This window comes from Coenobita brevimanus, chromosome 51 (assembly GCF_032717465.1).
Source record: "Coenobita brevimanus isolate Jiangsu-jjx chromosome 51, ASM3271746v2, whole genome shotgun sequence".
NCBI lineage: Eukaryota > Metazoa > Arthropoda > Malacostraca > Decapoda > Coenobitidae > Coenobita > Coenobita brevimanus.
Genome location: NC_137004.1, coordinates 19,622,684 through 19,766,862, shown reverse-complemented (window position 1 = coordinate 19,766,862; position 144,179 = coordinate 19,622,684).

The following is a 144,179-nucleotide window of genomic DNA, read 5'->3' as shown; positions in this document are numbered from 1 at the left end:
TCCAACACGGTAATATTGTCATGCATGGGTCACGTGTTGGACCAAAAACGTGTTGGACTAACAATAGAGCTTATGGGGAAAAATGAATTATGTCATCAACCCTAGGAAAAGTCACCCTAAATACCTAACATATACCTATACATATATTGGTACTATTGTAATTATAATAAATGGTACTGTGCTATGAATGATAACTAACCTTTTAGGATAGTGTTGGTGGGCTTGCTGGGAATGGAAGGTGGTATCCAAGGCTGTAGGTAGTCCTACTGGGTCCCCGGAGGATGGCTGCTGGCGTTACTAGTGGGTAATGGCTGTTGCTCCTCCTCAACCTCCCTCATAAATCCTTCGAAATCACACTCAGAATCACTATCTTCGTCCACAGCCATGGAAGGTCCTGCTTCTGCCTGTCCTAGCACTCTGTAATCCTCGGCAAAGGGCATGCTTCTCACACTGTTGCCAGAGCTCCGTCTCGTGACTGTGGAAAGTGATCGCTGTCGCTGACTCGGTAGAGAATAAGGAGAAGCAACTTTGTTTATAAACTGGTACACACGCCGATGAGAAGGGTTTCAAAACGATTGATATTTATTCTAAAATATTAATATGTATTCAGTGTCAGGCTAAAGCTTCAATGCTGTAGTACGATACATTCTCTGTCGAGTCGCCTGGGTTTTGGTCACACTGTTTTGCCCGTCGTATCCTTGGCAGGAATCCATCCAGATGAATTCCAAATGCCCGTGGTATTGTCGGCAATTTTACCACGTTACCATTCCGATTTACCATCGTATCCTTGGCAAACCTGGTATGAAGTACCGTGTGATAGCCTTCGGCTGCCAGGATCTTGTCTTGGTTTTTTATTATGGTCCTCACGTTGGCTTCATTCATGTCTTAGGCCTTGGCAGTGTCAACTTTCCTCTCCCCTTTCTTCTTCCTCTCGATGCTTTCTAGCTTGGTGGCCTGAGGGAGGTGCCGACGCTTCTTGGGGTTCTCAGAAGGCTTCCTAGGTATCGTGAGCAGGGTAAAATGCAGTAACAAGGGCAGAAAATGCAGCAAGAAGAAAGCACCTTCCAATGCGAATTATGCGACTGAGTGGTGCTGTGGCGGGAGAAATTTAAACAAAACATCACGTGACAGCAGAAGCGTTTTTAATTGGGCGGCATCACGATCACGTCACGATAGCGGGCGGGGAAGGCTACTTGATCAGAAGTTTTCATTGGCTATCATCATCATGGGACTGTCCAGTATGACCGTGTTGGACCGGGTGTGATCATGCTAGAGGTGAACTCTGTGGATTTCGCCCACTTCTCAGAGCTCTGTGCATGTTATGGTAACACACTCATGTTGCAGTAATTAAATCGTATTAAATAATACTAATTATTTGCTTTCCGTGCTGGACGTGAATCGTGCTGGACTAACGTGTGTTGGACGCGAGGGTACTGTATATATATATATATATATATACACAGTAATCCCTCATTATACGATGGGGTTCCGTTCCTGAAAACCTCATCGTAAAGCGATCCATCGTATAGCAATCCCGTTATTACATGGAGTCAAAGGGGATACGTTCCCAGACCTGCCTGAATTCTCACATACATACACCTTAGCACTCACATACATTAAATATCCTTATGTTTAAACATTTAAAGTAACACATTAATAGTGAATAAAGAGAAAAAACATGAAAACTACAGTATACAGTAATTCTTACCTTTACTGAAGCAAGGAAGGGTTGTTTATGTGGTTCCTAGACATTTCGCCATGAAGTCGACAATTTGCCGTCATAATATGGACGATTCCCCATCAGGACAAATCCCCGTCATTCTATAAATATACTTATTACTGATTAACTGATACTTTAATAACTAATTTTCAGGGGGATCTAGCCAAGTCTATTTTCATTCAATAGCGTAGGCTTTGGATATCATTTGTTAGTTGCACTTTTAGACAATATTTAACCTGTTTCTACCTTGCTGTAGTTGACTTTGAATTATGTTCTAGCATCACCCATAGCTGTTTTCATTAATTTCCATTGGTACTACAACATCCTGGGTATATTTTAAAACGACTTTGAAGAGGTACAAGTACAGTACTAAAAAACTAGTGTACTTCCTAAATAAACTGATATGAAAATAAACGACGGGGATTCATCCTGACAATGAAAAGTCCCGATGGCGAATTGTCTTGTTATTGTTGTGATGGCGAATTGACTTGATGGCGAATTGTCCCGAAATGTTTATATAGACGTAATATGAAGATTATTTGTGTAATTCCAAAGTATGTCGATCATAGGTCATTAGGCATTAATATAAATGCCAATGTCTCGTATGTAGTCTTATGCTAAGATGAAGGAACGATCGTAAATCAGCTGATTCATGTTTCATTATATTATTTTTTTCATTTAATACCCATGATTTGATGCCATATTTTACATTTAGTATATAAACAATAAACCACCACCACTTTTATAACTTAAATAATTCAAAAACTAGTGTACTTGCTAAATAAACTAATACGTAAATAAATGACGGGGAATCGTCCTGACGGCGAATTGACTTGACGGCAAATTGTCCCGACTCGGCCTCACAGTCACAGCCCTCACTCATCACTGTCAGAACTGGCTGACTGGGCAGGGCTGGCTGGCTGGGCAGGGCTGGCTGGCTGGGCAGGGCTAGCAAATGAGGCTGGACCGGTGGACAAGTGTGTGTGGTCCAGTGCCGACAATATGAGGACGTTTGTGTTGCGTTTGCACATTTGCTGTTCACTGAGCTGCGGATGATCCATTGTTGTAGCAAATCATTCCCATTGTATAGTGGGCATAGGGTACTAAAATTTTGACATTGTATAAGCGAAATATCGTATAAAGAGGCATCGTATAATGCAGGATTACTGTATATATATATATATAAAAATAAAATGTGGTATATGTATACATATCATCATCATCGTCATCTTGACCTTTCCCACCCTAGGGCAGGATGAGGAGTGGCAATGTCCAGACAGCCCTAATTTGCTCAATCAAATGGGCCACGCTTCCATTCACTCATGATTCAAGCGCCCGGAATCCTGGCTTCACCTGATATGCCAAAAACATTCACCACGTTCTGTAGCTTTACATAAACATATCCGATAGAGTCAATCCAGATTCTGTTACATTAAAAATGAGTGCCAATTCTCTGATCATGCACTTCACACAGTATTCATCCAGCCAGCCCGATCTCTTCTCAGTTCCCTAGCCTCACCAACTTCTAAACCTTTCTTCCTCACACGCTCATCCACCATATCCCTTCACCTTCTCCTTGGCCTTCCTCGCCTCCTCCCTTCTCCAAATTCACTCAGATATACCTTTTTCACCACTCTCTCCGCATGACCATACCATCTCAGTACAGTCTCCTAGATTCTGGTGTCCACAGACTTCCTCACTCCACATCTTTCATGTGTGACATTATTGTATATCCTCTTCACTCTCTGTATTCCACATACATTCCTCAGCAGTCCTATCTCCACTCCTCTCATTCTTGACTTTTCATTCTCCTGCCACACCAAAGTTCCGCATCCATATGTTAAAGTTGGCACTAACACTTCTTCATGTAAGCCTCGTTCAGCTGCAACACTCAAGCCTCTGTTTCTTACAAGGCCTTCATTGTACCAGTTACCTTCCTTCCTTGTGTCACTCTACTTTCACTTCTTTTGCACATTTTTCCTCTCTTTTCTATCACAGTGCCCAGGTATTTGAACTCTCTCGCCAGTTCCAACCTCCCTCCATTCACTGTAAAATTGCACTAGGAGTCACCTTTTCACTCATTAACCATAACTTTACTCTTGTATGCATTTACTTTTAAGGCATGAGACTCACAGACATCAGCAGAACTCTGCACTGCTGTACCAAGTTCTTGTCTGGTATTTGCAAGCAGTACGGCATCATCAGCATTCAATGAATTTGAGATATTCCATCCAATACCATTCATTACCAACTCCATTCTCCTGTCCATTGCTCGTGTGTGTATATATATACAGTATATATATGCTGTACCATATCGTACATGATGCGTGTGATTGGCTAGTGATGGCTCTACCATGTTTTCCTACTACTGTATGGTGTTGCAAGGTTTATTTACTCGTGGTTCTCTTCCATATTATCTATTTGTAGTAGGATTGGCTTTCAGAATTCACAGGCATTACTTTTTATCACACATAATTTATAACATATAATTTACTCTGTTAGTGCTCACATGAATGTAATGTACTGTATTATTGTGAGAGTGGTATGGCATGAATGGAAAAATTCTGTGGAATAAGAGTAGTTAGAATAGGACTGTTCAAGAATATGTGTGGAGTGCATAGATTGGATAGGATAAAAGAAAAAACAAATGTTTCGCGAGAGATATGAAACAGAGAAGTCTTCATAAAACGGTAGAAAAGGATGTACTTACATGGTTTCGTTATATGGAGAAAAGAGATGTAAAGAAAATAATGAGAAGGGTGTGTATTGTGTGAGTGAAGATGGAAGGAGGCATGTTAGCCAAGGAGGTGGGTGGATATTGCAAATGAGTGTGTGAAAAAATGTGGTGTGGAAGGTATTAGACAAAGTAGTTGACAGAGGATTGAGTTATTGGATGGAGTATGTACAAAGGAACACATGACAAATGTGTGGAACCTCTGTCTAGCATGATAGTCAGTGGAATGACTATCAGGCAGGCATATGTGAAATGCATATATAAAAAAGCAAAAGGTCCCCCACTCCCCCCAAACATACATGGTTAGGTTTGTGTGGTGGAACTAAGATTCTGAGCGCTTGAGTGATGTATTAATGATTGGCCCATTTCATCAGGTACGTATGTGGTTGGTAGTTTTCATACTTTGTACTTTTCTTTCCTAACCCCATCATAAAGTTGAAAAAAGTCAGGCTGATTGATGATAAGGATGATGATGATAATGATGAGCATTTATTGGCATCACATACACTGTCTTAACTGTGCCTAATTCATTGCTCTAACTCTACTCAGGGCGAGGCACGGTGGTTGGTGGTGCACTTGAGCGCGGCAAGATAAAAAAAGGAATGGAATGTGAGTTTTTGGGTTATGGTAAGAAGTTAAAATCAACCATCTCTGGTGTTGAGATGTTTCACAAAACCTTGGATGAAGCTCAAGCTGGAGACCAGATGGCTGCATTGGTTCGAGGCCTCAAGAGAGATGACGTCCAGAAAGGCATGGTTAGTTCATTATGACTGCTTTTATTCTACCTTTACAGCACAGTCACTTTTGCTCTTGTTGATTTTAATTCTCTCTGACAAGAAGAGTATGTTTTCACCCATTTGTTTGTTAATTTGTTTGTCTGGTAGCATGATTACTCAAAATCTAAAAGAGAGATTTAGACCAAATTTGGTGGGTAGTTAGCCCATGTCCCAGGGAACAATCGGTTAACTTTTGGGCCAATCCAGATCGTATTACAGATTCTGGATCCGGAAAACACTTGTTGCAAAACCCAAATCAGTTATGAGAAACCCTAACCCATTTTGAAGAGTGTTTTGGAAATCAAGTTGCCCATGTCAGAGAGATGGGCTCCACTGAGTGCCTCTCTAATTAGGTCAGTGACTGCAATGAACTTAGTGCTTTGCTTGGGCAGTATACAGCACCTGCTTCACCCCTTTAGTCAGAGAGGCTTCTCTTAAGCTGAATGAAATAGTTGAGCAACAATTAAAAAAAAAGAAAACTAAAGGCATACCCTGATATCTGACACATCACTAACTGACGTTTCGCTAGACTGAAATGAAGAATTGGGGGAACATTTAATCTGAATGGCAATTGATTTGCTAGTCCGAACACTCTGCCCCTCCATAGGTTTGAAACGAGTGTGTCTGAACAGGATGTGGTTGTGCACACAGCTCTCTCTGTCCTCCCTCCATCCCCTCTCCTCTCCCCCTGTCCCTCCTCCATCTCTCACCATGCTCAGCACTGCCAGGCGTATCTCTCTCTCTCCGTCCCCCTGCCCCCCCTCCACCTCTGGTTGTCTCCTTCCCTGTCCCCCACCCTCCACCACCCCCTCTTGTCTCCCAAGTGTGTGTGTGTGTGTGTTTGAGAGAGAGAGAGAGAGAGAGAGAGAGAGAGGGAGGTGGGGGCTAGTAGGGAAGTTTGGCTGTCTTGTCTCCCTTCTAGTCCCTCACCCTTCCCCACACCTGCTTGTCTCCCTCCCTGTCCCCCTGCCCTCCCCCATCCCAGCTTGTCAAAAAATTAATGAGTAAAATAACATATTCAGCTACTAACAATGAAAACTATACTGGTACCTATTTTACACTAACTTGTCCCTTTAATGCTGCCTGCTTCTTCCTTCACCTTTATCATTGTTTTTCTGTGTCTTCCCTCCTCTCTTCCTATTTCGCATATCGTTCCTGTCACATTTTATTGCTCCTCTTTCCTTATCAGGCGGCGTGACATTGAGTGACATGCCAGATGGTTTCCTGTAAACCAGAAAACCAATTACAGTGTTGGGTGGTAACCACATAACCAACCCATATGTGTTCCCTACATGTCAGAAAGTTGGTTCACAGAGGGTTAGTACCCCTCCCCGCAGAACAACTACAGACAACCCCCACTATTTGCGGGTTTGCATATTCATGGATTTTTTGGAAAATGGTTGTACAGTATGACCTCACTACAACTTACTTCAGTAGACCAGAATTCGCTTTTTTTGGAGTCAAGGAGCCGACCGGAATTATTTCTTATATATCAGGAAAATTCCGAAAATGCAAGAAGCAGTCCAGACTGCCTAACTTCATGGCGGGGCGGCCATATTGTCCGCACGGTATGTGTGTTCGTGTGTTGGTTGGTGGTGGGCTGGCAGTGTCACTATTGTTCCCCCATGCTCTGGCCTCAGTCTGACACACATCATTTCCCCCCACAACATTTCCCAGGAAGTCTCTGATTTACTACTCGAGGGTGACGTGTGATAAGTGAAATATACATAGTGAACATCTTTAGTTTTTAAAATCGTAACTGATAAGATGCGTAAAGTGCATGGTACAGTATTTGAAAAGTGTTTAAAATTAAGTTATACCAATAAAGTACAGTACTTCCTAAATGCTAAAAAATTAAGAATAGTGGTGTGCATTAATGTTCATATTAACCATGTAACCAAGCCATGCGTGCTCCCTACGTGTCAACAAGTGGGTTGGTGGAAGGTTAGTGCCCCTCCCCTTAAAACAACGAACTCAAAGTCAAATGGCCACCCCTTATGGGATTATGGCGTCTGGCAATAGATAGATAGAATATATTTTTAAGACATCAAGCTTTAATCACACGGCGAGCAGTTTGTATATTCGTGTGTCGGTAGGTGGTGAGCTGGCAGCATCACTATTAGTCCCCCGTGCTTTGCCTCAGTCAACTCATATCATTTCCCCCCACATCATTTCCCCAAAGTCCCTGATATACTGCTCGACGGTGACGAGAGACAAGTGACATATACAAAGTGAATATGTCTGTTTGTAAGGTCGTAAAAATTAAGGTTTATAAAGTGCACAGTACAGTACAGTACAGTACAGTATTTGAAAAATGCTTAAAATTAAGTACCACACGGCATGCAAGGTAGAAGCCACACCTCTGATTCCCGTCCATGATTCAGCTCCTGCCAGTGAAGAGAATCAGGAGAATTTGAAAAATACTTAAAATTAAGTACACCACATGGCACGCAAGGTAGAAGCTACACCTCCGATTCCCGTCCATGGTTCAGCTCCTGCCAGTGATGAGAATCAGGAGGATGATTCACTGTTCCTTGACAATGACTCTGAAGATAATGGGTAATGATTTTGAAGGATTTGCTCTGAAGGATCCTTCACCAGGTGCTGAATGATGATAAACACCCAGCAAAGTGGGGGGGTAGAGCTGGGTGAGTCAAGTGAGTCTGATTGATTATGTAAGAAAACATTTTTGTTTATTACTTATGAGTTTTATTGTGTCCAGGCCATGCTTAACATGTTACCCGCGTTTCAGCAATATGAGTTCTCTCCCAGGCTGCGTTTCACTTCAGAACTCTCTCCCACCAGTCTGCAAGGAGCTATCACAGCGAAAGGATTTATGTCGCTTTACTGAGTACCAATGAGGGATATGCCTTCATAAAAGTAGTGTGTCACTGGTGGCCCAACACATGGTATCGTGACATTTTCTTCTCATGTTGCATGATGCACCAGCGGTGGATCATTAAGGTAGTGTACTAATTGGGCCCAGGTAGCGCAGTCTCTGCTCACCCTTACCTGGCACTTCCATTTTTTTTAGTTTGTTACCATCTCATTCTCTGTCGTGAAGTTCCAGGTGGCACTTAGCTATTTAGGTAATTGAAGAAAGTCCAAGCAAAGTTCCAACACTACCTTTTTTATTATTATCTTGTTTCTTGTTCATTTTTACTCCTTCTAATGTCTTCACCAGCCTTCTAAAGTTTTATTTTTGCATCACTGAAGACAGTGTTTCTTGCAGCCAAGTACAGTATAATGATAGCTGGGTACGTTGAATGCCGTAATAGTAATCATCAGTATCCAGCCAGGGATAATTACAGGTATTGGTTATAATTAATCATTTATAATTATTAAAAAAGTTTAATAACCAGAAACATCCAGCACTTATCTTTTTTTGTTGTTTCCTAACAAAGTAAATGTAGAACTGTTAGAAACAAGAGTGGTTACTCCATTTTTTCTTCCAGTAAAAAATCACAAATATTTATCGTTAGTAAATTTACTCTTTGTTTGTTTGTTTTTTCAAGAAAAGTGTATTTGCATCTCATGGCCCTAGTTCTGCAACACGGAGTTGTTTTTCAATGTTTTTGTTTAATTAATAGTATTGTTTGACATCTAAATGAAATGTAATAGTCACTACTGGAAGTCTGATATATATTCTCCAACTAAATAGGCATTTCTCTAATCTTATATCATTATCCTATTCAACATGTCTTCTACTGTAGAAGCAGCAACAAAAAATCTGCCCAGCCAATATTCGTGAAGGTGAAATACATGAAAATGTGAAAACAAATTATTACTCATTATTGCACCATCTGTGTATCAACACGTTAGGAAGGAAGACATCAAATGGTACACCAGTGGCTCAGTACATGGGTCTATCTATCTATCTATCTATAGCCCGACGCCCTAATCCCGCAAAGGATGGCAGCAGACAAAACGCCTCCAAGTCACTCTGTCACCCTCCATTTGACTCCCCTCCCCCCAACTCACCCCCCCCTCCCTCATATACCTCTCAACTCCATCCCTCCACCTCATCCTCGGTCTACCCCTCCCTCTCCCTCCTTCCACCTCACCTACATACACCCTCTTAGTCAGTCTTTCATTCTCCATTCTCTCCACATGTCCAAACCACCCCAGTGTATTTCTCCTAATCTTTTCAACCACATCCACATCTACCCCACAACGTTCCTTCACTTCTTCATTCGTCAGCCTGTCCCTCCACGTCACTCCACACGCTCCTCTCAAGTAACTCATTTCCACTGCTCTCACTCTTGACTTGTTCCCCTCTTGCAAGGTCCACGCCTCACTTCCATACGTCAGGGTAGGGATCACAATACCATCATGCAGTGACTCCTTAACTTCCATACTCACCTCCCTATTTCTCATCACTGCTTTCAGTGTACCAACAACCTTTCTTCCCTGCTGTACCCTTTCACGTACTTCATCCCCCAAAGTTCCATCCTTACTCATCACACTACCCAAGTACTTGAATGCACTCACATTCTCCATATCCTCACCATCCAACCTCACTGCACACTCTGTGACTTCATTCCTCTCAAACACCATAACTTTACTTTTGTTTACATTAACTTTCAGCTTCCTCCTCCTACACACTGTCCCAAATTCATTCACCAAACCTTGCAACTCCCATTCATCTTCACTCAACAATACTGTATCATCAGCAAACAGCAACACCGGAATCTTCCAAATCTCACCCTCATTCATTAGGGCCACCCCCACGTCCACTGCCCTACCCTGCACCTCCTTTACAACCCCATCCATATATATATTAAACAGCCATGGAGACATCACACACCCCTATTTCAGTCCCACATTGAGATCAAAGAACTCACTCAGCTCACCATCCACTCGCACCGTAGCCCTAGCTCCCTCGTACATACTCTTCACAGCACTCAACAATTTCCCCTCCACTCCATATATTCTTAATACCTTCCACATACCTTTCCTATCTATTCTGTCATAAGCTTTCTCCAAGTCCATGAAGGCAGCATACACTTTCCTTCCCTTCTCTAGATACTTCTGCACTAAACATCTTAGAACAAATATCTGATCTACACACCCTTTTCCCTTCCTAAATCCCCCTTGTTCTTCTCCAACTAGCTCCTCTGTCATATGCCTAACCCTATCAATGAGTATTCTACCATATATTTTACCAGTCACACTAAGAAGGCAAATACCCCTATGGTTACCACATACTTCTCTCTCCCCTTTTCCTTTGTACAGAGGAACAATTATACCTGATTTCCAGTCCTCTGGAACCCTTCCCTCTTCCCAAGCCAATCTACACAACTTCCATAATCACTCCACAACAATCTCACCCCCATACCTAAGTATTTCACCACACACTCCATCAATTAATTATGCTGGAATTTGAGAAAAAATTACGAGGCAAAAGGGATATTGCCACCAGTTAGAAAGGACTGGTGGGGTGAAGCAGGATGGTGGGTATGACACTGCGTGTATGAACAATACCTTCCAATGTGTGTGTTACATATGGCCTTTATCGAGTCTAAACCTTACTATAATTGAACTGTTATGCAATAAATTATTTATAGTGGCATTTGAGAAAAGTTAAGAGGCAAATGGGTTAATGCCCCGTGTTAGAAGGAAATGGTGGGGTGAAGAAGGATTGTGGCCATAACACTTTTCATTTATGAAAATATCTTAGCAGGGGGAAGTCCATATGTCGCTTTTCTCAGAATTTCGCTTGTTTCGAAATGGCTTGGGGCCCCAATTAGTCTGTTCTGGTGAGGTTTTACTGTATTTCAAAACTTCACAGGAAGATATTTCCTGTTTTTCCCACAGCAGTAGCTGTTCCTAGTGGTTCTTTAGTGATATTTTTGCATGTTTTCTGTGAGAATTGCTGTCCTATACAGTTAAACTGTGGAGTTACCCTGTATAGGTATATGCTATTCAGCACAAGGCATCAGCACTGTACAGCATTCGGTATTTCACAAGACAAATCTCCCACTCTTTTCCTGCAGTTAGGGCTTTGCTTATGATTGGCTTCTAGGGTAGCATCCCTTATTATCTGGCCAGATGTCTACTTTCTCCCTTTCCCGTTGGCTGTTCAAAGAGGAGACCCAATCATATGCTACCACGCTCATTCTCTCTCAGTTCATCTCACGGGTTGTGCATCCGCCTGTGTATTGCATGTTTTTACGGCTTTGTTAATCAATCCATTCTTTATCTCTGTGGAAAACTGGGTCCTTAGCATGCTGCTCAAGGTGCATCATCTGCTAGGGAGCCTAAGCAGTAGTATAAAGTGATGTCACAGGAAGATGAAATTGCTGAACATGGTTTGTGAGGGGCAGCCGTTTGCTGCCGTCAGCTGACATTTTGGTGTGAACAAGAGCGCGGTGCATCCATCATATATTTCACGGCAGACTCTCCATCGTCATTATTGCATGGGTGAGTACAGTGCACTGTACCCAGAAAGGCTTATATATCATCCTGTACTGTCTTTTTAGGAAGTATTAATGTGCCATAAAATGTATTTACATGTCTCGTATTGGGTCCGTAGGTAATGGGAATAGTTATAACAGTGAAACCGATGATTTTTCCAGAAGGTTTGGATGATTCGCTGATTTCATCCATTTGCGGGGGGGCTGGTACGTAACCCCTGCAAATAGTGAGAGTTGACTGTAACACAAAGACAAATGGCCAGCCCTTACGGGATTTTTGCCATCTGGCTGTTGGTAGATAGATAGATAGATAGATCTTAACACTTCCTCATAACTAGCACAACAACTCAGCAATCATGAAGGGGAGAGGGCCAGGTTGGGGTAAGAAGGGTAGGAACCTCTGCAGTTGGGTGTTGAAAGTGAGGAGTGTGAACATTGGGATTAGTTTTGCGAGAAACAGATGGAAAAAGAGCTATGATGAGGTCATTGAGTGTGACCTCAGGGATAAGGAACTGAATAGAGAGGCTCCCAGAGATCGAGCAGCGTAGAGAGCTGCCATTAGTCAACCAAGGCCAACGCAGGCAAGCATGTTGACGCTTTTATAAATGATACGATATGATCGACCTGTATAGATGATTGTAGGCTGCTCCCATTCCCACTCCCCTCATATGTTGTAGACTGAGTTAACTGTCATTCATCATCACAGTCTGCAAAGATGGCTGTGGTGGCTCTGGTTTTACATCTGATAGTGAGTGTCTTGAAGTTAACTGTCATTCATCATCACTGTCTGCAAAGATGGTTTCTGATGACTTGTTGAAGCTTTTATATATGATACGATATGATCGATCTGTATAGATGGTTGTAGGCTGCTCCCAGTCCCACTCCCCTCATATGTTGTAAACTTAGTTAACCGTCATTCATCATCACAATCTGCAAAGATGACTGTGGTGACTCTGGTTTTACATCTGATAGTGTCCTGAAGTTAACTGTCATTCATCATCACTGTTTGCAGAGATTGTTTTTGATGGCTCCGGTGTCACATCTGATAGAGAGTTCTGAGGTGCTGGGGGTTGAGGTCATGGAGGCTGTAATGCTGGATCCTCAGACTGTGTGGAGGCTGGCTGAGGATGTTGATGCCTCAGACACATTGGAGGTCTCTGTGTGTATCCTCTTGGCAGCAGGAGAGGACACAGCCTTGAAAAACTGGGAGATCTTAGGCTATATCTGCCTTGACTGTTGCAGCTGCATTAGCTCCAACCTGATGAGTTGGATGGCCTCATAGTGGTGGGCAGTAGGCCCACCAACTCTGTCTATTATGATGGTGAGGATTGTGTGTGCAGCAGCATCAGTGTCTGCAGCCAGAGACAGTCCAGGTGCCTTCACCTCTTGTTCCTTTTCATCTTCCTCCTTGGTCTGTAACTTATTACATTTCAGCAGCAATTTCCTCTTCCATCTGGTGATGGTAGCCAGGCACACCATCATCCTCATCCAGCTACTCTTGCAGCTCCTCCTTAGCAAGATCTCCTTGCCCTGCAGCTGCCAGTATTTCTGCCATCCTTGGTGGCTCAAACCCCTGAAAACCATGCTATGGTGCTGGAATCTTTGGGGTTCTGAGGAGTTAGCACCACCCTGTCTTCAATGTGGCATGAGACATTTACTTTCTTCCATGCCCAGTTGAAAATTGCATCCTTGATGGTGTATTTCTTGAAGTTATGCTGGGCTTTCTTGCCTCTGGTATCCTTATAGTCTTCCTGGTCCATTCCATCCTCAGTCACAGGGAGACACTGATGCAGGTAGAGGTTCTGGTCGTGCCCCTTTGCACTCTATAACTCCTTGGTCTGTAGGCTGGATAAGGGCAGCGATGTTGGCTGACAGAAACAAAGCCATGATTTATCCATCCTTGCTGTAGAGTTTGGTGAAGGAAAGATGGACTGGTGCATTGTCCAATAGCAGCACCACCACCATTTCGTGAGGACTGATGCCATACCTATTTTGGTGCTGCTTCACAGAAGGGTTGAAGCTGTAGTGGAGCCAGTTACTGATGATGTCCTGGGTAAACTAGGCAGACTTACTCCTATGGTACTCCACAGGAAGCTTGGCCATGATGTCTTTGAGTCACCTGGATCACTTGCTCTTACTTACTATGACTGGCTGTAGGTGATGAGAGCCATCAGCATTGGCACAGGCCAGAATGGCGAGACACTCCTTCATTGTTTTATACCTTGGATTGCTGCCAGTCTCTTTGCAAGCCTGGATACTTTGAGGGAGAGCACATCGGATGAACCCAGTCTTGTCTGGATTGTAGATTTGAAACTCGTGCAAGCCCTCTCCTCCATCATCTCCTGAAGGTGCTGGACAAATGGCTCCACAACACTGACATTGATGCTGAGCATCTCCCCAGTTAGAGCCTTCTTAAAAATGCTGTGGTGTCTACTAGACCTCCACAGCCATCACTATATGTGAAATTTTCAACTCCCAAGTGAGCAGCAAGCTTTTGTGCTGCATGTCGGATATCCTGGCCACATACAAGAACACCATGAGCTTACTCCTGTGTGTACCACTTATAAACTGCTTTGTCTGATTTTTTGTTGGGCAGTTTCCTTCTCCTGAATACATCCTCAGCCTTCTTCACACCTTCCATTTTTTTTTTTTTTTTCAAAACATCTTTTGTTTCGTCCTTTGCCCTCCAGGTGTCATGGAGGGCCAACCTCGTTCTCCCATATTTGAGACTGAGGTTGCCCCTGCTTATGCCTTTCTTGTGCGTCACAATCACCTCCATCTTCCCTGCAAGGCTTAAAATCTTCCTCTTTGCTATATCAGTGGAGGAGGTTGATGGTGATTCCTTAACCCCCAAACGCCAGGCTATTTTTAACGCAGTCGTCACCTCACTATGGGTAATTTCCCAGAAATTGCATGTTTTCGGACCATAATATCTTAGAAAGTATAGCACTTAGGGAAACAAATTAAAGACCATATTACTCCCCAGTTCTTCCACTTACGAATGAAAGTATCCCCAGGTCTGTAGGTCTTTGCCTTGATAAATAATGACGTGAGGAAGAGAACTGACTTTCAGTGTGAGACCAGGACGTGTTTATGCATCTGCCCGTGGCATATGGCTTTGCCCTCAGTGTGATAACTTCTCCTCTGCTAGATAACTAGACACTGTTGCATCCAAGGCATGCCTTATGGCACTACCACTGAGCCCTCTTCATGTATCCTTGGAAAGAGGCTTGGCAGGGGTGGATGATGCAGTTGGCTACAGATAAACAGGAACTTGAAGACATTGTTGTACACCAGGCAAAAGCACGGGACAGACTGACTCTTGCTTGTTTTCTGTGGAGGGACTCCCTCCCTGCCCTTTGGTGCTGAGATGAAATGGCAGCCGTTCAGTTGGTGGTGGGAAGACACTTGTGTGTATAGCTGCTACCCGGCGGCCATGTAGCACTCCGATTGTGATGTATATAGACGTTACCCAGTGGTTAGGGGTTAAGAGAAGCCATTTTTCACAGTCACTGGGTAACTTTTTTTTTTTTACACTTGAGAGGTGCTTTTTTACACTTGAGAAATACAAGATGATGAGTCAGAAATGTTAACACAGTGAAAGATGCAGCGAGACTGATGCCAGCCACGTGTGGTACAGTGTGTCCATGACCTCCATCCTGGCTAGGCCTGCTGGAAATAGTCTGGAAATAGTTCGACATGCTACCGCTTCCTGCCTGCTCCTCCCTAGCCTAGCCCAAGTGGGTGGGAAAAACCACGACCATCTTTGGTAACTGCATTCTGAGTCATGCCATGCAAGATAAATGATCCAGTAGGCCTGCACAATATGCTTCATGTAACAGATAGCATATGTTAAATGCAAAAAAGTGTGTGATGGGCCCAGAGTTATCCAGTACATCCGGGAGATTTTTTCCATTTGCCAGATGGTATCTGTTGTCGGATGGTATCTGTTGTGTATGATGGTTTGTTTGGGGGGTCCTCAGAGTGTTTGTTAAAGCTGATAGCCAGTCTAGTGGTTTATGGTAAAGTGAGGATCTACGTATGTACCTCATTACACCGGATATTGAATTTACTGGACACTACAAAGCCATCGGACTTCTGTCAGCAATGACGAACAATGTCCATTAAATAGTGTACAGTGGATCATAGTACAGTCAAGTTGCCTACGCCACGGATTTGTAATCTGCGGTAGTTTGCCCAACCAGTCCCTATCTTTTTTCATTCTGCGGAAAAAACTCGAAAAATGCGGTTCCTAGGTTCCAAAGTGGCTCATTTCTGAGGATATTTATAATATTCGGGCACCCATGATGTATTCCGTGGCTGCTAGCCAATCACAGACAACCTAGACCCAACAGCCAATCAACCTGGCCCTGGTGGCAAGTGTGTACACTAAAGCCGCCTTGTTTTGTCTACCTCCTGTCCCGCCGACCGCCAACTACGTTTGTTCCCCTGTGAGTTCTGAGCACCACCTGGCCTTTTTTTTGTCAAGGTTACCGCTTCCTGGGCTCTTTTATGGATGGCCCCAACCCCTGAAGGCGACATTTGTCCCAGCTGGGATCCAAGAAGAAGGCTCCTCTCGTTTGGACGTTATTCGTCGAGTGCAGAAAGGAGAGAAGTTTGCACACTTTGCCAGGGAGTACAGCCTGAACGAGTCAACAATTTGCACCATTTACAAGAACAAAGTTAACATTTTGAAGTGCATCAAGGCCCCTTACTTATTGTTTATTTCCATTAAATACATGTATTGAATTTTTCTAAGATTGTCTGTTTGTGTTTGCTGTTGGCTAGTTAGGTGTAGGTAGGGTGCTGTAGGGGGTTTCCACGAGGGTCCAGACTAAATATCCTTTTTTCCCATTGGATTTTAAATTTGAAAACCATGGAACTAGTAATCCACAGGAATGTACCAGTCTTTAATTGCTGTGGATTAGATGACTTGACTGTACATGTGTTTTGTGAAGAAATGCAATGACAATGATGTGAAATGAACTACAAAAGGGCAAAATAATGCAAAATGGGTATAGTTTTTATTTTTAGTACTAGAATATGCTATTGTACTCGTTTATTTTCAGACATATGCTTGAGAGTCCAGCTTGGAATATAACGGATTATCAGCTGTTTCAGATCAGGCTTCCCCCAATTGGTCCGTTATAGGGAAGGTCTACTGTATAAGGGACTGCAGTAACATCATTGCAATTCCATTGTTTTTCTTAACAGATGAAATTGTACAGTCCCCTGGATGGCACTGTGGCAGTGCAGTATGCATATGTTTATCTGTCTGTTTATCAGTAGCCATATTCCACAGTCCTGCAAAAGGTGACCATTTGTCTTTGAGTTAGTTGTTTTACAAGGAGGGGCACAGACTCTCCACCAACCCACTTGTTGACAAGTAGGGCACAATTACGGGTTGGTTATATGGTTACCACCCAACAATGTAAATGATTTCCTGGCATAGAGGAAACCATGAGACATGTCACTGAATGTAAAGCCATGTGAAAAGGAGAGAAGAGTAATAAAAAGTGACAGGAAAGATGAGAGAAATAGTAAGAGGGGAGACATAGAAGAAGAATGATAAAAGTACAAGAAGAAGTAGGCAGCACGACATCAAGTGATTGGATGATAGTTGTCACCCCCTACCACAAGAATGTATACCAGATTCAGTAATTGTTTACTTGAATCATGTCTTACCAGTGTTATGGCATTCATGGCAGCAACAGATGTACATTGAATGACAGTACAGAAAAAAGTTGTACAATCTGAAATGGGGCATTCTTTTAAACTCCTGATGCTACTGTGTCGTGCATGAGTGACTGAACTCATTTGTGACATATTCATTCATACAGGGTGATGGGCAGTAGAATCTTACTGGTAAGCAGTATGATTTACCAAACCTTGCGGTGTACTTATTTATCTGTCTATAGCCAGACTCCATAATCTCATTAGGGATGGCCATTTGGCTTTGAGTTGTTTTACAGGGAGGGGCATTAACTCTCCACCAACCCACTTGTTGACACATAGGGAGCAGGTATGGGTTGGATATAATATTATGGTTAACACCCAGCATTGTACATGGTCTCTGGAAACCATTAGGCTTGTCAGTCAATGTAAAGCCACCTGAGAAGGAAAGAAGAGTAATAAGAAGTGACTGGAAAGGTAGGAGAAATAGGAAGAGAATGGCAGACACAGATAAAGAATGATAAAGGTGAAGGAAGAAGTATAGTCTCACCAATCTAAAACCAAGGTTTGGGTGGGGTCTGGCGCTGGGTGCAGCCATGCCATACTTCCTAAACGAGCGATGAGTAGATTCTGTTATATATGTAATAGGCATCACAGATAGGTACACACATACTAATACAATATAAACGTAAGTATTCTAGCATATCAAAGGAAGGTAAACTTGTAATGCATATGACTCTTGTACATCAATAAAGAAACGTGGCATACATATTTTACAATGTTGCTGAAAAAAATGTGGTTACTTTTACCGACTTTTGCGGTAGTTCTAAGCTGGGTAAGTAATGTAACAATTAGGTTTATAATATAATTTGAAGGAATCAGTAGAACATACGCTATTTTCTTAATAGAAATAAATAAGTTAAAACACTCACGAGCTGCAACATCCAGGCCCATACTAGGAATTGATCCATTGGAGGGAGATTTAAGCTTCTGTCACGTGCTTCCACTGTTCACTTTGTTATATATATAACTTAAATTATATTTATGACTTAAATTAGTTTGTCTTTACCCATACACACATACACAAACACACACACACACACACACACACACACACACACACACACACACAAGTGGGTGAAGTCATGTCAGGCCAGGTGGCGAGATGTGAGTGGACGAACTCTAACGGTGTCAGGTCAGCCACTAGCCAATCAGAGTATAGGAAACAAGGCAGCGCTGTACGCCGGGAAATCCCCGGCTGGACTCCACCCAAACCTTGGTTTTAGATTGGTGAGACTATAGGCAGCACTACATCAAGTGAGTGGATGGTCACCACCACCTTACAATTTGACAATATATGTCTCTCTTGTTTTCTTCTTATCTCCAAATTTGTTTTATTCACCGAAGGGTAGATGTTTCGAACTGGAGAGAGTTAGGTATAGCCATCATTAATACCATCATTTTGAAAAGTTAAATTTATGCTGAGTAAGATCTTCTGGAATTACTGTTGAAAGAATCATCATCATCGTTGTTGGTGGCGGCGATGGCTTTGCCATCGTCGTTTTCATCATCTTGCCTCATTTTTCAACCTACAGGTTTGGTAAAGTAGGGTTCAGAAACAAGGATAAAGAAAAAAAATGATAGTGTGAGAACTAGTCACCAGAACGTCCATTAAAGTAGAGCTACACCCTCCTTCGCTTATCATTCAGTCCCCCAGAATTCTGACTCCACCTCGCAGGAACTTCCTTCACACGCATGTGCTTCATATCAGGCAGTCAGTCTGACAACTGTCAGGTGAAGAAACAGATGCTAAACCTTTGTCATGCACTCCATAAAAAATTCATCCAGCCAGCTCAGTCCCCTGTTGGTTTCCCAGCCTCATTACCTTCCATACCTCTCTCACACGCTCATTTATCGTAACTATCCACAGCTCCCACCTTCAGCCCACTGACATATACCCTTTTCACTACACAGTTTGTATCCATTCTCTACATGTGACCATACCATCTTTCTTAAATATTTCTTATCTTAGCCACTCTCCACCTGTTTCTCAATAATCACATATCCACTACTTTAACTTGTGACGTTTTCACGTCACATCAAAATCTCACACCTGTGTATTAAAGTGGGTATTAACCCTTTCACCGCGGGTGTCATTCCAGAATGACAGTGACAAAACTGGACCAAACGCGGGTGTCATTCTGGAATGATCGTGAATATTTTGAACACCGCGCGTTTTCCCAGCGCGCAAATAGTCTCACGCAAGAGTAGCTGTCGAGTTCTTTCACGCCAGCCATCCCACACCTCCCTCCTCCAACCCCGAGGGGGCCCCCCCCACCCCTGCCCTGACCCACGTCAGTCAGTATCTGTCCAGCTCTGTGCGTGATAATGGCGCTCCGTCCCGACTCATCGTCGCTCGCTTCCTCCTCTACAGTGATTAGTGCTAGTGTTCCCTCTACCTCTACACTGGTAAAGGAACTGCCGACGGCGAGGCAGAAGGGGTTGAGCACTCCTGAAATTAGAACTGAGCTGGACAAAACTGTAAGTACTACTCTTGATTGTGGCAGTGAAAGTGACACACTCACAGCAAGCAGTGATGATTTGGCAGTGATTGGTGGTGAACCATTTTCCATTGATAGTGACAGTGATGAAAGTGATCGTGTTGATTCCCCCCCACCACCCCCAACTTACTCTGGGAAAGGAAAGGCTCCTATGGGCAAATCTGGTATTGCACGTGGGAAGGGAGTGAAGCGCAGGCTCATGTCTCCCTCACCAGGCCCTAGTACGCATTTCCCATCAATTTCCCGTTCCCCTAGCCCTATTGCCCTCACATCATCATCATCATCATCTGTCGTGCCCTCTCCTCAGTCTACATCATCTGAGGAGTACGAATGACCAAAGCCTGCAAAGCGAGGGAAGGCAGGCCGTGCAGGCAGGCCTAGTACAAAGGGGATGCGTGGCAGTTGGAGGGCAAAGCTGGGCGATAAGCGAGGTGATAAGCGGAGTAGAAAGGGTCAAGTTTCACCACGCACCAGGTCAGAAACCCCCCCGCCTGCCCCCCGCTCAGTTCCCTCACCCGCGCCACCCCCCCACTCACCCCGCTCCCCGTTGCCTCCTGCCTCACCCACCTCCCGCTTGCCTCCTGCCTCACCCACCTCCCGCTTGCCTCCTGCCTCACCTCCTGCCTCACCCATTGCCTCCACAACAGCTCCTTCTCACGGGGAAAGGAGTGGAATGCAACCTGCCCCTGCCACTGAACCACGCACAGGGCAAGTGGATGCATTTGTTTGGTCTGACGGTGGAGATTTCCAGCCACACAATCCACCGTTTGATATGACAAATGCTGGAATACAGCCTGCCTTCCCATGCAACGCAGGTGATGAGTTTGTTGATTACTTCCTGGCCTTCCTTGATGATGAAATTGTGCAGCATGTCAGCGATGAGACCAATAGGTATGCAGCTCAGTGTGCAGCAGAAGGGCTGGGACCTATTGGCTCACCAAAGCAAGTGTCGTGGTTGCCTGTCGGGATCAGAGAGCTGTATGTGTTTTTTGCGCTAATGTTTCTGATGCCCCATATAAAGAGACATGAGTTGGAGGAGTACTGGCTCGTGGATGACATAACTACTATCCCATTATTCGGGAAGTATATGTCACGGGATCGGTTCCGACAGCTGCTAGGATACCTGCACTTCACTGACAATGACAACCTGTCCCAAACTGACCCTTTGTGGAAAGTGAGGGATTTTCTCAACAGGATTAGGGATCGATTTATGCGATTTTTCAGGCCTATGCAGAAAGTCGTCATAGACGAATCCCTGGTATTGTTCAGAGGACGTCTCAAATTCATGCAGTACATCCCCAGCAAACGCCACCGCTTTGGGATAAAGTTCTTTGTGCTGTGTGACTGTGAGATGGGGTATATCCTTGATTTTGTCATTTACTCGGCTAGCACAATGGATGTGAACAGGAAAGACCCCCCTTGGCTTCTCTGGCTCCGTTGTAAAAGTGCTGATGGAGAGGTATTTTGGTGGTAATCATGTGCTGTACACAGACAATTATTACACAGCACCAAAACTCTCCAAATACCTTGCTGAACACGGCATTGGCACTGTTGGCACTGTACGGAGCTATAGGAAAGAGTGGCCTAGTTTCCCCGAAGCATCATCATCATCCAAGGGAGATGTTCACCTGAAGAAGTCAGACAAGCTTCTTGCGATCAGGTGGCATGACAAGAAGGTCGTGAATATGATCAGCACCATCCACAAGGGGGAATTGAAGAGAACTGGGAAGGTCAGCTACAGGACGGGAGAGCCAATCATGAAGCCTGATGCCGTCATTGATTATAATGTAAATATGAGACTTGTTGATAAGTCTGATATGATGATTGGCGAAATCGACTGTCTCAGGAGAAACACCCGATGGTACAGGAAGGCTTGCCTGCACATGCTCGATATGTGCATGCTCAACGCCTTCATTCTCTACAAGACACAAGTCGGGGGCATAAGGCAACCATCACTGAGACAGTTTTCGAAGACTGTTGTGCAGCAGCTACTTGCACGATTTGGTCAGGTGACGGCATTGATCCCGAGGCGACACTCTGACACACAACCTGACCGTCTTGAGTGCCGCAGTTACATGAGCCGGCACCAGCTTGTGAATTTGCCTCCTACAGCAGGCGGCAGGTTGTCACAGGGCCGCTGCAGAGTATGTTCTACCACCACACGGAGGCCTAGGACGAGAAAAATGAGCACACACCAGTGCCTTGAATGCCAAGTCGCTCTATGTGTAACTCCGTGCTTTGCCGAGTACCACTCTCTGAGTAAATACTGAAAGTGACAGTGATATATAGTGATGCGACAGTGACGTGCTTTGCCAATAATTGTATAATGGATAATGTAGTAATAAGGGATATTTTGCCTAGAAAAAAAAGGAAATATTGGCCAGTATAATAAGTGATATTGTAATAAGAGAATCTGCGGCACTTGTGGAATTCTGCGGCACTTATGTAATTCTGTGATGCGCCAGTGACGCAATATAGTAATAAGTGCATTGTAAATATAATGTACATTGCCCATATTATATGTAAAATAATATTAGAAGTTAGAAAGAATGAAAAGATCGCATGAAACGTCAGTGAGCGGGTGCCGCCGCAGTGAAGTGAGGCGCAGCCGCAGTGAAGAGCGGGTGCAGCCGCAGGGAAGTGCCTTTTACCTACCTCAGTGAACACAGAGTGGGTGTTTATCGTATGTACAGTGTTCATATATGTTTATATTACTATTATGAGAGAGTGGTTGGCATTTGGTACTGGTATGTGGGGCGTAAAATAGTTATTTCACACCCCTCACTTCTAACGGCTCTCCCCGTCTTGTGAAAGTCAACAAAGTCATGAAACCTACATCAATGGAAAGCTGAAGGTTAGTACTTTCTAATGGTACCTTATTTTTTTCTCTAGCTTTATTCTGTGCAGAGTTATTAAGGTTTAAAAGTTTGTTTACATTTGGCTGAAACCCGCGCGGGAGAGGACAGTCAGACCAAAACAATACCCGCGGTTAAAGGGTTAAAAATACTTCATGCAGTTCTCTTGCAGCTGCCACATTCAGATTTCTGTTTCATATCAAGGTCTTCATAGTACCAGCCACCTTCCTTCTCTGTCTGACTGTACTTCCCCTTCCTGTGCACAGCTATGTCTCTCATCTGTCACTGCATCTACATACCTAAACTCTCACCATGTTAAGTCTCTGCTCACCATTACATCTCAGTGGGAGTCACCTTTTCTCCTAGCAACCATCACTTTACTCCTTTCAGCATTTACTATCAAGACATGATGCTCACAAAACTCTGCACCAGTCTGTCAGACTTTTGTCCACTATTTGCAAACATTATTGCATCATCTGCAAACAGTAGATCAAATCTAAAATATTCCACCCTGCACCATTCATTACCATTGCTGTCCCTTCCTCCATGACTCAAGTTTTTACCTCTCCAATAGGCCCATCTGTGGGCAGTAAGATTGAAATATAATGCCTTCTTTTTTTAATAAAGATTTTTTTCTTCTTTAATTTCATGTCAGCCAAAATAATTTGAATATTTTCTTATAGATCTGATAAATTTCTAGGCTATATTATTTTGAACAGTAATATACTGCAAACTGTTTGTTTTAAGCCTAGTAAAAATATCTTACAGCATTTAACCTCCCTAATAACTGTTTAAACACCATTCTAGTAAGATGGTTGATTGAAAATACGTGTGAAGATACTGATGCTGAGTGCAATAGGTCACTGGGTTGCTGCATATTGGTGGCTCTGATAATGACATTCCTTGCAGCAGCTGGCTTCCACAAGCAAGGAAACCCAAAGTGTAATAACACTTATTGTGCTCCACATTCACTAAAGAAGCGTCTCACTTAGTAGATAACCGTAATGGAATGCACTTTTGATTTGGCTGTGGTAGAAATTCAGATAAAACCCATTTTGTTTTGCTTCATTTATAAACGCACCAACATGCTTCCCTGTGTCAGCCTTGATCACCCAGTGGCAGCAGTCCATGCTGCTCAGTCTCTGGCAGCCTCCCTGTTCAGACCCTATCTCTGAGATCACATTCTTTGGTCTCGTCCCAGGCCTTCTTTGGTCTGCCCCTCACAGCCCTACCCCTGACATTAATACTTCTCACGTTCCACACCCATTTGTCATCCTTCTTCCTCTTCACATGCCCAAACCATCACAATCTGCCCCTCCTTACCACAGGACAAATATGCTCCGGTTCCATCCTTTCTCTCAATTCATCTGTCTTAAGCCTAGTCCCCTCAGGCGTTGCATTATAGGGTGCACCACACATTCATTTAATCATTGTCATTTCTGCACATTTGAGCCTATGCATATCCTCATTTTACTCCCCAGGTCTCACTGCCATACAGCAGTACACTCCTAACACATGCCACATACAGAAATCCCATAGCATGGAGCGAGGGCCCTCTCAGTGTTGGGAGAGGCATCTTCCCTTTGAACTTTCTCCAACCACTCTTTACGCCAGCCACGGAGCTAGCTCCAGCCCTACCTCCATCACATAGCATGTCCCCCAGATAACAAAACTTCCACACATTCAAGAGACTCACCAGTAAGATCAGTCCTTTCAGTGCCTGACAATCTCTACATGCTCTCCATGACACACCACACAAATGAAATCAGCATTATTTGACAGTCTGCCTCTAATACCACTACATCTCTTATACACCTGCTAATCACAAATATTGCACAAGATGGAGTTACTTCCCACACACTTGTGGCAAAGCACACATGGCCACTCTCCATCTACTTTGACAGTACTGTCACCAGCCCTAAATATCATCGCTTTTGTTTTATCCACATATACTCTCAAACTCTTGTGGCACATTCTGTCTCTCAATTTCCTAAATCTTTCCTCCACTATCCATCCATCCATCCATCCTCCTATGTCGCCCAATGAGGAGCATAGGAACCTGGGGCTAGACAAGTTGGTGCTAACATTTAAAATGAGTGATCAGCCTCACTCATCTCTAAGTGTCATTATGTCAGCAAAAAATCCCAACCATCCCATGGATATAAACCTGCTTAGGCTCAATCCAATTGGAGCACTTTAATTACATACTAAACCACCAGGCACCATAATTTGGTTATATGGTTACCACCCAGCATAGTAAATGGTTTCCTGGTGTACAGGAAACCATTTGGCTTGTCACTCAATGTAGAGTCACCCTTAGGCAGAAGGAAAAAGAAAGAAAGAAGGAAAGAAAGACAGAAGAGGGAGTGTAAAGAGGAAAGAAAGACAGAAGAGGAAGGAAAGAAGAGAGGAAAGGACTTACACCCAAAGCAGCACTACATTGAGTGAGTGGATGGTAAGCGCCCCGACCCACCACCCATTCATTTTCATTTTTGTTTTTGAAGGCTGCAACATGCTTGCATGCATCAGCCTTGGTCACCTAATGATGGCTCTCCATGCTGCTCGATCTCTCGGAGCTTCCCTATCTAGTCCCCTAGCTCTGATTTCACACTCAGTGACCTTGTCCGAGGCCTTTTTCAGTCTTTCTTTCGCTACCTTACTCCCAGCGTTAACACTTCACACTTTCTGCACCCTGTCGTCATCCCCCATCATCTCCACATGCCCAAACCATCTCAATCTACCTCTCCTCATCACAGCACCAGTACACTCCAGTACCATCTGAACTCTTCCATAGCAAACCTAGCCTCCCCAGCCCTTGCACTCAAGGATGCACTGCACATCCACCTAATCGTTGCCATTTCTGTACGTTTGAGCGTGCAAGTATCCTCTTCCTTTACTGCCGAGGTCTCTCTACCATACAGCATTACACTCCTGACAAATGCCACATACAAAGATCCCTTAGCATGGAGGCAACCGCTCCCTGAACTTCTTCCAACCACTCCTCACTCTAGCCACAGAGCTAGCTCCTGCCCCACCTTCAGCACATAATGTGTCTCCCAAATAACAAAACTCATCCACACACTTAAGAGACTCACCAGCAAGTTCAGTCTTTCCACGCCTGGAAATTTTCACATGCTCTCCTCGACACACCTCACACAAGAAATCAGTATTATCTCACAGTCCACCTCTAATACCACTACATCTCTTATGCACCCACTTATCACAAACACTGCACAAGATGGAATTACTTCCAACACCCTTGTGACAAATCACACACGGCCACTTTCCCACTTCTTTGAGAGTACTGCTCCCAGCCCTAGATACCATCTCTTTTGTTTTAGCTGCATTTACTCTTAAGTCCTTGTACCCCATATCATCTCTCCACTTCCTTAATCTTCCTTTCATTCCTTGGAATCAGCACCGAGTCATTTTCCTACATGTCGCATGGGAGTGTATTTCTGAAGTCAAGTGAGAGAGCTTCAAGCACCATGACAAACAGTAAGGGGCTCAAAACTGTCCCTTGATGCATTTCATGGTACCTTAAGATGGATGGGATAATAATGAGGTACAAGGTAGGGTAGTGGATGTTGGAGTGGCCCTGGTGAGAGAGGTTAGTGTTTGGAAACTCCCTGTACTGTTGTTTGCAGATGATACTGTGTTGTTGAATGAAGACGAAGGGGAGCTGCAAGGCTTGGTGGATCAGTTTGGGAGAGTGTGTAAGAAACGGAATCTAAAGGTGAATGTAGGGAAGAGTAAAGTGATGGTCTTTGAGAGAGGTGAAGTCAGTGAATGTCAAGTGAGGTTGGATGGTGAGGAGTTGGAAAATGTGAGTACGTTTAAGTACTTGGGTAGTGTGATGAGTAAGGATGGAGGTTTGGAGGGTGAAGTGCTTGAAAGGGTACAGCAGGGAAGAAAGGTTGCTGGTTCCTTGAAAGCAGTGATAAGAAGCAGGGAAGTGAGCATGGAAGTGAAAAAGTTACTACATGACAGTATTGTGATACCAACTCTAACGTATGGAAGTGAAGTTTGGACGTTGCTGCAAGGACACAACTCAAGAGTGAGATCAGTGGAAATGAGTTATTTAAGAGGAGCCTGTGGAGTCACATGGAGAGACAGGCTGACAAATGAGGATATAAAGGAGCATTGTGATGTGGATGTGGATGTGATAGGAAGCGTTAGGAGGAATACACTGAGGTGGTTTGGCCATGTGGAGAGATTGGAGGGTGAAAGACTGACGAAGAGAGTGTATGTGAGTGAGGTGGAGGGGGGGAAGAGGGAGGGGGAGGCCGAGGATGAGATGGAGGGATGGTGTGGAGAGGTATATGAGATAGGGGGGTGTAAGTTGGAAGCGGGGCAGTGAAATGGTGGGGGACAGGGCGACGTGGAGGTGATTTGTTTGTGGCCACCCCGAACTGGATTGAGGCGTCTGGCAATAGATAGATAGATAGTAAGATGGGGCTATTCAACTCACCTGGGGCAATTAGGCTCAATAAGGGGTAATGAGACTCAGGTGGTCCAGACAGTGTAAATAGGGGTATATTTGACTTTTTCATCATCATCATCATTATCTAATCCTGTGTTGCCCCATGAGAAGCGTAGGAGCCCAGGGCAAGGCAAGTTGGTCCTGACATTTAACCCGCGGCGACCCGTTGACGTTCTTCCACGTCCTCACGTTTTGTCACTGCCAATCCCGTCGACGTACTTTAACGTCCTGCAATTGCAAGGTTCATAATTTCCACAATTTTCAAAATTCGCGCGAGATTTTCGATTCGCCCACCTACCCAAGCCTCCCCTACCTGCCGCCAGGCGGGCAGCGTCCCAGACCCCGCGTGACCCGCGCTCGCCCTTGTCTCGGTCACTCACCTGTTAGCAGTGACCCAGGTCAGACATGGCGCGTAAAGGTCTCTCAGACGACGAAATACAATCCGCCCTGGATGCCTTCACTGGAGATAGTGATTCTTCACTTGATGATGATGTGGTGGATTGAGATTACGTCCAGCCTGAGGAGGAAATAACAAGCAGTGATGAGGAGGTCCCTTCGCCCCGGAAAAAGCGGTATGTGACATATCGTAAGGCAAGGGAAAGCCAGCCTGCACCCAAACCACCTGCATGGACCTCTCTCCATCCCCTAGAGAGAGATTCTGATGAGGACGAGGATGAGGACGATGACGATGACGGCGGCTTAGGACGTGATATCGCCTCGTGGTTGGGGAAGGAAAAAATCTTACCCCGAGGATCAGAAGGTAGGGCGAGAAGACAAATAAGGTATGGTCCAAGTGCTTTGTCTGGGGAAGTCGAAAGTGGTGTGGTGGGAGTGCGGGATGAAAGGGAAAGTGGTGTGGCGGGAGTGCGGGGTGAAAGGGAAAGTGGTGTGGCGGGAGTGCGGGGTGAAAGGGAAAGTGGTGTGAGGGAGGCAGCACGAGCACGTGGTGCATGTAGGCCTAGGGGAGAGGAGGTGGAGCCACTCCCCAGCACGTCTTTCGCCCCACAATATTCCCAAACTTCCTCCCCACAGCCCCAGGATGTGGGGAAAGGAAGGAAAGGGAAGGGAAAGGGTAAAGGAAAAGGGAGAGGGAAGAGAAGTGCGAGTGATGAAAGGCGCCGCTCTCCACCTCCCCACCCTGACGAAGGCGACGATGGGGACGTGGCTGGAGATGGTGGTGTCTCGTGGAACTGGGAAGATGGGAGTAATTTTACTCCCATCATTCACCCTTTCACTGAGGAGTGTCAGTCTGGTTGCACGGCTCCAGGTGTGCATGCGGGTTCCACTAGGGTGGATTTCTTCCACTTGTTCTTTGGGGAGGCGTTTGTGGGGCGCATAGTGGAACAGACAAACATATTTTCACGAACACAGCGCCGTGAAAGTGAACGTTTGGGAACAACGAGCAGGCATTCCCAGCAATATGACTATCCTGTGACAATTTCTGAGATGTTCTTATTTTTTGCCCTGGTTCTCTTGATGGGTGCGGTAAGAAAAAACCAAATACCTGCATACTGGACAACTGACCCAATGACCCTCACACCTTTCTCTGGAAAGGTGATGAGTCATAATAGATTTCAGCGGATTCTCGACCGCCTCCACTTTTTTGATGCAGAAGATCCAGCTAATGCAAATAACACTGATAAAATGAGGAGAATTAGGCTGGTATTTGATAATTTACGGGAAATGTTCCGCTCCTCATTTTATCCTTACAGAGACCTCGTCATAGACGAGAGTCTTGTGTTGTGGAGAGGCAATATTTCCTTTCGCCAGTACATACCCAGCAAGAGACACTGTTTCGGGTTCAAGATCTTTGTTATGTGTGACTGTAAGACTGGTTATGTGCAAGACATAGTCTTGTACACGGGCGCACAGACAGATATAACAGAAGATCGTAGTATAGGACTCTCAGGGGCCATGGTGAAGACAATGATAGAGGAGTACCTTCATCGTGGTCATGTGTTGTACCTGGACAACTGGTACACTAGCCCTCTTCTCGCTAGGTTCCTCCACCAACACGACACCGGAGTCTGTGGTACAGTCAAGAGAAACCATCGCCATATGGTCAAGATAGGGAGGAAACTTGACAAGAACGAGGTGGTTTTCTTCCAGGCAAATAACATCCTTGCCACCCTGTGGAACCACAACAGGGAAGTTTGCCTCCTATCAACTGTACACAGCCCCCTGATGCACCGCACAGACTCCGTTGATCACCGTAGCGAGAGGAGGCGCAACGTCTGGAAACCCGAGTCTGTACTGGACTATAATCTGAACATGAGGCAAGTGGATCAGTCAGACTCGATGATTTCCAGTGTTGACTGTCCCAGGACCATGATGAAGTGGTACAAAAAGCTCTTTTTCCACTTGCTCGACATCACGGTCCTGAACGCATACTACCTGCACGCCATGACAACAGGAGTATCAGAGACCTTTGAGGGGTTTGTGAGGGAGCTGGCACGTGAAATAATCGCCAGGCATGCCCAAGACAGACCCACACACCGCACCCGCACCCCCATGGCTGCCCAGACTCCCCTACGCCTCGCAGGACGCCACTATCCTAGCACAATCCCTTCCGAACCAAACCGTCTTAAACCCCAGCGCCGCTGCCATGTATGCAAGCACTCGACAGTCAGACCAGCCACTCAGAGAAAAGACACAAGGTACGAGTGTGTAGAGTGCAATTTTGCGTTGTGCCTTCAGCCATGTTTCAGAGAGTACCATAACTTCCCACACTACTGAAACTGTGTGGGATGGTGATATGACGCTCAGTATAATGGTAAGGCCAGTCAGTATGTGCTAAGTCTTATATAAAGTTGAAACGGGTGTAATGTTTGCAGGAAAGTAATGTATAAGTTGAGAAATGGTGTAAGTTGAAAGAAGTGATATCAAAACTACACCCACTGTGTAAATCTGCGAAAATATGACGCTCAGTATAACACTCTGGTCAGTAAATATGTGATAGCAAGAATATAAAGTGGAAATGGGTGTAATGTTAGCAGGAAAGTAACGTATAAGTTGAAAAATAGTGTAAGTTGTAACAATTGATGTCACGAGTACACCCACTGTGTAAATCTGCGAAAATATTACGCTCAGAAGAACATTCTGGTCTGTAAGTATGTGATAGGAATGATATAAAGTGGAAAAGGGTGTAATGTTAGTAGGAAAGTAATTTATAAGTTGAATACTAGTGTAAGATGAAACAAATGATATAGCGATAACACTCGCTGTGTAAATATGCGATAATATGACACTCAGTAGAATAGTAAGGTCTCCAATTATGTGATAGCAATTATATCAAGTGGAAACATGTGCAATGTTAGTGGAGAAGTATTATATAAGTACAAAAATAGGTTGTAAGTTGAAATAGTAGTCATAGCAACTTCACTGTCTGTGTTATTATGCGCTATTATTACGCTAAATATTTACGTAAGGCCTGAAACTATCTCAAAACAGTTCTCAAAAGTGGAAAAGTGTATAATGTTATTAGGAAAGTATTATGTAAGTTGAAAAAACACAATACGAGTTGAAACAGCAGTCACAGCGAGTTCACTCACTACGTAAATAAGCGCTAACATTACGTTAAATGTTATTGAAAGGCCTGTGAATATGTAAAAACAGTTCAATAAAATGTAAAATGGTATATTGTTATTGGAGATGTATTATATAAGTAGAAAAAATGATATGTATCATGATTCAGCAATGTTAGAGATTCATTGTGACCAGTCTGGCCGATTTTGCTCGGTTCGCACGATGGTACAATGCTTATTTCAACTCTATTTTTGTATAAAATCCAATTTACTCTTGTATCACATGTTTTTATGTTTGTAATAAATACATATCTACTTACTGTCATTGGTTTCCCAGACTTATAATACCATAGAAAACATGAGAGCCTCAGACCACCTACACAGAACACGGTACCAGGTGTAACGAAGGTATACCTGTTTAGGCCACTTATGGACCCCGGTGAACACTTTCTTGGCGATTGACCATTGTTTCTGACCAAAAGCGAAAGTTTTAGCAAAAAAAATTTGGGTCCAAAAATGGTCGGGATTGGGGGGTACCAGTGGTGAAAAAGTGGTCGGGACAGGGCGGGTTAAGGTGAGAGTGACCAGCCTCACTTATCCCTGAGTGGCATTTTATGTGAGCAATAAACCCCAACCATCCCTTGGATATAAACCTGCATATGCTAAATCCAATTGGAGCGCCTTAATTACCCACTAAACCACCAGGTGCCATAATATGGTTATATAGTTACCACCCTTATAGTAAATGGTTTCCTGGTGTATAGGAAACCGTTTCGCTTGTCATTCAGTGTAGAGTCACCTGTCAACAGGAAGAGGAAAGAAAGACAGAAGAGGAAGGATGGAAAGAAAGACGGTAGCGAGGAAAGGGCAGTCACTCGAGAGCAGTACTACATTGAATGAATGGATGGTTGAGTGCCCCCACCTACCACTATTATGTTACTATATTCTCCATCCATCCATCATCCAATCCTATGTTGCTCCATGAGGAGCATAGGAGCCTAGGTTTAGGCAAGTTGGTCCTGACATTTAAGCTGAGAGTGACTAGCCTCGTTCATCCCTGAGTGGCATTACGTGAGTAATAAACCCGAACCATCCCTTGGATATATACCTGCACAGGCTCAATCCGATTGGAGCACCTTAATTACCCACTAAACCACCAGGTGCCATAATTTGGTTATATGGTTACCACCCAGCTTAGTAAATGGTTTCCTGGTGTACAGAAAACCGTTTGGCTTGTCACTCATTGTAGAGTCACCCATACAATGTTCTGCAATCACTAATTTATATTGTAAATGAAATTTAGGGATAGCTTGCAGAAGGTAAGTGACTTGTGATCAGTTTTTCATTCCTCTTATTTTCAGATTTTTTTGAGCTGTGATTTACAACAGTATAGACAAGATTAACTGTATTTTCCACCACTGTCCCCTGGATATATAATAACAAGCTGTGTGTCATTAATGTTTATCCACCTGCCAGAGTAAGTTAGCTGCTTTCAATTATAATATATGCTTTTAGACTGGTGTGGCAATCCACTTTGGGGCATTTCATATGCTGCAGCTTCATCAAGTACTGTGTGAATGGTTGTAGACAATACATCATTATTTCAAGGATATCTCCCAGATACAGACTAGGTACATGGCTTCCTGAAGAGACATAGTCCTGCTGTCCTTCAGGATGTCAAAATATTTCGAGGAAGTGGCCTACTGTCTCTGAAGAGGTTGTAGTGACCTACTTTTAAAAGCTGGAAGAGAGCCTTAGGGGAGTACTTTTTGCAAACATCATTAACAGTAACGAAACCAACATCATGGATGATCCTTAGGGTAAGCTCCAGATATTTCGGCATGGTATAAAACATGCGGAGCATTTTATGAGTGCGATGAGGAGTTCAATATCCATCAATGTTCTCCATCACTGCTAGTGGAAAGCATCTTACTTCATATGTTGTTTACAAGACTGAACACTTGCAGCAGTCATGGACTGTAGGAGAACCAGTTCGATTCAAATTGAAGCAGGGGGTGCATAGAGGTTGGTCTCCTGAAGGCAAACAACTAAAGGACAATACTGGGCTACAAGGCATCGAAAATCGGAGCAATTCAAATGAAAACTTCAAATGTTTCACTGAAGTAAAGCCCAGCGAGTCCAAGTGCCCCACATGAGGTTTTGATAAACTTTATTTTTATTTTTCAAATATGTCTTTTCCGTGTTTTTCTGTTAATATCCATTTTCACTTATGAAGTTGGGTCATTTGTGTTTCATTACTCATACAGTAAAGCTTTTTAAATGCCCTGAATGATGCACTACAAACCTTAGTTCAAGGGAAAATAGCCAAAAGTGAGTCGAATAGCCCCATCTTATGGTATTATATTTGAGGGTAAGCTTAACTAAAAGAACGAGAAATGTTGAAGTGTCGTAGTCACAAGAACAGAAACTAATGAATAGGAATGGTTAATTATGAGAATTTTGTGTCCGTAGACAAAACTCATTGATAAGAAAGTTGACTCACAGAGTTAGGTAGGAGAAGTATGAGTGGAAAAAGTTGTCTGGTTCACTATCAAGAGTGGTGATATGGGTGTAATTATTGCTATCCAGTTCTTCCAGTATATTTAGCAGTTATTATATGGCTATTAGGCAAAAAATTTAGTGAAAACTTGTGAGTCCTGGAGTCCAGTTGTTCCTTTTTATTACTTTATTTTGTTATTGCAGTAGTTTGATGGACCAGTTAATCACAGTCAAGGAAGTTTGTATGTACAGAAGTGCATTTTTTTTTTTTATTATGAACAGGCTTTGCCTAGAGAAAGTCAGGTTTATGGGAGGATCAGGCACATGTAAGGTATTTTGGCAGGGAGGCGTAGATGGGTATGGTGGTGTCGGTGTGCTTGTTGACAAGAAATGAGTGGAATGTGTCGTGAATGTGATGATAGTAAATGAACGGAGTGTAGCAGTGAAAATATTATTTGATAAAGTCATGATTTCAGTTATTTTGGCATTTGCTCTGCAAGTTAGCTTGGATAATGAAGAAGAAAATAGATTCTGGGATGATGATGCATGTGGTTGGTGGTGTAGGGGATGATGAGATTGTAGTTTTGGTTGGGAATTTAAGTGGTTATGTGGATGAAGCAGCTGAAGGATTATGAAGGGGTACATGGGGGAGGCACATACGGGCAAGGAATTTAACCCGCTGCGTCCTGTCAATGTATGGGTATGTTGCAACATTTTGCATTTGCCAGTCCCGGCGACGTACCGGTACGTCGCGCAATTGCAAGGTGCATAATTTCCAGAATTTTCAAATTTCGCACTTGATTTTCGGTACGTAGGGTCACTCAGCCTTCCCCTACCTGCCACCAAGCAGGGACACTCGGCGACCCCAGCGCGACCCGCGCTCACCCGCGGCTCAGTCACTCACATGTTAGCAACGGTCCTGCTCAGACATGGCGAAGAGAGGTCTCTCAGAGGACGAAATTCAAGCCGCCCTGGACGCCTTTACAGGCGACAGTGATTCCCCACTGGACAACGAGGTTGTAGACAAAGATTATGCGCAGCCAGAGGAGGAGGAGGAAACCACCAGCAGTGATGAGGAAGTCCCGTCCCCCAGGAAGCGGCATTATGTGACTTACCGTGCTGCTAGAGAGGGGCAACCGGCCAAAAAAACAACTTGGAACATCCTCTGCCCAGCCCCGTGATGTGGAGCCCGAATTTGATGATGAGGACGAGGACGGAGCCGTGGGACGTGCTGCCATGTGGTACGGACGTGAGGTAATAACTCATAGTGGCCCCGAACGCACACCACGTTGGACGAGCAGGTATGGGCCTAGTCTTTCGTTTGGGGAGGTAGGAAGTGCCGTGGAGGGAGTGGGGAGTGAAAGGGAAAGTGCAGGGAGGAGTACGGAAATTTAGAGTGGCGGGAGTGAGTCATTGCTCTCCTGTGGTGGTGTGAGGTGGCGGGGTGTATCACGTGAGCGAGTGAGGGTGCGTTCTGAATCACGTGGGGTTGTGATGGAGGGGGAAGGTGGGGAGGAACCACTCCCCAGCACGTCTTATGCTCCCCAATATTCCCAAACACGTGGGCGAGTGAGGGTGTGTGAAAAATCACGTGGTGTTGTGATGGAGGGGGAAGGTGGGGAGGAACCACTCCCCAGCACGTCTTATGCTCCCCAATATTCCCGAACTTCATTCCCACAGCCCCCTAATGTTCCTCAAGGCAGTAAGGGTAAGGGAAAGGGTAAAGGCCGAGGGAAGAGGAGTGCGAGTGGGGAAGCCCTCCGCACTTCTTCTCCCCAACCTCCCCCACCAGCATCTCCTCCCCACCCAGACGAAGGCGCTGATGGGGATGATGGGGACGAGGGATTTGTGGGATGGAATTGGGAGGATGGGAGTGATTTTTCTCCCCTCATTCACCCTTTCACTGAGCAGGGGCGCGCTGGCTGCATTGCTCCCGGAATTCACCCTAATTCCACCAGGCTGGATTTTTTCCACCTGTTTTTCAGTGAGGCTTTCGTGGAGCAGATAGTTGACCAAACCAACCGTTTTGCAAGCAGCCAGCGCCGTGAGAGTGAAAAATCCCACCTGTTTTTCAGTGAGGCTTTCGTGGAGCAGATAGTTGACCAAACCAACCGTTTTGCAAGCAGCCAGCGCCGTGAGAGTGAAAGATTGGGAACAAGGAGCAGGCATTCTGTCATATATGATTACCCTGTCTCTCTTTCAGAAATGTTCTTATTTTTTGCCTTGGTCCTTTTGATGGGTATTATATGAAAGAACAGAATTCCGGCCTACTGGACAAAGGACCCTGTTAAGTTCACACCAATATTTGGCCAAGTCATGAGTCGTAATCGCTTCCAACAAATTCTAAGTCGCCTCCACTTCTATGATGCTGATGATCCTGCAAATGCAAACGACACAGATAAGATGAGGCGAATTAGGTTGGTCTTTGATCACCTGAGGCAGACATTTCGTTCGTCATTTTATCCCTATAGAGCCCTCTTCATAGACGAGAGTCTCGTGTTGTGGAGAGGCAATATTTCATTTAGGCAGTATATACCCAGCAAAAGGCACCGTTTTGGGTTCAAGATCTTTGTTATGTGTGACTGTAGGACTGGTTATGTGCAAGACATAGTCTTGTACACCGGTGCACAGACAGACATAATAGAAAACCGGAGTATTGGACTGCCGGGAGCAGTGGTAAAGACAATGATAGAAGACTACCTTCATCATGGTCATGTCCTCTACCTGGATAATTGGTACACTAGCCCTCTTCTCGCTCGTTATCTACACATGCATGAAAAGGGAATCTGTGGTACCGTCAAGGTGAACCGGCGTCACATGGTCAAGGTAGGGCGGAAACTTGACAGGAATGAGGTTGTCTTCTTCAAGGCCAACAACATACTTGCAACTGTGTGGAACCATAATAGAGAAGTAAGCCTCTTGTCCACGGTTCACAGCCCTTTGATGCACTGTACAGATTCCGTTGATTACCGGAGCGAGAACAGGCTGCACATATGGAAACCTGAGTGTGTCCTAGATTATAACATAAACATGCGCCTGGTGGACCAGTCAGACTCCATGATATCGACGGTCGAGTGTTCCAGGACCATGATGAAGTGGTATAAGAAACTGTTCTTTCACTTTCTAGATATCACTGCTTTGAATTGTTTGTGGAGTGAGGAGGAGATGCAAGGGAGTGCAAGGTTCAGCATGGTGGAATGATGAAGTGAAATGAGCTGTGGAACAAAAGAAGAAGGCATATAGTGGATGGTTAGTGAGTAGAGGAAGGGGAGAAGATGAGAGAGAGAAAAGAGAGGTATATGTAAGCAGGAGAAGGGAGGTTAAGAGACTGGTGAAGGAGAGTCAGAAGAGTGGATGAAGAGTTTGGGAGGAATCTGAGTGTGAAATGGAGGGAGAGTAAAAAATTGTTTTGGAAGGAGGTAAAGAAAGTAAGGCAGTGTGAATGGGGAAGTAGTAGGGAAGTGAAAGATAGGAATAATAGATTGTTGGTGGAGAAGAGAGAGAAATTGAGGAGGTGGAAGGAGCACTTTGAAGATTTGTTGAATGTAGAGAGTGAGAGCAGTGGGAGTATAAGTGGTTGAGGAATGGCTGGGAGAAGAAGAGATGAGAGGAGGGAGGAAGAGATCAGTAGGGCTGAAGTAGTGGAAGCGATGAAGAAGATTACGTTGGGGAAGGCCCCAGGAATTGATGGAGTATGTGGTGAAATGCTTAGGTATGGGGGTGAGATTGTTGTGGAGTGGATATGGAAGTTGTGTAGATTGGCCTGGGAAGAGGGAAGGGTTCCAGAGGACTGGAAATCAGGTATAATTGTTCCTTTATACAAAGGAAAAAGGGAGAGAGAAGTATGTGGTAACCATAGGGTTATTTGCCTTCTTAGTGTGACTGGGAAAATATATGGTAGAATACTCATTGATAGGGTTAGGCATATGAGAGAGGAGCTAGTTGGAGAAGAACAAGGGGGATTTAGGAAGGGAAAAGGGTGTGTAGATCAGATATTTGTTCTAAGATGTTTAGTGGAGAAGTATCTAGAGAAGGGAAGGAAAGTGTATGCTGCTTTCATGGACTTGGAGAAAGCTTACGACAGAATAGATAGGCAAGGTATGTGGAAGATATTAAGAATATATGGAGTGGAGGGGAAATTGTTGAGTGCTGTGAAGAGTATGTACGAGGGAGCTAGGGCTACGGTGCAAGTGGATGGTGAGCTGAGTGAGTTCTTTGATCTCAGTGTGGGACTGAAACAGGGTTGTGTGATGCCTCCATGGCTGTTTAATATATACATGGATGGGGTTGTAAAGGAGGTGCAAGGTAGGGCAGTGGATGTAGGAGTGGCTCTAATGAATGAGGATGAGATTTGGAAGATTCCGGTGCTGCTGTTTGCTGATGATACAGTATTGTTGAGTGAAGATGAATGGGAGTTGCAAGGTTTGGTGAATGAATTTGGGATAGTGTGTAGGAGGAGGAAGCTGAAAATTAACGTAAACAAAAGTAAAGTTATGGTGTTTGAGAGGAATGAAGTCACAGAGTGTACAATGAGGCTGGATGGTGAGGATATGGAGAATGTGAGTGCATTCAAGTACTTGGGTAGTGTGATGAGTAAGGATGGAACTTTGGGGGACAAAGTGCGTGAAAGGGTACAGCAGGGAAGGAAGGTTGTTGGTTCACTGAAGGCAGTGATGAGACATAGGGAGGTGAGTATGGAAGTTAAGAAGTCACTGCATGGTAGTTTTGTGATCCCTACCCTGACGTATGGAAGCGAGGCGTGGACCTTGCAAGAGGGGAACAAGTCAAGAGTGAGAGCAGTGGAAATGAGATACTTGAGAGGAGCATGTGGAGTGACATAGAGGGACAGGTTGACAAATGAAGAAGTGAAGGAACATTGTGGGGTGGATATGGTTGAGAAGATTAAGAGAAATACACTGAGGTGGTTTGGACATGTGGAGAGAATGGAGAGTGAAAGACTGACTAAGAGGGTGTATGTAAGTGAGGTGGAGGGAGGGAGAGGGAGGGGTAGACCGAGGATGAGGTGGAGGGATGGAGTTGAGAGGTATATGAGGGAGGGGGGGGGTGAGTTGGGGGGAGGGTAGTCAAATGGTGGGTGACAGAGTGACTTGGAGGTGTTTTGTCTGCGGCCACCCTTTGCGGGATTAGGGCGTCGGGCTATAGTTATGTAGATAGATAGAATTGCCACCACCTGCACGCCATGACAACAAGAGTTCAGGAAACCTTTGAAGGGTTTGTGAGGGAGCTCACAAGAGAGATGTTTGCACGGTATGCTGTTGAAAGTCCCCAACATCGCACCCGCACTGCCCCCATTGCCCAAACTCCCCTGAGAATATCCGGCCGCCATTTCCCCACTCCTATCCCTCCCCAGCCCAATAGACCTAGGCTCCAATGCAGGTGTCGTGTGTAGCAATTCCCAGGTGAGACTCACCACTCAGAGGAAAGACACCCGCTATGAGTGTGACGAGTGTGACGTGGGTCTCTGTATTCACCCATGTTTCAGCAAGTATCACAACTTGATGCAGTTCTAATATGGTGTGAATGCGATAGGACGCTGTTACTCTGAAGTAAATGCGACAAACAGATGCTCAGTGTAATTATAAGGCCTGTTGATCTGTAAATAGTTGTATGAAGTGGATACGGGTATACTGTAACATAAGTGCAAAAATAGTATGTAAGTGTATAAATATGATCTACGAGTAAGTGGAAACATACCCAGCGAGGGTATTTTGATGCGATATTCTGATGCTCAGTGGAATAAATAAGGCCCGTAAATATGTAAATATTATTATGGAAAATGCAAACGGGTGTAATATAAGTTCAGAGTGTTGTAAGTGCTGAAATATATTCTAAGTCAAAATATTCCTTGCAAGTGTATAGAGATGCAATTTCCAGACGCTCAGTGGAATGAATGTGGCCCATAAATATGTAAATAGGAGTCTACAAGTGGAAACGGGTGTAATATAAGTGAAAAATTAGTATGTAAGTGTTTGAGTATTATCTTGGTTGAAACATTCATTGCGAGGGTATTTGGGTGCGATATTCTGACGCTCACTAGAATAAATAATGCCAGTAACTATGTATAGTGCAGTATAGGGGTGAAAACGTGTGTAATGTAAGTGGGAAAGTATATTTGGAGTGAAAAAATAAAGTAGAAGATGAAACACGAGTGTTTGAGATTGTGCTTGCTACGTGAATATGCGCTAGCATTTCGCTAAATGCTCTCGTAATGAATGTAAATAACTGAAAACATTTACAGTGGTGGAGGAAAGGTTCTATGCAAAGAAAACAATAATAGGAAAGTGATAAAACAATTGGGTATGTTGAAATACGAGTCATAGCGAATGCGCTTAGTAAGCAGATGTGCACTATACTTATGCTACATGTCATCGTAATGATTGAAAACAGCTGAAAACATTTACAAACAGTAAAAAATGGTAAAATGTCATTGAAACAGAAGTATACAAGTAGAAAAAATGATATGTTGACTGAAACAAGAAACTTAGCACATAGCATGTTACCACGTGGACCCAACTCGCTATGCTCGCGTGAAGGTACAATGCTTATTTTTCATATATATGTCATTGAAATTCATTATATTGTTATTCTTATTGTTTATTAGTTCAAATTCAATAAATGTAGAGGTGTTGTTGGTTGTTTCTCCCAAAATTTCCTACCATAGAAAACATGAGTGACTCACACGTCAATGATAGAATTCGATACCTGGCGCGGGGGACCTCACCTGTTCCGACCACTTATGGACCATGGTAAGCCCTTTGTCGGTGATTTTGCTTTGTTTCTCAACAAAAGCAGAAGTTTTAGCCAAAAATTTTTTTTTTCCAAAATAGCTCGGGACTGGGGGATGTCGGAGGTGCGAAAAACCTCGGGACGTGACAGGTTAAGAATATTCTAATTTGGGAAGGCAATGAACATGGAGGACTGACATGAGGTCGGCCAGGCAATGAGGACTTTGAAACCTTAAGAGCCATCCAGAACTTGCTTGAAATTCGTTGATTTTTAAGTGCTTTGCCAGCCTTCTTGCTATGTTTTGGAGGTCCACTCCTCTAACAGGCACACCAGCAGCATGTTCCTGTATATACTACGTATAAACACAGGCATCCAGACTAATGTGCTTGGGTGGTTTAATCCTCTGCCCCAACTTCTTCGCACTACTGGGATCATCTGTTGTCAGGGCATGGGCACGAATCTTGTCCTTGCTCTTCTTTATGTTGTAAAACGTGCTCGGCTTCAGGTTAAACACTGCACATATTGCATACATTGAGCTACCAGCATCGATCCTTTCAAAACTTTCAGCTTCTCTTGAATGCTCAGGGTCTTCAGCTTTATCCCCTTCCAGCCTGAAGGAGCCCTGGGAGCCATGCTAGTTAGTAATAAAAGTCCGGAATATGGAGTAGAAATCGAGAGAATACTGACATGAGTGGTAGCAGATGCTAGACTGAGGCAGAGTGAGGTGGGAGGTTGCAGGACTTAGCAGCGCTGCGAAACGGAATGTACAGTACTGTACAGCACAGAAATCTGCTAGACTGGCCCAAACAGTGATAAAAATCCACCAGACTGATGGAAATTAGGGAACATTAAGGAAAACTGTGCTAGATAGGGCATTACAATATACCAGATATAGAACAAGCTTTATCATTTATTATTCCCCCCCCCCCCTTTTTTAACCTCTACATTAGTGGACAAGTCGCCATATTAGCAGCACTGGGCGGGAGGTGGCTGGTGGGCCCTCACAGACTACAACATGATGAGCCGATGTGTCATCATGCCGAGATATGGCATCCCTTAGCAGAGATTTCACGTCTTAGCGGTAGTTTTACGAGAATTTTCTGACCAGTGGAGCAACACGAGCCCTTACAGCCTAGAATGATGGGTCATGATTCTATGATGGGTCTTCCATTAGACTTCATTTTACGGCTTTGGGGAAATTTTTCCGAGATTTTTTTTTACTGATTTCAAACATTTTAAAATACTTTCATTAATGATTTTCGTGTGCCATTACAACTTGTGCTTAATTCCGATTTGTTGGATGCAGACTTGCAGAGGTTTTACTGTATTTCGTATCCTATCCACTGTCAGTTCTTCACATACATTCCTCAGCAGTCCTGTCTCCACTGTTCTCACTCTTGACTTTTCATTTTCATGCCACACCATAGTCTCACATCCATATGTTAAAGTTGGCACTAAAACTCCTTCATGTAAGCCTTGTGCAGCTGCAACACTCAAGCTTCTGTTCTTATCCAGGCCTTCATAGCACCAGCTACTTTCCTTCCTTGTGTCACTCAACTTTCCACTTCTTTTGCATATTTTCCTCTCTTCTATCACTGTGCCTGGGTATTTGAACTCTCTCACCAATTCCAGTGTCTCTCCATTCATGTAACATCACACCGGGAGTCACTTTCTCTCTCAATAACCATCACCACTCTTTTCTACCTTTACTCTCAGGGCGTGACGCTCACAGACAAAAGCAAAACTCTGCACTATGGTCGTACCATTCTAAAGTGGCGGTTTGGGTGGGGCACGAACCTCTGTACAGTGTTGCCACATTTTCCATACTCGCGATGCCCCTCTCTCTCTCTCTCTCTCACCTGGGGGTAGATGTGCATCACCCTAGGGAATTTTGTTTCTTTTATGTGTCTTATAAACTTGTGCTTTCATTTCTTTATTTTGTTTTTTATTATATTATTGTTTTACATATGGCGCAAGACGACCTCGGTGTTGAGGCACCTTGATTTGTTTTCATTCAATCATTCTCGCCCTCCTTCCTTCCCTCCCTTCATCTTTCCCTCAGCTTGACAATGCACTCAACACTGCCCCTTGCCTACCTTCTCTCTCTCTCTCTCTCCTGGGGGAGATGTGCTTCACCCTTGGGAATTTTGTTTCTTTTATGAGTGACATAAACTTGTGCTTTCATTTCTTTATTTTGTTTTTATTATATCTAATTATGTTTAAAATTATTATTGTTTTACATATGGCGCCAGATGACCTTGTTGTTGTGGCGCCATGATTTGTTTTCATTCAATCACTCTCTCCCTCCTCCGTTCCCTCCCTTCCTCCATCTCTCACCCAGCTGCACTCAACACTGCCCCTGGTCTGCCTTCCCCCCCCCCCCTCTCTCTCTCTCTCTCTCGTCTGTGGTATTTAGGATTTTCAGCCATCCTGTCTGAGTCAAGGACACTAAGGAAAGAGATAGAGGAAGCTCTGGCCAGGTCGGGCTGGGTGTGTGTGTGTTGCCGCTCAAGAGGGTTTTAATGTATATATTTTTTTTACTAAGAAATTGGCATATTTTTTCTTATATTCCTGCACATTATCTTATAATCATAATTGTGACATTATTACCCACCCCAGAAATACGGTAACAGCCAATAAAAGTGACTACTTTTTTTTAAGCAACACTGTAAAATAATTATGCCACGTTTCTGTATTGCCGTATAAATATTTTACGCATAATAAGTTTACTGTTCTTTCATATATTATAATACACACGTTACCATTATATTCTTATGTGTTTATCTTATTGTGATGCCTATTACATATATATATATCAGAGCCGTTCACATAGCGGGTATAGAACATGTGGCAACACTGTACAGAGGTTGGTGTCCCACCCAAACTGCCACTTAAGAATGGTACCACCATAGTCTACCAGTTTCTTGTCCGATATTTTCAAATAGTACTGCATCATCAGCATACAACAAATTTGAGATATTCCATCCGCTACCATTCATTACCAATGCCATCCCTCTCTCCATTACTCGTGTTTTTGCTTCCCTCATCATCCCATCCGTATATATATTGATCAATCATGGGGACATCACGCAACCTTGTCGCATGCCCACACTGATCGTGAACCATTCACTTAGATGCCTAATTACCCTTACACATGCCTCACTACCATCACAAAAATTCTTGACAGCATCTAGCAGCTTACCATCTACACCGTACATATGCAAAACCTTCCAGAATCCTTCTCTGTCTACTTTTTCGTATGCTCTTTGCAGATGCATGAATGGTTTAAACACCTTGTAGTCCTTCTCACATGCTTTCTCCACTATCTGTCTTATTGTAGTATTACTATGTAAATGGAGTGTTTTACATAATTAACAATATTGCAGATGATGGGCAAACCTGGCACCATGAAAATGCATGATCATGTTGAGGGTCAAGTATATATACTGCGCAAAGATGAGGGAGGACGTTCCAAGCCCTTTACCTCTTTCCTCCAGATGCAAGTCTACAGCAAGACCTGGCGCTGTCCTGCTCAGCTTGTGATAAAGAACAAAGAGATGGCTATGCCAGGAGAGGATGCCACGTGAGTTTTTTTTTAATGTTTCTTTTCAGTGGTTTTAATGTTATCACCACTGATCTGGTGGGTAAAATAGACAGGCCTGTGACTGAGAGCTTGGAAGTTCAGTCCCAACTAAGAGCTGTTGGTTGACACTGGGAAGGGTATGTGTAAGTATACTGAATAACCATGTCTCGTTACTGCATTATTAATGTCATTTATGGTCCAGTTCACACAACATTCCAGAGCAAACTTAGACCACTCACTGGGGTGGACATGGACCAGTACCTTAATTTCTTGATTACAGCTCTTACACTGTTTAAAGCTTTTTACAAGCATTGTACTAACCTTTAGCTCATTTTATTTGCTCATTGAGGCTGTAATGTTTTGGGCTATACAGAATTCATCTTCAGAGAGTTTGAACAAAAAGTGAAAGAGCTGATACATTTATACCCATGGAAATTCCCTGCCCCTTCTCAGGTCGCAACTTTTAGGAAAATTCCGTTGTCCTACCCCACTTCCAATGGCGGCATTAGTGGTATCTGAAAAATCCTCCCGTGTGGTTAGTTGCATTTTTTACCCAGATGTCAGCTGCTTCCTACATGTTTCTCATTTGTTTTTCAGATTTTTTCCAATGACTGAAGCTTCTTCTCACTTGGGTGAATGATTGCTTTGATCTACACACAAAACGAGGGAATTAGATACTCTGTGACACCATACATTTGTTTTGTGTTCTGCTATGCTTGTATCCATTACATGTTCTCTTTCTTCTATGTATGTTTTTCAAGCATCCGCTGCATGATATGCTGTATAGTACACTGTTTTCTTTTCTGCTTCCTCTCATATTTGTTTTGACTATTTTTCCTATATTACATCCTGAGGATGTTGCAATCCTAAGGCCTGCTTTCAGTATGTACTTGTTGAAAACCAGTGCTTTTTCTGAGATGGGGACAGATACATATCTTGTATTGCCATGGTTAGATTGAACATATCAATTGCCTTCCTTTTTAGTTTAAAAAACATGCCTACTGGATAGCATAGTTTCGTAAAGCCTTCTGTAATGTATCTAATCTCATCCTTAATTAATTTAGTACTGCAAATTCTATACACACTTAGGATAACAACTCAAGACTTGGTCCTTTTGTTGTGTGCAAAGTGACAGTGGATAAAGTCATCTTTATGTACTGTAACCACACATCCACACACTGTAACACCAGTTGAGCAGGGCAGTACTCCCAAAGTGGATGGAAAGCTGATGACAGGGAGAGCTGGAGCTCCCGTTTCATCAGCCCTCGGGACTGGGTCCCGACCATCCCCCTTTGCTGAACTTTTTCAGTGTCTCAGGAACACAGAGAGTAGGCCAGCATGCTCTCCAATACAAGTTTCTCCAACTATCTACTACAAACAACATGCACAGTACACACCATACATCCTTTTCAAAATTTGGAACAAAAAAAATGACGTCGAATAACATAGCCTCGGAGTCCCGGGGGGGGGGGGGGGGCATAAATGCCCCCACCTTCTGCCCCTCTCCCAGTGATGACTCAGGATGCCTGGAACCACTGTCTGACTCTCTTCTTCTTCATTTATGCAGCATTCATGGCCTTTCCTCTAACTTTTGCTCTGTTGAGCACCACCTATCCTTCTCTAAACCTCACCTTCTTTTTCTAACTGAGACTCTGCTGTCTGAGGCAACTGACAGCAGACCCTTTTCTGTATCCTCCTACTTTCTCTATACTCATTTCAAAGCCAAAGGTGGCTGTTGTGTATATATACGCAACAACTTATCTTGCTCTCATGTTCCTGAACTCGATTCTTTTGAATTCTCTACACCCTAGCTTCGGCTTTCCTGTCATTCTCTGACTAAATATATGTGTGCTCTTTACTTATCTCCTAACTCTACTGACTATCAAAAATTCTTTGACTATCTTACTTCTACAATGGAACACATTCTATCCATTTCTCCTTTCTCTGAAATCTCCATTCTAGGAGATTTTAATGTTCACTACCACCTTTGGCTTTCCTCTCCTTTCACTGATCCACCTGGTGAACAAGACTACACTTTTACTATCCTTAATGACCTAGAGCAGCTTGTACAGCACCCTACCCGTATCCCTGACCGCCTTGGAGAGAGCTCTAACATACTTGACCTCTTCCTTACAACTAATCCTTCAGCTTACACTGTTAATCTTTTCTCTCCGTTGGGCTCCTCCGATCACAACCTTATCACCTTAACCTGTCCTGTCGTTCCGGTACGGCCTGCGGACCCTCCAAAGAAGTGCCGTCTGTGGCACTGTGGAGCTGCGGATTTGGAGGCCCTCAGGCAGTACTTCTTTGATTTTCCGTGGAATGATTATTGCGTCCATGGCTGGGAGCCATCTGGGTGTACCTTGAGCATTAAGGAGGTTATTCTCTTGGGTATGGAAGCATACATTCCTTTCTCATATCCTTTGACTAATGCACGAAAGCCTTGGTTTAATCACGCATGTTCTAATGCTGTCTGCAACAAGGAGAGGGCCTATAAAAGGTACCAGAGCCAACCCACCCCTGACTCACATCTTTTATACGTTTCTGCCTGGAATCATGCTAAGTCTGTTCTTCGCTCTGCTAAAAATAATTTCATCCGTACTAAATGCTGTCAACTCTCTAACTTGAATTCTTCCCGTTCCTTCTGGCAACTTGCCAAAAACCTTTCTAACAACTTTACTTCATCATCCTTCCCTCCTCTTTTCTACTCTGATGGCTCTGTAGCTATTTCTTCTACTGATAAAGCAGATCTCTTCGCTCAGACTTTCTCCTCCAATTCCACCTTAGATGATTCCAGTGCAGTTCCTCCATCACTTCCCCCCTCTGACTTCCTCATGGCTGACATTAAATTTTCTTCAGCTGATGTATTTTCTGCCATCACAGGCCTCAATACTAATAAGGCATATCGGCCTGATGGAGTTCCTCCTGTTGTTCTCAAGAACTGTGCTTCTGTGCTTACACCCTGCCTAGGCAAACTCTTTCGCCTTTGTCTATCAACTTGTACCTTTCCTTCTTGCTGGAAGTTTTCTCTCATTCAGCCAGTCCCAAAGAAGGGTGACCATTCCCAACCCTCTAACTATTGTCCAATTGCTTTAACATCCCATATCTCAAAAGTTTTCGAGTCTATTCTTAATAGAAAAATTTTAAAGCATCTTTCCTATCACAACCTTCTCTCTGATCGTCAGTATGGGTTCTGTCATGGACGCCCCACAGGCGATCTTCTCACCTATCTTTCAGACTCCTGGTCATCTTCCTTTCGGGACTTTGGTGAATGCTTTGGCATTGCACTTGACATCTCAAAGGCTTTCATTCAAGTCTGGCATAAATCTTTAATTTCCAAACTGCCCTCTTACAGTTTCTATCCTTCTATCTGTGCCTTCATCTCTAGCTTCCTTTCTGGCTGTTCTGTAGCCGCTGTTGTAGATGGCCATCGTTCTTCTCCTAGATCTATTAACAGTGCTGTTCCTCAGGGCTCTGGCCTATCACCAACCCTCTTCCTTTTATTCATCAATGACCTTCTAAGCTGTACATCTAACCATATCAACTCATACGCTGATGACTCCACCCTTCACCTTTCCATTCGATTCCTACAACGTCCATCTCAGCAGTTACTTCAACAAACAAGGGATGAGGCTATGGCACACCTAATGTCTGACTTGGCTCGTATCTCTGACTGGGGTAAAAATAATCTGGTTGTTTTTAATGCATCAAAGACTCAGTTTTTGCACCTATCAACCCAACAAAATCTTCAACAGGTATACGCACTAATGTTTAATAATATTCAGCTTAATCCTGCATCATCATTGAACATGCTTGGGGTTTCATTTACTCGGGACTTATCTTAGAAAGATCATATTACATCTCTTGTAAAATCTGCATCCAAGAGATTAGGTGTAAGCCAACTCCGTTCCTTCTTTACCTCTGCACAATTGTTGACTCTATACAGGGGTTTTATCCGCCCCTGTGTGGAGTACAACTCTCATGTGTGGGGAGGCTCCCCACATACAGCTCTTCTCAATAGGGTTGTCAAAGGCTTTTCGCCTCATTAACTCTCCTCCTCTTACTGACTCCCTTCGATCTCTGTCTTTTCACCGCACTGTTGCATCTATATCTCTTTTCTGTTGGTACATCAATGGTCACTGCTGCTCTGAGCTGTCTGCATGCATTCCTCCACGTCTATGACGTGCGCGTAGCACCCGTCTAGCAGCAGACTCTCATCCCTTTTCTGTCGAACTCTCAAATGCAAGAGTTAACCGTTACTCCCAGTCCTTCATTTATGCAACAGGTCAACTCTGGAACTGTCTCCCCCTGTCTGTATTTCCTGCTTCCTATGATCTCCAGTCTTTCAAATGCAGTGTGTCCAGGCATCTCGAAATGATTGGATCTTGAATTTGGCTCTCTCTTGTATTTTGTTTTTCTCTTGGATGGAACAGTTTTGCGGGCTCATTGCCTTTGGTTCCTTCTTCCTCACATAAATAAAACACACACACACACACACACACACACACACACACACACACACACACACACACACACACACACACACACACACATTGCTGCCATAAGACCACTCCCACATCATTCATACACCCAGCCACTCTACTAGGATTACCATATTTCTTTTTGTTCTTTACAGCCTGACAATGAGGCTACAAAAGCCAATGGTGCTTGAGAAGGGCCAGAGATTTACCCTGCGTGAGGGTCCAGTCACTATAGGCACAGGGGTAGTATCCTCCATCAATCCTGATCTTTCAGAGGAGGAAAAATTAGAGGTTGTTGAAGGAAAGAAGTATCGTGAAAAGAAAATGAAGCAGGCTCAGCGATGATGATGATGGTGATGATGAATGTATGTATAATGTGTTTAATTTGGTGAGAGGACAGTTCAAAACTACTTGACAAAGGTGAAGTTGAAAAATAGCCTTTTTTCTTTTTTTTTTAGACTGTAATGGAACTTTCAGGTTTATTAGGTAATCTGATATGTTGTTGTTGCTTATTATTTTTAATGTAGTATTATTTGATACAAGTAGTTTATATGATTAAGGTATACTATATGAAATATGAAAGAATTGTAGTTCAGATATTACTTGAACATCTTTGCATGTCAGAACTCTGTACGTGATTGGTATGTAATTGAACAGTAAATGAGACTAAGTATTAAAATACTTTTAGTTTGAACTTGATTTCATTGATAAATAAATTTTTCATTTCAGAGAGTATTTCTTGTATAAAACAAGCCAGTTGACTGTTTGCAAGGTAAATGACACCTATGTCAGGATATGTATCGTTTATAAAGGCTCAGGGGACATGACGTAAAATTCCATCCTCCAGACTTCAACATGTTTGCATTCGTTGTCCTTGGTCACCTAATGATGGCTCTCCACACTGCCTAATCTCTGGCAGCCTCCCTGTTCAGTTCCTTGTCACTGAAGTCACACACTGTGATCTCATTCCAGTTCTTTTTCAGCCTGCTCCTCTTAAATTTACCCTCGACTTTTGCACTTGTCACATTCCACACCCAACTGTCATCCTCCATCTTTTCCACATGCCCAGACCATCTCAGTCTACCCCTTCTTATCACAACTCCAATACACTCCAGTCCCATCCTTCCTCTCAACTCTTCATTCATAAACTAAGCCCCCTTCAGGCCTTGCATTCAAGGACACACTGCACATCCATCTAATAATTTTCATTTCTTTATGTTTGAGCTGATGAATATCCCCTTCCTAAACCCTTGTGTTTTATTCCATCTCTCCATTTCTTAAATCTTTCCTTCACATCCCTTTCCTTCTTTGCAATCAACAACAAATCATCAACATATATCTCCCATGGAAGTTCATTTCTGAAGTCACGTGAAAGCACCACGACAAACAGTAAGGGGCCCGAAACTGACCCCCAGATGCATGCCAATATTCACAGAAAACTCATCGCTCATAATTATCATCATTCACTCTCGGGTAGCCTAGGCTACCATACAGTAGGGCCTTTGCCATGTATTGGGAGAACTTTACATCGATGGCATTCATGATTGTTTTACAGCTGGTAAGTTTGTTGGGGGAGATTCCCATGGCACAAGTGCATGGCAGGGTACTGTTTTGTTGTGTGTGTGTGAACTTTGCAAGCAGGTCTGTACCACTTTTAACCTGAAACATGTAAGTAATGGGTAAATATATTTTTTTTTTTTTTTTTTTTTTTTTTTTTTTTTTTTTTTTTGATGCAGTATATGCTGAAAATTTTTGGTAAACAATTTTGTTTCTCCAACATCATATTTTTGCACAATGGATCAAAACTTTACATGACCTCGTTAGGTCAGCATTCCTCTAAAACTCAAGCCCAGTAGAAGCTGAATCCATGCAATAGTTTGGGAGCTATGGGCCTTTGAATTGAAATTATTGGCATCATGCAAAATTACACCGTTTTACTCTACATTTATATATATATATATATATATATATATATATATATATATATATACATATATATATATATATATATATATATATAGATATACATATATATATATATATATATATATATATATATATATATATCTACAGCAAGCTCGCCCCTAATGCAAAGGTTTCGTTCCAACCGAGGTGCGTTCGGCGCGAAACTGTGTAAGTTTTAACTACTCCATATTTTGTCCCTAGACCCCCTAAATGTGTTGTTTTGCTGTTATCTGCCATTGGTAATCACTTTAAGTGGCTAGAAGGTTTATTTAAAGTTATAACATACAAATACAGTACTGCACAGCAAAACCTCAACACACAAATTCGTAAAGACAAGGCAACATTCAGATGCCGATTGGTTTCGGGACAATTTGTCATCAAGTCAATTCGCCATCACAACAATAACAAGACAATTTGCCGTCATTAATGAAGACTGCTGTGGGTGATGCTAAAATATAATTCAGAGGGGAAATAAGTATATTTATAGAATGACAGGGAATAGTTCAGGGCGCGAATTGTCCTGATGGGGAATCGTCCATGTTTTGACAGGGAATTGTCTGATGGCGAATTGACTTGACGGAGAATTGTCTCGGAACCCGCCGATTATGGGTAATCATATAAATCAGGTTAACTGGTTACAAGGCTTTATTTAATGCTTTAACTTTATTTAATTACTTTAACTTACATACCAGAACAGTAAATATTTACCTTACAAGTACAGTACCGTGGATAATCAGTGCAGCAAATCTTTAACCCCTACACCGCGGGCATGTTTACCGATGTTTTGCGTGTGTTGCGGGGTTATTCGGGCTCCGACAGACTCTCAAAAAATATTTGCCAAAAATCAGTTATTAGTCCTAGAATATTAAAATTAAATATGCTTATGGCACATACCTTCAGCTTTCTCCTGGAATGTTTGTTGAGCCTTCGTCAGTTACTGTAGGACTTGTGGAGACCTCTGAAGTTGGGTAACGAAGTCTCCACTTTACACTTCCCGACAACCCGTAATATGATTACCACAGCCAGATATTAACACTATAAACACTACTCTATGATTTTCAAGTAGTTTGGGAAAAAAAAAAAAAAACTGTGAAAGCAATGAAAATTATGAGCGCATCTGACTGTCGCACTTGCGTTAGTTCGCTCTTGGTACTCTGTCATTTATTATTCATAAAACCCCTCACACTTTATATTTCTATTACTATATAACACTTATATATATCTACAGTCTTTATCCATAAGTTTCCTTTGGTAGTATTAGTTTATTGTCACTGTAGGGATTCAATTTCTTTCAGTAAAATACGTAGCATTAACTTTCTCGTCCTGTATACTAGCATTGAGAGTGAATGTCACTTTCATCTTCACTCTCATAACTCATAGTATTCAGACATGCTAGAGTGAAACTTTCACTTTCATTACTCCTAGGGTATATACTCGTATTCTTATAATACTACTCATTTACATTTCTATTTACGTTCTCTATTTTATTTACGTTATTTACATTTCTACAGGCAAGCCCTTAATTCACGCGAGGGTTAGGTTCCCAGACCCTTCGCGTATGTGGTAAATTCGTGTATATGTTCTGCCCTTGTGTGCACATAATTACGCATGTCTATACGTATATTACATCTGAATAATACTGTTTATGCACTACATACACCTTATAAACTAGCATTAAGTATTAAAAACAACAAAAATGTTACAAATTTAAAACTGAAACCTGACAAGCACAGGCGTAGGTGGAGACTCTTCAGCAGTCTGGTGCACTAGCCCTCACTGCCTCCCGAATGCTACATTCTGCCTTCTTTATTGTATGAACAGTTGACTCATTCACCCCAAACATGCGGTTACAAGACAATTCACAGGCGTAGGTGGAGACACTTTAGCAGTCTGGTGCACTAGCCCTCACTGTCTCCCGTATGCTACGTTCTCCTTCTTTATTGTATGAACAGTTGACTCACCCCAAACTTACGGTTCTGAGACAGTTCATCATCAAGTCAATTCACCGTCAAAACATGGACAATTCCCTGTCATTCTATTAATTTACTTATTATTGAGTAATTAATACTTTAATAACTAATTTTCAGGGGGATTTTATAACTTATATAAATAAGAAACTAGTGTACTGTACTTGCTAAATAAACTGGTATGTAAATAAATGACGAGGAATCGTCCTGATGGAGAATTGTCGCCACATTCCTCCCTGAAGTTTGTCCAACACTTTAACTTTCTCTGTCAGCAACATCGCTTTACAAGTCAGTTTTGGTGTGATAACACATGCATCACTAGCACTACGGTTATGCCCCATGTTGACAGACAAGGCAAGCAGTTACTGGAAGGCAGAAAAATAAGCCACAAATAACGATTTGCAAGTCATGCGTGGTTCGACCGTCGGATTCAAACTGACTGTGCGGTGCGTGGTAGACCGATCTCCCAGGCTCCCACACACACATACACACACACACATACATATATGTGTGCACACGGGCAGCAGGTAGGCATTTTTTATATTTCATTTATTTCTCTTGTACTGTATATTGAAATTACTTATTTGAATACTATAATTTTATTTTAATTATTGTGCGAAAAATTCGTGGATAACCAAAATCGCGTGAAAAAAGTTCACGTGAATTAAGGGATAACCTGTATTTTATTTACACTGTGTTATGCACTGTCACTTGAAGTAACTTATAAAACTATTTTCCATTGTTCACGTATATTTACATTCATTACTTTCACTTGCTGTTTACACATTATTAACAATTCCACTTGCACTGTTTTACTCAATAGAAAGATCGTAGTCACTCTTTTATCAATTGTCAGCCCTTTGCCTCTTTCCACACGAGGTTTAGTAGGGGGTAAAGGTCACAGGGCCCTTTGAATGGGGGTGAAAAAGTCCCTGAAGTCAGCAAGAGGAAACAGACGTATCTCCACTTCGGGAGATGAGAGTAAACTGATAAGGGAGGGCCGGGTGGAGGCCTACTTAGGGGATATTCAGTACTACCAATGTTAGCTCTTGAAACAGCTATGTATAGCACTGAAATGATTGGCAGGAAATCTAGACAATACATTATAAATTAGGTAGTTCCAGGCGAATGTAAATATCACTTAGGCTTCTCCCTTCCCTCCTTATATGTTTATTTATTACGAAAATAGATTATACGGCATATTTCAAGGGGAAAAAAACAGCGAAAATTAGCGAACGAGTGCACGTGAGGTGTTGTCAGGTGATAATTAGCCAATTCCAGGTGTATGGCACTCTCACTTACCTTATTTCTTTCTTGTATATATTATTTGGTATAAGAATAGGGCATAGGGCTTATTTCAATGGATGAAATCAGTGAAAAATTCAAGGGAAGATTTACTTAGCGTAGCACGGCCGGGCAGGTGAGAAGATAGGGTAATGGAGTGGGGGTAGGGAGGGGAGTCAAGAACGGGGAGAAATGGCTAAATTGTCAACAATGGATGAGAGTACAGATGAGATTAGGAGTGCTGACTAGTGTTGGACATTGGCAGTACTGATAGATGATACAAGCCCCCACTTGGAAGCCCGGGTGAATTCAAAATAACACAGAATCACAAAAGCGACGCCCCGCGGTATGATCCCTTGCTCCCAGGCGTCACGAAAGTGACGCCCCGTGGTTAAGGGGTTAGTGAACAAATACAAAAGGCAATATTCCAACGCCTATCTGATAAACTGGTTATAAGACTTTATTTCTTGCTTTAACGATATTTAATAGTACTTTAACTTGTACATAAACTTACCAGAACAGTAATGTAGATATTTAACTAACAAATACAGTACTGTGGAAATGCAGTTTAGCGAATCACGACCACATGATCAAAACAAACAAAACATGGACAATTCCCCGTCATTCTATTAATATACTTATTATTGATTAATTAATACTTTAATAACTAATTTTCAGGGGGATTTTATAACTTATATAAGTAAAAAACTAGTGTACTGTACTTGCTAAATAAACTGGTATGTAAATAAATGACGGGGAATCGTCCTGACGGAGAATTGTCACCGACATTCCTCCCTGAAGTCTGTCCAACACTTTAACTTTCTCTGTCAGCAACATCACTTTACAAGTCAGTTTTGGTGTTACCACATGCATCACTAGCACTACGCTTATGCCCCATGTTGACAGACAAGGCAAGCAATTACTGGAAGGCAAAAAAATAAGCCACAAATAATGATTTGCAAGTCATGCATGGTTCGACCGTTGGATTCAAACTGACTGTGTGGTGCATGGTAGACCGATCTCCCAGGCTCCCACACACACATACATATATGTGTGCACACGGGCAGCAGGTAGGCATTTTTTATATTTTATTTATTTCTCTTGTATATTGAAATTACTTATTTGAATACTATAATTTTGTTTTAATTATTGTACGAAAAATTCGTGGATAACCAAAATCGCGTGAAAAAAGTTCGCGTGAATTAAGGGATAACCTGTATATATAGATAGTGAGTTTTATGCCAGGTACCCCTTTTTTGGATAAGGGCTATGGCGTTGCCCCTGGGTAGAGGACTTTGGTTTGGAGCGTGTAGCATTTTATGACCGGATGCCCTTCCTGATGTCTACCAATGACCCTTGGGTGGATTCAATCCTCCGACCCTTTGGTCAGAACGGAACGCTCTAACCCACTGAGCCATGGCTGCTATATACATATAAATATATATATATATATATATATATACAGTGCTTGTCAGAAGTATGGAGCGCCCTGCGTCCCTCCTGGGAAAAAAACCTTTCAACATTGAAAAAACATATAAATAATGCATTTTATTTACCTTTAGTGCTTTACGTTTCTTCACGGACCTGAGACGTCTTGGAAGTGAAAGGGCGAGGCTCCTGAGGTGCTGGAGGGGTATTTTGTCCCAGGAGTCATGAATGGCGGCTTCCAGCTTAGGCAGAGAGCTCACGTCCTTCCCTTGGAGACTCTTCTTTACGAGGTACCAGAGGTTTTCAATCGGGTTGAGGTCTGGGCTATTTCCTGGCCAGTCTGTCATGAATGATACCTCGCAGTCACGAAGCCAATTGGTGACCGATTTGGCCTTGTGAGCAGGTGCACCGTCCTGCTGAAACTCTCGTGCACCTGTTAGCTCGAAGGAGTCTGGTAAATGATCACACAGAAGCTCCAGGTAAACATCCTGATTCACTCTGAGGTTCTTGGGAAGTACAACAAGCTTCCCCAAACCCTTCCCTGAGAAACAACCCCATACCATGAGTGAATCAGGATGTTTAACTGTGCTTTCTACATACCGTGGGTCAAGTGGGTCACTACCTTTGCGTCGATACACACGTGCTCCTCTGTTACAGGTAACACTAAACGTTGCCTCATCAGACCACAACACTGACAACCATTGCTCCTCACCCCAGTTTAGATATTTATTAGCAAAGGCAAGCCTACGAATTCTCTGGCTGCTAGAGAGAAGAGGCTTTTTCACAGGCCTGTGACTTGTGTAACCAAGCTCGTGCATCCTACGAGACACTGTTTTCACTGACGCCTCACCAAACACTTCCGGGTTGCTCTCCTTAATTTTCCTTGCACTCACACGAGGATTAAACTCCACTGCACGTTTTAAAACATTAACAGACCTTGGGGAAGTTTTCCTAGGCCTACCAGACCTCGGTTTCTTTGTGGGAACTTCACCACTGTTTTCCTCCCGAAACCGCGCACACCAACGACGCACAGTCGATCGTGCCACACCAACCAATTCACTAATTTCCTTTGTCTGGTGGCCTGCCTCCTTTAGAGCAATGATCTGGGATATGATTTCACTCGATAGTTCATGGGTAGATGCCATAACAAAGTTTTGAAGGCCAAAACACTGTGGGACACTCAGTAAAAAATGGCGCAATTAGAGAGGGACACTCGGCGGAGTTCCTCTCTCTCAGGCAGCCCGTGGGCGACTGAGGCGGGAACCAACCAGCGCATCGGAAGGCCTCAGGCTACCGTGACGTCTTGCTCGGAGCTCAAACTTGTGGCTCAATTCTTACCCCCAAAAATGGGTGATTCTTTTTGGGCCATAAGTATTGCGCGCCCGGCGGACAATGCTGAATACTTTTGACGAGTACTGTATATATATATATATATATATATATATATATATATATATATATATATATATGTACATATACATATATATATATATACATATATATATATATATATATATATATATATATATATATATATACATATATATATATATATATATATATATATATATATATATATATATATATATATATATATATATATATACATATATATATATATATATATATATATATATACATATATATATATATATATATATATATATATATATATATATATATATATATATATATATATATGTATATATATATATATATATATATATATATATATATATATATATATATATATATATATTTTGCCAGACGCCTCAATCCCGTTCGGGGTGGCCACAAACAAATCGCCTCCACATCGCCCTGTCCCCCGCCATTTCACTGCCCTGCTCCCAACTCACCCCCCCGGCGCTCATATACCTCTCCACCCTATCCCTGCATCTCATCCTCGGCCTCCCCCTCCCTCTTCCCCCCTCCACCTCACTCACATACACTCTCTTTGTCAGTCTTTCACCCTCCATCCTCTCCACATGGCCAAACCACTTCAGTGCATTCCTCCTACCGCTTCCTATCACATCCACATCCACACCACAATGCTCCTTTATATCCTCATTTGTCAGCCTGTCTCTCCATGTGACTCCACAGGCTCCTCTTAAATAACTCATTTGCACTGCTATCACTCTTGAGTTGTGTCCTTCCAGCAACGTCCAAGCTTCACTTCCATACGTTAGAGTTGGTATCACAATACTGTCATGTAGTAACTTTTTCACTTCCATGCTCACTTCTCTGCTTCTTATCACTGTTTTCAAGGAACCAGCAACCTTTCTTCCCTGCTGTACTCTTTCAAGCACTTCACCCTCCAAACCTCCATCCTTACTCATCACACTTCCCAAGTACTTAAACGTACTCACATTTGCCAATTCCTCACCATCCAACCTCACTGTACATTCACTGACTTCACCTCTCTCAAAGACCATCACTTTACTCTTCCCTACATTCACCTTTAGATTCTGGTTCTTACACAGTCACCCAAACTCATCCAAGAAGCCTAGGAGCTCTCCTTCGTCTTCACTCAACAACACAGTATCATCTGCAAACAACAGTACAAGGAGTTTTCAAACACTTCCCTCTCTCACCAGGGCCACTCCAACATCCACTACCCTACCTTGTACCTCTTTTATTACCCCATCCATGTACAGATTTAAGAACTATGGAGACATGACACATCCCTGTTTCAACCCAACCTTCAAAGAGAAAAATTCACTCAGTTCACCATCCACATGCACTGCAGCCTTAGCACCATCATACATACTCTTCACAGCATTCAACAACTTCCCATGTACTCCATATATTCTTAATAAGTTCCACAATCCTTGTCTATCCACCCTGTTATATGCTTTCTCCAAATCCATGAAAGCCACATACAACTTCTTTCCCTTCTCTAGAAACTTTTCCATTAAAGATCTAAGAATGAATATCTGATCTACACAACCTCTTCCCTTCCTCAAGCCTCCCTGTTCTTCTCCAACTAATTCCTCGGTTCTTTCTCTAACTCTGTCAATATGTATCTTACCATATACTTTTCATATTATTGTAAGAAGACAAATGCCCCTATGATTACCACACACTTCTTTTTCCCCTTATCCTTTGTACAAGGGATTAATTATACCTGACTTCCAATCCTCTGGGACTACCTTCCTCCCAGGCCAATCTGCACATTTTCCACATCCATTCTACTGTTATCTCTCCCCTATACTTCAGCATTTCACCACACACTCCATCAATTCCTGGGGCTTTCCCCAATTTAACTTTCTTCATTGCTTCCACAACTTGTCTCCTACTGATTTCTTCCTGTCTTCTCACCTCCCTCCTTCTCCCAGCCATTCCCCAGCCACTTATACTCGCATTACTTCCATCCTGTATGTTCAACAATTCCTTAAAGTGTTCTCTCCATCTGCTCACTTTTTCTCCCTTCTCCACTAGTAATCTACCATTTTTATCTTTCACTCCCCTGCTAACTTCACTTCCACCCTGTCTTACTCTTTTCACCTCTTTCTAGAACATTTTCTTACAGTCCCTCCATTTTACACTCAAATTCCTTCCAAATTCCTCATCCGCTCTCATCTTACTCTCTCTTACTAATCTTTTCACCTCTCTCTCCCTTTCTATATAATAACTCTCTCTTCCGTCTCTCAACTTCTTTCACGCCCCTATTTCTCATCCATTCATTGTATGTTTTCTTCTTTTGTGCCACAGCCTGCCTCACCTCTTCATTCCACCACCCTGTTCCATGCACACCCCTCTGTCTTCTTTTCATCCCACACACCACATCACATGCTGCACATATTTCTTCTGTAAATATCCTGCACACACCTTCCACGTCCCCCATCTGTTCCAATTCATATTTGCCTAATCGTTCCTCCACTTCTCTCTTATACTCTGCCTTTTTCTCATCCTCTTGTAACCTTTCCACTCCCCTTACAAATACTCCTCCTTCCCGTCCTTCCCATCTTCTATTTCTCCATCTTAATTGGATCTTTATTCTGGTCACCACCAAGTAGTGGTCAGAAAGTCCACTCCCCCAACCTCTATAAGCTCTTGCATCCATTACACATTTTTGCATCCTTTCTTCCACACACACACAATCAATCATTGGCTTCCTTTCATTCAGTTCACCACCCACCCTTCTCATCACTCGCCATGTATACCTGTGGATCATTTTGTGCCTGAAGAGGGTATATATATATATATACACACAGGCATACCCCGGTTTAATGACCTAATTGGTTAGGTAAAACCCCATCGTTAGGCGGGGTATCATATATCAGGGTACTGTACTTTTAACATGTATTTCAATGTGGACTGTTTACTAGCCTTGGATTTCCCCCCAAACCAAGTCCAAAACCCACCCAGATGGGCCCCAAAACAGGTTTAAAGGCAATCATAATGGCCTAACAGCTGTCAAGGAAGCTAACCTAAGCCTAACACCTGTAAATAACTCACCTAAAGCAACAGATATAATTTGAATATTGTCAAATATAAGTCTGGAAAAAATCAAGTGTAGTAAACTGTACCCCAAAATGACAATGTTCACCCCACCTGTGGCTAAAACACATTAACTGAAGTCTAAAAGCAGTTTGTAAATGAACCTAGACACACAGTTTTAGTCTAAAATATCATCAAAATCAGTAAGAAAAATCAAAACCCATCAGTAAACCAGGGTTTGGCCATCGTTAGGAGGGGTATGGTGCAATTTTTACCCCCATCGTTAAGCTGGGGTATTGCATCTACGGGTATATTATCGAGGTATTACTGTGTATATATATATATATATATATATATATATATATATATATATATATATATATATATACACACAGTAAAACCTTGATATAATTGACTTCAATAGACCGGAATTTGGTTTTATCAGACTCGAGGAACTACCAGACTAAATTCCTATATATCAGAAAAAGTCTGATAAAGCCAGAAGCAGTCCGGACTGCCTGACCACTTCAGCTGTGTTCACCACAGTAAGGTAAATAAAAGACATGTTTATCGGTGTACAGTCCAGTATTATTATATATATTATACCATTTGATTAATGTAGTAGTGGTAGGTGGTAGCAACCATCATCCACTCACTTCATGTAGTGCTGCCTGCCTATTCCTTAGCCTTTATCATTCTTTTTCTGTGCCTGCCCTCCTCTCTTCCTATTTCTCCCATCTTTCCTGTCACTTCTTATTGCTTTTCTTTACTTTATACGCAGCTTCACATTGAGTGACAAGCCAAATGGTTTCCTTAGGTCAAGAAACCATTTTCAACGCTGGGTGGTAACCATATAACCAAACCATACGTGCTCCCTGCGTGTCAGCAAGTGGGTTGGTGGAGAGTTAGTGCCCCTCCTGTAAAACAAATAACTCAAAGTCAAATGGCCACCCCTTACAGGATTATGGCATCTGGCAATAGATAGATAGATTAATGTTGTGAAGTTATAACACAGTACAGTACTGCAAAGGTAGTTAAAACTGCTTAAAAACCATTCATGCCATCCGGACTAATGTCTGACATATCGGAAAAAGTCTGGGTTAGCAGGGCGAAGTCCGGATGTCGCTTTTATCGGAATTTCACATTTTTCAAAATGGTTTGGGCCCCAATTAGTCCATTATAGTGAGGTCTTACTTTAGATATATATATATATATACAGTAATCCCTCTAATATCCGAAAGCCCAATATCCGAACATCCCCACTAACCGGACATAATCCTCCTGGGATCCAATATTCCCAAAATGGGCCAAAAACTGCAAAAAATTCAAAAAAAATCTGACTTTTTTCCCTCCCATAATTTGAAATTCCCGCCTGGCGCCAAACAGCTGTTACACCATGGTCCCTTCACCCCTTCCTTCCTCCCCCTCCCCCCTCCCCTGTCAGGTTGCCATTTGGTATTTTTCATTACCAATTGTGGGCCAATTTGGTAATGAAAAATTCGTTTGGTAATGCATTAGAATAATGCATTACCAAATGGATTTTTCACATGTATGAGGATACACAGGATGGAGATGGTGGATTGTTTGCTCTCTCTGATTAATCTGCTACCCTACATAGTGTGAAAATAATCAACATGGTGTTAGTTATAAGGAGAGTGATTACATGTATTTCCACTTGGTAATGAAAAGTTATATTTGACAATGAAAGTTGAGGAGATTGGTAATGTGGCTGTTGCGATCTGGCAACTCTGTTACTCCACCAACATCAACAGTCACAGCTTAACTCCGATGGAGAGCAGATACTCATAACAGTGCAAGCCACAGGTGCTTGTTTTTTGTGAATAAACAGTGAATAAACTGCAATACCTTGCCACTAGAACACACAGGAATTTACAGTGTTGTGCAGTGTTAAGAAATTAGAGTTTAGAGTGCAGAGGATTAACTGTGGACTGCAAACTGGCGGTTCAAACCAGTCCAAGACCAAGGGACTTGTAAGTACCCAGAATGTTTAATATTGTATAAACTCACCTCTAAAACCTCATTTTATGGTTCTTTTGCATTTATTTCAATCTTTTATGTCCCTTATTGGTGTGATTTGGGTCTTAAATAGGTGCAATGCATGTCCAGAGGGAGTTGTATAGGTGTTTTTCAGAGTTAGGATCCGTAAGTACTAGTCCATAAGCTGGGGCCCAATATCCGAACAGGACCACTATCCGGACCTGCCTATGGCTCTATTGATCCGGATATTGGAGGGGTTACTGTATATATATATATATATACTGTATGTACGTGTCAAGTGGGTTGGTGGAGGGATAGTGCCCCTCCCTGTAAAACAAACAACTCAGAATCAAATGGCCACCCCATACGGGATTATGGCGTCTGGCAGTAGATGGATTGATAGATAGATATATATATATATATATATATTTATATATATACAGTACATCCCATATACTGTATATATATATATATTTATATAATTATATATATATATATATATATATATATACATATATACAGTACATCCCCACAGTACGCGAGTTCCGAGTACATGATCCCCTTTGTAAGCGAGGACCGATTTGTTTTTTGTTTTTTGTTTAGTGTATTTTTTATTAGTACGCGAATTGAACTTGTAAGTGAGATCGGGGGCGAAGAATGGCCCAAATCTGGGGTTACCCCGAGTACACAACATTGCCCCCCCAAGAAGCGATAATGGTTACTTACGCTTTGCCCACCTTGTGACGTCGATGCTGCTCACGCGTCACGTGATGCCCATATGCGCCGCTTGGAGGGTGGCGAGGTGAGAGTCCCAGCAGAGGAAACACACGTGCACAGAGGGTATACTCGCTGTTCCAGGTACGTCCCCATGTACTCAGAGGCTGTTTTTTCTGAGCCGAGATGTCTGCCCCCTCCTCCAGGAAGAAGAAGTGCATCACCCATGCCATGAAGATGCAAGTCATTAGGAAGAAGGAGAGTGGGATGGGTAACATGGCCATTAGCAAGGAACTAGGCTTTGCAGAATCGTCCATGCGAACTATATGGGCTAACAGGGAGGCCATAAAGAAGACTGTGAAAACTTATGGGACGGCGGCATTGGATGGAAGAAGCAGGCTGACCAACCAGGCTATAATTCTCATAGCTACATTTATGGCTACATTTATCCTGAGGAAGGAGAAGGAAGGAATTCCACTGAACGGGCGCTACATCAGGGACCAGGCCAAGATTTTCTACAAAGCTGCAGCTCTGAAGCCTGCTGCTAAGAAACCATTTAAAGCCTCTGTGGGATGGCTTTGCCACATTCTGAAGAGGAAGGAGCTACGTCACATTCAGCTCATGGGGGAGCGTGCATCAGCGGATGAAATGGTGGCCAGGGATTATCCAGCCATCCTAAAGGGGATGATCGACGAGGGCGGCCACAGCAGGGACCAAATTTATAACTGATGAAACAGCCCTATAGTACAGTACAAGGCTATGCCGAAGTGTACTTATATTAGTAAGCACCAGCACCAGGCCTGGGGCAGAAAAATTGACATGAGCAGGATAACAGTCATGTTTGCCGTGAACTTATCAGGTTCACACAAGATGCGGCCTGTTGTAGTGCATACTGCAGCACACCCCAGATGTTACAAGAATCTGCGCTGCATGGATGACAGCGGGGTATACTGGTACAGCAACTCCAATGGTTGGATGACAAGCAGGATCATTTCCGAGTGGCTGTTGCGGCATTTCATCCCTGATGCCAAGGCAAAATCCCGGGAACTTGGCATCCCCTTCAAGGTGCTGCTTATCCTTGATAATGCCCCAAATCATCCAACCTGGGTAGCAGACCTTAGCATGGAATGCAAGATTATTTTTCTGCCCCCAAGAACGGCCTCTCTCATCCAACCACTAGACCAGGAGTTGATTGCAACGGTCAAGCAGCTATACCACCAACGCCTCTATGATCACCTCCACAGCAAGACCAACAGCTGTGGGGAACTGCAGGCAATTCTTGACTTGAACACAGTTGGGAGTGATGTCATGGACGCCGAGGATGGTTTGGACTCGCCACCCGCTTCACCCTCACCACGCACAGCACCCGCACAACCAACTTCAACTCCTGAGAAGACTATTATGGCTTTTTGGCAGTCATTCAACCTCAAGGATGCCATCACTCTCTTGTTGTCCTCTTGGGCAGATATAACCACTGCAACAATTAACCATGCTTGGCGCCTCCTCGTACCACAGCTGTGTGAAATCGCACCGGGAAGTGGCTTTCAGTCCTTGGCTGCTGCCGAGGCAGCCACTCTCACAAGTGCACAAGCTGTGCCCGGGTTTCAGGCCATCTTGCTGGAGGAGAACAGGGGTTTACATTCGGCAGCAGCAGAGCAGGATCCCCAGGAAATCGTGCAGCGAGTGGACGAGGCCGACGCAGAGCAGGAGATCGCAGCAAAGCCAGCAACACCAGTGATGGAGAGTGAAGATTTTTCCATGATGGAGATCAGCAGGGTACTGTGTGCCCTTGATAAATTCAAGGAAGAATTCATGGACATCAAACGCTCTCAGTTGTGAGTGGAGGAGGTGATGTCTTCACTGGACAAAACCTTTCGCATCTACACCAACAAGTAAACAGACGGAAGCAAACACTCATCACCTGTTACCTTCGGCTTGAACAAAGTGAGGAATCACTCCCTTCAACATCAGAAGAGCCATATCCTGAGGAGGATCAAGAGACTGATTCGATGTCTGAGGTGTCAGAAATGGACGCTGAAGGGTTTATGAACGAAGTGAGTGCATTAGCTGGTGCAAGTGTCGAGCTGGTGACGAAAGTGGTGAGGAAGGTGGTGTGTCGTGTGGTGTGGTGGGTGATGCATGCTAGGTGCCTCATCCTGCCTCGGATCCTATTCTTACCTCCATCACGCCTGTTGTCCTCTTGGGTAAAGGTGAGCGGCCATATTCTTGTTGGTTTAGTTAAGCCATATCCTTGTTGATTTACCTAGTAAAGCCATAATCTTGTTGGTTTACTTTATCTTAGGTAATATGTCTTAGATAGTTTCCCTATATAGTACAATACTTAGGTCTGAAAGGAGTCTCAAGGATTGCCCATGAAGGGGGGTGCCACCCATATGTAATTTTCCCCATAGGTTTATGTATTCACAGTACTCGACGTCCTCTGTCGCCCATATACTCGCGTACTGTGGGGATGTACTGTATATACAGTAATCCCTCTAATATCCGAATGCCCAATATCCGAATATCCCCACTAACTGGACATAATTGTCCCGGGATCCAATATTCCCAAAATGGGCCAAAAAACCGCAAAAAATTTGAAAAAAAATCTGACTTTTTTCCCTCCCGTAATTTGAAATTGCCTTGTGGCACCAAACAGCTGTTACACTATGGTCCCTTCACCCCTTCCTTCCTCCCCCTCCCCTGTCAGGGTTGCCATTTGGTATTTTTCATTACCAAGTATGGGCCAATTTGGTAATGAAAAATTCGTTTGGTAATGAATCAGAATAACGCATTACCAAATGGATTTTTCACATGTATGAGGATACACACGATGGAGATAGTGGATTGTTTGCTCTCTCTGATTAATCTGCTACCCTACATAACGTGAAAATAATCAACATGGTGTTAATTATAAGGAGAGTGATTACATGTATTTCCACCTGTATATATAATTAGTGAAGAATAAATGCTAGCTTTACGAATTTGGTAATGAAAAGTTAAATTTGGTAATGAAAGTTGAGGAGATTGGTAATGTGGCCGTTGCAATCTGGCAACTCTGTTACCCCGCCATCATCAACAGTCACAGCCAAACTCCGATTGAGAGCAGATGCTTGTAGCAGTGCAAGCCACAGGTGCTTGTTTTTTGTGAATAAACAGTGAATAAACTGCAATACCTCGCCACTAGAACACACGGGAATTTACAGTGTTGTGCAGTGTTAAGAAATTAGAATTTAGAATGCAGAGGATTAACTGTGGACTGCAAACTGGCAGTTCAAACCAGTCCAGGAGCCAGAGACTTGTAAGTACCCAGAATGTTTAATATTGTATAAACTCACCCCTAAAACCTCATTTTATGGTTCTTTTGCATTTATTTCAGTCTTTTATGTCCCTTATTGGTGTGATTTGGGTCTTAAATAGGTGCAATGCATGTCCAGAGGGAGTTGTATAGGTGTTTTTCTGAGTTAGGGTCCATAAGTACAAGTCCAGGAGGCTGGGGCCCAATATCCAGACAGGATCTCTATCCGGACATGCCTTTGGCTCTATTACGTCAGATATTGGAGGGATCACTGTATATATATACAATACAGTATATATATATATATATATATATATATATATATATATATATATACAGGTAAGCCCGTAATTCACGCGAGGGTTACGTTCCCAGACCCTTCACATATGTGGTAAATTTGCGTATATGTTCTGCCCTTGTGTGCACATAATTATGCATGTCTACTAAGTATATTACATCTGAATAATACTGTTTATGCACTACATACACCTTATAAACTAGCATAAAGTATGAAAAACAACAAAAATGTAAGAAATTTAACACTGAAACCTGACAAGCACAGGCGTAGGTGGAGACATTTCAACAGTCTGGTGCACAAGCCCTCACTCCTCCCATATGCTACATTCTGCCTTCTTTATTGTCCAAACAGTTGACTCATTCACCCCAAACATACGGTTCCGAGCCAGTTCACAGGCATAGATGGAGACACTTCAGCACAGTCTGGTGCACTAGCCCTCACTGCCTCCCGTATGCTACGTTCTGCCTTCTTTATTGTAAGAACAGTTGACTCACCCCAAACACACGGTTCCAAGACAATTCACACGAAGTCAATTCACAAACAAAACATGGACGATTTCCTGTCATTCTATAAATATACTTATTATTGATTAATTAATACTCTAGTAACTAATTTTCAGGGGGATTTTATAACTCATATAAGTAAAAAACTAGTGTACTGTACTTGCTAAATAAACTGGTATGTAAATAAATGATGGGGAATCGTCCTAACGGAGAATTGTCGCCAACATTCCTCCATTAAGTTTGTCCAACACTTTAACTTTCTCTGTCAGCAACAGCACTTTACTAGTCCGTTTTGGTGTGTTACCACATGCATCACTAGCACTACGCTTAGGCCCCATGTTGGCAGACAAGGCAAGCAATCACTTGAAGGCAGAAAAATAAGCCACAAATAACGATTCGCAAGTCACACATATTTCGACCGTCGGATTCAAACTGACTGTGCGGTGCGTGGTAGACCTACCTCCCACACACACACACACACACACACACACACATTTATGCACACGGGCAGCAGGTAGGCATTTTTATATTGTATTTATTTCTCTTGTATATTAAAATTATTTATTTGAATACTATAATTTATGTTTTAATTATTGTACGAAAAATTCGTGGATAACTGAAATCGCGTGAAAAAAGTTTGTGTGAATTAATGGCTTACCTGTATATGTATATATATATATATCATTCATCATCCAAGCCTAAATTGCCCCATGAGGAGTGTAGGAGCCCGGGGTTAGGCAGTTGGTCCTGACATTTAAGATGACAGTGATATATATATATATATATATATACATACAGTACCCTCGAGTCCAACACGGTAATATTGTCACGCATGGGTCACGTGTTGGACCAAAAACGTGTTGGACTAACAACAGAGCTTATGGGGAAAAATGAATTATGTCAGCAACCCTAGGAAGAGTCACCCTAAATACCTACCATATACCTATACATATATTGGTACTATTGTAATTATAATAAATGGTACTGTGCTATGAATGATAACTAACCTTTTAGGATAGTGTTGGTGGGCTTGCTGGGAATGGAAGGTGGTATCCAAGGCTGTAGGTGTCCTACTGGGTCCCCGGAGGATGGCTGCTGGCGTCACTAGCAGGTAATGGCTATTGCTCCTCCTCGACCTCTCTCATAAATCCTTCGAAATCACACTCAGAATCACTATCTTCGTCCACACCCATGGAAGGTCCTGCTTCTGCCTGTCCTAGCACTGTAATCCTCGGCAAACGGCATGCTTCTCACAATGTTGCCAGAGCCCCGTCTCGTGACTGTGGAAAGTGATCGCTGTTGCTGACTCGGTAGAGAATAAGGAGAAGCAGCTTTGTTTATAAACTGGTACACACGCTGATGAGAAGGGTTTCAAAACGATTGATATTTATTCTAAAATATTAATATGTATTCAGTGTCAGGCTAAATGTTCAATGCTGTAGTACGATACATTCTCTGTCGAGTCGCCTGGGTTTTGGTCACACTGTTTTGCCCGTCGTATCCTCGGCAGGAATCCATCCAGATGAATTCCAAATGCCCGTGGTATCGTCGGCAATTTTACCACGTTACCATTCCGATTTACCATCGTATCCTCAGCAAACCTGGTATGAAGTGCCATTTGATAGCCTTAGGCTGCCAGGATATTGTCTTGGATTTTTATTATGGTCCTCACGTTGGCTTCATTCATGTCGTAGGCCTTGGCAATGTCAACTTTCCTCTCCCTTCTTCTTCCTCTCGATGCTTTCTAGCTTGGTGGCCTGAGGGAGGTGCCGACGCTTCTTGGGGTTCTCAGAAGGCTTCCTAGGCATCGTGAGCAGGGTAAAATGCAGTAACAAGGGCAGAAAATGCAGCAAGAAAAAAGCACCTTCCAATGCAATTATGCGACTGAGTGGCGCTGTGGCGGGAGAAATTTAAACAAAACATCACGTGACAGCAGAAGCGTTTTAATTAGGCAGCATCACGATTACGTCACGATAGCGGGGGGGGAAGGCTACTTGATCAGAAGTTTTCACTGGCTATTATCATCATGGGAATGTCCAGTATGACAGTGTTGGACCGGGGGTGATCGTGCTAGAGTTGAACTCTGCGGATTTCGCCCACTTCTTGGAGCTGTGTGTGTGTTATGCTAACACACTCGTATTGCAGTAATTAAATAGTATTAAATAATACTAATTATTTGCTCTCCGTGCTGGACCCAAATTGTGCTGGACTAACGCGTGTTGGACATGAGGGTACTGTATATATATATATATATATATATACACACACACAGTAAAACCTCACTATAACAGACTAATTGGGGACCAAACCATTCTGAAAAATGCAAAATTCCTATAAAAATGACATCCAGACTTCCCTCTGCTATCCCAGACTTTTTCCGATTTCTCAGATATTAACGGTTTTTAAACTGTTTTCACTACTATTGCAGTACTGTACTGTACTATACCATCACTACAATAATTGAGTGGTATAATACAGTACAGTAAACCCTCATTATACGATGCCTCTTTGTATGATATTTCGCTTATACAATGTCAAAATTTTAGTATCCTATGCCCACTATACAATGGGAACGATTTGCAACAACGATGGATCATCCGCAGCTCAGTGAACAGCGAATGTGCAAACGCAACAAAAACGTCCTCACACTGTCGGCATTAGACCACACACACTTGTCCACCGGTCCAGCCTCATTAGCTAGCCCTGCCCAGCCAGGCAGTTCTGACATTGATGAGTGAGGGCTGTGAGTCCCTGTGACTGTGAGGCCGAGTTGGGACAATTCACCGTCAGGACGATTCCCCATCATTTATTTACGTATCAGTTTATTTAGCAAGTACACTAGTTTTTTAATTATGTAAGTTATAAAAGTGATGGTGGTTTATTGTTTATATAGTAAATGTAAAATATGGCATCAAATCATGGGCATTAAATGAAAAATAATATTATATTGAAACGTGAATCGGCTGATTTATGATCGATCCTTCATCTTAGCATTAGGCTACATACGAGACATTGGCATTTATATAAATGCCTAATTACCTTAAGTGAACGATCGACATACTTTGGAATTATACAAATAATCTTCATGTTAAGTCTATATAAATGTTTCGGGATATTTCGCCATCAAGTCAATTCGCCATCACAACAATAACAAGACAATTCACCATCGGGACTTTTCGTCATCAGGATGATTGCCCGTCGTTTATTTTCATATCAGTTTATTTAGGAAGTACACTAGTTTTTTAGTACTGTACTTGTACCTCTTCAAAGTCATTTTAAAATATACCCAGGATGTTGTAGTACCAATGGAAATTAATGAAAACAGCTGTGGGTGATGCTAGAACATAATCCAAAGTCAACTACAGCAAGGTAGAAACAAGTTAAATATTGTCTAAAAGTGCAACTTACAAATGATATCCAAAGCCAATGCTATTGAATGAAAATAGACTTTGATAGATCCCCCTGAGAATTAGTTATTAAAGTATGAGTTAATCAGTAATAAGTATATTTATAGAATGACGGGGAATTGTCATGACGGGGAACGTCCATATTATGACGACGAATTGTCGACTTCGTGGCGAATTGTCTAGGAACCACATAAACAACCATTGCTTGCTTCAGTAAAGGTAAGATCTACTGTAGTTTTCATGCTTTTTTCTCTTTATTCACTATTAATGTGTTACTTTAAATGTTTAAACATAAGTATATTGAGTGCTAAGGTGTGTGTATGTGAGAGTTTAGGCAGGTCTGGGAACGTATCCCCATTGACTCCATGTTATAATGGGATTGCTATACGATGGATTGCTTTACGATGGGGTTTTCAGGAACGGAACCCCATCGTATAATGAGGGTTTACTGTATATAAAATAATACTGTATTATACACTGATAAACATGTCTTTTATTTACCTTATTGTGGTGAACATTGCTGAAGTTGTCAGGCAGTTCGGACTGCTTCTGGCTTTATTGGACTTCTGTTGATATATAGGAATTTAGTCCGGTAGCTCCTTGATCCGATAAAAGTGAATTTCAGTCTATTCAAGTCTATTACATCGAAGTTTTCTGTACAGTAAGCTCGCCCCGAACGCACTTGCTATTATACGTGGTAAGTGCTGGTAAACATATAAGACAACGTAAGATTAAAGAACCATTACGAAAACTACAAATTTATGGAAGAGAGGCCTTTAAAAGGTCGAACCCTCGAACATCAGCGCAGCACGCATGGTTTGTTTTGATCACGTGATTAGCTGTACTGCTTTTCCTTAGTATTGTAAGTTAAATATTTACATTACTGTTCTGGTAAGTTTATGTGCAAGTTAAAGTACTATTAAATACCTTTAAAGCAACAAATGGTCTTATAACCAGTTTACCTGATAGGCGTCGGAATTTTGCCTTTTTTACTTGTTCATTAAAAATTTGCTGTAATGCTTTTCCACAGTACTGTATTAGTAAGTTAAATATTTACTGTTCTGGTATGTACTTGTAAGTTAATGCTCTTAAATATAGTTAAAACATTAAATAAAGTCTTGTAACAAGTTAACCTGATTTATATGATTACCCATGCTCGGCGGGTTCCGAGACAGTTCGCTGTCAAGTCAATTCGCCGTCAGACAATTCCCCGTCAAAACATGGACAATTCCCCGTCAGGATAATTGACACCCTGGACGATCCTCGTCATTGTATAAATACACTTATTATTAATTAATCAGTACTTTATTACCTGTATTTCAGAGGGAGCCATCAAGGTCTATGTTCAGTAACATAGGCTTTGGATCTTATTTATTAGTTGCACCAAAACCGACTGGCGTTGGAATGTTGCCTTGTGTTTACGTATTTGTATGTTGAAGTTTTGCTGTGCAGTACTGTATTTGTAAGTTTTAACATTCAGTATCAACCTTCTAACCACTTAACCCGCGCCGTCCCGAGGACGTACTTCCACGTCCTCACGTTTTGTCACAGCTAATCCCGAGGACGTACTTCAACGTCCTGCAATTGCAAGGTTCATAATTTCCACAATTTTCAATTTTCGCGAGTCATTTTTGGTACGTATACACGGGACACCTTCCTCAACAAGATGCCAGGCAGAGACAATGCCTTACCCAGCATGACCTCCTCCCCCCCCTGCATGCCCTTTTCTCAGCAATTCACCTGTTATCAGTGACCTGGCCAGTATAGCCATGTCATGCCACGGTACGAAATTCAGGGCCAGAGTGATTCCCCAATCAATGACAATGTGGAGGACAAACTTTACATAGCATTAGAGGAAGAAACAGTTAGAAATGATGATCAGGTAATGTGGCAAAAAAAGGTCAGGTATTAGTGAGTGAAACAATGCTTATAATGCCTATATTACTGCTTGAAAACCAATATACTCTTGTACTACATATAAATTCGTAACAGTAAATAAATAAATACCGTTTATGAGTGGTGGGAAATAGTTATCCTCCCATAGAACTCGTTTTCTTTGGTGCCAGCCTGATAGAAAACCCAATAAGGTAAGGAGGCTCTCCTACCTGTAATGAGTATTTTAAACCTCAGATGAGCGATTTCTCTATGAATTTTCGATGTTTCTCACCAAAAGCGAAAGTTTTAGCAAAAAAAAAAAAAAAAAGGTCGAAAAATGGTCGGGATTGGGGGGTACCAGTGGTCAAAAAGTGGTCGGGACGGGGCGGGTTAAAGTGCTTCATACTGATTACCCATAACAGATAACAGCAAAATACTAATTTAGGGGGTCTAGGGAGCAAAATATGGAGTACTGTAGTTAAAACTTATGCGGTTTTGCGCCAAACACGCCACGGTTGGAACGAAACCCATGTGTTCGGGGCGAGCTTGCTGTATATGTATATTTATACATACTGTACAGTATAGTGTATGCAGTAAAACCTCACAAGAACAGACTAACTGGGGCCCAAGCCATTCCAAAAAAAGTGACATATGGACTTCCCCCTGCAAAGATACTTTCATACATGAAAAGCATTATGGCCACAGTCCTTCTTCACTCCACCATTTCCTTCTAACATGGGGCATTAACCCATTTGCTTCTTAACTTTTCTCAAATGCCACTATAAATAATTCATTGCATAACACAGTTCAATTATAGTAAGGTTTAGACTCGATAAAGGCCATATGTAACACACACGTTGGAAGATATTTTTCATACATGAAGTGTCATAGCCACCATCCTGCTTCACCCCACAAGTTCTTTCTAACTAGTGGCAATATCCCTTTTGGCTCATAATTTTGGTAATTTTTTACAAGTGCACAGGGACGTCTTTTTTGGTGAAACCAAGGTATTTCTGATAGTTTTTGATGTGTTTTGAACGAATCTGACCTTCATTTCTGCCGCAAATCAGTATATATCAAGATATCCCCCACCCCCCCTTCCCCCCACAAGAATGGGGGAGATGGGCGAACCCGGGGTTTTTGGGTGGGAGAAATCACATAATACACTGATCTGCATTAGAAATGAAGGTCAGAATAATTCACAGCACATCAAAAACCATCAGAAATACATTGTTTTCACCAGTCAGGCCGCTGCGCGCCGGGCCGTCTGGCCTACTCCCTAACGCCTTACACCAACAATCGCCTGCCCGCTGTCACCAGCAAACCATTATCTCCTAAGCAAAACTAAGCTAAGCCATAAAATTATATTTTTCCGTGCCAAGAACAATGGGGGACCTGTGGGAAAGCGGGGTTTTGGGTGGGGAAAACACACAAAAACGAGTGATTTCCAAGTTAAACTGTTATCAAATTCAAACCGAAAACACTAAAATCCTTCGGAAAAATGAAAATTTAAGCTTCTTAGGGAGTCCGTGTTTGCTAACTGGGGGGCTTCGCCCCCCAAACCCCCCAGCCCTGGCCGTGCTTTCTAACTGGGGGGCTTCGCCCCCCAGACCCCCCCTGACATTAACCAAACCTCATCTAACCTAACCTAACTGGGTGTAAATACGAAATAATGCCTTTACTCACCAGTTTACAGCTCCTGAAGTACTTACGGTAATTTTGCAGGCTTCACAGGTTGTGGCTGGAGACGTACTGACTTTCAAATCCTGCGGGACCCGAGCATATCTGAAATTCAAATTTGAGCGCCAGTTGTATCAGTTTGAACTTCACGCATGAGCAGATAGCGCGTGATGTAACAGTAGACACATGCTTTAGCCCCACCCATAAGTCACGTGAACCGTGACGTGATGGTAGACACACGCGAGACAGGACCACAATGCATTAGGCACACGCCGCGACGGGTCTCATGTATCGCCAGACTATGTAGAGAGTAATTTTTCGGAAAATTTTCAAAAATCTTTTTCGCGTTAATATTCATTTGCGGAAGTTGTTTCTAGGGTTCAAAATGTTCGCAATGGTGAGATTTAGATATCTGTAAGAGTAAAATTGAGATTCCAAATCCCTGTGCACTTGTAAAATAATACCATAATTTTTTCTCAAATTCCACCATAAATAATATATTGCATAACACACTAAAATTTAAGCATGGCCTGGACCCAATAAAACCCATAAGTAATAAAAATGTTTTCTTACATAACTATTCTGACTCACTTGGCTCACCCAACTCTACCCCCCCACCTTGCTGGGTGTTTATCATCAATCAGCTCCTGGTGAAGGATCCTTCAGAGCAAATCCTTCAAAATCATTACTCATTATCTTCAGGGTCATTGTCAAGGAACATTGAATCATCCTCCTGATTCTCTTCACTGGCAGGAACTGAACCATGGACGGGAATCGGAGGTGTAGCATGTGGTGTACTTAATTTTAAGCATTTTTCAAATCCTCCTGATTCTCTTCACTGGCAGGAGTTGAATCGTGGATGGGATTTGGAGGTGTAGCTTCTGCCTTATGTTGCCATGTGGTGTACTTAATTTTATGCATTTTTCAAATACTGTACTGTACACTTCATACACCTTAATTTTTACGATCTTACAGACAGACATGTTCACTTTGTATATTTCACTTATCACTCGTCACAGTTGAGCAGTATATCAGGGACTTTGGGGAAATGATGTGGAGGGAAATATGGGTTGACTGAGGCAGAGCACAGGGGACTAATAGTGACGCTGCCAGCTCGCCACCAACCGACACATACAAACTGCTTGCCATGTGATCAAAGCATATATATTAATATTAATATTAATGCAGACCTCTGTTCTGATTTATAAGCATTTAGGAAGTACTTTATTGGTATAAATTAATTTTAAACACTTCAAATACTGTACCGTGCACTTTACATACCTTATCATTTACTATTTTACAAACTAAAGATATTTACTTTGTGTATTTCACTTACCACTCGTCACCCTCAAGTAGTATATCAGAGACTTCCTGGAAAATGGTGTGGGGGGAAATGATGTGTGTCAGACTGAGGCCAGAGCTTGGGGGGACAACAGTGACGCCGCCAGCCCACCACCAACCAATGCATGAACACACAAACCGTTCGGACAATATGGGCGCCCCGCCCTGAGGTTAGGCAGTCGGGACTGCTTCTAGCTTTTCCGGAGTTTTCCTGATATAAAAGAAATAATTCCGGTTGGCTCCTTGACTCCGAAAAAAGCGAATTCCGGTCTGCTGAAGTCCATTGTAGTGAGGTCATACTGTATGTATATATATATATATATATATATATATATATATATATATATCAGGGCTCTTGCTAACTGCCGATGGTTGCAAACCATTTGGCTCCTGAGGTGTCAGCTTTACGAGCCAAATAAATTTTTAGTACCCAAATTGACTATGATCCAAAATATTTTACGAACAATGAATATATTTATTTACACATTGTGATTATTAGAATCATATAATGTTTTAAATATTCACAGTGGCGACAAGGAACGATTTAATTGAGCACAATGTGCTTTTTTGTTCATTTAAGTGAGATTTACTTGTTGTAGTTTACTGGGTTTTGAAGTGGAAGTATTTTCTCGCCAAAATGCGACTTGCATGTATAATTTGTTCGCCAAAGGGAAAAAATACTCGCATTTGCGAGCTGTGGCTCGCCAAACAAGAGCCCTGTGTATATAGGGTGTCCCATAAGTCATGCACCATAGGGAAAACTGAAGTTTAGAGTATTTGTTTGAAATACAGACCGTTGTGCCTCATACAAATATTTAGATGGGTGACCCACTCATCGAGGACATGTCATAAGATGTCAGGGGTTGTATCTCTGCATGCAGCTGTGATTCTTGCTTCCAGATGAGGCAGTGATGTTATCTTCTCTGCATACACATTGGCCTTGACCCCACAGGTAAAAATCCAGAAGTGTGAGGTCATGACTATGCGGGGGCCATTCGACAGGTCCACATTGACCAGTCCATCGTCCAGGGAACTGTTTTTCCAGATATGACCTGACTTCAACAGCATAATGAGCAGGGGCTCCGTCCTGCTGAAACCACGTTGGATATTCTGCCTCAGGATTCAGGATGCTTGGAAATGCCTCAGTATCCAACATCTCTAGATACCTTTCTCATGTGACATTGTTGTCTGAGAAGAATGGACCAGTCAGTCTGTCTTTCCACAGACCACACCACACCATTACGTGATCACTTCCCTGCTCTTTACTGGCATCAAACCAGTGAGGGTTCTGAGAGGACCAGTAAAGTGTATTTTGGCGATTAAGTTCAACGGACACGTAAAAGTTGGCCTCATCAGAGAACAGGATGCCGGTGGCAAAGTTGGGGTCACAGTCCACTTCTGATAAAGCCTACTCGCAAAACTGCACTTGCTAGTCTGGGTCGTCCTTGCTTAGTTTCTGTAGTAATTGCAATTTGAATGGGTACCACTTCTCCAACTTCAGGATGCGGTGAATACTGCTTTTACTGACCCTGATTTCAGGGGATAATTGGCCCAGGGATTTCCCTGGACTCACAGCAAAAGCGTGCCAAGATAGCAGTACATGTTGCTTTGTTTACAAGTCTTTGGTGGTCCTGAACATGGTTTGTCGCACACATTTCCCGTCTCCTTGAATTTGGCAATCAGTCATCCGACAGTGGTATGAGAAATTGGGTTTCCACGTGGATGTCGGCAATTAAACTCGTCTGCCATCTATATGTTGCTTCGCATACCTATGAGCAGGATGATCTCAATGCGTTCCTCTTGGGTCATCATCGTTGTACAGCTGTATTACAAACCCTGCAACAGAAAAACACATAATTAACTTTTTCCCCTATGGTGCATGACTTGCGGGACATCTTGTATCTTTGTATATATATATATATATATATATATATATATATATATATATATATACAGTACATACATAGAAAGAGAGAGAGAGTACCCAAATTGCAAACCTTTTATACTGTAGTAATGAAGAAGCATAGGCAGAATCTTAATGTAACATTTTTCTATCAACAAAAGGATTGTTTCACTGTAGAAGCTGCAACTTAAATGAAGTTGCTAAGTGTCGTTCATCATCTTGTCTCGGTGTTACTTGTCTGCGTATTAACCTCATCTACTGCCTTCTTTCTTTTTATATTCAGTAAATCATTTCCATAGGACTGGAAATCAGGTATAATTGTTCCTTTATACAAAGGAAAAGGAGAGAGAGAAGTATGTGGTAACCATAGGGGTATTTGCCTACTTAGTGTGACTGGTAAAATATATGGTAGAATACTCATTGATAGGGTTAGGCATTTGACAGAGGAGCTAGTTGGAGAAGAACAAGGGGGATTTAGGAAGGGAAAAGGGTGTGTAGATCAGATATCTGTTCTAAGATGTTTATTGGAGAAGTATCTAGAGAAGGGAAGGAAAGTGTATGCTGCCTTCATGGACTTGGAGAAAGCTTATGACAGAATAGATAGGCAAGGTATGTGGAAGGTATTAAGAATATATGGAGTGGAGGGGAAATTGTTGAGTGCTGTGAAGAGTATGTACGAGGGAGCTAGGGTTATGGTGCGAGTGGGTGGTAAGCTGAGTGAGTTCTTTGATCTCAATGTGGGACTGAAATAGGGTTGTGTGATGTCTCCATGGCTGTTTAATATATACATGGATGGGGTTGTAAAGGAGATGCAGGGTAGGGCAGTGGATGTGGGGGTGGCTCTAATGAATGAGGGTGAGATTTGGAAGCTTCCGGTGTTGCTGTTTGCTGATGATACAGTACTGTTGAGTGAAGATGAATGGGAGTTACAAGGTTTGGTGAATGAATTTGGGACAGTGTGTAGGAGGAGGAATCTGAAAGTTAATGTAAACAAAAGTAAAGTTATGGTGTTTGAGAAGAATGAAGTCACAGAGTGTGCAGTGAGGTTGGATGGTGAGGATATGGAGAATGTGAGTGCATTCAAGTACTTGGGTAGTGTGATGAGTAAGGATGGAACTTTGGGGGATGAAGTGCGTGAAAGGGTACAGCAGGGAAGGAAGGTCGTTGGTACACTGAAAGCAGTGATGAGAAATAGGGAGGTGAGTATGGAAGTTAAGAAGTCACTGCATGATAGTATTGTGATCCCTACCCTGACATATGGAAGCGAGGCATGGACCTTGCAAGAGAGGAACAAGTCAAGAGTGAGAGCAGTGGAAATTAGTTACTTGAGAGGAGCATGTGGAGTGACGTGGAGGGACAGGTTGACAAATGAAAAAGTGAAGGAACGCTGTGGGGTGGATGTGGATGTGGTTGAGAAGATTAGGAGAAATACACTGAGGTGGTTTGGACATGTGAAGAGAATGGAGAATGAAAGACTGACTAAGAGGGTGTATGTAGGTGAGGTGGAGGGAGGGAGAGGGAGAGGTAGACCGAGGATGAGGTGGAGGGATGGAGTTGAGAGGTATATGAGGGAGGGGGGGGTGAGTTGGGGGGAGGGTAGTCAGATAGTGGGTGACAGAGCGACTTGGAGGCGTTAAGTCTGCGGCCACCCTTTGCGGGATTAGGGCGTCGGGCTATAGATAGATAGATTTCTAAGACTACAATGAGAAGTGACTGTAAATACTAAGACCAAATTAAGAATGTACAGTGGGGCCTTGCATCTGGCAAGGTAGCCTTGCACCAGGCAGGCGCTCCCCAGGCGAAATTACGTGTGCATCCAGCTCAGCACTTGGCGGCCATCTTGTAACAACGCCACTGTGAACGCCACCACCGCAGACAACAGCTACCACCTTGCTTGACTAGTTTTTGTGCCATGTCTCGTGTTTGGAGGTGTTCAGCCAGAAGGAAGACTCAAGTGAGGTGTCTGACAGTGACGATGAGGCTGCTACCCAGTAGTTATTCATCAAGCCATAACCCACACTTTTGGACAAATAAAACCCACTGAACTTGATATTGGTGAGTTTTTATTTCCTTTACATATTTATATTGATGTTTAGTATAGTTATGATTACCTTTCTTGGGATAAAAGTACAAGAACTTGTAAGATAGGATAACTTTTGGGTGACTCCTGTTATTTTTTCCCCATTAAAATTTTTGTCCCAGATCTGGCAGTTTCGCATCTGGTGCAATTTTTTTTAATTACTAAATTTGCCAGATGTGAGGCTCCACTGCAAAAAACTAATGGTTGCGGGCAGTTGGCACTTATGTCGACTGTGTGTACACTATTTACATACATAAACCCACACAGCCACCACACTTACGCACCATCAGTACACAGTATACCTCACTCTCAGCTCACTGCTTTTGGCCTCCCTTCCTCTGTCTGTCTCTGTCAGTCAGTCAGTCTGTCTGTCTGTCTGCCTCTCTCTCTCTCTCTCTCTCTCTCTCTCTCTCTCTCTCTCTCTCTCATGCACTTATTAATCTCAAGTTTTATGGTTTTCAGTAAGGCTCTTCTTTGTTGAACTGCCAGACTTAGACAAGGAAGCAACACTTTCACAGGGAAGTAGGCAAAACAATGAATGAAATCTTGAATAAAAGTATTTTGCTGTTTCTTCCATCTGTATCCGACATCCTGATATTAACAGTAAATATCGGTATCGGTTCAGTATCGGAAATTATGCAAATATTGGCGATCTGTTGGTTCAGCGAAGCGTGTCAGTTACAGCACCAATTTCTCTCAGACTTGTATGTAATCAACCAACTCTCTTTTCCTAAAGTGCGTGTTGCACACAATTATGTTCATTGCCTCCCCATACGAGTATCCATTCCCATTTCACATTCCTTGTACCATACGTGCATCCCCCATGTATCCTTTCATAAACCTGAGCTACTTCATCAACATTACCATTTAAGCCCCCCCCCCTCAAAAAAAAAAAAAAAAAACTATGGTCTCATCATCCCCTGTACTACTTACCACACTTATTAAGTCATCCCAAAACCCATTATTTTCTACACCATCCAAGCCAGCCTGTAGAGCAAACTCTGATATAAATAAAATTGAGAGTCTCCCAGACAAAATTTTCACTACTGTAATCCTTTCATTCACTTGCATTACATTCATGACATATTCCACCCATTTGTCCTTAACTAGCACACCTACACCACTATATCCATCTGCCCTTCCCAGCCAAAATATCATATACTGTACCTATAATCCCTCCCAGCAGTCATTGTGGCTGATCCTCACCTATACCTGATGCCCTGTACACAGCCAACATCCACCTACCACCTACTCATTGCCTCAACCATTTCCCCCACCCTACCCTTCAAACTACCCGCATTCCAAGATGCCACTCTGATCCTGGGTGATCTAGTATCATCAAGCTTCTGCCTTTTCTAATTTTTTTTTTATCATGTCATAAAATTAAATAGGGGTAGAGAGAGACCACAGGCCCTGGTCACCTGCATAGTCCCAAATCCGGGCATGGGACCTGGGACTCTTAGCCCACCAGCCGTGACCAGTGGCTGTGGCAGTGGCCTCGGGGCACCCTGCCAGGATATGTACAGGGACACCCTCCAAGCACACCTTGGCACTATAGCTGTTGTGCCATTATACACCCACTGATTGGGCAGCCTCTTGGGGCACTACTGTGTTTGGGCCCCCCCTCTATTGGGTGGAAGCGGCAGCTTGGGAATCGTAATGTCCCGTACCCTTTAGCACAGATCCGAGCCCCATCCCATCCCAGTCCCCAAAACTACGCAGGCGGAGCCCTTGTCACGCCTCCCCTCAATAGGTCTTCCTCTAGGTAGCGGGGCAAAGCTTTCTGGCTGCATGCCCATGCTGGAGTGACCCCCTGTGACAGTGAAGTACAGTATGTTGTGTGATCTGTAAAGCAGGAGATAGTGCAGGAGATAGTTAGGGGAAAATGTTTGGAACAGTATGCTGGTCTACTCTCCATGTTAATGTCACACTGAGTAGGTCAGCAAAGAGGGATGGTTAGGATATTCTGATGGCTAATAACACTGGAGCTCCAGTTCTCCCATTCCTCGTGGGAGTACCACCATGACTGACTCTTGCAACAGTCTACTCCTTGCATCACCCTGCCTAGGCAAACTCTTTCGCCTTTGTTTGTCAACTTGTACCTTTCCTTCTTGCTGGAAGTTTGCTCTCATTCAGCCAGTCCCAAAGAAGGGTGACCATTCCCAACCCTCTAAATATCGTCCAATTGCTTTAACATCCTGTATCTCAAAAGTTTTCGAGTATTCTTAATAGAAAAATTTTAAAGCATCTCTCCTGTCACAACCTTCTTTCTGATCGTCAGTATGGGTTCCATCAGGGACGTTCCACGGGTGATCTTCTTACCTACCTTTCAGACTCCTGGTCATCCTCCTTTCGGGACTTTGGCGAAAGCTTTGCCATTGCACTTGACATCTCAAAGGCTTTCGATCGAGTCTGGCATAAATCTTTAATTTCTAAACTGCCCTCTTACGGTTTCTATCCTTCTATCTGTACCGTCACCTCTAGCTTCCTTTCTTGTCGTTCTATAGCCGCTGTTGTAGACGGCCATCGTTCTTCTAGATCTATTAACAGTGGTGTTCTTCAGGGCTCTGTCCTATCACCAACTCTCTTCCTTTTATTCATCAATGACCTTCTAAGCTGTACATCTAACCCTATCCACTCATACGCTGATGACTCCACCCTTCACCTTTCCATTCGATTCCCACAACGTCCATCTCAGCAGTTACTTCAACAAACAAGGGATGAGGCTATGGCACACCTAATGTCTGACTTGACTTGTATCTTTGAGTAGGGTAAAAATAATCTGGTTGTTTTTAATGCATCAAAGACTCAGTGTTTGCACCTATCAACCCAACAAAATCTTCCACAGGTATACCCACTAATGTTTAATAATATTCAGCTTAATCCTGCATCATTGTTGAACATGCTTGGGGTTTCATTTGCTCGGGACTTGTCTTGGAAAGATCATATAAATCTGCTTCCAAGAGATTGGGTGTGGTAAGCTGACTCCGTTCCTTCTTTACCCCAGCACAATTGTTGACTCTGTACAGGGGTTTTATCCGCCCCTGCGTGGAGTACAACTCCCATGTGCGGGAAGGCTCCCCATATACAGCTCTTCTCAATAGGGTGGAGTCAAAGGCTTTTCGTCTCATTAACTCTCCCCCTTTTACTGACTCCCTTCAACCTCTGTCTCTTCGTCGCACTGTTGCATCTTGATCTCTTTTCTATCGCTACTTCAATGGTCACTGTTCCTCTGAACTGTCTGTATTGTGACGCCCCCACTAAACTACTGGAGTGCTGGGCTCCCTCGTTACGGTTGAATCACCGCCTCGGAGCCCCACACGGCTACGTGAAACAAGCCGGGCTTCACCCGTGGGGGTATATATACCGCTGCTTCAGTCAGAGAAGGCAGACTCACACTATTAACGGCTGACAGTGTTCCTCCTCCCTGAGTGGGTTTACACCGCCCCCATTCACCTCCCTCACGGTAATGGTGCTCTGTGACCTTGTGACGTGGAAGAGGGTGTATATCAATTTTGTATTATTTGTATATCATATAATTCTGTATCTTGCCTGTAGCTGTTTCCTTTTGTCCGTTTGCTTAACTGCCTAATCTATTTGTCTTGTTCTTTGTGCAGTAACTACTGTTTAAGTGTTATAACTTTAATCTTTGCCATTAACCTTGTTACTTGTTATAATGTTAGGTACTTTTTGTAGTGTAAGGTTTAATATTAAAGTATAGTTAAGTTCCACTGTTTCTTGTCTCTTTACCTTGCACCAAATGTAGAGTCCGCCCCGTAACTAGATAACCACGCGGCGGATTGTTACATGTGGGGGCCTGTCCGGGAGACGATAATTAATCAGCTGGTTAAGTAATTTAGTAATTATCTATTATAACGAATACAACCTCTCCGCCTCACAGGGTCACGTCACATGTGTAGTCCTTGGTGAGGCCTGCTTCCATCGACTTTCAATTCCTTACTTAGTGGCCACTTAAGGGTAGTTAATGTAGCAGGATAGGTGTGATTGTTTGGGCTGTTCCATTTGTAAGGACTTGTTTCCCACCAGCCGTTTGAGACTCATCTTGTTACCCATGTACCTGTGGTGAACCACTGACGTTCACAGCCTTTAATTACGTATACTACGTGGTAACCTGACCATTCTTAAACTCTTTCAGCCAGTTATTTCGAAAGAGTACTTATTCAGGACTTTTTTGTGTGTTAGTGTGGGCTGATACTCTCCTGGATAACCTGGCTTGTTATTGCGTTATAGTATCAGAAGCTCATTCATGCTTATCAATTACTGGTTTATAAGAATTTAACGGGAGGTAAAATTTTTAAAATCAGTCACTAGTAGTTAACCATCTTGTTCCCAGTTAATGCTAGTCTTTTTCCACCGGTAGTTAACCATCTTTTTCTCGGTTAATGCTAGTCTGTCCATAAGTATCCCCTTGTTACTGATAATCAGCCATCACTATTCGGCTGTTATCCCATGAGTTATATCTTTTCATTGTTAAACTATTCTTAACTGCCAATCTTGTCCATGCTAGTTAGCCAACTGTACGTGACTAGTATCATTTGTTATACTTTACTGCCTTATAATTATGTTGACTGTATACATGTTATACCAGTTATTCCTGGTCAGTGCTTAGAAATAAGGCCATTAGCAGGTTTCACTTAGAGTGCGGAACTTTCAAGACCATGACTGACTTTAATGCATTAGAGTTTGTCGGCAACCCCTCCTTGGATGAACTTAAAGCTGCTAAAATATCAAAGGATGACCTTAAGTACATTGCTAAGTCATTTAAAATTCCATTTGCTTAGGATGTGAGGAAAGATAAGTTAAGAGCACTAATTCTGACCCACTTAGGAGACACAGAGGTAGTCGAAGCCTCTGCAGTGGAGCTAGAAGCTTCTAGTATAATTAAAGATCCTCAAATCCTGTTGGAGATAAAGAAAGTAGAGATGCAGGCAATGCAAATGAAAATGGAGTATGAAAGAGAGGAAAGAGAACATGAACGTGAGAAAATGGTACATGAAGAAAAGGAAAGAAATAGGCAGTATGAATTGCAACTTCAGGCTCTTCAAGCCCAACTAGCAGGCACACAACCAAACCTGCTAGGACCTCAGAATCTCCCTACATCTCAAACACCTCGTAAATCTGACTTGCTTAAATATGTAAAACTAATCCCATCTTTCCCCGATACCGATCCTGAGGCGTTCTTTAGAGAATTTGAATCAACAGCCAGACATTTCGAGATCCTTGAAGCAGACTGGGTATGGCTCATAAAGCCTAAACTATCAGATAAAGCTTTAACTGTTTGTAACAACATTGAGAACAACACTGATTATGAAACAGTCAAGAAGGCCATTCTCGCAGCTTATTCAATCTCCACAGAGGGTTACCGCCAAGCTTTCCGTAACATTGTTAAACTTCAGTACCAAACCTATGCTGAGTTTGCCTCTGATAAGCTTCGTTCCTTAAAACGATGGTTAAAGTCTGCATCTGTGAACACTTTTGATAAGTTACTTAATCTAGTTGCTCTTGAAGAGTTCTTGAGAAGAGTTCCACACTCTATCAAGGTACACATTATCGATAGGGAGGAGACTGATGTGCTTAAAGCAGCCCAATTGGCTGATATCTACTCACTTCTGCATCGCTCACCCCCCAGGGAGAGGAAAACCCATTCACCCACTGTTAGGTTGCCTGGTGGTTCCAAAGGTGCTGATAGTAATAAGAACACAGATAGAAACAAAGATGGTAAGCAAGTGGCACAGAACACTCCTGTCTGTTTTTTTTGTAAAAAACTGGGGCATATAATAACAAATTGTCCAGACCCCAAGTGCAAAGTGGCCAAGATCTCTGCAAAAAAGCCTGTTGCTTCCATCCAATCCATGCCACCCAATGCTAATTCTCCTGATCCATTCCAGCCATTCCGTTCCACCGGTACAGTTGCGCTTGGTCCTGGCCAACAGGAGCACTCTGTCCAGATAGTGCGGGACACTTGCGCTGCTCAATCCCTCATCCGGAAATCTGCCTTACCCAATATCCAGGATAACTATACCGGAGAACTGGTATATCTGAGGGACTTTCACGATCCCTTCCCCACTCTTCTGGCCAGAGTGCACCTGAACTGTGGCTTGGTCCAGGGAACTGTCACCATAGGGGTAAGTGAAGATGAATCATTACCCATTCCAGATGTTGATTTCATTCTTGGCAACGATCTGGCTGGAGGACTTGTTTACCCTCCTCTAGTTGTCAGTAAGTCTCCTTTGTCTCAGAATCCAACAGATGATCTTGAACAAGACCAACCTAACTTATTCCCTAGTTGTGCCATTACCAGATCACAATCCAAAGGTAGTACAGTAATTAAACCTACCCTACCTCCCCAAAGGATCATTCCTACCATATTTTCTGAACAAAGTCTTAAAGAGGCACAACAAAGTGACACTTCCCTGATTCAATTGCATAATAAAGCCATTTCCAAGGATAATATAATCCATCCTCCTTCATTTTACCACCAAGATGGAGTACTCATGAGAATGTATAAGCCATCCCAACTAGGTGATGATGACACATGGGCTGAGTACCATCAAATAGTACTACCAAAAACCTTGCGGCATCCTGTAATGGAAGTTGCTCATGCAGGCCTTGCAGGCCATCTAGGTATCAAAAAAACTTATTCTAGATTGCTAACTGAATTTTTCTGGCCAGGCATGAAGAAGGATGTAACTGACTTTGTTAAGAATTGCCATACTTGTCAAGTAGTAGGTAAATCGAATGAAGTAATTCAATCTTACCCCTTACAACCCATTAGAGTACCTGCTGAGCCTTTCCAAAAGATTATTATTGACATAGTTGGACCACTTCCTAAGACCAAGAAAGGCAATCAGTATATACTCACTACTCTGTGCCCCACCACTAGATATCCTGAGGCATTTCCTTTAAAGAACATTTCCTCCAAAAATGTAGCCAAAACCTTAACACACATGTTTACAACATTTGGTATTCCTCAGGAAATCCAGTCAGACAGAGGTTCTAACTTTATAAGTGAACTATTTACCCAGGTCCTTAAGGAATTAGGGATTAAACAAACTCTGTCCACAGCTTACCATCCACAGTCGCAGGGTGCATTAGAGAGACTACATCAAACTCTCAAGACTATGATTCGTAAATTCTGCCATGAGGAGGATCATGATTGGGATGAGGGACTGCCCTTCCTTCTTTTCGCCATTCGTGAAACACCATCTGACTCCTTGGGTGTTTCTCCTTTTGAACTCTTGTATGGAAGGAAGGTAAGGGGGCCCCTTAAAGTGATCAAAGACCATATGATAGCTTCACCCACCAGTAAACTGATAACTGTCCAACAATACATAAATTCCCTTCAGGATAAATTGAGTAAGGTTCGAGCTTTTGCTAAGAAGAACTTAATTCGTGCCCAGACAGTCATGAAAAATCACTATGATAATAAATCTCAGGTTAGGGAATTCAATGAGGGAGATATGGTTTTGACATACATCCCTGTCACTGGCTCTCCTCTACAAGCAAAATATCACGGTCCATATAGAGTTCAGAGAAAACTGTCAAATTACAACTATATATTAGAGACCCCAGACCGTCGCAAGGCAACTCGACTTGTTCATATTAACTTACTTAAGCCCTATAAGCACCAGGAACCACCAGACAACTCCCCGAGACTCATGTTACCCGTAGACTTACAACACACCATAAATACAGCAAGCTCCAAGCCTCCTGAAACCTTGCATGAGATCCCTTGCATCCGCCCTATGGTTCAGGAGCCAGAGTTAGCTAGCACCATTCCAACCCCTCCAATGTCCAACTCGGAGATACTTAACAATCTCCAACAATATCTCCAACACCTCACACCAAAACAAAAACAGGATTTAGAAACAATTATAAGACGGTACCCTAAATTGTTTAATAACAATCCTGGCCGATGTACCATCACCTCTCATAAAGTAAAGTTGGTGCCAGGAACCCATCCAATTAAATGCAACCCTTATAGGTTACATCCACAGAAAAAAGCACAGATGCAGAAGGAGGTGGAATACCTGTTGGACCAAGGATTAGCAGTCCCCAGCCAGTCCCCATGGGCATCACCCTGTCTACTCGTGCCCAAGGAAGATGGACAAATACGTCTCTGCACTGATTATCGTAGAGTCAACTCTGTCACGATCCCAGACGCCTATCCACTCCCCCGGGTAGATGATCTGATTGATGAGGTGGGACAATCTCAGTTCATTACTAAAATTGACTTGCTTCGGGGCTATTACCAAATTCCTCTAACCGATGATGCTCAGCTCATCTCTGCCTTTGCTACTCCTTTCGGGCTTTACCAATATACTGTAATGCCCTTCGGTATGAGGAATAGTCCTGCCACTTTCCAGCGGGCCATGAATTATCTATTGCAAGACTTAGATGGAGTATCAGTCTACCTGGACGACATACTAATTTTTTCTCCCCACTGGCGGCAACATCTCTGCCAACTCTCTGAGGTGCTGTCCAGACTACACGACGCCAACCTCACGGTGAAGCTGGCCAAGACCACCTTTGGCCGGGCCACGGTGACGTACTTGGGACATGAGGTGGGCAGAGGAGTCTTCCGTCCCAAAGCAGCCAACATCTCTGCCATCATCCAGTACCCTGCACCCACTACCCGGAAGGCGCTGATGCGTTTTTGGGAATGGCCGGGTACTACCGGAGATTTTGCCCTAACTTCGCCAAGGTAGCTGCTCCACTCACCAGGATGACGAGTGGCTCTGTGCCATTCATTTGGACGGACGACTGCCAGACCTCCTTCAACCAACTCAAAACGTTCCTCACCCAAGATCCCGTGCTGCTCTCGCCGGACTTCAACAAGCCGTTCATCCTACACACTGACGCCAGTGAAGAAGCTGTGGGAGCCGCCCTGCTTCAAGAGAAGGAAGGCATACTACACCCTGTCTCCTACCACTCTGCAAAGCTGGACGTCCATCAACGTCGCTACTCCACTATAGAGAAGGAGCTACTCGCCATCATCTCTGCCATCAAAAAGTTTGAGTGCTACCTTTCTCCTAACAGTGCCCCTCTGCAAGTGTATACAGATCACAACCCCCTCTCATTTCTGGATCGAAACAAGTTCTCGAATCAACGGCTTTTAAGATGGTCCCTATACCTCCAACCCTTTAACATCGACATTCACCACATCAGAGGTTCAGAAAATCTCCTAGCAGACACACTCAGCCGCCTGTAACACAGCCTCTATGACACCACCTTTTCGATGGGGTGTCGTTTTAGGGGGGAGGTGTGACGCCCCCACTAAACTACTGGAGTGCTGGGCTCCCTTGTTACGGTTGAATCACCGCCTCGGAGCCCCACACGGCTAGGTGAAACAAGCCGGGCTTCACCCGTGGGGATATATATACCGCTGCTTCAGTCAGAGAAGGCAGACTCACACTATTAACGGCTGACAGTGTTCCTCCTCCCTGAGTGGGTTTACACCGCCCCCATTCACCTCCCTCACGGTAATGGTGCTCTGTGACCTTGTGACGTGGAAGAGGGTGTATATCAATTTTGTATTATTTGTATATCATATAATTCTGTATCTTGCCTGTAGCTGTTTCCCTTTGTCCGTTTGCTTAACTACCTGATCTATTTGTCTTGTTCTTTGTGCAGTAACTACTGTTTAAGTGTTATAACTTTAATCTTTGCCATTAACCTTGTTACTTGTTATAATGTTAGGTACTTTTTGTAGTGTAAGGTTTAATATTAAAGTATAGTTAAGTTCCACTGTTTCTTGTCTCTTTACCTTGCACCAAATGTAGAGTCCGCCCCGTAACTAGATAACCACGCAGCAGATTGTTACAGTATGCATTCCTCCACCTCTACGATGGGCACATAGCACCCGTCTAGCAGCAAACTCACCCTTTTTCTGTCCATCTCTCTAATGCAAGAGTTAACCATTACTCCCAGTCCTTCATTTATGCAACAGGTCAACTCTGGAACTGTCTCCCTCTGTCTGTATTTCCTGCTTCCTATGATCTGCAGTCTTTCAACACAGTGTGTCCAGGCATCTCAAAATGAATGGATCCTGAATTTGGCTCTCTCTTGTATTTTGTTCTTCTTTTGGAAGGAACAATTTTGCGGGCTCGTTGCCTTTGGTTCCTTCTTCCTCACATAAAAAAAAAAAAATCAGGCATATTATCCTAAATAATTTCCAGTGATAAAAACTGGAGAGATTTGAATTATGCATACGAACTATCCCTCTGTCTATCAAAGGTCACCTGTTTAGTAGTACAGGGTGATCTGTAAATAGCACTACACTACACTAGAAATTCTGTAAATAGAACTACACTACACTAGAAACTCACCTGGTCATACCTTATGTGTTGTAGGGATGGCTCAGTCTGCTGGTGTGGTTGGGCAGTAAGTAAGCTGGGTGATCAATAAATAGTGCTCTATTAGAAACTCACCTGGTGGTAACTTATTTGCTGCAGGGACAGCTCAGTCTGCTGATGTGGGCATGGGTAAGGCATTGGAAGCAGGAAATTAGTTAATACAGGATTAAGATTGATATTTTATGTGCTGCAGGGAAGGCTCAAGTCAGCTGGTCTGGGCATAGGTGTGGCATGGGGAGTAGGACAAAAATAAAAGTTGCAGGATTGACATTGATAATGCTGACCCATCCCCACAACCCACGAAAAATCACCCGTTGGAGTGGAAGAGGAGCGTTGTACAGTATATGAGCCGCCTTGTATGTTTTTTGCTTTTTTTTATAAGAGCTAAGGCATTGCCCTAGAATAGAAGACTTAGGTTTGGAATGTGTAGCACTTTATGACCGGCTGCCCTTCGTGATGACTATCAATGACCCTTGGGAGGACTCGAACCTCCGACCCTTTGGCCAGAGCGAAGCGCTCTAACCTGCTGAGCCACGGCTGCTACCGCAAAATACATTCACCCAGTTCCATCAGGTAGGGGAAAACGAAATGTATCTTGTAGATTATTTATATTTATTCAAGCATTTTAATATTATAATTTCATCTAAATTATTCCAACAGCAGAAGATGTGACCCAGTTCCATAAGGGGAAAACACGTCATACCCAGCATTATCGTGTAATAATATCTGCTGAAATTACCATTGCTCAGTTCTGTCACGTGATGAAAAAACTGAAATATCTCGAGTACTATATATATTAGCTCAACTCCAAAATATTACTTTCTTTTACACACCACCATCAGGTGAAAACAACCTTAGTGTAATGCTAGGTGTTTAAGGCTCGACTTCTCGTTCCTCAGACACCTAACACGGAGCGGGGTTGTCTTTCGAGACCGGGGCTTAGGACAAATAAGAGAGAGGCAGGACACAAAACCTCCAGGCAATACCGGTAACTTTACACGTGTATTACTCAGTCAGACAAGGGACAACAGCAGATGTTACAAACACAATATTTGGTTAATCATGAACACTTATACCTAGAACATTAGTATCTCACAGGACACTATGGGAGAATACACTAAAATAACGTTCGAGGCGGAGTATGAAGAGTTAATACAGTCCAAGGTCTCTGAGCGAGTGAGCGCGTGAAGGAGTTAGAGATGAGGCTCACTAGGGGTAGGGTGTAAGGCACTGGGGTCTAATTGTGATTATGGTAGTATGAGGCGGAGTTCACTGGTAGCGTGTTCACTTTACTATTTTCTGGGAGCAAGGGACTTTTGGTTAATTATTAATACAAACTCCACGGCTTGGGTGCTTCTCTTACTGTGATATGATGGGTATTGTGTATTGGTCTTATTCACTATCACTTTGGTTCTATGTGGACTGTTCACTGTTCCGCCTTGTCACTGTTAGACCATCATCATTCCAATTTCACTTAAAACACTTGGTCTGGTACTATGAATGCACTTTATCGCCTCGCCACTGTTATACTACACTAGGGGAGCAGTCACTGTCTCATGGGTCACTGGGTGGCAGGGGCGACGGGGAGACAAGCTGGCTCTACTTCTGCTGGGGCAGGGGCACTGCCAGGGGAGGCCATGCCGAGAGGGCACGCGATCACGCGCAGGGGCGTCTTCTCTCGTCCGGGGCTGCAGGTGGCAAAGGGGCCCGTACTTTCCGGGCTGGGGACAGGAGTCTGGCCCTCAGGACTGGGGCCGAACAATTGTCTGAACCTCTCGTTCAGGTTCCTGCCAGAGGTAGAGGTCCTCCGCCGTCGAGGCATAGGGAGGTCCCGCCCGGGCATTCTGGAGAGGGCCTGGGGTTCCCGAGGGCTGTGGCCCCCAAAACTAGGCGGCGCCATCAGGGAGGGGCTGCGGCACCGGTCTGCGTCAGGGTCCGTCTGGTGGGTTTTCTCCAGGGCCAGTCGTAGGGAGCAGAGGCCGGGGGAAGCTATAGGGCCTCTACAGTACTCCTCTACTTCCCCTGCATCGGGGGTTAGGGAACTCGTCTCACACTGGGGCGGCGGGGCTGCTCCCTGCCACTTCCGGCTGTGGGGCCCGGCTACTGGCCGTGGCTTCCCAAGGGCACGACCACAAGGCACCGAGGCCTGGCTACTGGCCATGGCCTGAGAGGGTGAATAACTGCCAGCAAACCCAGGGACACTTTCAGAGTGGCTACAGGCCATCTGACGAAGGTGGGAGCGGCTACAGGCTGACTCCTGCAGGAGGGGTGGAGAGCGGCTACAGGCCGACTTGGGGACAACACCTTTGGAGCGGCTACCGGCCGTCTGACGAAGGCAGGAGCGGCTGCAGGCCGACTCCTTCAGCAGGAATGAGGAGCAGCTACAGACCGACTCAAGGACAATGCCTTCGGAGCGGCTACTGGCCGTCTGACGAAGGCGGGAGCGGCTATAGACCGACTCCTGCAGGAGGGGTGTGGAGCGGCTACAGGCCGACTCAGGGGCAATGCCTTCGGAGCGGCTACTGGCCATCTGACGAAGGTGTGAGCAGCTACAGGCTGACTCCTTCAGGAGGGGGTGTGGAGTGACTACTGGCCATCTCTGGAAGGACACCTTCTGACGAAGGCGGGAGCGGCTACAGGCCGTCTCCGGAAGGACACCTTCTGACAAAGGTGGGAGTGGCTACCGGCCGTCTCCTAGTTTCCCTCGGGTCGACTACTGACCGATTCCTTAGCGAGGGGCGGGCGCCTACTGCCCGTCCCAAGAGGAAAGACACCTTCAGAGAGGCTACTGGCCATCTCCTGAAGAAGGCGGGAGTGGCTACCGGCCGTCTCCTTAGGGGCGGTGACAGGAGCTGGACAGACAGCTCCACCCCGAGGTTGGTTGGTTGAAACTTGCCTGGAAGGTAGTGCAAGATTCCTGCTATGGTGACGGCGGGCGGGCTCTGAGTCATAGGAGCGTACGGCCCGGGCTGACTTGGGCCGTTGTCACAGCGAATCTCGGTGCGCTGCTGCTGCTCCTCCGTGGGGTCCTTGTGGGAGTGTCTTGGAGTTCACGGGGGCACTATGGTGAATTCCTGGTGGAGGTGGTTGGGCGTTCCAAGGGACACTATGCTGTATTTCACTTAGAATGATCTTGTATGCTGTATACATCTATCCATCTTTATCCTTACTACCAACAGATAATTTTATTCAGTATATGATCCAGTTCCATGAGATAAAAACATATATATGTAAGGTAATACTTGTTGAACTCCAATACATCTTTTTTTTTTTTTTTTTACCTTATTCTTGCCCAGTTCTGTTCAAGTCTTCCAAATATTACCTACATTACTGTAGATGGTTTTGCAGTCATCTTCCAATGACCCAGTAAAATATAACCACAGCTAGCCTTCTCTGATCAATGCCACAAGAATCAGCTTTATTTTGATAACTTCTTTTAAGCCTTCACAGTCCAGACAACTCCGAGATGTACACTGTGACCGAGTTGCTTCTGTTCTTTGTGAGCGTCATTTCTGTTCAGTTTAGAAGGATTTAACTGATTGGCAAAATCACGATGAATTGTTATGCAGTTAAAGTCTTCTCAACCTCAGGGTAATGGTATACAGTGTGTTATGCTGGGTGTTTTGAGTTTGACCTCTCGTCCTAAAAATGACTGAGCGGGATCCTCTTTCCGGATCAGAAGTAGAACACTCACAAAGGAACAGGGCATAAAAACTCGGCAGTATACTTTAACACATCTATTGTCTTAATCCAAACTCCTTACAAATACATGAACAAAGATACACTGAATATGGAAGGGACAAGGTGACAGAGTTGTTACTGTTGATATAATGTGTCAACAAGCACAGTAATGATGTCGAGGGTCAGTATACAACCTTCTTTAATACACATAGATATGACAGGTCACTAGGGCATAACATTGATGTTAGAATTAAGGCACAATTTCCATTTAATTCGTCAGGATACACATCTGGATGAAGTGAAACGCCAGGTTAATCAGGACTACCATACATAACACACAGGTGCAATGTCTGTACCCGAGTTGCAGCGCGTCTGAATGTCACTTAGCCACGGCGACACTGTTTAAAGGTTCTGTCTTTATTGACTGTTCTTAGTCATTCTCGGATACATTTCCCTGGTTTCGTAGGGCATGGGCATGGACACTGCCGTGGGTCAGTTAGGGCAGGAATCTTGGTATATCACTTTTTGTCTGTCTATTCACATTCACTGACCATTATTTCCTGGTGTATAGTTTCTGTTGCACTGTTCATATTCATTAACCGTCACTTTCTAGTGTATTGCCTCTGCCTTACTGGTCACATACACCACTGTCACGTTTAGTAAGTCTCTGGCGCGACTCGAGAGGTGGAAGGCATCGTCACTGGACTGTTGAATCCTGGGGTTAGCGGAGGTGGCACCCGGGAGTGGGAGGGGGCCCTTTGGGAGAGCCCTCCTGTAGAAGGCAATGGACAGCTCTCCGGGGCGTCACTGCCTGGGTGTGTTTCGTAGCTGGGGTGCAGGGAGGCCCTTCCGTCTGGGGCCTTGACCAGATAGGTGGCCCTTGGGACTGGGGCCAAACAGCATCAGGAGTCGGGCCTGCCTCCTCTTACTTCGGGCGGTGGGCCGACAGGGAGTGTGTCCTGAGCGGTCCTGCCTTGGGGTCCGCAGGCTGACCCTGGGAGGCCTGGTGCTGTGGTTGCCTACAGAGTGGGGCGCCATCAGGGGCTGGCTGCGGCACCTCTTCTGCAGGGCGTCCGTCAGGGGCCGGCTGCAGGGCAGGAACAGGACCTCCCCACCACTCCTGGAACAGCAGCACTTCTGGGGAACCACACCTGGAGGAAGAGAGACAAGGGCACCCCGTGCAGCTGAGAGGTAGTGGGCCGGCTGCGCAAGGGGCCTTCCCCTCTGGGAGAAGTCTTGAGACTGCAGACGAAGGGCGTACGGTGGCTGTCCCTTCACCAACACGTATGGTGGCCATTGTTGCAGTTCCACAGTCTCTAAGGGCAGCAGCAGAAGGACATACGGTGGCCGTTTCTTTCCCAGTATGTATGATGGCCGTTACCACAGAGTTGCTCCTGAAGGAGGAAGAAGCAGATGAGGGACGTACGGTGGCTGTTCCCTCCCCGGCACATACGGTGGCCATTGCTGCAGGCCTGCCTGCCCAATGGGAAGTAACTGAGGGACGTACGGTGGCCGTTCCCTCCCCAGTACATACGGTGGCCGTTACCGCGGGGTTACTCCTGTAGGAGGAGATGGATGAGGGATGTACCGTGGCCGTTCCCTCCCTGACACGTACGGTGGCATTGCCACAGTTCCACTCCTCCTGCCTTTGCCTGTCGGTGTGTGCTCAATAGCTAGCACACCGAGGCGGTCTCCAGATGTGGCTGTAGCTGAGGGGCGTACGGTGGCCGTTCCCTCCCCAGTACATACGGTGGCCGTTACCGCGGTGTTGCTTGGGACTATCTGGAGCAGTCCCACCCCGATCCTGGTGAGGGCTGCTCCGGCCGAGAAGTAGTGTCGCATTCCTGCGACGTCACGGTTGGGTAGGTTGGGCAGAAGTGGGACATATGGCCGGGGTGTACCTGGGCCCGTTTCGCTCTCGGGCCAGGCAACTGTCATCTGGCCCACGGTGGTGTCCTCCTGGGGTGGGGATGGGGATGCGGCTCTGTAGCGGGGTGGGGGGTCTGGCTGTGGGAGCGCGCATATTACAAAGATCAATTTAAAAATGCTGTTATGTAATTCCGTAGATCAGAAGTGTCAAAGCTGTTTGAAAGCGGACTAACATGATGACAAACCAGATTTTGGTCATATTCCCATAGTTACTGAATCTAACAGTAAAAAGAGGGTCTGGAGATTTCATAGCCAAAGGTAATTAAAGCATGGTCAGAGATTGCAGGATCAGACACAACACCTGATGTGCTGTGAGAGCCAACAGATACAATCTAATTGAGGACATGTCCTGAAATATGGGTCGAGTGAGACCTGAGTAAAGAAATTATTCTGCTTAATCAGTTCAAGGAATAGCAGAAAATTATTCCAAGCAGTTGTAGTACTGAGTTTGTTTCTGCATGGGTGGGTAACATCAGTGTGCCACTGCCCGTCAGAGCGCCAGGATGTCGCGAAAATAACGCCATTTTTTCGCCTCATTGGGCTGGAGGAGGCTGTAGAAATTGTCACATGGACCCTTCTGTCCCGTCACTTAGTGATTCTTCAGAAGAGAAAGACCTGGATGACTATTCTGGGGAGGAATATGAGCCAGTGGAGGACATTGAGAAGGGGGAATCCCCCTCTCTCCCCCCCCCATTCTTTCTCATCCCGCCCAGCTGAGTGGGAAAACATTGCTCACGGCTTCGGAAACTGGGCTAAAAACACGACGGACGGCCATCCTGGTCTTATTTCTCCTATAAGGAGTACTATTTTTTGCTTTTCCTTGATTTATATGTCCTTTTGGATTGTTTTATGCAATAAAAATTTTTTCTGTTTTTGGTCCGGGATTGGGTGGGTATAAAATTGCAAAAATGCCTGGGATGGTACGGGTTAATTAACGTTTGTTCCACTGTTGTTATAAAACCTATCAAAGACCATTAATGTCTAAAATTCATATTAGCATTTAGTGCTCTATTACCTTTGTTACACTGAAGGCTTAAAACTAATTAATAGATAAGTATATACACTATATGTACTGTATGTATATATGTACAGTACTTATGTAACAAACATCGAAAATTTTATTATTTATCAATACATAAGTCTATGAAATATAATTCAGTAGATAGTAAAATGTCCAGCGGATGTTTTGTTATAGGCAATCAGCAGAAACTGGATCGTGAAACAGTACACACAAAAAATCAAGAAAAATAAATCATTATAATTAATCTTTAAAGTATCATCAAATAGAGACATTCATATCAGTTAGAATTGAAACTTTATTAATTCAATCATCATCTAATCTAGTGTTGCCCCATGAGGAGCATAGGAGCCCAGGACCAGGCAAGTTGCTCATGACATTGAAGATGAGAGTGACCAGCTTGGATAATGACATGTCTACACTGAAGAACAGCTGACTATCTGTCGCCCACGAGGTTGCTGCTTCCTATTTGGACAGGCATCGTGTTGATGCTCACCTTACCACTCATTGCTCGATGCTACTTCCCCGCTCATTGCATTCGGTGTGGCCGTACCCTTAAAGACAACACACAGCTGCATGCACGGCCTCCTGATATCCACTCTTCTCAATCCTACCTCCCTCTTGAGGACAGGGTTCAGCTGGGCAGGCTGAGATGTGGGTATCATCCAGCCCTCTCGAGTTATCTGAAGAGGCTGGATGACTGTCGCTTACGCCTGTCCAGGATGCAACACAGCACCCCATACTATTAAGCACATTATGGAAGACTGCATTGCACACAATCACCTGCGCCAACAACAGGACATACATTCCCTGAGAGCTCCTTGGGAAAGCCCGGTCTCGGCTGTGGCCTTTCTTAGGGACTCGGAGCTGTCCGGCCTGACTGCCTAGGGAGCAACTACTACTACCACCCACTCACCCACCCCGATCCACCCACCTTCCTTGATTAATGCACTCACACCCACCCACACTGACCCACCTACCCACCCACCCAACTATTCACACAACCCACCCCCACTGACCCACCCCACCCACACAGACCCACTAACTCACCCACCCACTCACCCATACCTACCCATCCATCCATACCCACCAGTCCAACCCAGTGACCCACCCAACCCATCCACACACCCACCCATCGAAACCTACACACACCCACCCATCCCAAATCTACCAACCCACCCACACCTACAGTACCTACCCACCCCCCCATCCCAAATCCACCTACCGACCCACCCACACCTACTCACCCACCCATCCCAAATCCATCAACCCACCCACACCCAACCATTCACCCACTGACACCAACCCTCCCACTCTCACCCACTGACACCAACCCTCCCACCCACACACCAACACCTCCTCACCCATCCATCCAAACCCAGCAATGCACCTACCCATCCACTCATCACCAAAACACCCACCTAAACCCATCCACTCTCATCCACCCAAAGCCGTCGACCCACCCAGCCACCCACACCCAACCACTCACCCACCCTCCCAACCATCCACACCCACCCGACCACCCACATCCAACTATCTACCCACACGACCACTCATCTAACTACCCATCCATCCACACCCACCCACTCATCTAACTACCCATCCATCCACACCCACCCACTCATCTAACTACCCATCCATCCACACCCACCCACTCATCTAACTACCCATCCATCCACACCCACCCACTCATCTAACTACCCATCCATCCACACCCACCCACTCATCTAACTACCCATCCATCCACACCCACCCACTCATCTAACTACCCATCCATCCACACCCACCCACTCATCTAACTACCCATCCATCCACACCCACCCACTCATCTAACTACCCATCCATCCACACCCACCCACCCACCCACACAAACACCCACTCACCCATTCACCTGCCTACCCACCCAACCATCCATGCCCACACATGAACTCACCGACCCACAAGACCATGCACTCATCCAAACCCACCCACCCACATGATCACCCACTCACTGAACCACCTGCCCACCCACTCACCCACCCACCCACACTACCACCCACTCACCCACCCACATCGACACCCACATACCCCTACCCACCAAAAAAACCTAGCCACCTTCTCCCACCCACTCACTCAACCACATCAAAACCCACTCACCCAACCACATCAAAACCCACTCACCCAACCACATCAAAACCCACCCATTCAACCAGCCACCCACCCATGCACCAATCGTTTACCACCCACGCACATCCATCCACTCACCCAGCCATCCATTCACATCCATTCCCACCCACCCACACCCACCCAACCAGTCACACCCCCCACACCCACCTATACCCATCCACCCCAACCAACCCTGATCCACCAACCCCCACACCCGCCCACCCACCCAAACCCAGCTCTTCACCCAACCATCCACACCCACCCATCAACCCACCTTGACCCACTCATTCACCTACCCATTCACATCCACCCACCCACTTGCACCCACCCACCCACACCCTTCCTCACACCCACCCACCCACACCCTTCCTCACACCCACCCACATGCACCCTTCCACACATCCACTCACCTGTCCACAAGCACAAACCCACACCCACTACTCATTCCAAATCCACCCACCTACCCACACCCACTCACTCACCCACTCAAAATCACTCACGCACCAACACTCATCCATTAACACCTACCCACCCACACTCATCCATTAACACCTACCCACCCACACTCATCCACACGTACCCCCATCCATCCACACCCACCCACTGACCCACCTACATCTACCCAACCACCTCAGCCAACCCCCAAACCCAAGCACCCACTGATCCACCTACATCCATCCCAACCAACTCCCACACCCACCCACCCACCCAGCTACCTACCCACCCATCCACACCCACCCAAACCTATCCACCTACTCATTCACACCCATCCACCCACATGCTCCCATACACCCACACCCACTCAACCATCCACACCCACCCACCCACACACACCCCACCCACCCTCCAACCAACTCACCCACTCATCCACAACCATACACCCACACCCAACGACCCATCTCAAAAACACTCACCCACCCTTACCCACTCACACCCAACCACCCAGTGCCACATCCACTCGCCCACCCACTCATACACACCCACCTACACTAACCCCTCTTCTCACCCACCTGCCTACACCCACCCACTCATCTCAAATCCACTCACCCACCCATCCATCCACACCTGCCCACTCATCCACCCACCCATACCCACCCACCTACCCACCCAACCATCCAAACCTGCCCACCCGTCCTCATCCACCCATCCATCCATGCACTCACTCACCCACCCATGCATCCACATACCCGCCCATCCATGCATCCACACACCCACTCATCCACAACCACCTACCCACCAACCCACACACACACACAAACCCTGATTCACCCACCCACCCCAAACACATCCACCTCCCCATCCATCCACAACCATCCTCACCCACCAACCCACACCCACCCGCCCATCCACACACCCACCCACCTACTGTACACCTATGCATCTCATCCCACCCACCCACCGCACAACCACCCACTGACTCATCCATTCCATGCCACCCACATTCCTTGACCCACCTATCCACACCTACCCACCAACTCACCCAAATTCACCCACCCATTCACACCTACCCACCCATCTCAAATCCACCGACTCACCCACACACCCTCCAACACCCAGCCTGTCACCTGCCCACCCACATCAACCCACTCACCAACCAAGACCCACCAACCCACCATCCCACACCCACCCACCAACAGCCATCCTCCCACCCACATCCACCCTCACCCACACACCCACCCACTCACATGACAACTGCCTACTCAACCGACCATCCACACCCACTCACTGCCCTTCTACCCACCCACTCAACCATCCACACCTACCCACCCACCCAACACACACAACCACCCACTCACTCTCCCACCTATCCAAACCCCACCCATACACACCCAACCACCCACATACCCACACAACCCACTCACCCAACCACCCACACCCATTCACCCCCACCCACCCACATAACTCACATCAACCCACCCACCCACATAACTCACATCAACCCACCCACCCACATAACTCACATCAACCCACCCACCTGCCCATTCAACCACACCTACATACCCACACCAACCCACATACCCACAAGCCTACCCACCCACACCCAAACACACCCACCCATGCAAACCTACTCATACATGCACCCATTCACCCACACCAACCCACCCACTACCCAAACCCACTCACCCATCCACTAACCCACTCTCACCTATGTACACCCATCCATCCACTCAGCCATCCAAACCCACCTACCCACCCACCTATTCAGCCACCTATCCACCCACACACCCATAACTAACCATCTTCCCACCCGCCCTGACCCACTCACCTATACCCACACTCAGCCATCCACCCACTGACACACACACCTACCCACCCAGCCACCCATATGCACCCACTCACACACCCATCACCATCCACAACCACCAACTCACAACACCCACCCACCCACATTCACCCACCCACCCACTCACATTCACCCACCCACCCACCCACCTGTCCACACCCACCCACGCACCCAACCACCTACCCACCCATACGTGCTACCCACCCACCCATCCACACCCACTGACCCATTACCTAAAGTCTCTCCCACGCTCATCCACCTACCCACCAACCCACCCCCCCACACCTACCCACCCCCCCACCCAAACAGATTCACCCTTACCCATTCATCCACTCAACCACACTCACCCGACCACACATCAACCCACCCACCCACACTCACCCGACCACACATCAACCCACCCACCCATCCACTCACCACCAACCACCACATGCATAACCCACCTACCCACCAACTGATCCAGCTACCCATCCACCCACACCCACCCATCCCGACCCACGGGACTCACCCATCCATGCAGGCACCCACCCACCCATCCCGACCCACGGGACTCACCCATCCATGCAGGCACCCACCCACCCAACCATTCATCCACCATCCAAACCCACTCATATCCATCAACCCCCCCACCCACCCACCCCGAGCCATCCATCTTTTACCCAACCACCCACCACAACCCACCCACCCACCTCGACTCACCTTCCCTCCCACCCATACACACCACTCACTGCCATCCTTGGGGAGCGCGGTAGCACAGTGGTAGCGCGCTGGACTCGTAATCGGGGGATTGCGAGTTCGAGCTGGGAGTGGTAGCTCGCTCCTGTAACCCTAGCGGGGCTATATAGTCCAATACAGGGCTTAGCTCGGGGGAACTCCATTTATTTTCACTGCCATCCACCACCATCCACCCACCACCATCCACCCACTCACCAACAACCATCTCACCCACTCACCCACCCACCAATAACCATCCATTCACCCACACATTCAGCCACCCAGCCATGCCCACTCACCCATTCAATCCCACCAACCTACACCCATCCACCCACCTATCCTCCCAATTACTCCTGTGCACCCACAGCTATTTACCTACCCACACCCACACCCGCTCACACACACCTACCTGACCATCTACTTGAACTACAACCCACCCAACCACCCATTCATCCAAGCACCCTCCCACCCAGTTAACCGACCACACCCACCCATTGAACTAACCACCCACACCCATCCACCCCCCCACATACCAACCCCCCACCCACCTACCCATCTCGACTCACCTGACCACCCACTCACCCACCCTCCAACCCATACACCCACTCCCTCTCACCCTCCCACCAACACCCTGCTACCCATCTACACCCACCCACCCACCAACCCACTGTCACAAACCCAGCAACATACCCACTCACTCAACCCACCCACCCACAGCCACCCACCTACCAACACCCACCCACATGCACCTGCCCACCCACCTACCTACCCACCCAACTGACCCACTCACCCACCAGTCCACACATCCACCAGTCCACATACCCACCGATGCCTGGTCATCCACCCACCCAGCCACCCATCCAAACCCACCCACTTAATCCATCCACCCATCCAACCCACACCCATCCACCTGTCATAAAGACTTTGTATCATAAAGCAGCGACTTTGTATTTGCTTGTAGAGGCGTATATTTTAGACTTGTGGTCGAGCGGCTTTTATATCTTGTAGTAGTTTCCCCACCAGATGTCATGTAGTGACGGGAGAGGTAAAGAATAGTATGGGACTATTTTTATTTGTCTTGGAAATATTAAACAGGTATAATAGTATAAGTCCTGGGTAGCTACCTCCCTGTCTCGCTATCTCTCTCTCTCTCTCTGTTCTAAGGCTAATCTCCGTCTCGACCTCTCTCTAGGGTCGCTTGTCTCCTTCTGTCTAGCCTGTTCGGTGGCTAATCTAGGTCTGAGCTCTCTTTCCTAAATTCTGGTATAGCAGGGGTGTGTCACATGTGTTCCTCGTGGGTGTTTGTTCACGAGAGGACTGCTGACAGCTAACTGCATCATCTCCTTACTGGCCGCTGTCGTCAGCTTTCCTCAGTGTAAGCATGTTTAGCATTGCTCGATTCTCGCAGACACAACACCTTCTCATCATTTGACTTCCTGCTTCTATCTGTCTCTCTATCTATCTATTTATCTATCTATCTAGTATGATTTGCAATTATAATATGGAGACCTACCACATTGCTCAGCCGCGCAAAAATGGCGTACCATCGACATTTAATAGTTATAATATATTAATACATACTACATACACATTATAATGAACTTATAAGCTAATTAAGTGAAATACATTATATTGTAAAGTAACATAATTGTATGAATATTGTATACATATATTATTCATAGTAAATAGTGATTATTCAGTAATATTACGCATATAATTGTGCAATGGTAATACTGCAAGGTTATACATTACATATTTGAGTTATCACTTTAGTAATGTCTAATATTTCACCTAACTTGTATGATGATACTGGTAATACAGAATTGTGCTATAATTGTATGACTTATAATATTGTACTAACATTGTGGTACTACATAATTGTAACATTTTATGAATTGTTACCAAATATTGTGTTAATGCATAATTGTGTTGGCCTTATAATTGTAGTTACATAAAAGTTACATCTTGTTAATGCAACTGTTTTGTCGTTACATAATTGTTACATATCGTTTGTAGGTACATAATTGTTGTTAAAGTTACATAAAAGTTACATCTTGTTAATGCAACTGTTACATAATTGGCAAAGTGTAACATAATGCAATCGTTTGTCGTTACATAATTGTTACATATCGTTTGTAGGTACATAATTGTAGTTAAAGTTACATAAAAGTTACATCTTGTTAATGCAACTGTTACATAATTGGCAAAGTGTAACATAATGCAATCGTTTGTCGTTACATAATTGTTACATATCGTTTGTAGGTACATAATTGTAGTTAGTGTAACATAATGCAATCGTTTGTAGTTACATAATTGTTACCTATCGTTTGTAGTTACATAATTGTAGTTAAAGTTACATAAAAGTTACATCTTGTTAATGCAACTGTCACATAAATTGGTACATATTGTTTGTAGTTACATAATTATAATATGGAGTAACATAATTGTAATAACTGCAGTCCTAACATATGCTGCGGTCGATGATAGTGATGATGTGTCGTGCCACTTGTATGTGGAGACAACAATTTGCTTTTTTGTTTGTAGTTTATGTGGTATTTTGACTTATGTAGTAACATTTACACTTATTTTCATTTGTTTGTTATGTGATCTTACTCTATTTCTCTTTTTTTCTTTCTTACTTTTCTTTCTTTCTTTTTTGTATGTATTGATTTTCTATAGTTTGTTTTTCTTTGCTTGTGTACACTTTTTTCCATGTTGTTCATGGTTGCATAATTGCTGACTAATTTCCTTGAGATACTTTTTTAAAGTTTAGTTTATATTGCACAGATATTACTGAAAATGATATTATATAGTCCCATATTTTGTTATTTTATATAAAAAATATATACACTATATACAGTATTAACTATACACACTGACTTGTTGTTCACCTGTACCTGTCGTGAGTAATATGTGTCAGCACTGTGTGGAAATCATTGTCTTCACGATTGTGTTGAAGATGTTCACTCTTGCTAATGGCATTTGTGTTGGCCATTTTTTTTTTTCTCTAGGTTACCTTGTAACTTAATTTGTATGTTTCCACTAGGTAGCTTTAATTAATAAATGTTAAATACAGTTCTTTTAATTGCTCACTGAGTAACTGTGATTGTATATTTTCTTTATCGCTTGTAGATGTACTAATGTATAGTTGTATGTATGAAACACGTGGGTTCGTATCCCACCGCTGCCACCAAATGTCATAAAGACTTTGTATCATAAAGCAGCGACTTTGTATTTGCTTGTAGAGGCGTATATTTTAGACTTGTGGTCGAGCGGCTTTTATATCTTGTAGTAGTTTCCCCACCAGATGTCATGTAGTGACGGGAGAGGTAAAGAATAGTATGGGACTATTTTTATTTGTCTTGGAAATATTAAACAGGTATAATAGTATAAGTCCTGGGTAGCTACCTCCCTGTCTCGCTATCTCTCTCTCTCTCTCTGTTCTAAGGCTAATCTTCGTCTCGACCTCTCTTTAGGGTCGCTTGTCTCCTTCCGTCTAGCCTGTTCGGTGGCTAATCTAGGTCTGAGCTCTCTTTCCTAAATTCTGGTATAGCAGGGGTGTGTCACATGTGTTCCTCGTGGGTGTTTGTTCACGAGAGGACTGCTGACAGCTAACTGCATCATCTTACTGGCCGCTGTCGTCAGCTTTCCTCAGTGTAAGCATGTTTAGCATTGCTCGATTCTCGCAGACACAACACCTTCTCATCATTTGACTTCCTGCTTCTATCTGTCTCTCTATCTATCTATTTATCTATCTATCTAGTATGATTTGCAATTATAATATGGAGACCTACCACACACCCACTCCCACCCACCCACAGCTATTCACCTGCCCACGCCCACTCACCCACACCCACCTGACCACCCACTCATCCAACAACAATCCCCCACATTCACCAACTCGTGCACCCTCCCACCCAACTAACCACCCCCCACCTACCCCCACACCCCCCACCCAGACCCTCCAACCCATCCCAACATACCCACCCACCCACTTACCCACCCATCCGTCCCAGATACACTGACCTACTCACATCCACCCACCCAACCACCCACCCATTTGTAGGCGTAAACAATCGGATGTGGGACGCTGATGCATCTAAGGACGTCCTGAATCAAGTTGAGGTGAACAGGTCCTTTGCAGTTCTGCTGGATAGGCAGTTTTTATCTATAAACATTGTACTCATGACATTGGGCAACACTCACAAAGGAAACTACCTGTGCCCTGAAAGATTGTATGAAAGAGGGATCAACTGAAGTCCGTAGGTGTAACATCTAAGCTTCCAGTAAAGTATCCAGTGGGGAAGATGGAGTTTTTATGGCCCAAATCTCACATAGTGGTGTGTTTACAGATAAAACTCTCCAGCAGAATTGCAAGGGGCCTGCTGGCCTCAGCCTGATTCAGGATGTTCTCAGATGCATCAGCGTTCAACAGCTAGTTGCTTACTCTTACACACCCACCCACTTACCCACATCCAAACCTTCCCACCCACACACCCACCTACCACCCACCCATCTACATCCATCCACCCACCCACCCAATTAACCACCCAACTAACCACCCACCCTACACCAACCTACTCATCTGCCCCACTCATCTACCCCAACCCACCCACTCACCCATCTGCCTGCCCACCCACAAATCTACCCAACCCCACCTACTTATCCATCCACTACCTGAACACCCAGCCAGCCACCCACCAACACATGCACATCCATACACCCAGCCAGCCACCCACACCCACTTGCCCTGCTCACACCCACCTGACCCATCCACCCACAATCAACCATGCACTCACCCACCCACCCACACCATTTCACCCACATCCGCCCACCCAACCATCCACCCCTCCACTCATTCAAACTCACCAAACCACACCCAGTGGGTGTGGGTGAGTGGGTGTGGTTGGCCCAGCTGTGTGTGGGTGGGTGTCAATTTGTGGGTGAGTGGTTGTGGATTGGTTTCGGTGGGTGAGTGGATGGGTGGGTGTGGGTGTGTTAGTGGGTGAGTATCCAGTGGGGAAGATGGAATTTTTACAGGCCCACATCTCACATTTTGGTGTGTTTACAATAAAACTTCCTCTCCAGCAGAACTGCTAGGGCCCTGCTGGCCTCAGCCCGACTCAGGATGTTCTCAGATGCATCAGCATCTAGCATCCGGTTGCTTACTCTTTCATGCCCACCCATCCACACTCACTCAGCCACCCACCACCCCCACCAACCCACCCACCTATCCACCCACCTACATCCATCTACCCACCTACCCATTTCCATCCATCCAGTCTTTCACTCACCCACACCCACACACCTACAGACTCATTCGCCCACACCCACCCGACTGCCCACTCATCTAACCACCCACCCACCAACATTCACTGACTCATGCACCCTCTCACCCACCCACCCTACTAACCACCCACCCAACTAACCATCCACATCAACCCCACCCACCCACACCCACATGACCACCCACCCACCTACACCAACCCACCTATCCACCCCAAACCACCCACTCACTCATCTGCCTGCCCACCCATAAACCTACCCAACCCCACCCACTACCTGAACACCCAGCCACCCATGCACCCACCCACTCCAACCCATGCACACCCATACACCCACCCAGCCACCAACACACACCCAACTACCCACAGATTCACCCACTGATCCACCCACACCTACCCACCCACCCACAGCCAACCATGCACTCACCCATCCAACCAACCACACTCACCCACCCATTTACACCCAGTCAACCACACCCTTCCACCCACACCCACCCACTCACTCAATCACCAATCCACACCCAGTGGGTAAGGGTGGGTGGAAGTGGTGGTTGTGGGTGGATGGGGGTCGGGGATGTGAACAGGTGGGGCTGGTGGTTGGGTAGGTGGGTGTGGGTGAGTGTGTGGTTGACCTGGCTGCGGGTGGGCCTGGGTGGGTGGGTGTTGGTGGGTAGATAAATGGATGGGTGTGCGTGGGTGGATGGGAAGGGATGTGTGTGTGTGTGTGTGAGTGTGTGTGTGTGTGTGTGTGTGTGTGTGTGTGTGTGTAGGCGTGTGGGATGGTGTGAATGGGTGGGTGAATGTGGGTGGGTTTGGATGGGTCGGTGGGTTCGGGTGAATTGTTGGGTGGGTGTGGGTGGGTAAGTGGGTGGATGGGTGGGTGTGAGTGGGTAAGTGGGTGGATGGTTGTTTTTGTTGGGATAGTGGGTGGGTGCGTGGGTGTGGATTGGTGGGTGAGTAGGTGTGGGTTGATTTTGGTGGATGGGTGGGTGGGTGTGGGTGTGTCAGTGGGTGAGTATCCAGTGGGGAAGATGGAGTTTTCATGGGCCCACATCTCACATTTTGGTGTGTATGCAGAAAAAACTTTTCAGCAGGACTGCCTCAGCTTGACGCAGATGTTCTCAGATGCATCAGCGTCCAACAACCGGTTGCTTACTCTTACACACCCACCCACCTACCACCCCCACCAATCCACCTGCCCATCCACCCCCACCCACTCACACCCAGCCACCCCCCACCCCCACCCACTCATCCACACCCACCCACCTACATCCATCCACTCACCCACCCACCTACCCACCCATCCAGACATTCACTTACCCACACTCGCAGACCTACAGACCAACTCACCCACACCCACCTGACAACCCACTCATCCAACTACCCACACTCACTGACTCATTTATCCTCTCACCCACCCACCCAACTAACTACCCGTTAACCACCCACACCTACTCACACACACGACCACCCGCACCCAGCCACCTATCCACCCACCTCGACCCACCCACTCACACACCTACCCAACCCCACCCACTCCCACCCAGCTACCCACTCCCACTGACCCACCTGACCACACACATTGATCCACTCACCGACTGACATCTTCCTACTGACCCACTCACACCTACCCACAACCACCCATGGACTCACCCACCCAGCCACACTAATCCACCCACACCCACCCATCTACACCCCCACCCACCCAACCAACCACTCACATGCCCATCCACACCCACCCAACCAGGTCCACACACCCAACCATCCACACCAACCCACTCAACCAAACTCACTTACCCACACCCAGTGGGCGTGGGTGGGTAGGCGGGTGTGGGTTATTGGGTGTGATTGGCCTGGGTGTGACTGGGTCTGGGTGGGTGGATGTCGGTTGCTAGATGGATGGATGGGTGTGGGTGGACGTGCGTGAGTGGCTAGGAGGGGATGGGGTGGCGGGTGGGCGAGTGGGTGAATGGGTGTGGGTGGGTGGAAGGGAATGGATGTGTGTGTGTGTAGGTGAATGGGTGTGGGATGGTGTGTGGATGGGTTGGTGGGTGTGGGTGGGTGGGAAGGTTTGGATATGGGTGGGTGGGTGGATGGCTGTGGATTTGTTTGGATATTGGGTTGGTGGGTGAGTGGATGGGTGTGTGGATGGGTGGGAGGGAGTGGCTGGGTGAATGGGTGGGGGTGGGTTGGATATATGGGTGGGTGGGGTTGAACGGGTGGGTTTGGGTGGGTGGGCGTGGATGAATGAATCAGTGTGGATGGATGTGTTGGTGGGTAGGAGGGTGTGGGTGGTTGGGTGCATGGTTGTGGATGGGTGGGTGGATTTGAATGGGTGACTGGATGGGGGTGGGTGGTCAGGTAGGTTTGGGTAGGTTTGGCTTGGTGGGTGGGTGGGTTTAGGTCGGTGGGTGGATCGCTGAACGTGGGTGGTCGGGTCAGTGTGAGTGGGTGGGTGGGTGGGTTTGGGTAAGTGTGGTTGGTTGGTTGGGTGTGGTTGGCTGGCTGGATGGATGGATGTCAGTGAGTGATAGTGGATGGGTGTAAGTGGGTGTGTAGGTGGTTGGTGGGTGGGTATGCCTGGATGGATGGGTGTGGATGGGTGGGTGTCTATAGGTGAATGGGTGCGTGGGAATGTTGGTGGGTGAGGGTGGGAGGTGGGAGTGTTGGTGGGTGAGGGTGGGAGGTGGGAGTGTTGGTGGGTGAGGGTGGGAGTGTTGGTGGGTGAGGGTGGGAGTGTTGGTGGGTGAGGGTGGGTGGGAGTGTTGGTGGGTGAGGGTGGGAGATGAGAGTGTTGGTGGGTGAGGGTGGGAGTGTTGGTGGGTGAGGGTGGGAAGTCAGGTGGGTGTGTGGGTAGATGGATGGGTGGGTCTGGGTGGGTGGGTGTAGTTGGGTCGGCGTGGGTGAGTGGATAAGCAGACTAGTATGGGTGGGTGTGGCTGGTTGGGTGGGTGGGTGTGGTTTTGGGTTGGCTGGTGGGTGGGTGGGTGAGTGTGGGTGGTTGGATGTGGAAGAGTGGGTGGGTGTGGTTTTGGGTTGGGTAGGCAGGTGTAGGTGGTTGGGTGGGTAGGTGTGGGTGGGTAGGCAGGTGTAGGTGGATGGGCGGTTGGGTGTGTGTGTGTGCGAGATGTGAACCCGTAGATTTACCATCTGGATTTCAGACTGATTTTAAAGACTCCGCATTACTACTGAACGCAATACTAGGAGCTAGATGTTACATCCATGGAGTGTACTTTAACTCTAATACAACCTTTACAGCACAAGTAGAGATTTTCCTTTGTGTGTGTTGCCCAATGTCACAACTCCACTGTTTACAGATAAAACTGTCTCTGCAGAAGATTTTGCAAGAGGTCTGCTGGGCCAGACTGACTCAGAAAGTCCACAGGTGTCTCAGCAATAAAACATCTGGTCACTTATTCGTACATGTGGGTGGTTGGATATGGATGAGTGGGTGGGTGTGGGTTGCTAGGTGGATGGATGGATGGAAGTGGGTGGGTGTGGATGGGTTGATGGTTGTGGGTAGGTGGGTATGGAGAAGTGAGTGGGTGGATGAGTGTGCGTGGTTGGGTTGGTGTGCGTGGGTGTAGTTGGTTGGCTGGATGGATGGGTGTGGATTGGTGACATTGGGTGTGTGTGTGTATGGGTGCAGTGTGTGTGTGTGTGTGTGTGTGTGTGTTTATATGGTAGGTGAGGGTGTGGGTGGGTGTATGAATGGGTGGGATGGGGGTGGGTTATTTGTTTGGTTGGGTGGGGCTGGGTTGGTGGATGGGTGTGGTTAGGTCGGTGTGCATTGGTGGGTAGGTGTGGAAGGGTGTGGGTGGGTGGGTGTGGGTTGGTAGGTGGGTATGAGTTGGTGGGTGTGGGTAGGTGAGTGGGTGTGGGTTGGTGGGTGAGTGGGTTGGTTAGTTGATGTTGGTGGGTGGGAGGGTGGGTGGGTGTGGGTTGATGGATGGGTGAATGAGTGGTTGGGTGAGTGGTTGGGTGAGTGGTGGGTGGGTGGGGGTGGGCAGAGGGATGAGTGGATGGATGGGGGTGGATGGCTGGGATGGTGGTAGGTTGGGGTGGGTGGATGGATGGGTGGGTGGATGGGTGTGGATGGGCAGGTGGATGGGCAGGTGGATGGATGGGTGTGGTTAGGTGGGTGGGTGTGATACAGTGGGTGGATTTGGTTAGGTGGGTGGATGTCGGTAGGTGGGTGTGCACTGGTGGGTACGTGTGGAAGGGTGAAGGGTGGGTGGATAGGTGGGTATCTGAGTTGGTGGGTGTGGGTAGGTAAGTGGGTCTGTGTGGGTGGGTTTGGGTGGGTGGGTTGGTTGGTGTTGGTAGGTGGGTGGGTGTGAATAGGTGGGTAGATGAGTGTGGATGGGTGGGTTGGTGGGTGGGTGGGTGAATGAGTGGTTGGATGGGTGAGTGGTGGTGGGTGGGCAGAGAGATGGGTGGATGGGGATTATTGAATGGATGGGTAGGTGGAGGTGGGTGGATGGATGTGAGGGTGGGTGGATGGATTTGGGGTGGATGGGTGGGTTTTCTTGGGGAGGTGGGTGTGGGTGGGTAAATGTGGATGAGTGGGCTAATTGGGGTTGGTGTGGGTGGTTGGGTTGGTGGATGGGTGTGGAAGCTTGGGTGGGTCAATGGGTGTGGTTGGATGGGTGGGTCAATGGGTGTGGTTGCATGGGTGTGGGTCAGTGTGGGTGGGTGAGTGGTTGTGGGTTGGTGGGTGGGTGAGTGGTTGTGGGTTGGTGGGTGGGTGAGTGGTTGTGGGTGGGTTGGTTGGCGTGGGTGGGTTGTTGAGTGTTTGGGTGGGTAGGTGGGTGTGGCTGGGTGATGCGGGGTGACTGGGTTTAGGGGGGTGGGTGGTTGGGTGTTTAGGTGGGTGGTTGGGTGTTGGTGAGTGGGTGTGGATGAGTGGGTGGATGGGCGTTAGTGGGTGGGTGGGTGGATGGGTTTGGAAGGATAGGTGGGTGGGTAGGTGGATGGGAGGGTTGGAATAGATGAGCAGGTGGGTGTGGATGGGTAAGTGAGAGAGCAGGTGGGTGTGGATGGGTAAGTGAGAGAGTAGGTGGGTGTGTTTGGGTGGGTTGGTGGATGGTTGAGTGTGGGATGTCAGATGGGTGTTAATGGTTGGGTATGGGCGAGTGGGTGGATGGCTGGCAGGATGGATGGGTGGGTGTATGGGTGTGGCTGAGTGTTTATGTGGTGGATGGGTGTGTGGGTGGGTGCATGAATGGGTGGGGTGGGGGTTGGTCAGAGTGGGCAGGTGATTGGTAAGGTGGGGCTGGGTTGATGGGTGGATGGGAATGGGTGGGTGGGTGAATAGATGCGGGTGGGTGGTTGAATGGGTGAGTGGGTGTGGTTAGGTGGGTTGGTATGGGTAGATGGATGTGAATGGATGGGTTGATGTGGATGGGTGCAGGTGGGTGGGGGTGGGTGGGTTGTTAGATGGGTATCTGTGGGTCGGTTGGTGTGCATGTGTGAGTGGGTCTGGGTGGGTGGGTGGTTGAATTGGTTTGCATGGGTGGGTGAGTGTGTGGGTGTAGGTTGGTGGGTGGGTTTTGGTGAGTGGGATTTGGTGAGTGGGTTGGTGGGTGTGAGTGGGTGGGTTGGTGGGTGTGAGTGGGTGGGTTGGTGGGTGGGTGTGAGTGGGTGGGTTTTGGTGAGTGGGTTAGTGGGTATGCATGAGTGGGTTGGTGGGTTTGTATGAGTGGGTTGGTGGGTTTGCATGAGTGGGTTGGTGGGTTTGTGTGAGTGGGGTGAGTGGGGGGTTGCTGTAAATGGGTGGGAAGGTGTAAATAGGAGTGGGTGGATGAGTGGTGTGGATGTTGGTGGATGCAGGTGGGTGAGTTTCGGTGAGTGAATGCGTAGGTGTGGGTTGGTGGGTGGGTGAGTGAGGTGGTGAGTGGGTGGATGGGTGTGGATGGATGGGTTGGTGGATGCGTGGGTGGAAGGGTGAATGGGTGTAGATCAGTGGGTATGTTGGTATGTGGGTGTGTATGGGTGTGTGTGTGTGTGTGAGTGTGGGTGTGGGTGGGTGTGGGAGGGTGGGTGGGGTTTTTGGGATGGATGGGTCAGTGGGGGTTGTTGGGGTGTGTGTGGGTTGACTAGTGTAGGTGGGTAGGTTGTTGGGTGGATGGATGTAGGTGGGTGTACGTGGATGGGTGAATGGGTATGGATGGGTGTTTGGATGGTGGGGGAGTGGGGTGGGTGGGTCAGAGGGGTGCTTGAGTAGGCGTGGGTGGATGGGTGAGGATGGATGGGTGGGTGAGTGGGTGTGGAATGGGTAGGTAGGTAGTAGAGTGTGGGTTGGTGAGTGGGTGGAAGGAGAGGTGTGAATGGGTGGTCAGGTTGCTGTGGGTGAGTGGGTGGAAGGAGAGGTGTGAATGGGTGGTCAGGTTGCTGTGGGTGGGTGGGTGGGTGGGCAGGAAAGTATCGGTGGGTGGGTTGGTGAGTGTGGGTGGAAGGGTAGGTGAGTGGTTGGATGGGTGTGGGTGTGTTTGGATGGTGGGTGAATGGGGTGTGTCAATGGAGTAGGTGGGTGGGTGGGTGCATGGGTGAGTGTAGGTGTGTGAATGAGTGCATGGGTAGGTGTGGATGTGTGGGTGGAAGGGTGAGTGGGTTGGTGGATGGGTGTTTGCATAGAAGCAGGTAAATGGGTGAGGGTGAGTAGATGAGTGTGGGTTAGTAGCAGAGTGTGGGTGGGTGGGTGGGTAAGTAGCTGAGCATGAGTTGATGGGTGGGTGGGTGAGTGGAGAAGTATGGGTGGGTGGGTGAGTGGGTGGAAGGGTGGGTGGGTGAGTGGAGAAGTATGGGTGGGTGGGTGAGTGGGTGGAAGGGTGGGTTGGTGGGAGGGTGTGTGATGGTGGGTAGGTGGTTGGGTGTGGATTGATGGGTGTGGGTGGGTGCATATTTGGGTGTTGGTGGGTGTGTGGGTGGGAGGGTGTGGATGGATGGATGGGGTGGATGAGTGGGTATGGGTAGGTGGGTGCATGGCTGTTAATGGTAAGTGTGGGTGCATGGGGTTTGATGGGTGAGCTAGTGTGGGTAGGTGTTTGGGTGGTTAGTGGATAGGGTTGGTGGGTTAGTGTAGGTGGGTGGGTGGATGGATGGATGGGTGGGTGTGGGAGAGTGATTATGGATGGATGGGTGGTTGTGGGCTGGTGTATGCATTTGTGTGTGTGTGTGTGTGTGTGTGTGTGTGTGTGTGTGTGTGTGTGTGTCATGCGTGTGTGTGTGGGGGGTTGTAGGTGGGTTTGGGTGGATGGGTGAATGTGTGTGTGTGTGGGGGGGGGTGGATGGATAGATTTGTGGTTGGGTGGTTTAGTGGGTGGGGGTGGTAGGGTGTGGGTTGTTAGGTGGGCATGGGTGTGTTGTGAGTCTGGGTGTTGATGGGAGTGGGTGGATATGGATGGGTGTGTGGGTGTGTTGGCAGGCAGGTGGGTAAATGGGTGTGGGTGGGTGGGAATAAGTGGGTGTTGGTGGTTGTGGTTGGGCATTGGTAAGTGGGCGGGTTTGTGGGTGAATGGACGAGGGTGGGCAGGTGTGAGTGGGTAAGGGTAGGTAAGGGTGGGTAAGTGGGTGTGGATGGGTAAGTTGGTGTGGGAGGATGGACTGATAATTTGCTGTGGGGGTGTGTGGTTGTTGGTGTGGGGGGGTGGATGTGTGGTTGTTGGTGTGGGTGGGTGGGTGTGTGGTTGTTGGTGTGTATAGGTGGGTGAGTGGGTCTGGGTGGGTTGGTGGATGAGTGGGTTTGGGTGTCTGGGTGTGTGAGTTGATTTTCCACCCCCTATCGTGTCCCCAGTTAGGGGTAATCCAGAGGTCCTGATGTAGTTACAGCGGAAGTTTATTTGGAGAAGACAAACACAGGTCCAACCTGTTCTGTGCCAGCCCCACAACTGCGAGAGTATTGCAGGGCGCCAGCTTGGAAGGCGTTATGCAGGTGTTAGCATTCTTTGAATATTGCTATGTGCACTAATTGTCACTTAGACACTCACTACTAGATACATATACTGTTAATTTATATACTTATCCACGGTTAGTTCTAGTTTGCAATTCCAAGAGATTATCAACGTATGGTTACACAATATGAGTTTACAAGGTATGGTTAACATAGTATGGTGACAATACTCCCCTATATAATTAAAATTGTGTCTCCTGACACAATGAGCCATTATCATACAAGGCGTTTATTTAGAAAGAATATTTGAGGGGAGTGAGTTTAACTGGATTTGTAAGTACTTGGAATGATAATAATTATAAGGCATAATGGTCCAATATTCATTCATCATCCAATCCTACGTTGCTCCATTAGAAGCATAGGAGCCCAGGGCTAGGCGAGCTGGTCCTGACATTTAAGATGAGAGTGACCAGCCTCACTCATCCCTGAGTGGCATTAAGTAAGCAATAAACCCAAACTACCCCTTGGATATAAACCTTCACCAACTCAATCCGATTGGAGCTCCGTAATTACCCACCAAACCACCAGGCGCCAAAATTTGGTTATATTGTTACCACCCAGCGTAGTAAATGGTTTCCTGGTGTACATGAAACCATTTGGCTTGTCACTCAGTGTAGAGTCACCCACAGGCAGAAGGAAGAGGAAAGAATAAAGGAAAGAAAGACAGAAGAGGGAGTGTAAAGTCACCTGTAGGCAGAAGGATGAGGAAAGAATGAAGGAAAGACAGAAGTGGATGGAAGGAAAGAAGGATGGAGGAGAGGAAAGGGCAGACACCCGGAGAGGCACTACATCGAGTGAGTGGATGGTGAGCACCCCCACCTACCAGTAAAATTCAAAAGAAATACATTATTTACAATACATGGCCATGTGAGTCAAGTGGGAAATCCAGTAATATATAAATGGAAGAATAATATGTATATAGTGGATATACACAGTGGAGATAGTATTTCTAGTAATAATATAGATTAGCATTCTTCATCACTCAACAGTTGAAGTCCATTTTTTTACAGATATAATACTATAATGATACATGGAATAGTGATACTTCAACAGCGGAGCACACAAGGATTTTCTGGATATGTTCACTTTTTTTTTGTCTTCTGTTTTTCACTTGTTCATTTTGTTTTCTGTGTGATTATACTGATAATTTTCTGTGCCCTTTTTCATTTTTTTTTATCTATCATCCTTTCCATTATATCACTTATTTCATTAACTTTTCATTGTTGTCATTGTATCTTTCAACTTGTCATTTTACTATCCACATTTGTCATTTTACTATCATTTTACTTTCCACATATGTCATATTCTTTTTGCACTTCTAGCAGTCATATGAGGGAATACTAAGTACGGCCAGCTTCAACATCCTGTGATTGCTCTACTATCCTTGTTGCGATGTGGATTTCATGTTGTCTGCATTCCATTTTCCTAACACAACAATGCACTACACTGGTCAGAATGAATCCAATAAAAGGGACAGCCACTGGGGGAAACACAGACTGGATGCACCCATGAACGGCTAAAGGGCAAGGAAAACTGATCCATAACAAAATCACTCTGGTTGAGAACGTCAAACATGTGCAAGTTTGCAGAGGTGATGGATAGATTGTCAGAAGGGAGGCTGGAAGTCATGTTGATGGGTCGAAAGATTTCGTATGTGTGATTGCGTACGGCCTGATGATGAGTGGCATAGGTGAGTGTGCAGAATGGTTGCAAACAAAGGCAGACTCGCACGGCACAGCACTACCAGGAAAAATAGCCAGAAGGTAGGCAGCACAAAGACGAGAAGCAGGTGTAAAGAAAGAACACTTGTCGAGATCACTGGAGGATGTGAAAGCAATGGAGAGACGATCATAGGATAGGAGGAAATACTTCAAGAAAACAGAGGCCTGCAATAAGGAAATATTGAACAAGAAGAGAAAAGGAATAATTTGAAAGAGATAGAATGTGATGGCAGAACAAAGAGGAATATGAATGACAATGTCCTTAGCGAGGAATGTGGCCTCAAGTACTGGATAGGAGAATTCTAGAGAGGAGAATGAAAGCACTGGAGACAAGTCAAAAGTAGAGTGAGCTCATTCCAATGCAGAACGAAGATCAGAGATAAGTACTTAGTCTGCAGTGGCATGACCACCGACAGCATCAGCTAAATATGAACTAAGGTAGTGATTTAGGAGAGAAGAGAGTCTAGGGAGAGTTGAAGGTTTTCCATGTGTAGTTTGAGGTATAGGAGCTCGGAGACAATGTTAATTTTTGAAATTTGCTTCTTTAGAATTCCTGTCTAGTTGTTTTAAGTGTATGTAACATCATTTAAGTGGGCTGTGATATTCTGTAGCATAGTGTGTTGAACCTTTATTACTCTATTTTGAGATTCAAGGGCACTGGCTAACTGAGCAAGGTCGGATTTGAAATCAGAGAGGTCACGAGTTGTTGCAACTCCAAATAAGCCACTTCAAATTTCTTCAAGGTCAAAGGGACCATGCTTCACAAGTGAACGACCTACAGGTGCCTGGCTGGAAAATGTCACTGAAGTGACAGAACTTTGTTTTAATATACTCAAGTTTCCAACAAGTTGGTAAATAAAGAGGGTACCAGAACTTAACTGGGTTGTGATTCCCCACAATGGTCGACAGGAGGGTCTGTATCTCGTCCAGTTGCGTGAGTAGTGAAGCAGGGCGATGGCTATGTTGGCCAGGGGCTCTAGATTGTAGTGCAGGGAGACTACATCTACCACCATTATCTCGCCTCCTGAGCCAACAAGCCCCTAGGACGTACTCCACCATTGTCCTCACTTAACCCAGACCTATTTGGGTCAGCACTGCCAGCAGGAAGACCTCAAACATTTTACCTATAAAATAAGTTTGAGTTAATGGGAATGATTATGAGGAGGTGAATATGCAAGAAACAGGGGGTTTGTGTGTGGAACACAACTTGGATCGATATTCATTGGCTGAGGGAGGGGAAGGTGTGTGTGAAGAGGGTTCAGATGGAGAAGTAGAAGTAGATGTAGTTTGTGTGACTCCTCCAACGTCAGGCCTCTTGGTGCACACTTAAGAGCGTCTGCATGCACCCACTTGGTATCACTAGCTGACAATCCCTATATTTCAAACTTTTTACCCTGTTGAGTTCTCAAGCAGTGTGGGCCCATAAATCTGTCATCCAACTTAGAGGTGGGTGTAAGTGAATGAGCAAATACCAGATCTCCAGCACTGATACTGATAGGTGAGCTAGACTTAAGCTGGTATTGCAACATGCTCTCTTGAGATGAAGTCATATTTTCTTGTACATAGAGATGCATTTTCTGGAAAGTTTACATTTTCACCTATACATTAGTCATCCATATTATAGAGGGGACCAGGCCTTGATGATAACCTGGAATAGGGGAGGCTTTTATCGAACCCATATAAGACAAAGAAGGGAGATTCACCAATAGAGGCACTGATGGAACTATTCACAGAGGCTGAAACTTGGGGTATCCATTCATCCCAGGATGCACTTTGTGATCCTAGATGTCTTAAAGAGTCCAAGACCTTCCGGTTATGGGACTCTACAAGGCCATTTGAAGCCGTATGGTTAGGAACAACAGGAAATAGCCTTACAGATAGGCTTTAATCTAAGAGAAGAACTCTTGGATGTCTCAAAGGCAATAGCAGAAAGACTGGGACAAAAAATCACTTGCCAGGCAAGTACTCGCACCTCAACCTCTCAGACCATGGATGGAACTGTGAAAGTCTTTCATACCTCTACCGCTTCATAGGATTCCCCACGTTCACGACTGACTACCAGAGGCAAACCTAACACCATTCGTTCCTATTCGCGGCACCGATCACCAACAAGCAGTCGTGACCAATCCAATGCACAATGAGGCAAACAATCCTCGACTGTGTCCTGGCACTGCGGTTGCACTGTTCATCGAGAACCAAGCTGTTACTGTAAAGACAGAACCACTCACAAGGGGAACAGTGCACACCTTCGTGATCGTGTCAACCTACTTGCAAATATCACAAGGACAGTACTACTCACACCAGTGATGAGTGTCGTTACCTTGCATGCCGTCAGTCGGGGGGAAGAGGAGCGCCCTTTTTGGAAAAATGTCACATAACAGAAGACCAACTCCCCATTTGCCAGGTAGGGCCTCTAACTTCCTTAGGCATAGTTATTCTGGGATGGAGCAAAGGACTCAGGGCACCATTTTTTATGGACACAGGATCAATGGTAAATTTAATCTTGGAAACCTCTCTAACCAGCATTAGAACAATTAGAATGCCAAGGTCGGGATCCTTGAACCACCGGATATTCGCCTGTGTGGGGTGGATGGCTCAGAGTTTAATGTTAAAGGAAGAGTCAATTAAGAGATACTTGATGAAGCCTTAAAACCTTTCATAGCAGAGTTTCATGTAGCAAATGATCTCAGGCATCCCGCAGATACTCTTATTGGTTTACCCACCATGGCTTACCAATCCATCACCAAAATACCTGCTTGTGATAGTATTGTTATTAAAGGTTTTCCAGTAGCTAGCATGGAGTACCCACTTCCTGTCCTCTCCCAAATAAACTCAGTCATCCAGTCTAACGTGACTCCACCACTACCTAAGAGTAAGGAGGTAAATTCCGAGTCTTTCTGCTATTGCCTCTGAGACGTCCAGGAGTTCTTCTCCTGGATTAAAGCCTTTATGTAAGGTCATTTGCTGTTGTTTACTATCCAGACAGTTGATAAATCTAAGGTAACCCATTAAGTCTCCAAAATCTTTCAGTTTAAGAACATCCTTTCCATCACTACGAGTTACCCATGGAGTATCTCACAATAACTGGCTTATCTCTGAGCTTGTAGCTTTTGTTGCAGCTGCTGCCTCAAACAGCACTGCATTTTAAGTTGGAATTTCCATGGCCTCCTGCATGTTTGAGGCGATCAGAGATACCAGTGAGACCCGGCCTTACTAAGAATGGGTACAATAGAGCTGTGTTTCTGTCAGAATTCATCAAATGTGTTGCAATGATTGAAATAACCGGCTCAGAGTGCGACTCCCATTTGTGATTTGCCTTGATGTAACCGGCCTTGAAGACAGGAAATTTTTAGGGGTTCAGTCGTAATTTGATAATTGTGAATATCGGTTTAGACTTCTCTGAGGAAGTCATAGACAGACACAGAGTTATCTTCTGTGTTGTATTTTGGGCAGTTACTGTCGTCCAAATATATGGACTATGGACGGGGAGCTGGGTTTACCATCGCTGCAAGAGTCTGAGGTTGGGAAATTGTGGAAGGAAGTAATGTACTGAGTTGAAATGCAGAGAAAGTAATGGTAGTTGTGTGTGGTAGTGCTGAAAGCTGTGATGATGTAGTAGAGAAATTAGAAGGAGTAGCTGGAGAATGGGCAGAGGGAATTTCTAGAGAATCATTTAGAGAGGGTGGTGTATCTGGATTTATTTTTATCTGGAAGAAAATTGTCTGGATTTTCTGGAATAGAAGTAGTAGTGGTAGTAGTGGGGGTAGTGAGAGTAGCGTGAAAGAGTTCAGTAGTATGTGTTGTATGAGCGGATACACTGGGCTTTACGTAAGATTTGCCACAACAGAGAAGAATCAAGGTATTTACATCACCGAGATCAACATCTTCACATTTAGTCTCAAGTTGCTGGTGAACTGGAGAGAGATTAAATTTTTTTGAAGTATGACATGTAGTGATGTAAACAATTTATACTAACAGTTATGAGAATGAAAATGTATATTATACAATGAGAGTATGAGGGAATATGCAATATATACCATGACAGTGAAGGGGCATATGCACAATGAAAAGGGATATGAAAGAAAATTGCTTTGGTGAAGAATGAATAAAGTGAGAAAGGAGCGTGATGAATGAAGTGGGAGAGATGATTCATCAATATATATAAAGTGCGATATACTGATTGAGAGCAGATGAATGGAATATGAGTCACAATCTGTAGAGAATATCCTTTGGATAATCTCTATAGAAATCATGGTATGGGCAGATGAAATGAAACACTATAATTACATGTACTGCATACTGAAGTGTTACTGAAGAAAGCGAGAAGTTAGGTGGCAGGAGGTGTACCTTCAGTGAGGCAAGCCCCTCCCATGCAAATGAAACGATATACTGATTGGAGAGAAAGAGAGAGAAAGAAAGAGGATAATGACGTCACTGCTGGAGTCCACCAATCAGAGGCAACCTGGAGCATCAGATGATCGCAACTAAGATGTTGATTGAAGAAGGCAACGATGATGTAGACCTCACTGGTTGGCTGGCCATGGATCCAGGGAAGGCAGTGGAGGTGGTGGGGATTGAGAAGGTTGCTGAGTGTGGGTAGTGGGGCTGGCTGGCTAGGGTGTTGGCTGTAGGGGGGCTGGGCCAGCAAAGCGTGAGGGGGGGGGGATGAGAGGGGGGTGGTTGCGGTGTGTAATAGTTATAACTTTTTATAACAGGAGTGGAATGAGAACTGGTATTCAACAGTGAGAGGTTTACTGATTGTTCGGCCGTGCAGCTGCTGGTGAGGACTAATGGGAACTGAAGATCGGCATAGAGTCGAAATTCAGGAACTCATTATATGAAGATCTCACCCAAAAATACGTGGGCAACAAAACCTCAAGGCAGGTGAACAGAGAGGAGTGTGGTAGGTGTGGAGACTGGAGCAGGAACAGAGCACCGGCACAAGCGAGGTGTGGCCAACGGACTATTTCAGTGAGAATGTACTGTGCAGAGGCGATGTGAATGAGATCTGACTCACCACTGCCACCAATTTGTTCCACCTCCTCTCGTGTCCCCAGTTAGGAGTAATCCAGAGGTCTTGATGTAGCTTCAACGGAGTTTAGCTGGAGAAGACAAACACAGATCCAGCCCATTCTATGCCAACCCCACAACTGTGACAACAGTGCAGGGAGCTGGCTTGGAAGGCGTTATGCAGGTGTTAGCATTCTTTGAACTTTGCTGATATGTACACTAATTGTCACGTAGGCACCCGCTACTAGATACATATACTGTTAACTTATATATTTGTACACTGTTAGTTCTAGTTCGCAATTCCTGGAGATTATCAACGTATGGTTAAAAGGTATGGTCACATAGCACGAGGTTACAAGGTATGGTTAACATACTGTGGTATGGTTAAAATGCTCTTTTTTCTCTCTCTCGGCAGCAGTGACATGTTACTGACCATGTGGGTGGGTGGGTGTGGAAGGTGAGTGTTAATGTGTGGGAGAGTGTGGATAGGTGTGGGTGTGTGTGTGTGAGGGTAGGTAGGTAGGTGGGTGTGGTTGGGTGGGTGAATGTTTGGATGGGTGGTGTGGATGGATGGGTGGGTGGATATGGGTGGGTTAGTGGGTGTGGGTTTGAGAGTGTGGGTGGGTGGTTGGGCACGGATGGGTGGGTGGATGTTGCTGTGAGTGGTTGGATGTGGGCTGGTTGATGTGGGTGGGAGGGTGGGTGAGTGGATATGGGTGGGTGGGTGTGGGTGGGTAGATGGACTGGTTTGGGTGGGTGAATGGGTGTGGATGGGTGGGTTAGTTTGTGTGGATGGTTGGGGGATGGGCGTGAGTGGGTGAGTGGAGTTGTGGAGGGTGGGTGTATGTGGGTTATTTCTGATGGGTGAGTGGGTGGGTGGTTATGTTGGTGGTTAGGTGGGTGTAGGTGTGTGGGTGGGTGGGAGTGGGTAGGTGGGTGGCTTCCTGTGTGGGTGGGTCGATAGGTGTAGGTGTGTGTTTGAGTGGTGGATGGGTTGGTGGATATGGATTGGTGTGTGTGTGTGTGTGTGTGTGTGTGTGTGTGTGTGTGTGTGTGTGTGTGTGTGTGTGTGTGTGTGTGTGTGTGTGTGTGTGTGTGTGTGTGGGTGGGTGTTTGGGGGTGGTTGGTTGGATGGGTTGGTCGGGGTGGATGGATGGGTGTTGGTGGGTTTGGGTGGGTGGATGGGTGTGGGTGGGCGAGTGAATGGATGTCTGGATGGGTGTGATTGGGTGGGCAGGTGGGTGTGGGTGGGTGTTTGGATGCTGGGTGAGTGGGGTAGATAGGCTGGTGTTTGGTGAGTGGGTGGGTGCATGTGTGTGTGTGTGTGTGTGTGTGTGTGTGTGTGTGTGTGTGTGTGTGTGTGTGTGTGGGCACATGGGTGGGTATGGGCAAGTGGGTGGGTTGGTAAGTGCATGGGTGGGTTGGTAAGTGCATGGGTGGGTGTGGTTGGATGGGTGGGTGGGCTGGTGGGTGCATGGGTGGGTGTGGTTGGATGGGTGGGTGGGTTGGTGGGTGCATGGGTGGGTGTGGGTGGGTAGGTGTGGATGGGTGGGTGGGCAGGTGGATGGTTGGATGGAAGGATGGGTGTTGGTATGTGAGTGGGAGGGTGGGTGTGTGTGTGTGTGGGTGGGTGTGGATAGGAGGGTATGGGTGGGCTGGTGGGGGGTGGGATGATATGGGTGGGTTGGTGGGACAGTATTGGTGGCTGGGTTGGAAGGTATGGGTGGGTGGGTGTGTGGGAAGGTATGACTGGGTGAAGCGATGGGTGTGGGTAGGTTGGGGGCTGGGTGGGTGGGTGGGTGTGGTTGGATATGTGGGTGTAGTTGGTTGGGTGTGTGTGTGGGTGTGGGTGGCTGAGATGGTTGGTTGGGTGTTTGTGGGTAGGAAGGTGTATATTTGGATGTGGGTTGGTGAGTGGGTGGGGGAGGGTTCATTGATGGATGAGGGTCAGTTGGTGGGTGGATGGGTTGACGGATGTGGATGGGTAGCTGAGTGTGGGTGGGTGGGTGAATGTGGATGGTCGGATGGATGTGGGTGGGTAGATGGGTGGGTGTGGATGGCTGAGTGGGTGGATGGGTCAGGGTGGATGAATATGGATGGGTGTTTGGGTGGTGAGTTGGTGGGTGGGGTTGGGAGGGTGGGTGGATGGGTAAGTGAGTGGGTCGGTGGGTGGATGAGTTGGTGGGTAGGTGTGGGTGGGTGGGTGGATGGATGTGGGTGGGCAGTTGTGGGTGGGTAGGTGGGTAAGTGGGTGTGAGTGGTAAGTGTATGTGGATGGGTAAACGTGTGTGGGTGTGTAAGTGGGTGTGGGTGGATGGGAACTGGTGGGTCTGAGAGCAAGGGTGGGTGTGGGTGGTTGGGTTCGTGTTGGTGGGTTCGTGGATGGGTGTGGGTGGGTAGGTGAGTGGCTGGGTGGTTGGATGAGTGAGGGTGGGTGGGTGGGTCCCTGCATGGGTGGGTAGGTGGGCGTGGACGGGTTGGTTTGGATGGGTGGGTGAGTTGGTGGGCGAGTGGCTTCGTGGGTGTGGGTAGCTGGGTGGGTGGATGGATGTGGGTGTGTGGATGAGTGTGGGTAGTTGGGTGGGTGGATGGACGTGGGTGTGTGGATGAGTGTGGGTGGTTGTTTGGATGCTGAGTGGGTGGGATGGGGGGTTTGGATGCAAGGGTTTGTGGGTGTGGATGAGATGGTGATTGGATGGATAGGCTAGGTGGGTGGATGGGTGGGTGAGTGATTGGGTGTGGGTTGGTAAGTTGGTGGATGGACTAGTGGGTGGGTGGCTTTGTGTGTGTGTGTGTGTGTGTGTGTGTGTGTGTGTGTGTGTGTGTGTGTGTGTGTGTGTGTGTGGTGTGGTTGGGTGAGTGGGTAGGTAAGTGGGTGGTCGTGGTTGCAAGAGTAGGTGTGGGTGGGAGGGTTTGAATGGATAGGTGGGTGAGTGGGTGTGTGAGTGGATGGGTGGGTGTGGGTGAGTGGGTGGATTGGTGGATATGGGTGAGTTGATTGGTGGGTGGGTAGGTGGGTGGGTAGGTGTGGGTTGGTGAGTGGGTAGGTGGGTGTTGTTTGGTGGGTTGGTTGGTGGTTGTGGGGAGGTTGGATGGTGGGTGGGTGGGTGTGGATGGCTGGGTGGGTGTTGGTGGTTAAATGGATGTAGGTGGTTGGATGTGTGTGGGTGGGTGGGTGTGGGTTTGTGGGTGGGTGTGGGCTGAGCCCGCAAAACGTTCCTTCCATTAAAAAAAAAAAAAAAATACAAAAGAGAGCCAAATTCAAGATCAATTCATTTCGAGATGCCTGGGCACACTGAGTTTGAAAGACTGGAGATCATAGGAAGCAGGGAATATAGACAAAGGGAAACAGTTGCAGAGTTGACCTGCTGCATAAATGAAGGACTGGGAGTAACGGTTAACTCTTGCATTAGAAAGTTGGACAGAAAAGGGATGAGAGTTTGTAGCTAGACGGGAGCACGCACCCGTCGTAGAGGTGGAGGGATGCAAGCAGACAGTTCAGAGGAGCAGTGACCATTGAAGTAGTGACAGAAAAGAGACAAAGAGGCAACAGAGTGGCGAAGAGACAAAGGTTGAAGGGAATCAGTTGGAGGTGGAGAGTTGATAGACGAATAGTCTTTGACTCCACCCTATTGAGATGAGCTGTATGTGGGGAGCCTCCCCACAAGTGAGAGTTGTACTCTAAACTATCTATCTATATACCGAGGCTGCTTCCCCCAAGGAAAGGGAGGTAGCCGAGACAGGACGACACACTCCCCATTTACTCATCCATTCAAATACATTCATTCGCATCTTAGCCCCAAAGGGGAGAACGGACAGATCCTCACCGCACCACACCGCACAAGGGTCAACTGCGCAATGCAATCAATGACATCAGCAGCAGGGCCCGACAGCAGAACTGGTTTACCCCTGCCACATCATAACAGACCCATCCCCTTACCCGCACCTGACCTGACTAGCTGACCAGACCAAATGCGGGAGAATATCCCCTCAGGGCTGCGTCATCACTTATTCATTCACAATTTCTCTCCATTTATTTCTGTCACGCACAGCCACTCTTCCTTGCTCAACAGACATTCCTCTCGCATCCAGTGCTCTCTTCACACTGTCCATCCATCCTATTCGTGGTCTTCCTCTCAGCCTTACACCTCTCACATCAGATCTAGTTATCTTTTTCACCAATCGCTCATTATCCATTCTCTCCATATGCCCAAACCATCGCAACACCCTCTGCTCAACTCTACCAACCATCTCCCGAACAACTCCAGTTCTCCTTCTCACTTCATCATTTCGCACTCGATCCATAAGCGTCACTCCACACATACTCCTCAGACACCTCATCTCCATTACATTCGAACTTTTCCTCCCTGCTACACCTATATTCCATGTTTCAGCCCCATACAACGCAGTCGGTACCACAACACCCTCATACAGCCTTCTCTTTACATCCATTCTAAGCGAACGACATCTAAACACTTTTTTCATTCCTCCAAGCACCTTTCCTACTTCATTTATTCTAAACTTCACTTCTGCATCTATTCTTCCATCCACAGCAACATGTGACCCTAGATATTTAAAACACTCTACCTCCTCAGGCAACTCGCCATTCAAAACTATATTCACCCCCCTACCATCTACCAACCTCGTACACTTCATCACTTTACTCTTATTCTCATTTACTTTCAATTTCCTCCTTTCACACACCCTTCCAAACTCCTCTACCAACTGTCTCAATCTCTCCTCTGAATCAGCCACCAGTGCAGTATCATCTGCAAACAGCAGCTGCTTCAGATTCCACTCTCCACCATCAACATTCACCAGACTCAGACCTCCACCTAAAACTCTTGCATTCACCTCCCTTACAACACCATCCATGTAAATATTAAACAACCAAGGCAACATCACACATCCCTGTCGCAGCCCCACTCTCACAGGAAACCAATCACTCACAGCATTTCCCACTCTTACACACGCTCTACTATTTACATAAAAACTTTTCACCCCTTTTAATAACCTACCATCAAGTCCATACAATCTTAAAACAGTCCACAAAGCCTCCCTATCAATTCTATCATACGCTTTCTCTAAATCCATAAATGCCCAAAACACATCCTTGCCTTTCGCTAAATACTTTTCACACACTTGTCTCACAGCAAACACCTGATCCACGCATCCCCTCCCTCTCCTAAAGCCACACTGCTCATCACAAATCACTCCCTCTGTACCCTCTCTAACTCTCATAATTAACACTCTACCATACACCTTACCTACAACACTCAACAGACTTATACCCCTAAAGCTAGTACATTCATACTTATCACCCTTGCCTTTTTACAACGGGACCACACAAGCACTTGCCCAGTCAATTGGCACCATACCTTTCACAAAGCACACATTCAACAATCTTACTAACCAGTCAACAATAGTCACTCCATCACCCTTCAGGCATTCCACAGCACACCCATCCATACCTGCAGCTTTCCCTGTTTTCATCTCCTTTACTGCCTTCTCCACTTCCTCCTTCGTGATCAAAGAATCATTCAACTCTCCCAACACATTTATTCCTTGCACCCTTCCATCCGCCACAATCTCAGCCACCCTTTCCTCCTCTACATTTAACAATCTTTCAAAATACTCTGCCCACCTCTTCCTTACTGCATCCATCTGAATTAACATCCTTCCATCCTCTGCTTTTACTCGTTCTTCCTTCCCAGACTCTCCCTTTCGCACCCTTTTCACCTCCTTCCAAAACATTTTCTTATTCTGTTGAAAATTCTCTGTCAGCCGCCTACCCCACCTCTCATCTGCTGCCACTTTAGCATCACGCACAGCCCTTCTCGCCCTATTCCTCTTTTCCTTATACCTTTCATATGACAACTCATCCTTCCTCTGCAGCCACACTTCATATGCACGTCTCTTCTCAGCCACAGCCATACTTACTTCCTCGCACCACCATTTACTTCCTTTTCTTACACCACCACCCACACGTCTCACACCACACACCTCTTCTGCATGCCCCACCACAGCACTCTTAAACAACTGCCATTCCTCCTCCACACTGCCATTTTCCCGATCTTTCACTGTGTTCCACTCATCTTTCAATTTCTCCTGATACTTTATCTTTTTCTCTCTTTTATCTAACTCACTCACTTTCAAAACCTCCCTGCCACACCTAACCCTCCTAGCTCTCACCCATCTCTTACCTACTCTTAACTTTCCCTCCACTAGGTAGTGGTCAGACATACCTCCACCCTCCCCTCTCAGAACTCTCACATCCAACAATTTTCCTATTACATTCCTAGACACAACCACATAGTCCATCAAAGCTCTATCAACAACCCTTCCACCCTCCTGTCTCACCCATGTATACTTATAAATATCTTTCTTCTCAAACAAAGTATTTCCAATCACCATCTCTCGCTCAACACACATCGCTATCATTCGTTCCCCATTTTCATTTCTTCCAGGCACACCATGCATACCAACTACACCTTCAACTGCTACATTTCCCACTCTAGCATTCAGATCTCCCATCATTACCACATTCACATTCGTTCCAAAACTCTGCAGACACTCATCAACATCATTCCAGAATGACTCCCTCTCTTCTTCATCCCTTTCACTACCAGGCCCATATGCACTCACAAACACCCACAACTCACGTTCAAATTTCGCTTTCACCCACATCAATCTCGATGACACCTCCTTCCATTCAGTCACACACTGCTGTACTTCCGAACTCACTAACAAGGCCACACCTTCTCTTGCCCTTCCTCTATCAACACCTGACAATCTTCCATTCACACTTCCAAACACAGACTCACCCTTCCCTTTCATCTTCGTTTCACTCAAAGCTAACACATCCAACTTTCTTCTCACAAACATTCTCCCAATCTCCTCCCTTTTAGCCTCAATCGTACTACATCCACGCACATTCATAGACCCAATCTTCAGGGTACAGGGATAACTCCATCCCCCAACCCTTTCTCTGGCCTGTCTCTTTTTAGGAACTAAAAAACAGAGGAGGGGGTCCCTAGTCCCCTCACCCCGCCCCTTTTAGTCGCCTTTTACGACACGCAGGGAATACGGTGGCAGTATTCTTCCTAACACAACCTGGCCGCAGAGTAGTAGTACCACCCCAGAGTGCGGCCAGATTGTGTCCCCCCCGCCACAGGGGGGACACAATTTGGCCTCTAAACAGGGGCGAATAAAACCCGTGTATAAAGTCAACAACTGTGCAGAGGTAAAGAAGGCACAAAGTCTGCTTAGCACACCTAATCTCTTGGAAGGAGATTTTACAAGAAATGCAATATGATCTTTCCAAGTTAGGTCCCGTGTGAATGAAACCCCAAGCATGTTCAAGGATGATGCAGGACTGAGCTAGATATTTTTAAACATTAGTGGGTACTCCTGTGGAAGATTCTGACGGGTTGATAGGAATAAAAAGTTAGTCTTTGATGCATTAAAAACAAGATTATTTTTATCCCAGTCAGAGATATGGACCAAGTCAGACATTAGGTGTGCCATAGCCTCATCCCTTGTTTGTTGAAGTAACTGCTGAGATGGACGTTGCAGAAACCGAATGGAAAGGTGAAGGGTGGAATCATCAGCGTACAAGTGGATAGGATTAGACGTACAGCTTGGAAGATCATTGATGAATAAAAGAAAGAGAGCCCTAAGGAACACCACTGTTAATAGATCTAGGAGAAGAACGATGGCCATCTACAACGGCGGCTATAGAACGACCAGAAAGGAAGCTAGAGATGAAGGCACAGACAGAAGGATAGAAACCATAAAAGGGCAGTTTGAAAATTAAAGATTTATGCCAGACTCGATCAAAAGACTTTGAGATGTCTAGCACAACGACAAAGCTTTCGCCAAAGTCCCGATAGAAGGATGACCAGGAGTCTGAAAGGTAGGTGAGAAGATCGCCAGTGGAGCGTTCCTGACGGAACCCATATTGACGATCAGAAAGAAGGTTGTGATGGGGAAGATGCTTTAAAATTTTCTGTTAAGAATAGACTCGAAAACTTTGAGACACAGGATGTTAAAGCAATTGGACGATAGTCAGAGGGTTGGGAATGGTCACCCTTCTTTGGGACTGGCTGAATGAGAGCAAACTTCCAGCAAGAAGAAAAGGTACAAAAGTTGAAAGACAAAGGCGAAAGAGTTTACCTAGGCATGGTGTAAGCACAGAAACAAAGTTCTTGAAGAAACCAGGAGGGACTCCATCAGGCCCATATGCCTTGTTAGTATTGAGGCCAGTGATGGCAGAAAATACATCAGCTGAAGAAATTTTAATGTCAGCCATGAGGAAGTCAGAGGGGGGGAAGTGATGGAGGAACAGCACCGGAATCGTCTAAGGTGGAATTGAAGGAGAAAGTCTGAGCAAAGAGATCTGCTTTATCAGTAGAAGAAATAGCTACAGAGCGACCAGAGTGGAAAGGAGGAAGGAAGGATGATGACGTAAAGTTGTTAGAAAGGTTTTTGGCAAGGTGCCAGAAAGAGCGCGAAGAATTCGAATTGGAGAGTTGGGACAGTTCCATTACAAGGTTATATCGGTATCACCATGTGAAAGAATCCCTCTCCAGAGCTTCATACACCTTCAACCAGAGGATGTCATTTTTGTTTCGTTATTGCTATCAACTATCGATTAAATTCAGTTTCGGAGAGATATTTCGAAATGGATGGGTTAGACAAATCCTTTGCAATCCCCTCAAATAAGAGGGACCAGTACCAAGCTGAATATAATCGTCCGGAGGTAAACGGTTAAAGAGAAAAACAAGTCATCAGAGTGAAGGATTAGGTTTACGTCAGTCTGTCTGTCTGTCACACACACACACACACACACACACACACACACACACACACACACACACACACACACACACACACACACACACACATGCTTGCGCGTGATCGTTTCTGAAAAAGTTAATATTACAAGATAATTTTCTTCAATACGGAAACTTTTGCCGCAGAGTTAAAATGACGAAGGGTATTGGATCTCAACTTTCCAACTTGACTACCGGTTGAGTACTCTTGTGGGTCAATACATTCATACCCACCTTTACAACCTTAATAATGCACAATAAATCTTGGAAGAAAATGGTTTCCTGGGTTACAAGAAACCATTTAATATGCTGGGTGGTAACCATCTAACCAAATTTTGGCGCCTGGTGGTTTAATGAGTAATTATTGCACTCCAATCGGGTTGAGCCGGAGAAGGTTTATATCCAAGGGGTGGTTGAGGTTTACTGATCATGTAATGCCACTCAGGGATGAGTGAGGTTGGTCACTCTCATCTTAAATGTCAGGACCAACTGCCTAGCCCCGGGCTCCTGCGCTCCTCATGGGGCAATGTAGGATTGGATGATGGATGGATATCTTGGAAGAATCAAAATGAACATTGTGGTGGTGTGGATTGACTGCAGAGTAAGACCAAGAGTATGATAGCTGGTTGAAAGGACGAAAGGAAGACGGACATCATGGAAGGGAGATTAAGAATAAGAGAGTAGTGTGTCGTGGGAGGAGGGGTCGTTACTGAGTGTCGACAGAAATGATGAGATTATTATTATTATTATTATTATTGCTATCATCATCATCATTATCATTATTATCGAGAGTACCTCTCACAGGATGTGGTATTAAGAAATAAACTGATACGTGTAGACAAGAGCTAAGCACAGTTTTGCGATACTTTCTCACTTCTGAAGTGGAGTAGCCGGCGTCTGCTATGAAAAAGAGGCTATTTGTGAACTGCAGTTATTCTGAATAATGTTAAACCTGGGTATAAAAACGCTTCCTTCTATAATTTTGGATTAACAAATGGTGGTCTATCCGTCAGGACGTAAGAAATAACAAACCATATACATCAAACTGCTTCCCTTCCTCTCCCCGTTTACTAAACACGATCGTGGTTATGCTGTACTGAGCTTGATGTGTGTTTGGGTGCTGTGCTAACCCAGCAACTGAATGATCCTACCAACAGCATGGGAAGCTGGTCGCCCCCATGATGCGCCCCCTCCCATGGTATTTATTTATTAATTTATTTTTTTTTACATTCATTAGCAGCATGGTTATTCAGTAATGGCATTCAGCAGTCAGTATGCTTGTGTTCTTCACACCTGCAGACTGAGCCGTCCCCACAACACACAAGATATTCAAGGCATGAGGTACAATATACGAACGACCCTGTATATACAAATATAAATAAAACATGTATATGTAGAGTAAAAATATTCTCTATCAGTATTAAGGAACGTTAATTCCAGAGTGCATGGCCATGAAAAAATTACGTCCATACATATATATATATATATATATATATATATATATATATATATATATATATATATACTAAAATTCCCATTCTTTTAATGTATTCGTACCCTCAAATTAGCCGAATTGGTGCATTACAGCAATACAATTTTTTAGTCAACGTACCTAAAATGCGCTAACTTCGAAAGCGTAAAATAACCGGGTGCAATCGGCCTTCGGTTGCCAAAACTGTTGTTAATTGACACATGTCCATATCTTATATTACGCGGTAAATTTGGCAGGGCATTTCCATGCAGTTTCATGTCTCTGCAGAGAGAGAGAGAGAGAGAGAGAGAGAGAGAGAGAGAGAGAGAGAGAGAGAGAGAGAGAGAACTGAAAGAATGCGTAAAAAAAAGAGCGGGTGCAATCAGCCTCCGGATACCCAAAATGCTGTTAGTTAACACACGTCCACACATTATGTGGTAAATACGGCAGGGCATTTCCGTGGAGTTTCATGTCTCTGCATACTTTAATAGATAAAAATTAAATAAATAAAATATGTATTATATAAATAAAGATATATATGTAAATCTCTCTCTCTATATATATATATCTCACTCTCTATGCAGGTACACTCGTGATCACTAATCTCTGACCAGAGAGTTAGCCAAAGTCGTGGCCAGGCGTAGGCTACACAGTCAGACACACTCCACCGTCGTTTCAGAAAGGTTTAGTGCTTCAATGAACAATTTTCTAAGCATCACTGAAGCATTTTTGTTTCATATATTACTTTCTCAAGTAATATATGCATGGTAAGAAATAGACATATTTGGTTATAGCTGTTATTTTTAGTCTGTAACGAGTGCGTGATATTTGAATTTCATAGTTTTATTAATCTGTTTATTATTTCACTGACCTATTTCTTGAGGCGAGCCTTTAACCGAGCTGTTAGTATGTGATATCCACGATTGCCACAGCAGTCGGCATTCACTCGACATATTCTAAGAATGCTTTATAATACTTATATCATTGACAGAAATTTTCTATTACTACTACTTTGAACTGAATGTTTTTCTCTAGTAATAACGGGCCCTGTTGCCCGTTAATATAAATAAGCCTGGATGCCACATGACACTACTTTAGATGCATCTGTGCGGCAGCCATCTTGGAACTGTCGAGGCAGACGATGTCGTGTTCCTGACGATGGTCAAAGCTGACCTAAATTTACCTAGTAATGCAACAGCACTGTGCTGCTTTTGGGTGTAGAGAGCTTCGGAATATATCTATGGTGACACCGATAGCACGAGTGGCTCAACTGTCTGGCTATGCAAATGTCCCTCAGCTGCTTCTCTATCCCCCGAAAGGAGGATGGTGGGTCGCAGAAGGGAAATCTAAGCCGCAGTCCACCGAGTTCACGTTTCAGATGAACCAAGAACCACAACCACTACTGCCACAACAATAGCCACCATCATAACAACCACAACCACCACCACCACTACAACAACAACAACAACCACTACCACCAGCACCACATCCACCACCACAACCACCATCACCACCACAACAACAGCAACAACACCCACATCCACCGCCATAACAACAATCACCACCACCACGACAACTACCATCATCACGAAAACAACCACCACCATCACAAAAACAACCACCACCATCACAACAACAACCACCACCATCACAACAACGACCACCACCATTATCACAACCACCAACACATCAACCACCACCACAACAAAAACCACTACAACAACCACCACCACCATAACACTCTCCACCACCACCACAATAACCATCACAACAACCACAACAATAACCACAACAGTAACCACCACCACAACAGTAACCACCACCACAACAACCACCGCCATCACAACAACAACCGTCACAACAACTACCACAACAACAATCACCACAACTATAACCACCACCATAACAACAACAACCAACACAAGCACAACCACCACCACCACAAGAACAATCACCACCACCACAACAACGACAACAACCATAAAAAACATCACCACAACAACCACCACCACAACCATCACCACAACCACCATCACCACAACAACAACAACAGCAGCAACAACTATAACCACCATCACCACAACCACCATCACCACAACAACAACAACAGCAGCAACAACTATAACCACCATCACAACAATGACCACCACAACAACCACCACCACCACAACTACAACATCCACCGCCACCACCACCACAACAGCAACAACAACCACAATCACCACCACAACAGCCACCAATAAAACCACCATCATAACAACCACCACCACCACAACAACAACCACCACCACAACAGCAACCACAATTAACACAACCACCACCACCAACAAAATAACCACCACCACCACCACAACAAAAACCATCATCACCACACCACCACCACAGCAACAACCACCACTACCACTACAATAACCACTATCACCACCTCCACCACAACGACATCCATTTTCATAGTCTGAATTCGCTCTAAAACAAGCCCCATTGTTACGTGCTTGACTGCTCCAAGATGGCGGCCACAAAGAAGCATAGACGCTGTACTGAAGAATGGGCGATGCGGCATCTAGTCTTATTTATATCTATACATTGCCATCCAGTGGGACTGGTTGCCCTATTCCTATGCGACGTCACAGCTGCATGTCCTCTCTGGTCAAAATGTGTGCCAGTTAATGCCGTTAATTCATAAATAATTATTACGGTATATGTGATGCCAATACCCACATATAATGGCACATGTTTTTTTATTTCTTGGAAACTGCTAAATTGCAGACTGATTGAAGAAATGTCGGCCCCTGTCAACAAACACAAGATTATTATATTATGGAGGAGAAACCATAAGAATATGGTAATATCAGTGATACGAGGAGTAGTACGCTTCAGATCTCCTGTCAGTCATTTGCCCCTCCCACTAGTACGGAGGCTGTGTTCAAATGCATGGCTCGTGTGTGGTCATAACACTGCCCGCCACGCGTCCCTGGTCAGAGATTAGTAATCATGAGTGTACATATATATATATATATATATATATATATATATATATATATATATATATATATATATATATATATATATATATATATATATATATATATATATATATATATATATATAAATCATCACCATCAGCCGTTTGACTCTCCACTGCAGGACCGGCCTATCCCGACCGAAGTCGGGACGATACAACCAATGTATCTCTACCAAGTGGCTTAGGCTGTCTGGTAGAGATTGTATGTAGGGTGAGAAGTGCTTGTAAGTGTAATTGTAGTGTTGAAGTGGCTTTGGATGTGTGTGTAGTCTGTGAACCAAGTGTAATCGGCCCGCACAAGCCGACTGGGTGCAAACATACTTTATAGTAAGCGACACTGGTTCAACCACAGCACCCCTTGTGTCTGCCAATGCAGTACGTGGCCGGGTGAACACTCCCAAAGTTTGTTACCCTGGCGAGGCGCGAACCCTGGCTCACCTGTGTACGAAACGCACACTCTACCACTGTACCACAGAGGCTCATATATATATATATATATATATATATATATATATATATATACCGGTATATATATGCAGAAGAAGTGTGTGGTGTGAGACGAGTAGGTGGTGGTGTAAGAAAGGAAAGTGAATGGTGGTGCGAGGAAGTACGTATGACTGTGGCTGAGAGATGCGCATATGAAGTATGGTTGCAGAGGAAGAATGAGGTTTCATATGAGAGGTATAAGGAAAAGAGGAATAGGGCGAGAAGGGCTGTGCGTGATGCTAAAGTGGCAGCAGATAAGAGGTGGGGTAGGCAGTTGACTGAGAATTTTCAACAGAATATGTTTTGGAAGGAGGTGAAAAGGGTGCAAAAGGGAGAGTCTGGGAAGGAACAACAAGTAAAAACAGAGGATGGAAGGATGTTAACTGAGATGGATCATGAATGCAGCAAGGAAGAAATGGGCAGAGTATTATGAAAGATTGTTAAATGTGGAGGATGAAAGGGAGGCTGAGATTGTGGCACATGGAAGGGTGCAGGGAATAAATGTGTTGGGAGAATTGAATGATTCTTTGATCCGATGGAGAAAGTGCAGGAGGCAGTAAAGGATATGAAAACAGGGAAAGCTGCAGGTATGGATGGGTGGCTGTGGAATGCCTGAAAGGTGGTGTAGCAACTATTGTTGAGTGGTTAGTAAGATTGTTGAATGTGTGTTTTGTGAGAGGTATGATGCCAACTGACTGGGCAAGTGCTTGTGTGGTTATGTTGTGTAAAGGTAAGGGTGATAAGTCTGAAAGTACTAGCTTTTGGGGTAAAAGTCTGTTGACTGTTGTAGGTAAGGTGTATGGTTGAGTGTTAATTAAGAGAGTTAGAGAGGGTACAGAGGGAGTGATTGGTGATGAGCAATGTGGCTTTTGGAGAGGGAGGGGATGCGAGGATCAGGTGTTTGCTGTGAGACAGGTGTGTGAAAATGTTTAATGAAAGGTAAGGATGTGTTTTGGGCATTCATGGATTAACCCCTTAACCGCAGGGCGTCACTTTCGTGACGCTTGGCCACAATGGATCATACCGCGGGGCGTCACTTTTGTGCTTCTGTGTTATTTTGAATTATCCCGGACTCTCAAGTGGTGGCTTGTATCATCTATCAGTACTGCCAATGTCCAACACTAGTCAGCACTCCAAATCTCATCTGTACTCCCATCCATTGTTGACATTTTAGAGATTTTACCCCTTTCGTGACTCCCCTCCCTACCTGCCCTCCATTACCCTGTCCTCTCACCTCCCACGCCGCGCTGCTACGCAAATTTCCCCCGGATTTTTCCACAGATTTCAGCCATTGAAATAAGCCCTATGCCCTATACTTATACCAAATAATATATACCAAAAAAAAATCAGGTAAGTGATAGTGTTATACACCAGGAATTGGCTAATTATCACCTGACAACACCTCACGTGCATTCATTCGCTACATTACCACGGTAATTTCCCCTTTGAATTATGCCTTGTAATCGATGTCTGTAATAAAAATATATATCAGATAGGAAGGGAGAAGCCTAAGTGACATTTACATTCACCTGGAACTACCTATTTCTTTATTTATTGCCGAGATTTTCTACCTATAAAAAATTAGCATGTAAGTTAGCAGCAGTCAGCCTAAGTGTCATTGTCAACCCTTCCCTTCTCAGATAAGCCGCGGCATTTAGTTCCTTGTCCTCCGCTGTAGTGAAACACTGTCGCACTCGCGTCCCGCCATTCCCTGCCGCTTCTGCGCCCATTGCAAAGGGCCCCGTGACCTCTACCCCTAAGAAAAGTAGTGAGGGAAGCAGGAAAGGCCTTAGTGACTCTGCAGTGGCACGTGAACTGGCAGAATTGTCAATGGTGATGATGGACAGTGATTTTGACGATTCGGGTGAATCATGTGATGAGCCGGGTGAGGTTATCGTGCCAGAAACTGCTACAACGAGTGCTTCAGTGTCGGAAGTAGTCTCTAGCTCCAAGGGAAAGGAGCCTTTAGTGCAGCAAGGCCAGGAATTTGGGAAGGGAGTGAAAAGGCGGCGTATTAGCCCCAGAACAATGCCCCCACGTGACCCAGCCTGCCATGAGTCATGAGTGCATTCACCTCCCCGTTCCCCAAGCCCCACTTCACTCATTTCTTCATCATCGTCGGCTGAGTTATCTCCGGAGTCTTCGTCGTCGGAGTCACCACCAGCATCAACAGTGAAGGCAGGCCGTAGAGGAAGAGGTAAATCAAAGAGAGTGAAAACAGTGAAGGCAGGCCGTAGAGGAAGAGGTAAATCAAGGAGAGTGAAAAGTAGTGTAGCTAGTAGGGTAAGGGCTGCTAGTGCTGTACGGCAACCCAGGGTCAGTGCGAGTGACCTTGACCGAGATAAATCTGCCTCACAGCCAACCTCCACCACCACCACCACCACCCGCCCTACACCGCCACGACAGGGAATCCTGGACGCCATCGCATGGACGGAAGGGTCAGATTTTGTGCCTGAAAACTTATTATTTGATGAGAGCTCCTCAGGAGTTCAGCCTGCCTTCACTATTGACGAAAATGCTGAGTGTGTGGACTACCTTTTGGCCTTCCTAGATGACGAAGTCATGCAGCACATATGTGATGAGACCAACAGGTATGAATCACAACGTGCTGCAAGTGGTACAGGTGCAGCCAAGATGCAACAGTGGTCCATGCTGGGAGTGCAGGAGCTGTATGTGTTCTTTGCCCTCATGCTTCTCATGCCACACTCCAAGAAGCATGAGTTGGAAGAATACTGGTCCATGGACCTCTTACTACCCTCACCCACCTTCAATAAGTACATGGCCAGAGATCGCTTCCGGAACATCATGGGAAACCTGCACTTTGCCAACAACGATGTACCTTCCCAAACCGACCCACTCTGGAAGATCTGGGAGATTCTGAGCAGAATGAAGGATAAGTTTATGTCATTCTTCCACCCCTTTCAGAAGGCTGTCATTGACGAATCCTTGGTTTTGTTCAGAGGACGTCTTCGGTTTGTTCAGTACATTCCAAGCAAACACCATCGCTTTGGAATTAAGTTCTTTGTACTGTGCAACTGTAAGATGGGGTACATCCTTGACTTCGTCATTCATTCAGCCAGCACTGTCGATCTGGATAAAACACACCCCCTTGGCTTCTCAGGCTGTGTAGTGAAAGTGCTCCTTGAAAAGTATTTTGGTGGGAATCATGTGCTGTATACAGACAACTACTATACAGCACCGAAACTTGCCAAATACCTTTCTGAGCACGGCATTGGCTCCTGCGGCACTGTGAAAAGTAATCGTGCCCACTTCCCCAAATTCCCGGAGGCAGGAACCTCGCAGCGAGGAGACGTGCACCTACGCAAGTCTGAGAAGATGCTGGCAATACGGTGGCATGACAAGAGGGTCGTGCACATGCTCACCACCGTACATAAGGGGGAGATGACAGACAGTGGGAAGGTCGACCGTAGGACAGGCGAACCTGTGATGAAACCTGATGCTGTGTTGGACTATAATATCAACATGCGGCTGGTGGACAAGTCCGACATGATGACTGGTGAGATTGACTGCCTCAGGAAGAATACTAGGTGGTACAGGAAAGTTTTTCTGCATCTTATAGATATGACGATGCTGAACGCCTTCATCCTGTACAAGATGAAGGTCAAGCCACCCAAGTCCTTCTCCCTGAGGTTGTTTCCCAGGACTTGTGTCCAGCAGCTGCTGGAAAGGTATGGTAGGGTGACAGCAGCAACTCAAAGGCGCCATCCAGTAACACTTCCCGACCGACTTGAGCAGAGGGCGTATATGGATCGGCACAGACTTGAGCTTATGCCTGCACAGGGAAAAGGAAGGCTGCGATTCGCAGGTGTCAGGTATGTGCACATACCACCCGCTGCACACCTGAGCACAAACGCACCTCTTGGCAGTGCGCTGAGTGCCAGGTTCCCTTCTGTGTTACCTGCTTCTTCGATTACCACAGCTAGAAGCAGTTCTAACAGTGCAAGTGTGAAAGCAGAATAATTTGGAAATAATGTGTAAATAATGTGTAAATAGCAGGTGAAAGCAATGGATGTTCAGTACATATGAGTGAACAGTGTATTATAGTTTTATCTTACTGAAAGTGACAGTGAATAACATAGTGTAAGTAAAATAGAAGGGTAAATATTGAAAATAGAATAGAAAATGTAAACAGTAATGTAAGTAATTAGTAATATAAGAATATGAGTACAAATAATTTATTTTATATATAACAGTAAAAGTGAATCCGTGGCTCCGTATTTTACTGAATGAAAAATTGAATGACTTCAGTGACAATAAACTAATACGACTGAAGGAAACTTATGGAGAAAGACTCCAGATATATATAAGTGTGATATAGTAATAGAAATATAAAGTGTGAGGGGTTTTATGAATAATAAATGACAGAGTACCAAGAGCGAACTAGCGCAAATGCGACGATCAGACGCGCTCGTAATTTCCATTGCTTTCACAGTGTTTTTTTTTTTGGAGTATGGATCCCAAATTACTTGAAAATCATAGAGTAGTGTTTATAGTGTTTATATCTGGCTGTGGTAATCATATTACGGGTTGTCGGGAAGTGTAAAGTGGAGACTTCGTTACCCAACTTCAGAGGTCTCCACAAGTCCTACGGTAACCGACGAAGGCTCAACAAACATTCCAGGAGAAAGCTGAAGGTATGTGCCATAAGCATATGTAATTTTAATATTCTAGGACTAATAACTGATTTTTGGCAAATATTTTTTGAGAGTCTGTCGGAGCCCGAATAACCCCGCAGGACACGCAAAACATTGGTAAACATGCCCGCGGTGTAGGGGTTAAGAGAATGCAGGGATGTGTGATGTCGCCTTCGTTGTTCAATAATTATATGCATGGTGTTGTAAGGGAGGTGAATGCAAAAGTGTTAGGTGGAGGTTTGAGTCTAGTGAATGCTGATGGTATGTGAGAGAGTGGAATCTGAATTTGCTGCTATTTGTGGATGATACTGCACAGGTGGATGATGATTCAGAGGAGAGATTGAGACAGTTGGTAGAGGAGTTTGGAAGGATGTGTGAAAGGAGGGAATTGAGAGTAAATGAGAATAAGAGTAAGGTGATGAAGTGTACAAGGTTTGTGGATAATAGGAGGATGAATACCGTATAGTTTTGAATGGTGAGTTGCTTGAGGAGGTAGAATGTTTTAAGTATTTAGGGTCACATGTTGCTGTGGATGGAAGAATAAATGCAGAAGTGAAGTTTAGAAAGAATGAAGTAGGAAAGGTGCTGGGAGGAATGAAAAAAAGTGTTTAGATGTCATTCGCTTAGAACAGGTGTAAAGAGAAGGCTGTACGAGGGTGTTGTGGTACCGACTGCGTTATGTGGGGCTGAAATGTGGAATGTGGGTACAGAAGAGAGGAAAAGTTTGAATGTAATTTGAGATGAGGTGTTTGAGGAGTATGTGTGAAGTGATGCTTATGGATCGCGTAAGAAATGATGAAGTGCAGAGAAGTGGAGTTGTGCAGGAGATGGCTGACTGAGTTGAGCAGTGTGTGTTGCGATGCTTCGGGCATATGGAGAGAATGGATGATGACTGATTGGTGAAAAAGATAACTGGCTCGGATGTGAGAGGTGTAAGGCTGAAAGGAAGACCACGAATAGGATGGATGAACAGTGTGAAGAGAGTGTTAGATGCGAGAGGGATGTCTGTTGAGCAAGGAGTGGTTGCACGTGATAGGAATGACTGGAGAGTAATTGTGAATGAATAAATGATGATGCAGCCCTGTGGGGACATTCTCCTGCTTTTGGTCTGATCAGGCCAGGTGCGGGTAAGGGGATGGGTCCATTATGATGTGGCAGGGGTAAACCAGCTCTGCTGTCAGGCCCTGCTGCGGATGTCACTGATTGCACTGCGTAGTTGACCCTGGTGCGGTGAGAATCTGTCCCTTCTCCCCTTGGGGCTAAGATGCAAATGAATGTGTGTGTGTGTGTGGATGAGTAAATTGTGAGTGTGTCGTCCTGTCTCGACTACCTCCCTTTTTTGGGGGAAGCAGCCTAGGTATATAGATAGATATAGATAGATAGATAGATAGATAGATAGATAGAGAGAGAGAGAGAGAGAGAGAGAGAGAGAGAGAGAGAGAGAGAGAGAGAGAGAGTGTCTGTTTGTCCTCTATGAAAATAAATGTTTTAAATGTATGGATTACATAAACTAAAGTGGCTCTTCTGATAACCAAGATCATAATTAATCAGAAATACTCAAGTTAACATGGTGGAAAAATGGTAGCCAATTACCATATATATATATTTTTTATTACTATAATCATATTATTGGCTACAGTGGGTTGAATGGGTAGACAGATTAGTGGGAGGGGTAAGTAGCAGGATGGGTGGGTAGCAGGGAAATACGTCCATGGAGAATATATCCCTGGGGAAATGGGCCCAAGATTAAAATGGGAACCCAGTGGTCTTCTACAAGGAATGGCCATCCAGGGTCCCAGGTACGAATGGGTAGACGGATTAGTGGGATGGGTGGGCACGGTTGGTGGGTGGGTGGGTAGCAGGAAAATAGGTCCACGGAGAGTACAACCCCAGGGAAATGGGCCCAAGATTAAAATGGGAACCCGAGGGTCTTCTATATGGAGTGGCCATCCAAGGTCACAGGTAATGCACGATCATAAGGTTTTACCCAGGCAACGCCAAGTACCCCTTTTAGTGTGTATGTGTGTGTGTGTGTGTATATATATATATATATATATATATATATATATATATATATATATAGAGAGAGAGAGAGAGAGAGAGAGAGAGAGAGAGAGAGAGAGAGAGAGTTGAGAAGAAGCAGGATTTCCTAGTCAGGCAACGCTGGAATATTATCGATGATTCTCACATTTTTTTGTTACGAGCCGGAGTTGCCAGCTAGCCTGCTGCTGTGAATGGAGGTACTTTGTAAAGTTATGCATTCATTCTTATTCTCTTTCTATTTTCTCTAAAATGTTTTATTTATGTAACTGTTAAATTATGTAATTTAATTTCAGTTTGTACATTCAAGAATTTAAAGTGCTACATAATGAAAGGAAACCCCGATTTGGTAACTGTTGCTGCTAGAGTACAGTAGAAAAATAAATTGTCGAGCAAGGTTGGGGGAGAGAATAGAGGAGTTTCAGTTTAGTTTGACTTGTGGTCTTGTGAAGTTAATGTAGCTCTGGAGCTGTGAAGCAGACAGTGTATTTACTTGGTAAAATAAAGGCAACAAACGCGAGAAGCCTGTGTTATTATGCCTGAGTTGATCTTGTGTAAGAATTTGTGTACGTTACATTGATAGGCTTTTTTTTTTTTTTTTATGTGAGGAAGAAGGAACCAAAGGCAACGGGCCCGCAAAACTGTTCCTTCCAAGAGAAAAACAAAATACAAGAGAGCCAAATTCAAGATCCATTCATTTCGAGATGCCTGGACACACTGCGTTTGAAAGACTGGAGATCATAGGAAGCAGGAAATACAGACAGAGGGAGACAGTTCCAGAGTTGACCTGTTGCATAAATGAAGGACTGGGAGTAACGGTTAACTCTTGCATTAGACAGTTGGACAGAAAAAGGGTGAGAGTTTGCTGCTATACGGGTGCTACGCGCCCGTCACAGAGGTGGAGGAATGCATGCAGGCAGTTCAGAGAAACAGTGACCATTGAAGTAGCGATAGAAAAGAGATAAAGATGCAACAGTGCGGCGAACAGACAGAGGTTGAAGGGAGTCAGTAAGAGAGGGAGAGTTAATAAGACGTAAAGCCTTTGACTCCAAGCTACTGAGAAGAGCTGTATGTGGGAAGCCTGTTCTGGTGTCAACATCTTTTTCCATATGAAGTTGTAGTATCACACACTGTACATAATAAAAGCTGTTTAGTCATAATTAACAGTGTGTAATGAAGTGTGAATGATGAACAACCAAATATCATTTCGCTGTTAGCTGTGGTATAGAAAGAAGGTGGATGGCAGACCATAAGTGCCACCCTGTTTCAATTATAAAATGAAGGTTAGGAGGAGTGAAAAGATATCTGAATAGTGCGTAAGTGTAAAGTCCTGGGGAACCATTTATTATGTTGGTATATGTGAATGTACTTAATACCATTTTATAGAGGTGTATAATGTGCTAGTAGAGTTGTCATTTATCTCTACTTTTTGCATAAGCCCAGAGTATATGTAAATGCTTTGCATCTCATTTTTAGCTGACCTCAGCACCGCGCCCTAGTCGGCTCGGTGAGTGTACAGCGTCAGAAGGCGTTTAATAGTTATTAAGGGAGGAGGTATCGCTCTTACATACCTCTCAAGTCACAGTTATATTATTCTGTACCCAATAAAGAGAGATATAATCTGCTCATTTCTGTCACCTTACGCTACCACTTAATAACAGACCAGCTCCCACCTTTTAGTGGCAGAGGACCTTTGGTGGGAAGTGTCAGGCAGTGACGGCGAGTAGCTGACGTGTACTACAGACAGTGTCGTCGATCTCCAACACGGTGGTCTAGTTATACTATAACAGCAGATCATATAATATTTATTGGTGCTAGCCGTGGCACGATATTTAGTGCTAGCCGTGTACCGATACATTAAATTGGTGGCAGCGGTGGGATACGATCAAGTGCTAAAGGGATTTATGCTGTGAACCAGTAACCCTTGCAATCACTCGTTCCTGAAGGTGAAACAGAACATCTTACTCTACTGTTGTAAGGGGACTAATTACCAGTGAGTTAAGTGGAGCAGATAAACTGGAGTGGTGAATATTAATTCCTCCCATTATTCTGCCAGTGCGAGATTCCTATCTTTAGCACAAACTGGCAGTTATCTCGCCCTGTGGTGTGTGAGATATCTCCATCTTCAAACGCAAACTGGCAAGAATCTCGCTCTCGTGTGTGAGAGGCGAGATAAGGAGAGTTCAAGCCAGTGCGGTGAGGAGTGGGTCAACTAGCGACTTCTAGCAACTCCAGAGGCGTGGACGGCTGAGGCGAGCTGACGGAGACCGAGGGGAAGCGAGAGCGGCGGGCCTGGCATGGTGCAGGGCGAACCAGTCGCTTGCTAACTCCCACAGCGAGCGGGCTGCCTTGTATGGTTGGAGGAGTCTGGTGGAGTGTGGAATGTGGAATGTGGAACATCATCCTGGACTTTCATATCTAGGTAGTGTCCATGCATTAGTAATCTACACACACACACACTTGAATCAACACACGTTAGTTAGTTAATGTGTGGAAATAAAGGTTTCTCAGAATTCCCCTGAAATAAATATACTTTTTGTGTATTTTATATGTGTCCCGTTCTCTGTCACTTACCGTAACTATCCTTTTTTTTTATGTCAGTTTATCTTCCTGTATATGGGAGGGGAATATTACTGACAAGGTTGGATGGATACAGTGAAAAAGTGAGGACGCAGAATTAGGGGAAATAGAGATCAGCCAACCCCACTAGATTCAGAATTTTATGAGTGGGTTGAAACATCAAATAAAAGTGCTCAGACATATAAAATGAGTGAAGGACATATTGAGGATCAAGGTGATGAGGATATTTCTGAAGGACAGGATAAGGATTTGAAAGTTTTGCATTTGCGTTCTGGTCATACTTATTCAACAGTCCCTGAGCAATCAGTTAGATTCAAAATGGCTACTAGTCTTGCTAATGAGGATAATCCTAGTGAGGAGACTGTGGAAGTTGAGACTACAACAGTACCTTTGGTCACTCAGGATATGCAAAATCCAGTCATTAGTGAAAGTGCTACAACCACTCACATACCTGAGTATACTTCAGATGTTTTTAGTACACCACAAGGTTTTGGACAGAATTTATTTTCTGTTCCTTATTCAAATGCATGGGGTACTGGCATGCAAACCCAGAATCCTAATCAATGGGGCATGAATACTAATATTGGCATGCGAACCCAGAATCCTAATCAATGGGGCATGAATACTAATATTGGCATGCAAACCCAGGGCCCTTATCCAAATACCTGGGGCATGACTAACAATATGGGCGTGCAAGGTCAGACTAACCCTCCTCCTTTGTGGCAGACTACTATGACACCCACTAAT